The 144179-nt window shown below is 38.8% G+C and overlaps 1 long non-coding RNA gene across 1 annotated transcript; it reads right to left on the reverse strand.

The window, feature by feature from the left end:
• Window positions 1-35383: 35383 nt before the first annotated feature.
• LOC128107884 (uncharacterized) lies at window positions 35384-97538 on the reverse strand. The gene is made up of 3 exons (XR_008217238.1): window positions 97441-97538; window positions 71220-71311; window positions 35384-37971 (listed from the first exon to the last, which is right to left on the reverse strand). It is a non-coding gene; the product is annotated as an uncharacterized LOC128107884 (long non-coding RNA).
• Window positions 97539-144179: the final 46641 nt, after the last annotated feature.

The following is a 144179-nucleotide window of genomic DNA, read 5'->3' on the forward strand; positions in this document are numbered from 1 at the left end:
GTGACTCTGAGAGGTGATGCTCATACACAATATCAGTGTTGGTCCTGTCCTGACTCACCCTGGAGCTTGCATACCCTATACTTTGTTTGGAGCTTTACCTTTGTGAGCCAGTTCACAGAACAATTAAATGGATAGCCTTCAGAAATATGAGCCTTTGGGGTTTAAATATGAGTGTGTATATATATATATATATATCTTCTAGCTCTTTAGACAGGTAACAGAAGTCTTCCTTGTGCTTGCATATTGTCCATAAAATATCATTTATGTACAGTGAGGATGTGCATATTCACAGGCACAAACTGACACGACAAACTGAGTCTCAGCTCAGTAACTTCAGTGCTGTAGGGGAGCCCAAGGAATAAACCCAGGGAAACTTTGGGCTTTTAAGACAAGAGATGAAGAGATTTGAGGTAAGATGAGGTGGATGGTGCTATCACAAGACGAATAGATACCAGAATCAGAGGAATTAAAGTGACTTGGACTTCTTAGACCTCAGGCATACTCAAAGACTAAAAGGAAATGGCAAATGGTACCCATACTGCCTGCGGCTTCAATTCAAACTTCTGACTCATTGGGTTATCTTCTTAGGTGCTTGGACAAATGCTGTCATTAAAATAGAAAGTTACATTGGAAATTAAATGTTTCCACTAGGGAGCTAACATTTCTGAGCTATTTGTGGTTGGCAGACACTAAAATAAGATACCCACCCTGCGGTGGATTCTGCTTCTTCCCTGTGACTTTAATTGAACTGCCAGGACACACATCATCTTGAAATTTATTTACCCATCCTAAATCAAGAAAAGTGAGTTTCTAGAAGCGTGGAGACAAGTTAAACAAGCAAGCCTGCCCTAGAATTGCACTGTATTGATTTGGTGCTAAAACAGAAGAGAAGAACTCTCCTGAAACATTTCTGTTTAACCACCACTGAAGAACCGGAATAGAGGTCTGCCCACTCATTCTCTTTAAATCAAAGACCTCCATTTGCAGTTTGAAGTACTCTGGTGAGTAGTAAAATCTTGATTAGCTGAGATTCCTTGTGCCTGTCTCTTGGTCTCTTGCAGGACAATCACAGGAGGGATTTAGCACACACAAGTACTCCCAGAAAACCCGAAAGCAATACAAATGATGTGATTCCTCCTCCACATCTCCAGAGTTTGCCACAGAGAACAGTAGAGCCTGAAGGTTAGAAGAGTCCCCAGGGACTAGGGAAATGCTCCACAAGAAAAGAGAATCCGCTTTCTTTTTTAATGCTCTCCTAGACAAAAAAAAAAAAAAATGTAGACAAAAAAAAATTGAGGGATATTTTTTCTCCAAGCGTTGAAATTACTTTTTCTAGTTGAATTAGTCTATCCAGTTTATTAACAGATCTACTCTGAGTTGTCTGTTCCCCTGTTTCACTCCTTCGGCAAAAAGAAAGCATGCTAACACTCAACAGGGCTGCCCCTAGAAAGATTTTCATGGGAGACACTGGTGTGCAGTTATTTGGTATTCTGTTTGGCCATGGTTACTTTTAGTGGTGGTTATTTGGAGAATTTTCAGGGCAACTTTATTTGCTGTGTGATATTCCTACTGAATGACACATGACAGAACCAGGCATGTGGGAAACGGGGCACCTCTTCATGGAGGCCAGGGAGAAAGGGTAGGTTAAAGCACGATTTTAGATGTGTTTAGAATTATCACTCATTTCCAGCACTGATTTGGGAAGGCAGAGCAATGATGCTTCTGGACACATGTCCTCCTCTTAGTGAATGAGTAAGCCTAGCGCAGGAGGCTGAGGTACAGAAGTCCGTCAACTCAGGCTTGTCATAGGACAAGGTGAGGAAGAGTGTTGAGCTTGGCACAGGAACAAACCCAGATTATTAGTCAAGAAAACTCAAAAAAAAAAAAAAAGAAAAGAAAAGAAGATAAAATAAAAAAAGAAAAGAAAACTCATCAGGGACTACAGGGGTCCGACCCCTCAATAGTCCCCTCCCAGGGTTCAGCAAGAATCTACAACCAGCTGATAATTAATCTTTGATGAAAAGAAATGAATCTATGTACATGAAACTCCTTAGTCCATATACTTTATTATTCTGTGTCAGTTACAAGCTTATATTCTGCTCTCATATTTTGCTCCTTTCTTGCCTGATTTCTCTTTACACTTATCTGCGGTCCCCTCTAGGTTCTGTCTTAATTCCTTTATCTTAGTTCTGCCCCTTCTAGGTTCTCATCCATCTTGTTCTTTCCCATATCATCTCCTCTCCCATCTCCTTCTCTCTCCTCATCTCAGTTTGTACCTCTCAAGTTCTTCCCCACCTAGTTCTTCCATTCTCTTTTCTCTTCTCCATCTCCCTGTGCCCTGGGAGTCCTGGTATATATACACTTACAAGCCGTATTCCCTTGGCAGTGCAAAGCCAGGCTTCCAGGGTCAAACGGAGGGGTGATAAGAATCACATAGAGGGTCAATAACCATTAATTATCATTTGCAATCCCAAAGAGAAGTGACCAATGGGGAAAAACTAAAGGCTAAATTCAGGTAATATCTAAGAAGAGGGATCTTATGTGCTCAACTATAGTCTTAAACGTGATTGGTAGAAAATGTTAAGAATCTATAAGTTGCTAGGTCAATGGGAGAAAATAAAACTGCCTTCTTTTTTCCTGTGACTCCTATCTGTCCAAGTTATCTGCCATTTATCTGCAGGGTGGGGGAAAGTGTGCTCAGTCGCTAGGTCACCTGTGCACAGCTAGATGCCTCTGGCAATAGTTAAAGGGAGATCTAGAACTGGAGGTAAGGTTTGGGAAAGGAGGAAGCAAAGCTTAATTGGCATATCTGTCAGGCCTTCTCAAACAGGTAGTCTGGATGCTTAAGTCTATTCTTAGAGAGTATGGAGGTATCTCTGATAAGGTACTTTCCTCCATCTGGGGATGGACCTGGCCAGATGCTACCAATGATGATAATTACAGGGAGGCTTGAACTGGGATTCTGGCTGAGCATAGCTGTCAGTACAGAAATTTATCTAAATATTCCTAGAAGTGGTTAGGAAAGGAGTTAAAGGTCTATAAAATTAGTAAGGCTGTAAGAAAGGAGGGTCCTAGCTTAATTGTGTAAAGCTATTACTTAATGTCCACCTGACCTAGGCAGTGTCTCCTTGTGCAATTTGCCTTAAATCAGGAGGAGACTTTCATGTGGACTGCTATTACTGCTAGTCCTTGAAAGTGCCTAAGGGAGATATCTGATTCCAGAGAAAGCCTTTCCTGAGGCTATTCTCCAAATACTTTGAATGTGTATGTCCAGAGAGTGATCAGTCCACACTGTTAGCTCTTCTTAGGGAAAAGTCAATTGGGAAAACTATGAAGGCACACATGATTTTCATAACAGAATACAGCTGATATATAACAAGCCAAATAACACCAAAAGATCCTTGGGATTTGGCTTCCTCTGGAGGAATTCCCTGATCCCTCCAGGTAGTGACTTTGCCATAACCACCTGAGTTCTTATGATATATTCCTGTGGCCCACAGCAAAAACTCAGGGTGAAGATCACATTTGCCCTGTGTCCTCCGTTTCATGACTTGTCTGGTGACAAAGTTCGATTCCTCTACCATCAACCTCCAAGTTTTCTTATGCCTTCTTTAGTCTCATGGGTGCAAACTCTCTAGCAGATGCAAAAAGACCCAACAAACAAACAAACAAACAGATACCCACTAAAAGAACCGAAATATTCAACAACATTTATGGTAAGGCCTTGCAGGGAGGGGGGAAACCAATGTGTAACATTTACTTCTGATTTTTGAATGTGTACCTTTGGGATCAGACCATTTGTAACTAAGAGTGCAATGATGTGGTTATATTACATACACAAAGGGAATGTTTCTGCTTCTACACATCTCTTGGGGTCCTTCTGTCTAGTACTGAAGCACTCACCTGTGAAAGGAGATTAGGTTTACCTAATTTCTTTCCACTCTTCTTGATTCTTGATTGCTGCTTGCCTCACTCAGAACTACCTTTGGAGATGTATGACAGCATCACCCATCATCAGCACAAGGGGCTGTGCAGGTATCTTAGTCAGTGGTTATTGTTTGGGCTTAGTGGAAACATCCTTTCCCACCCAGTCTTACATAAGTTTTCTGAAGAGGCAGGAGTTCAGGGACCTCATTGTATTAGGTATACTAGTACACAAAGAATTCAGACCAAACAAGTTAGTTGGCTCAACCAGGGTAGACTTTATTTGGGGCATTATTATTAATTTAAACTCTTGATCCTTTGACCAGAAAGGAACTTTGAGAATATTTTATGAAATTATTTCTGTTCCTAGATAAAGAAGCTAAAAGGTGCTGGATCATGGTAGCCCACACCTTTAATCCCAGCACTTGGGAGGCAGAGGCAGGCGGATCTCCATGAGTTCAAGGCCAGCCTGGTCTACAGAGAGTTTCAGGACAGCCAGGGTGGTTACACAGAGAAACCCTGTCTCAAAAAACTAAAAAAAAAAAAAAAAAAAAAAAAAAAAAAAGAAGAAGGGAAAAAAAAAGGAAGCTAAAGGTTAAGTGTCCTGTTTGAGGTCACACAGATACTTGATGACCAGATTAAAACTATAGATGGAGTCTATAGACAAGCAATCCATACACAGAATATATTTCTCACATTTCTGTGTGTTTTCGAAATGCTTCTAACAACATTCTAGTATTAACACTTTACTTTAAGCGTACAATGGGTTTTTATGACATTTTTATACATGTGTATCATTATGCTTATGTACATTCACCCCCATCATCACCTTCTCATGTCCCGTCTCCCCTTCCCACTGGACTCTTTTCTCTCCCTAAATAGCCTCTTCTCTGCTTTTGTGTGTCATACATCTGTGCCACATATGGGAGAAGATACGCAATGTGTTTCTTCAAGATTCTAACTGAAATGAGAACTTCATTCACTCTTCCTCCAGGGTAGAGGGGAAAGCAGGATGGATGACTGAGAGAAATTACTTGGACACTGGTATGGGGAAATATCTTTGCAATGTTTTGGTGTGTTTGTGCAGGACTTGCTGCCTGGAAAGTTGCTAACTGGGAGTGGAACCAGAAGAAAAAGAAGTGTGTTGCAGTCAGCAAAGCTGAAGATCTGATTTGAAGAGTGTTTATCAATCAGTCATGGAGATGTAGAATTTGGAGTTTGCCTAACTGGTTTTTAGTCTTGTTTTGGTTCAGTGTGGTGGTTTGAATGAAAATAGCCCCCAGAGGCTCATAGGGAGTGGCACGTTTAGGAGGTTTGGGCTTGTTGGAATAGAAGTGGCCTTGTTGGAGGAAGTGTATCCCTGGGGGTAGGCTTGAGGTTTAAGAAACTCAAGGCAGGCCCATTGTTGCACTCTCTTCTTGCTGCCTGCTGACCCAGATGTGGAACTTTTAGCTACTTCTCCAGTACCACATCTACCTGTATGCTACTATACTTCCCACCATGATGGTGATGGACTAAACCTCTGAACTGAAAGCCAGCCCCAATTAAATGTTTTCCTTTATAAGAGTTGCTGTGGTCGTGATATCTATTCACAGCAATAAAATCCTAAGACATTCAGTATTTCTCTGCTATGCTCTCTTTCCTTCCTTTAGGAATGGTAATCCATATCCTATGCCATTATATGTTGGAAGTATGTGATCTGCTTTTTTATTTTGATTTTATAGGGGATTATCGTTAAGAGATTCCTATAAGTCTCAGAACAGATTTTGGACTTTGAACTTTTAAACAGGGTTGAGAACTGTAGTAGGCTATAGGGACTTTTGAAGTTAGACAAAATGCATTTCTGCATTATGATATGGCTACAAGCTTATGAGGGCCAGGGAGTAAAATGTGGTGGTTTGAATGAAAATGGTCACCATAGGCTCACAGGGAATTGCATTATTGATAGGTGTGGCCTTATTGGAGCAGGTATGCCATTGTGGGTGGGCTTTGCAGTTTCAGAAGCCCAAGCCAGGCCAGCGTCACTCTCTCTTCCTGCTGCCTGCCGATCAATATATAGAACTCTCAGCTCCTCTCCAGCACCATGTCTGCCTGTATGCCATCATGTTTCTTGCCATGACAATAATGGACTAAACCTCTGAACCTGTAAAATCAGCCCCAGTTAAGTAACCTGCATGGCTGACAGTATTTTCCAGCTACTGAGTTAACTTCAGATCTGTTGATTTCCTGTCCTGTGATGTGTTGGTGACTGTGGTGAGAAATGATTAAGCATCTCTCCCTAGTTCTATTCAATAATCGTTAAGAGCTTTTAATTATCTAGTGGGCATATATACTTACTGGAAATGGCAAATATTACATGTACCAGTGTCTTAGGGTTTCTATTGCTGTGAAGAGACACCATGACCATGACAACTCTTACAAAGAAAAGCATTTAATTGGGTGGCTTACAGTTCAGAGGTTTGGTCAATTATCATCATGTTGGGACATAGTGGCATGCAGGCAGACATGGTGCTGGAGCAGGAACTGAGAGTCCTATATCTTGACTTGAAAGCAACAGGAAGTAGTCTGTCTCACTGGGAGTGGCTTGAGCATATATGAGACCTCAAAGCCCACCTACACAGTGATACACTTCTTCCAATAAGACCATGCCTACCCCAATAAGGCCACCTCCTCATTGTGCCACTCCCTTTGGGGGCCGTTTTCTTTCAAACCACCCCAACCAGTGTTCAACTAGTTATAACTCATTTTTAAGATTAAGGCACACTGAGTTGTATAGTCTGACACTTGCAACTGAGAGCATTAATTGCTTTTGTAGCCTGGCCTTGGTGTACTAAAATACTTAACTACAGCTCAAATAGTGGCATAGAGAGAGTCATACCTAAACTCTAGATAGCTGCTGCTATGGAACACATTTAAAATAAGAACAGGTCACATATTGCTATCAAGAAAACTTGTACAGTTATCTCTTTCCATTGGGACTTTCCACTCTCTATTGGCCTGGTGGCTTAAGATTTTTGGGGACAGATCTTTTGGCAAATGCCTCATTATGTCTTTGGTGGATGTGTAACAGGATAACAAGAGAAGGGAAGTATGTTGGAAAGAGCTCCTCAGGCTCAGTGGCATCCAGAGGGCGAGGTTTCTAGAAGTAGGACACTGAGGAAGACAAAGTTCAAGAGTCATCAGTTCTCAGAGTAAAATCCAAAGCATCCAAAGAGTACTCCATGGCTGGGCCAATGTACAAATCACACTGGCTTTCGGCTCCCAGTGCACAGACTGCATCGTGCTTCTCTCACTCCGTGAGATTTTAAATGACAGTGAACACAGGAAGGGACCTGGAAAATGAAACAGATAGGGTAAGAATGAGACATAGCTTCAGTAAAGAATTCTCTCATTTATTTTGTCCTATGTGGCTCATTTCAGTTCCTGGTTTGTTTCCTGTATTTTAAAATAAAAGTGGTAGACTAGCACTTAAAACAATCCTTTTATTTGTGAAGATGTATCACAGAGACAATATTCATGTGATTCTATACAGAAACTTGTTCATTCATTGCTTCAGTGAGTATAATACTGAATACATTGATAGCATAAATATATCATGATTTACATATGTCTAAGATATGTGATCGTGAGAACAGCACTGACCTACCAAGTATCTGTGACCTCATTTGGTCTTCATAATATAGAGAAGTGAGTGAGTGATGAGATTGTTCCTCATATTTTTGTTACAAAATTTTGTAAAGGGGATTGTTATCAGTATTGCTGCCAGAACTCATGGAGACTGTCAGTCATTTGGGGGATATTGTCTATACTTAGACCTCATATTTTTATGTAAAGTTTGCTCCTTACCTTATGGCGAGAACTCTCTATTGCATGTGTGCCTAAATGGATGGTAGTTACAGGTGCCAGACAAAGATCACAACCTAGTCCTTCTGCCTTACTTGTGGAATCCAGTGGAGCTTGGCTGGCCAAATATCCTGTTCAGAGGGATGTCTTACTATTTAGAAATTGACCCAAGGTAGTTGTATTCATTACTTGGTGCTGCTGTGACTAACAGCAACACCTTAAGGGAAGAAATCTTTATTATGGCTCATGGATTCAGAGGGGGCTGAGTCCATCATGGTAGAGCAAGCATAGTGGTGGAAGTAATTGACAGAAGAGCCTCACAGCACCACTACAGTATATCAGAGAACAAGGGCAGAACCAGGGACAAGTATAACCTTCAAAGGTCCACCCCAAGTACCTGCTTTTTTCTATTAGGTCTAACCTTCCAAAGGCTGCATGATCTCCCAAAGCAGTGCCACCAGTGAAAATATATTTCATGATGTAGAGGGTGACATTTCAGATTCCAAGCACAACAGAAGTAATGGACGCTTAGAGGTGTGGCCTCTGGGGCACGTATAAGATCTTCTCCCTGTCCTGCATCCAGGACTGTGGTTTCTTGTATTTTCTATCTGAAGTTCCTCTACTTCTAAATTTTTCTTCAGTTATAGTTGATGTCAACTCAAGGGATAAGAGGTTTTAAGGTTCATATGACTGTTCCCTCCCCAACCAAGGTATGGCACCTTACCTTGAAATTTTTATGTCTACCGAACTTTAGAAATAAAATGGATGCTGCAAAAAGACAAACAGGAAATTGATGGAGACAGTCAGTGGGACTAATAATGTAAGCATGAGATTAGTTCTGCATATACCATTAACACAGGGTGCTTCAGTTTATAAAAAAAGTGGGTAGAGATGGAAGACAAACTGTCTTTGCCAGACTCCTGTATAGGAATTACTAATAGACCATGGTGGATGTGAGGTTTTAAAACTTCGGGCACCTAAGTACACAGTTTGAATTCTGATCTGTGATTCTTGCAGAGGGGACTTTTGTCCTATCCTTTATCTGCCAAAGTGAGTCATCTGTCCTTCCTAAGTGTGTTTGATTCATTGGTTATTTAATATCATTTACTAAAAAACAAACTGTTCTAGAATGTCATTTTGTATTGATTTTTCAGTGTAAAAGACAGTGCTATTTATACACGGACAGCATGGGCAAACAATATTTACTTTCACATTATTTATTTCTGACTTTTCTCTATCTTTTTAAAGTTTGAGAAGGATTGTGTGCTGCCTGAGAGTGGAATCAGGTAGTTGTCATCCTCATGTGGATAGCAAACCCCCCTTTAGTGGATCTTCTCATTCAGAATAATAATATCAAAAGAAAAGCACGTTTACAAAGCACTACAAATGAGGTGGTCATTCTGACCACTGCGTGTCTTAGCTTGTTATGACAACAGCTCTGTGAAATTGGCATGATTTTAATCGAAAGCTTCTGAGATGAAGGAGTAAAGTGTGGAAAGATCAAGAGGTCCTTTCACTGTCAGTCTCTGAGTAACTCTAGTTAGGTTCAGTTTCTCCCAAAACTATGCTCTAACACGCTGGTGGTCAGTGCCTGCCTGTTACTTCACACTTTTGTGAGTGTGAATAATGATTAATTTGGTTGTAGGAAACTTGATTGTAAATGTGACTGCTAATTTCTAGGGACCAGTGTTGTTCTTTCCTTTAGCAATTTCATACAGGAATACAATGTATCTTGTTCCTATCCTAACTAATCCCCCCCTTCAGCCTCTCAGACACCCTAATCCTTCATTTCCACCTTCATGTCCTCATTTGTTTTTATAAGTTCCTGAGTCCAGTACATGCTGTCAGAAGGTTCATGGGTGTGGGAAAATCCACTGAGTGCTTGGGCAAAATGCAGGAGCCACACTACAGAAAAAAAAAATGCATCTCTCCTCCTCAGCAGTCATTACTTGTCAATAGCTCTTGGGGTAGTGTCTCATGAGCTTCTTGTCCATGCTAAATGGCTGATGGGTTTGATAAGTACAGGGCTCTAGCAGCTGCTCTGAGTTCATGAGTCCAGTGGCCATGCCATGTCCTGAAGAGAGCTTTTCACAGCACTTCTTTGCATCTTCCAACTCATACATTCTTTCTGTCTCCACTTCTTTCCTATTCCCTGGACCTTTCAGGAGTTCATATAAATGTCATATTTAGGGCTGAACACTCAACAGTTACTTATGCTCAGCACTTTGAGCTGTTGTAAGTCTTAGGTGCAAAGCTTTCTTATTGCAATCCCAGGGAACCAGCCCCAGACTGCACCAGGGCTCAAAGAGAATGCTCAATGTAACAAAACTAGACTTTTTTCTATCTGAGGGATTTTTAGGGAAAGGGGAAAACTCATACATACTCCTAGTGGTTACTTGTCTTTATTTTCTCATGTTGGCTCCTCTCGAGCTGTTACACTCATGTTTGTTCTTCTCCGTTGCTCCATCTCTCTCATGTCTTTTTATAGTTTATATATTCCAATCAATTATTTCATGTAATATAAGAGTTATAATTATCCAGGAACACCTGCAGCCCTCACTTGGGGCTACAGTGTCAAGTTATTCTGTAGCCTTGACTAGTCAGAATTTATTTCCACAATTTGAGGTCAGGAATGGGTGCAAGGAATTAAGCATTTGCCAGCTAGCAATAATTGGTCTGTCTTTGTATTTACAACCTAGCCAGATAGTACAGCTGTATGTCCTTGCTTGAATAAAATCGGGAATGCTTATCTAAAAAAACATTAGCAAGATACCTGGTCTAATCTAAAGCTCTTTTGAAGCTTTGTTTCTGCTAAGCATGTACAAAAAGCCTGTAACTGTAATTCCCAGAATAAAGATTAAAAGATTTTGAGCCAGTCGGGCTCCTGGACTCAAATGTTTTCCTGAATCATAAATCTAAGCAGTGATTAAAGTAGCTCTTTAGTAGAACTAAATAGGCCCTGACTATGTAAAAAATTATTCAGCATCTTCCTGAAAATCCACAGATATAAATATGCCCAGTAGATTAAAATGTATTCATGTGATAAACACACTACAATATAGGCAGTGGGAGACTCCCCACACCATATACATAGGTAGCAGCAAGCATGCAGGGACACAACAGAAGCAAAATACATCCTGGAGTCTGGATTCTCGCAAGGCTTGCTTGAGTGAGACATATCCATCAGAGATATTTTTCTGGTGGACTGACATCTGAACCTCAATTGCCATCTGCTGCACCTCTGATGTGGGCATTGCTACCAGCACTTTCTAATGACTGTTCTCACTTTAACAATCTATGGTTACAGGGAACAGAGAGAGCAGGGATCTTTCAAAGGGCTGCCTTCCCTCGTGCAGCTTCACGGCACAGAGTGACCACAATGGATAAGTCCTATACGTGGTTACCACTGGAAACTCATGAGGTGTATTGTGAGAAAGGGTCTGAAAAGCTCTGTAGAAAAGGCCTGATGTTTCCTTACACTGCTTTCTTCTAGATTTTTCACTGTGTGACCCATGATCAGTTATAGTACTTACTAAAGAATACTAATGACCAGTAATATTTTCCTTTACCTAGCTACTTGATAGGAAGTGTAGAGCCAGAAAGCACATGGAGAAAACTAGTGTTTAATTTCTCTAGTGTTCCTTTTATTTACAGACAAGGAAATTCATGCAATTTACACAACTGGCCTACATATGCCACTATAGCATTTAAAAAATGATGGCTACATTGTGATATAACCACATACCAAAAATTCTTCATTTACTTTTTTACTTATTTAGTTACTTATTTTGAGCCAGAGTCTCACTATGTAGCCCTATATAGCTGAAACTGACTTTGTAGAGTAGGCTGGCCTTGAACTTACATAGATCTGCCTGCCTTTGTCTCCCAAATATCGTGATATTCTTCTATATGTACCTAAAACCAAGAGAAAAGTGGAGTTCCATTCCTGAACACTAAACAGGCATTTAGATAGCACATTCTTGGCAATGGAACCTGTACAATATTTATCAAACAAAGTATGGAAATGTCTTACTTATGTAATAAAAAGAAGCATCTCTGATGAGAGTTTATATACTAGTCTGTGGTATAATGATAAGCCTTTAGGACTTGGTTTAATACTGTATACATTTAGTACATTTAGAATAATAGCAGTAAGTTTTCCCCTAAGGCCTGTGACATGTTGATTCATAGAATATTGGCCTGATAGTGGTACCAGATAGAGATTGGGACTTAGATCCTGCAGTGATATTTGTAATCTAAGAAATAAAGCTTTCCTGAAGATCAGAAGACAGCCAGTCACAGGGTTAAACATAGACGTCAGGCAGTGGTGGCACACACCTTTAATACTAGCACTTGGGAGGCAGAGATCGATCTGGATCTCTGTGAGTTCAAGGCCACCCTGGGCTACATGAGGTTGATCCAGTATAGGAGAGAAACAGAGCCAGGCAGTGGTGGCACACACCTTTAACCCCAGTATTTGGGAAGAACATACACCATTAATCCCAGCACTAGGAAGGCTGAGGTAGGAAGTGAAATGGCTGGGCAGAGAAAGGCATGTAAGCTGTGAGGAGATAGGAACTAGAGCCTTTTGGCTGAAGACTCAGAGGCATTCAGTCTGAGGATTTGTGGAGACAGGATCTCACCTCCCTTAAGCCTGAGGATTCAGTAGTGGTGAGAAGTTTCTCTAGTGGCTTATTTATTTGTCCTTCTGATCTTTCAGCATTTATCTGGCTCTGGTTTTTATTAAAGGACCATTTAGAATTCGTGCAACAAGTTCCAATCAAAAAGTGGTTGGTTACTTCCATGATACTTGTGCCACTGCTGTACCAGTAGGCATGCCTTGCTAGGCCAGTCATTATTGTAGCTTGCAGAGTTCATGATTAGGTATGACTGCTGATTACTCTTTTCCTCTGGTAGTATGCACAGAACCTTCCAGCCCTATGAAGGCTAGCCACTAGAGATAAGGTTTCAAGGTCAGTGCCAGCTTGATTCTCCATGATTTGTAGCTCAAGTATGCCATATCTCCAGCACTATAAAGTCTTACTGTCAAGTTCTAGATGGTAACCAATAGCATTGGCAATAGCCTGTTATGGATTGAGGGAGGGAGTACCTCATTTGACAAGAACTCCAAAAGAGGAAGAAAACCTGGCACTGGTTTTCTGGGAGTCTGGTTTGTTGGGGGTGTTACTGGTGTTATAGCATAACTCCATTTAAACTTGCTACACATACACACATACACACATACACACACTTACACTTATATATGGAAGCTTTTACAGTAGTAGATTTCCACATGATGTTTTTGAAAGGTCTGTTATTTCTCTCTAACCCATATTCATTCCTTTACCCTACTCTCTGCTCCTCTGCTCCCTCATCATTGTTTAGCCTTACTCTTCTATTATCTCTTTACCTTTTATACCAGTGATCTTCCTTTCCTTCCCTGGACCCTTTAGCAATCCCCTGACCTGTAAATGGATTTCTAAATGGTCTTAGTAAATAAAAAAACATGGAGCCAGAAATTTGAGTTAAAGCCCGAGAGAAAGATCAGCGGAGTAGGACAAACCATGAGCTAACCTCACCTCACCAACTCTGCAGCTTCCAAAGAGAGCGACTTCCTGTCTACACAGGCTTATATGCCTTGCTGTTCTGCCATCTGATCTGTCTAGCTACATCACTTCCTCTTCCTGGCCAGCTTTGAACTTCCTGTCTGTACAGGCCTCCAGAACTCTATGGTTGGTACTGGGATTAAAGGCGTGTTTCACCATGCTTGCTCTGTTCCCTAGTGTGGCCTTGAGCACACAGAGATCCTGCCTGCTAAGTGATAGGATTAAGGGCATGTGCTACTGCTGCCTGACTTCTTTGTTTACTTAAAATGGCTTGCTATTTCCTCTGATCTCCAGGCAAACTTCATTTATTAAAGCACAAATAAGATATCACCACACTGACCTCTATGGATATTCCAATGAAACACAGCTATCTGAAGATTCAAAGTTAACATCCACAGATGAGAGAAAGCATTTGATGTTTGTCTCTCTGGGTCTGGATTACCTCACTATCTGCAAATTTATTTTTCAAATAGTATTACATTATATAAACATACCACATTTTCATTGTCTATTCATCAGTTGATGGACATCTAAGCTGTTTCTATCTCATGGCTATTATGAATAGAGCAGCAATGAACATGGATGAGCAAGTATCTGTATTGCAGGAAATAGTCTTTTGGCTACATACCAATATATGGAATAGCTGAATCATGTGGTAGATCTAATTTTAGCTTTATGTTGAACCTCCACATTGATTGTCATATTGCCTACACCAGTTTTCACTTCCTCCAGCAGTGAATTCATGTTCCCCTTCTACCAGATTCAAACCAAACGGAAAGAAATAGCTGAGAAACATTTAAAGAAATGTTTAATATCTTCAGTCATCGGGGAAATGCAAATTAGAATTACAGTTTTGTCTCAAGTTAGAAGGTCAAATAAAATACGATGACCAATGCTACTGTGGACATGTTTTTTATTCTCTTGAATACCATTAGGAGTAAATTTTATGGGCCATGTGGCAACATGATTTTTACTGTTTGTAGAGATGCCAAACTATTTTTCCAAAATGACTACAATATTTCATCCCCCAACCTGTAGGATAAGAATTCCAGTATTTGCACATTTACCCAGTGCCTCTACTGTTGACGCCCACTCTTTCCCTACTTCTCTTTTCCCCTGTGCCATTGATTTGCATATCCCAAAGGACTAATGGTTTTAAGCACCTTTCATGCATTCTGTACTTGTTTTCTTATAACTTTTTTTTGAATGAAGGTCTACTCATGTCTTCAGAGATTAGGAATTGTGTTGTCTTTTATGCTTGAGTTGTAAAAATAAGTATGTGTGTGTATATGCCCATGTGCATGCACATGCATGTGTTTCTGTGTGTACATGATGTGAGTTCCTTACCAGGATCTGTAAAGATTCTCTGTTCCTCACTTTCATATCCTTGAAGGTGTTTTTGAAGACAGGTTTCAGCTTTGAAATTTTGCTGAAGGTGCTCTGCCTCTTGTACTTTTTATTGCATATAAAGGAAACAGTTGTCTATTCCAAGGTCATACATGTTTATGCTTTCTGCTATGGCATTAATAACTTTACATCTTAAAGCATGTCTAAGATCAATTTTTAATTTTTATATATGGGGTGAGGTAAGACCCAGTTTCTTCTTTTACATATAGTTATTAGTTATCCATATATTTCAAATAGCTATTAAAGCACACTTTCATAATAGATTTGTATTTATTTCCTAAAGCTACCATATCCAAATGACCCAAAATACATGACTTACCACCATAGAAGTATGCTCTTCTGCAGTTCTGGAAGTTAGAAGTCTGAAATCAAAGTCTTGGAGGAAGTACACTCCCTGAGATCCTTAGAACCACTTATTCCAGAGGTCATTTTCCATGAGTACTTGTCTCTACCTGTGAGGACACCATCATACCCAAGAGCCCACTGTATATTGGCATGTCTTTCATATGGAGTAATTACATGTTCCATGACCCAACTTTCAAATAAGCTAACATTATGAGTATTGTGTCAGGATATCAACATGTACTTTAGGGGACACAGTTCAATCTTTAATTGTTTGTACTCTAGCTTTCTACATTTTGTGTTATTGCCAAAGAAGAAGAGACACTCCCAAGAATATTAAACATTCCAATATCAACTCTAAATTAAACCTAGTTATATTTCATCTAAGTCAGTTATGGGTGATTTTAATGATAGGATTTATTTCTGGTACAAAATTCCTCTCCAGCTGTGAGTACATTAAATCGGGCCAAACATTCTTGCCTTTTTAAGTAGAATGGTAATGGTGGTTCAGGGTAGACATTCCAATTCAGAATATTGAAAAAAGGAAAAGGTGTCATGTAACAAGTCTGAAGCCTATCACAGGGTAAATGAAAGGATGCCAACATCTGAGAATGACCATCTGTCTCAGTGCTCTGTCCAATTCAGCTGCCGGGGTGGTATCCTTCCCTCTTGACACACGAGGTGACAGTCCCACCCTCTCCACCCAGGAGACCCCTTCATAGAGGACACTTTTGTTCTTCTCTTGGAGCAGTTATTCATTCATATCATGCTGACTATCTCTTTCTTGCTAGGCCAGCAGCATTTCTGCTACGAAACAACCCTAAGACACTTGGATGTTGTTTAAGCAATGCATGAGTCGAAGCTATCAGGCAAAAAAGTTCTCTGCATACTCTCAGGTACCCACATGTTTCCTTCTGGCCTCTCCTGAGATTCCTAAGACACACTCTGTTCCTAGACTAAATTATCTGGTAAAAATTTCATAATCATCAAGTACTGTTCCTCCTCACCTAACAATGTATCCTCAGTTTATCTCTTCCCTCTCATGTTGTGTGCTGAGCAGAAGGGAGACAAAGATCAGATTCACCTCATTTTGTTTAGATCTCTCTACTAAACGTTCAAATTCATCATGCTACGAATTCCACCATCTCCTCCACAGAAAAGCATGATGCTGCCAAATCCTTTGTTATTTTATGATAAAGATAACCTTTTCTTTTGGTGTTCCATAATTTGTATACATGTCTAAGATACAACTAAGAACATTTTAAATAGTCATGTTTTTTAAGATGATAAATGCTTCTAGGTTATTATCTCTTTGTGTTTGGCTTTCAAATCTGACTAATGTTTGTAGGTATAGATATTTTTATTTCCTTGCTTCAAAGTCAGGGTCACATACAACATGGAGTCCTTGAATTCATGATAGCACTGACTCTGCCTCCTCAATACTGGAATTATAGGTGTGTGCCTTCATGTCTGACTTAGGTGTGGATATTTTTGAGTGTATTCTACTTGGAGTTCATTGAATGTGTGTGTGTGTGTGTGTGTGTGTGTGTGTGTGTGTGTGTGTGTGTGTGTGTGTCTGTGTGTATGTGTGTGCTTAATTGAGTTTTTCAAAATAATTTTGGGAAAATTTTTTATATTTTATTAATTGTTTGAAGATATCAAACAATGTATTTTAATCATCTTTAGCTCCCCAACTCCTCTCAGCTTGACCCTGCCTCTCTACTCACCCAATTTCACATTCTGCTTCCCACTCTTCTCTCATTAAGTTCAATTTGTGTTGCCTCAGTACACCCCAGTGTGAGGCCTGCCCTCAAACCTGGACAGCCTACCAAGGTTACATGCTTAAAGAAAACCAATTCTTCTCCTAGCAGCTATCAAATACCAACAACTCCTCAGCTAGTGATGGGGCTTTGTGCCCACCTCCTCTTGTCCATGATGAGACTTGAACTACATGGGTTTTATGCTTGCTGTCACAGTCTCTGTGGGTTCATATGTTCAATTGCCAGATTATATCTGAAAAATACTGTTTCCTTGTGGTCATCCACCCCTTCTGGCTCTCACTGTCTTTCCATGCCTTTTCCTGTGAAGATCCTTCAGCTTTGAGGGAAGGTGTGTGATATAGATGTAACCAACGGTCTTATCAAATAAGAAACACAGAGCCAATTCAGAGAAGAAAACCAAGAGGTCAGAGCTAAGAGCCTCACCCTTCCTGATTCAGGGATCCTCTCCAGCCAAGAGAGCTCTCCGAAAAGGACCTACTTCCTGTGTGTCTGTCTTTAAAGTCTTCCTGTTCTGCCTTCTCATTGGTTGTAAACCCAAACATGTGACTGCCTCGTCACTGCCTGAATGTACCGCCCTCCAGGTCCTTAAAGGCGTGCGCCACCGCCGCCACGCACTTGCTATGACTCTAATAGCTCTGACCCCCAGACAACTTTATTTATTAACATACAATTAAAATCACATTTCAGTATAAGTAAAATACCACCACAGTGTGACATAGACATTCACTTAGGGTTGAGCATTCTAAGATCTCTCTGCACCTTGTTTAGCTGTACTTCACTGTTAAACACCAAACAATGCAAATATAAGCTTCTATACTGAGGAGTAAAAGATGTATTAATCTATGCATAAATTGATAAGTCATTAGGAGTCAGTTTAATATTATGTATATTTAGCAGCATAGCAGTATCTTCCCCATTAGGGCCTAGAACCTGTCTAATCACAGTTTCTTGGCTGATAATGATTCCAGGTATGGATTTCATCTTGTAGAGTGGAACTTAAAATCCAATCAGAAAGTACCAGAAGAGTTGTATTTATTTATTTATTTTTTTTTGCCCATGGGGTCCCATAGACCTTCCTTCAAATTACTCCTGTAAATACTGTTTCTAGCATCTACGATCTTCTTCCCTTTTGACTCTGTACCTCTTAATATACCCAATAGCCCACAGATTAATTTTCTTCTTTTTTTCAGGTCTTCAAGTTGAGTATTATCTTAGTTAGGTTTATATTGCTGTGAAGAGACACCATGACCTGGGCAACTCCTATAAATAAAAACACTTAACTGAGGTCACTCACTTATAGTTTCAGAGGTTCAATCCATTATCATCATGGTGGGAAGCATGATGGTGTGCAGACAGACTTGGTGCTGGAGCTGAGAGTCCTACATCTTGACTCCGAGGCAACAGGAAGTCAACTGATTCACTGGATACTATTATGAGCATAGGAAACCTCAAAGTTCACCTCCATAGTAACATATTTCCTCCAACAAGGTCATACCCACTCCAATTAAGCCACACCTCCTAATAGTGCTACTCCCTATGAGCTTATCAGGGCCAAATACTTTTGAACTACTACAAGTATTAAATGAACCTATCTATCTACTGCCTTTCTTTTTTTCTTTTGCCTGCTTAAATTTTCTTTTATTCCAGGCTGGCAATTCTTTTCTTTAATCTCAGTTACACTTTGACCTATAGGATTTCTGTTTGGTTGTCTTAAAATGTCTTCTCTTTTTTGATCCTGTCACATATGAGTAGCATCCTTGAGCTATTTTGTTATCCCCATTTGGTTCACTGGCTATATAAGCTGATGTAGAGACTTGGTTCAATAAGTCCAAGTAGCTGCTTCCTTAGAGATACTTTCTATTTTCTACATTTTTTTTAGTGGGCTGTATTGTCTTGTATTTTTTTTTTTTGCATTTCATGTGTTTGTTGTTAAAAACCAGACAATAATAGCATGTGACAAACCCAGAGACTAAATTTCCCTCTTCCCATCTTAGAGCATGCTGCTTCATTGCTTTTATTATAATTTTTGCAGTCTTGCTTTATGCTTAGGCTTACTTTGTATGTAAATATATGAATTTTGGATTTTTTTTCTTGTTATGAATATTTTTTGTTTTTAATGAGGATAGCACTCAATTCATAGACCACTTTAGGTTAATGTAGCCATTTTCACTATATTAATTCTGACCAGCAAGTATGAGAGATATTTCCATCTTTTAGAGATCTTTTACTTCTTTAGTTAGGTTTATTCCTAGACATTGTATGTTTTGAAGCCATTTTATATTGTATTACCTTGCAGACAGTGTTTATCAGATTAAAGTGAATGGGTGGATCTTAAAGTCTTTTAAAATGGGATCATGCTACTAGTAAATAGGAATAAGTAGATTTCTTCCTTTCCCATTTATATCCCTCCCTCCCTTCCTTCCCTCCTTCCTTCTCTTTCTTTCTTCCTCTTGTCATACTGCTCTAAGACTTTGAGTTTGCTAAACTGTCATCATTATATTGAGTGATAGTCCTATTTCTAGTTTTTTGGGGGGAGGGAACTTTTATTATGAAGAAATATTAATAAAAAAATCTTTTTCTGGATCTATTCAGATGACCATGTGATTTTTGTACTAAAGTCTACTCATGGTATGTTTATGATGCATGTGTGTATATCTAACCATCTTTGCATCCTTGGAATGAAATGGACCTGGTGATGGTGTATGGTCTTAATGTGTTCTCACATTTGATTTTCAAGAATTTTTGTGGTGTTCCTTTTTCATTTTATCCTTATTCAGTTTTGATATCAAGGTAGTGATGAGTGATTTATAGAAGGACTTTCCTTCTCTGTTTTATGAAGTATATGAGAAGACCTGGCCTTAGTTCTTTTTTTTTTAAAGACTGATGGAGTATCAGCACAGGGTCTTTCACACCTGGGCTTTTCTCTGTAGGGAGACTTCAGTACTGCTTCAGTGTTACTGCTTGTTATGGATGTGTTAAATGATTTATGCCTTTGATTTAATTTTGGTAGCTGTTATGTGAATGTGAAATGGAATTTATCTAAATTTCTCAGTGTTTCAGGATATAAATTTTTCACAGTGATCCTCCTGCATTTCACTGAAACTTTATGTAACCTCCCCTTTTATCTGTAATTATATTGTGGCTTCTCTTTACTTTGGTTAGGTTGTATGAGAGTTTGTTGATATGGTTTATTTCTCCAATTCTTTGATTTTTTAAAATCTCCATTTTGTTAATTTCTGCTGTGACATTTCTGGACATCTATTGCTTGAGGGATAAAATTACTTTAATTTTTTCTAAGACCTTGGAAATTATCATTATTTTAAATATTTGAGATACTTTTAATCTAAGTGGCATAAGATATGCCTTACCTGTGTTCCAAACATTCTAGTAAGTTGTGTTCTCATTGTTTGTTTAATTTTTCTGGAGCTAAGGACCAAATCCAGGGCCTTGCACTTGCTAGGCAAGTGCTCTATCACTGAGCTAAATCCCCAACCCCTATGTTCTAATTTTTATATGATTCCAGGACTTTAAAATTTTCCTCCTTATCGCTTTTTATGATTTACTTATCATTCAAGAGTATATTATTTGGTCTATAATTCAATCTATAAATATTTATGCATGTTCGGTTTCTCTGGTTATTGTCCTAATAGTGTTATATTGTGGGCTGATAAGATATAAGAAATTACTTGAGATTCTTGGTTAAGACTTGATTTGTGAGCTGTGACAGGATATGTTTTGTGGAAGTGTCCAATGAGTGCTGAAAGCATTTGTTGGGTATAGTTTTACTTTGAAATTTCTTTGCCGATTTTTATTTAGGATGCTGTATTTGTCTATATAAAGCTGAGAATGGGACATTTAAGTCACTCACAATTACTGTATTGGAAACTGACTTTTCATGTCTCATGTATTTGGGAGTACAAACATTCAGTGTTTATACATTTGCAATTATTAAATTTCTTTATGGATTGTTCCCTTTACTAATGTCATTATCATTTTAATCTTTTTTTGACTAACTTCTGTTTAGAGCCTAATTTATCTAATATCAGAATAGCTAAACCTTTGGGTTTTGGTTTCCATTTACTTGGTAAATTGGTATCCTATGAATCTCAATCTCTGGGTTTTGAAAGTGAGGTGTGTTTCTTGGAGATAACAAGCAGCTAGATGTGCTTTTTTCAACATATTTATCACTCTTGTCTTTTTGTTGTTGAATTCAGGCCTTTCTTTGGGAAAGGGGTATTGTTGACATGCTGAGATGGTCTTCTAATTTTTGTTGTTTTTCTGGTTGGGTGGACTTTTGTTGTTCATCTCTTATGACTATTTGGGCTTCCTAGATTCCTCTTGAAATATAATGAATTCCTTTTACCTTCTTTTTTTTTCTGTTCCATTCCTTGAAATTTACATTTACTTGCTGACATGATTGAGCCTTTCTTTCTTCTTTCTCTCTATATAGAACTGCACATCCTCTACTTGCTGACGTGGTAATCATGAATGCCTTAGTCTGTTCTTCAATCAGAAGTTCTTTATTTTCTGTTAACTCTAGCAGATAGCTTTGCTGGATTCAGCCGTCTTAGTCTGCAGTTATTTACAATGAGGGGTTGAGACGGCTCTCTTTTCCAATTGTTCTAATAAATTCTAAGAGATCTGATTTGCAACCTCAACTAATCATCATAACCATGGGAATACAGTGCTCTGCTTGACTAAGTCTCTGTCTCAGGTCCTGCACTGGAGATGAAGGGAGCATAATTCATGTTGGAATCATATAAACAAAAGGAAAAATATATTTTGGACTCTAAATGAAATGATAGATATTCACTCTCTGTTACAAATATCATGATCTATTTTGCTTATCACTACAGCATGTTCCAAAAACCACAGCCTTCTCTATAATAATACTATATTTTAAATGCTTGATTTATATACACATATATAGTTGTATTAACAAGGTAGTTAAATTTTGTTAATATTGATATGCATATTTTGTATCATTATCAAATGATACTATAACATCTTCAATTTATTGAATCCTTGTAATGTGCAATCCACTATTTCCTAGTGAGAATCTTAGGTGCTAACATTTGCTTTGGTTTTACTCTAAGTTTGTGTTTTACCTGGTCATTACCACTTGACCTTCTGACCTGATTTTACCTGTGCTTCATTCTTTCCAATGTGTCCTGTTAGTAATACCATTTTGATGAAGGAAAAATATTTCCTGAATGTGAAGCTTGCTTTCTCCTTGTTTCATCCTTTCATATTCTTAGTGCCATCACAATGATACACTTTAGGCTTTATTTCTCATCTCTCTCCTATGTTGTGCAGCTTGAATTATAAAGAAATCATCCTTATTAGAGAAGTTGCTACTAAATTTTCTTTGAAAACTATTACTGCACAGTTTTTTTTTTTTTTTTTGTGACTGGGAGGTACACAGTCAACACTCTGTGAAATGACTTACCACAGACTTTGATGGTCATGTCCTTTGTAGTGTGAATTATAAATGGGAGTCCTTGTTTATTGTAAAGTGTGAAACACTGAATCTTGACATTCTCTGAGAGGGCAAAAAGGCCTTGTGCACATAGATGAGCACTGGAGAATCCAGGAGGGTTCAACACACAACTTACCTCTTCAATGAAATGAGGTGCTTGGCTGTTTCTCTGGAAGGCCAGGGGAAAATTTAGTTTACAACCTGGTGATCCTTTGCTGTTTGATGAGACAGACTCTGCCCATATCTTCCAGAATCATGTTTTACTTATCTCAGACACTGAAGACTTGAGCATTATTTGTAGGCCATAAAACTCATCCTCGTGAGAGATGTCATTTGTACTTTACAACAGCCTAGTGACATCTATGTTATTCTGGAGCCCTGCATCATGTTTACCTCAGGCAATCTCCCTAGACTCTAAATCTTGGGCACTATCTCTGTGTCAATGGTGCCCATTCTTGTGAAAGAAGTAAAATGTACTTTGTAAAAAATCTCAGTGGAAACATATCTTAAACTTTGGTGTACTCACAGAGCTGAGTTAATTGTTATCTGAATACTTTTTTCCAAAATTGTGCTGTGTTTAAGTATGGCTAAAGTAAAATGATCTTGGTCAGACTTCAAGAAGTCTTGACCCAGGACTGGTTACCAAAATGGGCTGATTGAGTTTCATTTTTACCTCACTCTTATCATCTTTTCCTGCCTGCTATAAAGCCTGCAGCCCACCCCCCATAATTCCCTATCATATCTAGGATAATACATTGATATTTCAAAATGGTAGTTTATTACTTGACTATCATTAGATTTGAGCCTGACAGTTTAATTGTCTACTGTCTCTGAAAGTAGAAAAGTTCAGTGTGAGATGCTGCTTTTCTAAAGATGATATTTTTATTAAAAACTATTCAGAGACTCTGGTGATCTAGGGAAGCATTAAAGGTTAATGTCAATAGTGAATCTCGTCTTTCTAATGTGTTTGGGGTGGCATAAATAACTCTCATTCCAAGTTAATTTACATACCTATTATACAGTTTATTGTTATATATATTTATATCCTCTAAAGACATCAGGATGCAAAACAATAAGTAAACATATTTAAGGAATACAAACTGACATGAGTTGAATTATACATTCTCCACTAAAAGGTATTTTGAAGTTCTAATTCCCAAGACCCAAGAGTGTGCTTTTGTTGTGAATAGGGGTATTGTAGATGTAATGAATTTACAATAAGGTTAAGCTCGTGTAGTGTGGACTTAAAAGCCAGCATGCAGCTGCAAGCCAAGGAGAGCCACAGATTTCTGACAAACAGACATTAAGAAGTGTCAAGGATTACACTAAAAATTTCAGAAGGAACACGACCCTGTCAGCACCTTGATCTTCTAACCTCTAGAACTGAGCGAAAATAAATTGCTTTAGTTTCAAGCTACTTACTTTGGGGCCCTTGTTACAGGAGCTCGAGTACAGGAATATATGAAGTTTTATTTATTGTTTACTAAGGGATTTCATTATTGTACCTTATTGGTATCTGAAAATTTATGTCTGCTCTTTATACATTTCCAACTACATATAAAATTGACCACTAGTTTACCAAGATCCACAATATATTCTTATTTGCATTGAACACTCAATTACTTTTCAGAGAGATTCAGGGACGAAAAAAAACACATTTATAAATGCCCGCAGAATTGTTAGAGGTGCTCAGTATTTCTTCTTGTGAAAACAGATTCCATCCTGGTATCATATTGTTTGTCTTAACTATTTTATTTTAAATATACCCGGTGGTGTGGTGTACTAGTGATAAATATTCTATGCTTTGTGAGAAGCTTTTTATTTTATCTTCATTTTTGAAAGATATTTCCATGGGTTATAGACTTAGGCTGAAATTTCTTATTCTGTCTAGATATATACGTGTGTGTGTGTGTATGTTTAAATACTTAACTTCAGTACCGTTTTTTATTACCATATATTCATTGTACATAGTACTACTGATCAGTGGGACATTTTCCTTGGATACAGGGTGTGCTGATTAAATCCAATCTCCTCTTAGATTCTCCCCATTAATCATCATTATTCTACAGTCAACTCAGCAAATTTTTGCCTGTGAGACAGAACAGGTGGTAATTGCTTTTGTGTGTGTGTGCCTATTTTTTTTAATTTAAAGTCCTCCAGTCATCCATTTTTTGCTAGAAAAAACCAAAATTCCCTCTTTATTATATCCAGAATGTTATTTGACTATATGTAGCGCATTACATATGTTCCTTTTTATTCTGTAAGTTAGCTATTGTGAACAGTGCCACAATGGTCATGAGTGTGCAGGCATCACATTTGGAAACTCATTTCAGTGTATTTGGACAGGCACTCACGAATAGGGTGATAGGGCAATGTTTCCTGAGGAGCCCTGCACTGCTCTGCATAATGACGGCAATGTGTTCTCCTACCACGTATAGGCGTACAGGCGTGACTTCTTTCCTTTTTCTTTTGTCAGGTTTGCTTTTTTGTGCAGTAGCCCTCCTAACTGGGGTGAGATGCTTTCTATCTCATAGTAGTTGTTGTTTTCTCCTCTGTGTTTGAGTAAGATATAGTCTCTGTGTGTGTGTATATATATATATATATGTATATATTATATATGTATATATATGTATAATATATATACACACATATATGTATAATATATATATAGCTGAATTTGTGAGAAAAATTAGAGTCATCAAGTCAGTAATTTCATGAACATTTCCTCTTCATGTCATAATTGTTATTGGGTATTTGCAAACTGGATTACCTTTCTGCAACTCAGAGTATAATATGGATTAAAAGTTAAGCATTTTCCTGTTTTAATGCATATAAATTAATGCTATAATGCTAATGTAGGATATTATTATTTATTGGCATGTGGCCATTGTACAAAGAGATGTTGCATAGTGATATTTTCATACAGATATATCATGTACTTCAATAATATCCTCCCCTACATCTTGTTTTCTCTCCTAGTATTTTATTACCCGCCCTCTGGGTAATCTTGCTTCTACTTTCATGTCCTCTATTACTTACTCTGATTTTTATATATCTACATATAAAATCTACAATCCATAATGAATATGTGATATTTGTCTTTCTTAATCTGACTTACTTCATTAAATTAGATGCTCTTCATTTGCATCCATTTTTCTGCAAATGGTGTAATTTCTTTCTTTATAGCTGAATTAAAAATCCCTGAGGATATCAGGTTTTCTTTATCCATTCACCTGCTGATGGACACTCAGACTGATTCCCTAGCTTGGCTATTGTGAGCAGTACAAACCAAACAGGTGAGTCAGCATTTCTGTAGTGTGCTGATGTAGCATCTGTTGGGTACACCCAAAAGTATTAGAGGTGGGTCACATGGCACACCTCAGTTTTTAAAGGACTCTCCATACTGAGTTCCACAATGGTTTTACTAGTGTACATCCTCTCCAGCAGTTTCTGTGGATTCCCTTTACCTTGCATCCCTGCCAGTAATTTTTTCTAGTTGTTTTCATAATTATAGCCTTTCTGGTTGGGGTGATGGGGTCTCAATATTTGCTTTAATTTACATTGCCCTGATAGCTAAAGATGTTGAAAATTTACAACGATTCATAGTTTGAGAACTATTTTCTCAGCCAATTTATTGATTGGATTATTTGGTTTCTTGGTATGTAGTCTTCTAAATTTTTATGTATTCTGGATATTGCTCTTTTGTCTGATGTGTAGTTAGCAGAGGTTTTCTCCCATTCTGTAGGCTTTCCTTTCACTGTTTTTTTTTTCCTTTGCTGTGCGAAAGCTTTTCAATTTCATGCAACCCTATCTGTGAATTCTTAGTTTTGTTTCCTGAGCTGTTGGAATCATTTTCAGAAGGTCCTACCCCATGCTGATATTCTTGACATGTTCCCTTTGTCAGTTTCAGACTGTGGTGTATTACATTAAGGCCTTTGATCCAGTTAAAATTAATTTTTATACAGGAAGAGAAATTCTTTTATTCTTTTACATGTAACTATCCATTTTTTTTAGCATCACTTATTGAAGGGGCTGTCTTTTCTACAATATATGTTTTTGGTATCTTTGTCAAAAAATCAGGTGGTGGCATCTGTGTGGGCTTATATCTGGGTCCGTTGTCTATCCCACTTCTCTATAGTTCTGATTTTGTGCCAGTTCCATTCTGTTTATCTTGAAAAAAAGATATGGTGATAGCCCTAGCATTGACTGTTTTGTTCAAGATTGCTCTGATGGTTGACTGTAATTGTCAGTCTGAAACAATGTAGAGTCACCTGGGAAGACAGTCTTCATGAGGGGTTGACTAGATCAGGTTGGCTGGAAGGCAGGCCTGTAAGGGATTTTCTTAATTGCATTAATTGAAGACACACACCAAATATGGGTAATACCATTTTCTGGGCTGGGGCCTGGACTGAATGGAAAGGAAAGAGCAAGCTGAGTATTAGCATTACATGTACGCATTCATTTTCACTTTGCTCTTGAGCATTGGTGTGACTAGATGCTTTAAAGCCTGGTCCTTTTGGCTTCTCTGAAATAATGGGCTGTAATCTGGAATTTAATTGTTTGGAATTTGGTTAGTTTAAGCATTTGTCAGTTTTGTCTTTTCAAAGAACCAACCTTTTTTGCCCTGTTTTTAATTACCCGCCACCCCCCATCTTCTGATTTTGAACTTGGCTTGTTGTATTTGTTTTATAGGAACCTGAGATGCATCATCAAGGTATTTGTGATCTAGTATGCCAGGGGGATGTGTACATGTTGAGGCCAGAAGATGATGTTGGGACTCTTTTTCAGTCATTCTTCACCTTACATTTTGAGATAGAGTGTTTTACTGAACCCAGAGTTCACTGATTGACTAAACTATCTGTCTAGTAAACTCCAGAAACCATTCCTCCTGTCTTCTCAACCCAAACCCTGGGGTCACAGATACATGCTGCCATGTCTGGCTTTTATGTGGGTGCAAGAGATCTGAACTCAGATCCTTGTGCTTGTGTGGTAGACACTTCACTGACTGAGCCATCTCTGCAGCCCCACTATTGTCCTAAGTTTTCAATGTATGCATTTCATAGTTATGAACTTTTATAAGTGTGTCCATTGTTTTCCCACAGGATCTAATATGTTGTGTTTCCAGTCTCCTGCATTGCTCAGAACTTTTCTATTTCACTACTGCTGTTTCTTGATGATAAATTCACAATTCAATAGTGTATTGTTATACCTCCATGAGATTGCATATTTTATATCAATTTTCTTTGGCTGAATTCTAGTTTTAATTCATTGTAATTAAATAGAATACAGGAAATCATTTGAATTTTCTTGTAGTTGTTAAAATTTGTTTTGTATCCTATAATATGGAGTAATTCAGAGATGTTCTATGAGTTGCTGAGGGGAATATATATATATATATTCTTCAGGGTTTGAGTAAAACTTTCTGTAGATATCTAATGTCACTTCTTGTATCCTTGACTTTAGAACCAGAATCACATGGCTGAAGTTGCCAAGTTCCGCTGCTTGATGGGGCTGGGACTTGGCCCCTGTCCAATTATATTTGCATCAGCTTTCTGTTTTTGGTGATTTCCTTCAATTCTTAAGTTTTTCTTTAATTTCTTTTCACTAGTGAAAAACTTAGTTGGATGGGGTCATGCCCTGAGGTCACCATTTCCTTTATTCTATTTAATATCAGGTTTTTCTTTAAACTTTTTATCTTCTTGAGTACTGGACTTACCCTTTTTGGGTTGGTTTGTAATCTCACTGATTTAAAAAAAAAGAAACAGAGTCAGCAGGAAACTCAAGGACTTCTTTAGAGTCTGAGAGAAAAACTACTGTATGGGCAAGAGGAAATCCCAGTAGCTACCAGGAGGAGGAGAGGTGGAGGAAAGAGTCATAATTTTTATATTAATGGTGAGATAAAAGAAACAATGTAAAAAAAATCACATTGTTAAAAAATATGTGCATAAGAGTGTCCAGCCATAGATCTGAGTTTAGAGGACAGGATACATAAGCAACACAAAAACCAAGTAGTTTTCCATGCCAAACAAACAAATAAATAAATAATAAACGTGGTGCCATTCACAATAGTTCTTACCAAATAAAATAAATACCAAGATAATATAAAATACTGTTGGAAAAATGAAGTATTGATATTCAGGGATCGTTTTAAATGAAAATATCTTGATTTATATGCAATTTGCATCTATTGAAATGATCATAAGATTTTTCATCCTTCATACTGCTGCTTTGATATATTACATTTACTGCTTTGTAAAGATTGAAAGTCTTACATAATCATTTAGATGTGTCTGAAGTTGATTTGCTAATAGTTTTGTTGGGAATCTTTGCAACTATGTTGTGTGACTGCTGCTAGGGAAGGGACAAGCAAGTGTCTATTCGCCCAAAATAGAGCACTGTGTACCGACCAAGAGACATACATTGCCCTCAAGTCTAGCTTAGTGAACTGGTCCACTGGGGCTACCTGAGAGGGCCCAGGGTAACTGCATCATGGAAAAGCCCATCTTAGCATTGGTTATGACTCATAAGCACAAGCACTGTAACCCTGGAGCTCTCTGCAAGACCTGTAGGCAGCTACATTAAAAGGCTTTTGCTTCTCCAGCAATTGCTTACTACTTATATAACACCAGGGCCTCTGTATCTTACACCTTTCCTAACTTCTGAGTTTTTAGATATCATGAGTTTTGGTCTGTCCTTAAGGAGGGAATGTTTTAGTTTGGAGGAAAAAACTATGCTACATGTATTATCTGAAGCATTGATCTGTATTTATTATTAGCAGGAAGCATATCTTAGTCTTGTTTATCAGTCTGTATCATTTAATTGAAAAATTTAGTCCATTAACCTGGGGCCTATGCAGGGACACTTTGCTCAGCCTGGGAGGAGGGGACTGGACCTGTCTCGACTTAATCTACCAGGTTGAGCTGAATTCCTGGGGGAGTTCTTGCCCTGGAGGAGATGGGAATGGGGGTGGGGTGGGGGAAGTGGGGACAGGAGGAGGGAGGACAGGAGAATCCATGGCTGATATGTAAAATTAAATTAAATTATAAAATAAAATAAAAAATAAAAATTAAAAAAAACAAACAAAAAATGAAAGAAAAATTTAGTCCATTATCATTCAAGGTTACTCTTGATACATAGCAGAAAAATGACACTAAGAGGTTGTTTGATCTGAACATTCCTTGCTCTTCTTCCTCTCTTCTGTGTTTGTGGTTTGATGGTTTATCTACTGATGGGTTTGGTTCTTCTTATGAGGTTTAAGTTTTCACATGATTGCAGTTAACTCTATTTCTGGATAATAGAAGACCCTAAAGCATGTGTGAATATGTAGCTGATCTAGTGATCATATATTCCTCAATTTAAAAAAAATCATGTTGAAAAGTCATCATTTCTCCAACAAGGACAACCTTGTAGTAATTTTGGTTGAGAGTTCACGACCTCGGCTATATCATTTCATTCTTTCCTGACCTGCAGGGATCCTGTGGAGAAATTTGCTGTCCATCTGGTGGAGCTGTTATGAAACATGACTTGGTGCTTTTCTACTATAAAGTTTTAGAAGTCTTTCTTTACCATGTAGATTTTACAATTAGTTTGTGGTATGCTGTGGTATAGCTCTTTCAGAGTCATGTCAATTTGGGGTCCCATGAGCTCCATGTACTTGGATATGTATATCTGAAGATTAGGGGAAGGCTTATGCTATTATTTCATTAAGCAGATTTTCTGTAATTCTGACTTTTCTTTTTTGAGTATTTAAAAAATGGGAAATTTGTTCAATTAATCATGTCCCATGGGTCTTGAATGCTCTCTTCATTCGTGTGTTCTTTTGGAATTAACAAGTTACCTTTTCCCCAGATTAATTGGTGCCTCTGATGGCTCTCATAATTCTACCATTTTATAGGGAGATCTTTTTAGTAAAGCAAGTTTCTCCTGAAGATGTGTCTTAAGGAACCCATTTGTTTTGTAGTATTGGCTTTGTTTCTAGCTGACACTACAGTATCATCTCCTTATCCTATCCCTTCCCTGGCTATGACTAATGACTTGTCACAGGACACACTGTGGTGGAGCAGAAGCTGCCCATTGGAGGCCATGAAACAGTGTCAGACCAGAGGCTCACACAGGTGTTGTGCGGATAGCAGTGGGAATGAAGTACTCACTATGTGGCTAGTACCATAAGGGGAGTGGTGGCCGTAAATACACTGTTGCTTCTTTTCAAGGCCTGTAGAATGAATAGCAATGACCATGCACAGTGCTGCAGTGAAAACTGTGGAGCTGTGGGAGCTGCAGTGTCTAGCTGGGGATGAAGTGGCAGCCAGTTTTATGTAAATATCCTTTAAAACATTTGTTTTCTTAAAATTAATTTTAGAACACTGTATAAATGTGTAAAGTGTGTGTGTGTGTGTATTGCCTGCATCTTTGTCTGTATACCACAAGCATGCCTGGTACCCTAAGACCCCAGAAATGGGAGTGGAATTTATTGGAATTAGAGTTGCAGGTGGTTGTGAGCCACCATGTGGGTGCTGAGAATCAAACCAGAATCTTCCTCTGGAAGAGCACCTGGTGGCTGTCACCTCTGAGCCATCTCTCTCAGGCCCTATTTAAATATTCTTCTCTCGTCCTCCTCCCTGCAGCAAGCCTCTAGTGATAGAATTACATGTCTATTTAGCTACTTGAAATTGAGTCAGAATTCACTGCTCCTGTGTTCATTTTTATGGAGACATTTTTCTCTGTACTTTCTTTGTATCATTTCTATTGCTATATTCTTGTTTATCTGACTATTCTCTAATGTAGAATATCCTTATCTAGTGTACTTTCATTTTCAGAGCTTAAATTTGGGTCCATGTAACAGCTTCTGTGTTACAATTGAACATATTGAAATTAATTGATTTCCCACCTACCAGGTCTACCAGATGTGTCGTGTCTGGGTTACTTTCTACTACTGATTGATGGCTTTTAATCCTCATAGGGGTTGCATTTTTTTACTTTTATGTAAGCCTGGAAATTTTAATTTAGTGAGAGGCAGATAAAATGAGTTTTATCTTGTTTAGTGCTAGATTTCTTTTATTCTTGGAATTAGTTTTGATCATTGCTCTTGATATGATTTAGTTATTTGGGAAACTTCAATCTTATGGGTACTACTGTTAGACTTTATTAGACAAGATTTGAGCTACATCTGGGGTTCATTTTTCCCACTGAGGCACTCCCATCCTGAGTACTTTGCTCAGTGTGTAACAGCCCTGTAGACCTTAGCACAGTTGATACCATGTTAGAATCACCATTCTGACCTTAAAACGCAGCATGCCTCCCAGTAACAGCCAAAATGAGAACAAAGACTTAGTCCATAGTTCAAGGAAAGTCCCCAAATGTACTAACCTTGCCTTTTAGCTTCTGTTTCTTGTTAACTAAAGTGTGACAACCAAAATGTAGCTTTTGTGCATAAAAGACAAAGGAACATAAGGCTTGGGGCTGCATGACTTGGGCAAGTTCCCTGTGCAGCCATCAGACAGCAATAAAGACTATCTGTTTGGCTGTAAGAATGTCAATGTTGTTGATAGTCTCTGGTGGACTTACCTCACAGCAAGTAACCCCTAAAGAATGATGCTTTCCATTCCAGTTAATTAGAGCAATAAATACTCCTTTCCCTCAGCAACCTATAGACAGTTTTAGTTATTGTCATTTTTTTTTTTTTGTTTAATCATAGGTTCGGATACTTTCCCCACATGGATGCATTATTTCTTTCCTTATGAATACTCCATGTGGACCCTCTACAGACATTCAGAGTGCAATCATTATGTGTGTCTGTGTCTCTTTCTTTCCTCTCCCTCCCCTGGCTATGCTGGCTATTCTATGATGGAGACCAGGGGCCTATGCCTGGTTCCGTATCCCTACTGCACACAGTTTAGAAATTCACCCAGGCAGAAAGTTGGTACTCTTGCAGAATGAATGCTCCTTGTTTCCCACTTCTCAGGTATAACCATCCCATGGTGACTGATAAGTTTTTATTTTTTTTAAAAAGAATACTTAAGAAAGTACCTATTTTTCAAACAGATTAATATATGATCTTGATATTTCCCTTTGCTTTGTTTTTTACTTAAATCCATGAACTTTTACCCTTCATTTAAGAAGATACTAGTCATAAATAATCACAGTGTCCTAGAGGGTTCTAGTTCCTGTAAGCTGGGGTGATGAAGTGTATGGATTGTTCAATGAGGACCACCAAATGGTGATGATAACCTTTAGGAGAAGAAGAAATAACAGATCCACAAATTCCTGGAATGTGATGTATCAAGAGCAAATGAGGGAAATCTTTTCTTCCCAGGTAGCAGAATATTTTGAATCACATAAATCCTTCTATAGAAACACACCCTAAAAAATGGACTGTTGGAAAGAAAAGCTGTTAATTTTAGTGAAGGGAATAGGAAAATAATTCCATAAAAATTAAGCAATGTCATATTGAGGTGATTATGACTTGTAACAGATGTGTGCAGGTTAAAGGGTTCCTGTGGGAACGAATTTATAGGGGGACAAAAATGGTGACGGGAAGCAAAGAAAAACAAACTCATGTCAGATTCAGAGAAGACAGGGCTTCAAGAATGGATTGTTGTCAGCAATATGGTGGGAATGTTAGGGGGAAATTTCACAGCCTGGATACAGATTCACACCTACTTCCTGAATCCATAGCAACCAGGATTGAACCAGAAGGATATCCTCTTCAGGTGGGTCCCTGCACATCCTCACAGTGCTACCTAAATTAGTTATCCAGGTTTGCAAGAAAAGCTACAAGAGGCCAATAATTCTTATGTTAGGGACTCTGACTTTCAAGTTGACCTTGGAAGAGTGGTTTTCTTTCTCTTAGGGTAAGTGAATTCACACTAACATCTTACAGAGTATATTTTTGGTGCATTTTTCTCTCATTGGCAACTAGACAATAATCTTGACCCCTTGGAGTATATAATATAGCAATTCTTGACTGTTTTATAGATAATCCGAAGCTGAATTGTTGCCACAAAAACAGGTTTTTCCATTTCATTTAGCTTCGGAATGGTTAGGTCAAAGGGAGCAAATGTGCCATGACAGCGTACTATTTCAGTTGAATTGATTTATCGTGTCCAGAGAAGAAGTCTATGTTTTCATTTCATTCCTTCATTCTTATCCTGGATTCTGTAACTCAGGTAAGGCAGGATTGCTGTTTAGAAGTCTACTTGGGGAAAAAAAAAACCACTGCATCACTCATTGTACATTTTCCATAATATATAGTTTAGGTCTCATAACAGCTCTGAGGTGAATGTTACCTCAATTTATGCATGGAGGAATCGAAGATAACAGAGCTAAAATAACATACCTAAGATGAAATGGAGGAGTGCTGGAACTCTGAACACTATATTGTGATAAATGTCTATTGTGTGTTTCCCAGGGTCCCACCTCCCTTCCTAGAATGTCCACCAGCCATTCATTTATTGTGTTAGTCACTCTTCTGATAATTAATTCAATCTGAATACTGCCCTTATAAGGACCATATAGATAAATATCAGAGCTTTCTGAGAGTTTGTGTTCTCCACAGTGTCCCAGACTAAGACACAATCACCTTGAACACTCATTCCTTAACTGAAAAGTCTTTCTGGATCCTGGAGTCAAAAGCTTCTGGCACTTAGTCCTTGACCTTAGGCTTACTCACTTGAGACTTTGTGTCTTGGGGACATGATAGACAGAAAGAATCCAGAGTATGCCATACCGTTTAGCAGTCTGCTCATTGCTGGCATGAAATTGTGCTCATTTCACTGGTGCAAGTTTTGTGTCTTCAGGGTAGCATCTGGGCAAAATGACAATGCGTGGATGGTTGTCATCACCATCTGCATTTTGCCTTGTAGACAATCTTAGAGTACCACCAGCTGTTCTGCATAACTGTGTGAAACTCCAAGTCCTCCAGGGGAAGAAAAGCATAAGGACACAGCCCTATTTGCTGTGAAGGAAATATAAGCGTATGGAACCTGGGGGTGGAGAGAAAGGCGGAGAGAGCCCTAGATTTGTTACAGCTAGAGTTTGCTTTTGTGTGCGCCTGTGTGCTGGCAAGACAAGAGAAATGTATGCAAATTCAGAAAAGAAAGTCATGGAACTTGTATTTGTGTTTGGCCGGTTGAAAAATGCCATCACATTGAGTACTCAAACATCCCACCCACGTTGCAGAAGAGAAGTATAAACACAGCTCTCTAGGGTGCTGGGTATAGCCTGAAAGAGGTACATGTATTTTTAGATTCTAGATTTATCATAAGAAAATCATGATGCACTTGTATGAGTTTAAATATAAAATCAAACTTTTCCACACCAAACTTCTAGAAAAATAGATGGCCTTGTTTAGAAAGAGCATTAATACCCTGAAATACAGGTATTTGAGGGATCAAATTAAGAGTGGGAGTGGGGGCACACATCTTTAAACTTAGTACTTAATAGGTAAAGGCCAAAGGATTGGGAGCCCAAGTTCATCTAAGCTATGTGAGAGCCTGTCTCAAAAAACACACAAACCTGAAATCTGGCTCAGTTTTCCTGATGGAAGTTGAAGGATATAAAACACAGCCATCATTTAACATGCTGTTGCTCTAGGCTTCCCAAGGGCAAATGGCCCTGTAGAGGACACAGAACTGCTGAGGCTTGCTTCAACCCAGCCGTTAGCTAATGAAAAGTTTTTGGGCTTCTGTATCATGAGTGGGCATTCTCTGAGAATGCTATTGCACATGGCAAAGGAATCTCCTGAGTTACCCTCATTTGGAAGAAACCCTTCTATAGTCCTTTGAATTATTTCAATATCTCTGGGCCTTCGTAAGCCTAATGAAAGTTTTTTTTAATTAAATAGGGTCTTATAAATCTGAAGATTTATAATTATATCTGTAATAGAAATTGTTTTGAAATCAACAAAGGTACTAATAGAAGTCTAATCAGTTAATAAGTTATAATTTTCAGAGATTCTTGTAGATGCAACCAATGGTCTTATTAAATAAGAAACACAGAGCCGATTCAGAGAAGAAAGCCAAGAGGTCAGAGCTAAGAGCCTCACCCTTCCTGATTCAGGGATCCTTTTCAGCCAAGAGAGCTCTCCGAAAAAGACCTACTTCCTGTGTGTATGTCTTTATATACTCTAGCTGTTCTGCCTTCTCATTGGTTGTAAACCCAAACATGTGACTGCCTCGTCACTGCCTGAATGTACCGCCCTCCAGGTCCTTAAAGGCGTGCGCCACCGCCGCCACGCACTTGCTATGGCTCTAATAGCTCTGACCCCCAGACAACTTTATTTATTAACATACAATTAAAATCACATTTCAGTACAAGTAAAATACCACCACAGATTCTCATGTTATATTTACTATTAATTGTACATATGGATAATTAAAGACATTCCCTTTATCTGTTTGTATAGTGCTAGATGATGACAATAAAATAACTTGGATAGTTGAGATCAAACACCTTCCCTCAGATCATGGCTCTCAGCACATGAACTTGGGTTAACACACACAAACCTCTATTTGGTCTTTACCCAGTATTAAAGAATTTTTAAGGCCATAGTTCATCTGATATATCTTGCCTCTATTTAGTGATTAACACACACATGATTGTGAGTTGAGTATGAAAAGGCATAAGAGTGTCCCAACACCAAAGAAATCACAGGTTCATGAAGTCAGAGACATAATCTCCACACTCAGAGTTGTATGTTTATTCCTTTTTTTATCTGAGTGTTCCAATGTCTGAATGAAGTGGGAATAAAACCTCTCTCTGTCTTTTAAATTGCCCATAGCATTTTGTTTGTATGTTTAAGTATTTACGTTTGCATCACATTCTTCAGTTAGAGGTAAGTCATGGCTTCTACATGCCAAAGACTGTATTTTGACAATAAGCAAAGCATTGCCAGCCACCACCATTTATGAAGAGCTTTGCATGCGTCAAATGTTGCATCTCTTTTATTTTTGAAATAATACCATTATATAGATGCTGTGACAGTTATTTCACAGTTGAGATAATGGATGACTAGTGATACTATGTACCCTGACCAAAGTTACAGAGTTAGAAAGAGGAAGAAATGGATTTCAAACTCAGGCCATTAGGCTTCAAGGCACTTATACTTAACTTTGTACCACCTGCACAATGCCAGACTGTTTTTATTTTCCCCATGCCTTTACCTCTGGACCTACCAGAATACTCTAAGTGACTCAGTGGAGTTTTGTGTACCAAAGTTGGTATACAGTAGACTCATTTGTAATAAAGGGGAGAGGGCTGTGCAAGAACACAATTCTAATCTCTTAGAATAATACATTTACTACAGACTGGGTAATTTATAATGATTAGGAATTTATTGACTCACAGTTCAGGGACTTTAAAGTCCAAGATCCAGGAGTTGTAATGTAATGAAGAGGCTTCTTACATCATCTCATGGTGGAAAGACAAGGAAAGGGTGAAAGATACAGTAGCATTAATCCATTCATGAGGGCAATGTCTCCATGACCCAAAGTTGGGATGACATACTCAAACCATAACACTTAACCTTCCTTCTTAGGGAGAAAAAGCCCTATATTCTTCTCTGGTTACATAAATCCTTCCAACATCTTCATCCTGTGAGAGTTTTTACTTTTCTGACCTTTCAGTCATGATCTCAGCCCTAGCTATGATTTTCAAGCATTCAATCCAGGCATTGTGTTAGGTCTGAGGAATTAACTTAAGTAAACTTAAGGATAAGACTCTTGCTTCTCCCTCTCAGGATAAAGAATTAACCTCTCAAAATTATAATGTTAGAAAACTAATTAATTCTATTTATTCATCTACTTAATCAACTCTCATTCTTTCAACAACTCATTGTTTTGATTTTATACAGTTTCAACCTTCAAGGTGTTCACAGTCAATGACAACAACCAGCAGGCAACTCAATGATTAATGCAAACACTGGCTGTCCTAGTTTGCCTCAGCTCTGGGATCTCCTACGATGTGGGACCTACCTGGCCCAAACTGGGACATTCCCTGACAGTTGGGTCAGTCGGTTATTTGAAACCTGTGACTCAAACTGTAAAGCCAAGGTGACATTTCCCAGCAGACAGATGTGGAACTCAGTTTCATAGTATGCGACTCCACATTGTGATAATGATGAATCTAAACACAGGGACACATGTGAAGAGAGAGAACAAATACAAGCAGAGCCAAACAGCTTTGACCTTTCTGAGTGAACACTAAACTAGCTTTAGAAATCAGCTCCTTTCGTTTTCTAAAGACCCATCTTCCACATCCCACTCTTTTCTGCATCCACAGCCTGATCCCGATTGCAGGGCATCTGGAGCATAAAGCACTGTAGAATTTTAAGTTGGCTACACTCACCCTGCGGATATCAAAGGATGAAGAACTCTCTGGAGCAGCAAAGCGTGGCTAAGTATGCAACAGCTTCGTTTGCTGAGTGACACTGAGCCACTGGGGATGCTTCTTCGGTATGGTGGAGACAGTACTGAAGCTTTCTCAATTGACCTGGGCAGGAGCACAGGTTGGAACCTCTGCTGAGGACAGACACTCTCTGTTCCCAAGGAAGAACTTGATCTCTGGAGGCTTGCGATGGAAGACTATTGCAGAACTGCCAGAAAACATAATAATTGCTGTGATTATGATTATGAGCGCCTTATAATTGCTGCTCCATCATGCCAACTATCTTGGGAAGGAAAGAGGAAGGCTTTATGAATAAATGATCACTTAAATATTTAAACAGATGATTATAATATACAATTTGAAATTCGCTGCTTTTATAGAGCCTTAAAGGCAAGTGCTACTTACAAGTCTGGGTGATTTGAACAGGCTTCCTAGTTAAGATGTTTGGTAGTCTGAAATATGTATCTTTGTGGAAGGACCTTGTACAAAGTCTAGGTGATAGATAAATTAGAAAGTATTTATATAACATAGATATTTAGGTTGCATATTTAAGAAATGTGCTAGAAAATATATTGAACAATGTTCTATCTTTAACCTAGTTCCAACAGAAAATAGCACTTCACAGAGAAACCAAGCCCATTGGAGGAAGAGGGCATTTCCTCATGTCTCAGACCTCCTGTCATATGATAAAACAAGTCTAGTACAATACTGTGGAAACATTCCGTAAAGCATAGTTTAAAAAAGACAGAAACAGCTTTTATTTGAGAGGAAAACACAGATGATATAGGAGTGATATTGCTAGAAGACACAAGCTGCATTGTGTGTTCCTAAAATCAGGTACCTACTCCCACTGTCATCCAGAGAGAAAGCCAGTTAGGTTGAGAGGGAAGAACCTGTGAACTGTTGCTCTGTTTCTGGATGGACATGGTTCAGGGACAGTAAAGCTCTAGGAGGCATGCATAGCCTGCAGCCATGAGCTGCATGCATCCAAGGACATCCACGATTGTGACCCAAATGCAAAATTGCAAACTTATTGAAACTCCATGAAATTAAGGAAAAGCAAATAATAACAAAAAAGAAGAAAACACAACAAGAGAGGTGAAAACTATGTGACAAAAACAATCTGTACTCTGCAGAACCTGAACTATATCCTCCCTTCCATTTAGAGTCTCTCACCTGAAGCAGATCACAGTGACCACAGATGGAAGCATCCTGATCTGGTATAAGGACCAGTCTACCTGACAGTAGAATCAGTCTGGTGAGGATTACCATAGAGATGAGGAAGGAAAACCATGTATCAGAGGCTTCTCCTCATAAGATAGGTGAGGCTAAAGATGTTTGTTCTGAAGCCAGACACACTTTGCAGGTATAGGAGGAAGGAAGACCATTTGAGCAGAGTGCACACGAGGCTGAATTAGCCTAACGATGATCTTTCAGTCTTATTCAGGCATTTTGTCTTTGGAAATATTACAATGGACTCCAAGGAAAAATGAAAAGTAGTTATGAGCAGCACATCTCTCTTATTTGCAAATGTATATTGTTTACACTCTGAATTAGTCAGTCTAGGCTAGGTTGTGCTGTGGCAACTAAAGAGCCTGGTGGTCTTGCTGGCTTAACAAAAGCAAAGGTCTATTTCTCTTTTATTCCCAATTTTTCAAAAGATAAAATATTCTTACATAATTTCCCCAAATCCCTTTCATACCCCCCTTATTCCCTTTCAAATTCATGGCCTATTTTTCTTTAATTACAGTTAATGATATATACAGTTATGTTATATGTATATATAAATGCAACATGCTGAATTTGCTTAATGTTGCTTGTTTTATGTTTTATGTTATATGTTTTCAGGGCTGACCATGTGATACTGGAAAGATTGTAGAAGCCAGAGAACCAAAGGCATATTTCCTACTTATATGACTTACTTCATGGGCAGAGGACAGAACTCAGCAACCCTCTTAAAGACCCAGGTAAATGGAGCCTGCATCATTTTGTAAACATATCAGATGAATCTTGTAACCATTGAGATCATTGCAGAAGGGAAAAAAATGGATGGTGGGGAAACATTAGCTCATGTTTCTTTATCTTGAGTGAATGTTGAAAGTCCATTAAATAATGATATCCCAAGCTAACTTCAAGACCCAGGTGTATATCACAGAAAAGCAATTCATATCTGTTTTCAAATCTTAGAAGTTAAGACTGGGATTCCTGAATGTAGGATGAGTGGGTATGTGATTCTTGTGCCTGCTCTTGGGGATCTTTTCCTTGGGTTGCCTCGTTCAGCCTCAATGTGATGGTTTTTGCTTTATCTTATATTTTATTTTGTCATGTTTGTTATCTCTTAGAAGCCTGTTCTTTTCTAGTGAGAGACAGAAAGTGAGTGGATCTGGAGGGGAGGTGGGATGAACTAGGAAGAGTAGAGAGAGGGGAAACTATAATCAGGATATACTGTATGAGAAAAGACTATTTTTCATAAAAGGAAAAATTGGAAAAAATAAAACATGACTAAAGAAATTTCCTAACTGGATGACCATGCAACACTTTTATTAAAACAGCAATTGTTATGTTCATAGTAATAGTTTGCCTGAACATATTTGAAAATAAAAGTAATCATATAAATTTTTACATGATACAAAAACTATGTATAGAAGGAAGGGACTTCAATTTCATACAAACTCATAGAGGGTATCATATCTACAAGGAAGGTAAGAATTTTCTCATAAGATCAGGAATAAGAGAAGTGTTCTAGTGTTTTCGCTGAAAATCTTAGCTGGAGCAATAAGGAAATAAAGGTCTCCTAAAGGAGAGAAAAATGTCTGTATCAATGGTACAAAATTATATACAGGAAAACATACACCTATTGGAAACAAAAAGAACAGTTAATAAATTAAGGGATTGAAAAATAACATTTCTATGTGCTGAGAAGGAACTATCCAAAAATCAAGTAATAGCATAAACATGATTAGGCAGAAATATAATCAAGGAGGTAAATGACACAAGATGGTGCACTGATGATATAAAAGACTGATGGACAATGGAGAGACAAATAAGTGGAAAAATAGCCAATATTCACAGACTTGAATACATTAATAGTGTTAAAATATCTATACTAATTAAAACAATATGCCACTGTGGTGAAATCCTTATCAGAACAACTCCAGTGATATTTTTTACAAAAAGGGGAAAAATAATCCCACTTCTCATCTAAAGAATTTTAATATCCAAAGGACGCACAAACCTAACTTCAAAATACACTACTGAATTGGAGTGACCAACAGAGCATAAACTGCTACGAAAACACAAAGATGGACCCATGGGACAGGTTGGACCGCCTGGAAACAAATCTCTACATTTACATCTGACATAGGTACCCAAACTGTACAATAGAGATGGAATAATCTCTACAATCAATGGTGGTAAGTAAATTTGATCACATATATGAAAGAATAAAGCTGATCTCAAAACATATGCAAAAGCCATTCAAAATTGATTATTGAATTCTAAAATAAAATCTGAAAATATGGTAGTCATGTAAGAAAAACTAGGGGAAAATTTTTGACAGTGTTTTAGGCAATGATAGAAAAGGCCAAAGTAGAAAATGGGATTAAATCATATTAAAAAGCCAACAGAGAGAATAAAGAGACAATCCCTGGAACAAGAGAAAATGTTTACAAACCACAAATCTAATAAGGAGCTAATATCCCAAATGTATACTTTTTGGCAGCATGCATACTATTTACTTGGTGAGTTATCTCTCTGGCCCATATATATTATATATATGTATATATATAATATATGTTAATATATATAATATATATTAACAAAAAACTTTTCTATTTTTTTTACATTTTTTATTCGAATGATTTTATTTTTTTAAAGCTAAAATTTTAAACTTTTACTTCTTTAACTTACTTTTCCGAAATTTATTTAAATAACATTTTTTCATTTATTTTACATACCAATTGCAGTTTCCCCTTCCTCTTTCTCCTCCCTCTACCCCACTCCTCTTCCTCCTCCATGCAAAAAGGGGCAGGCATCCCATGGGCTTGAGCAAAGCATGGCACATCAAGTTGAGGCAGGACCAATCTCCTCCCCTTGTGTCAAGACTGGGCAAGGTAATTCAGCATGGGGAACAGGCTCCCAAAAGCCAGATAAGTACCAGGGACATGTCCTGATCTCACTGCTAGGAACCTTACAAGGAGACCAAGCTACACAATTGTCACACACATGCAGAGAGCCTAGGTTGGTCCCACTGAGGCTCCTTAACTATTGGTCTAGAGTCCATGAGCTCCCATTAGCTCAGGTCAACTGTCTCTGTGGGTTCTGCCATCATGAGCTCCATGCCCCCCAACCCCCACACCCCAGGCTTGTACAATTCCTCCTCCCTTTCTTCAGCAAGACTCCCCGAGCTCAGCTTGGCTGTGGATTTCTGTATCTGTTTCCATCACTTACTAGATAGATTATCTCTGACAATTATGGTAGTCACCAATCTGATTATAGTAGATGGCCAGTTCAGGCATCCTCTCCACTATTGCTAAGAGTCTTAGCTGGAGCTATCCTTGAGGATTTCTGGGGGGTTCCCTGGCACCAGGTTTTTCCCTAACCCCCAAATAGCCCCCAATCCTATCAAGACATTTCTTTCTTTACTCTCCCCTTCCTTCCTGCCTCCCCAACCCAGCCCACTCAACCAGCTCCCTCAAGTTCCCATCCCTCTATTCTCCTTCCCTGCTCCCAGTTTACCCAGGAGACCTATTTCCCTTTCACAGGGAAATCCATGTATCCTTCTTTGGGCCCTCCTTGTTATCTAGCCTCTCTAGAGATGTTGGTTATCCTATACTTTACTCCTAATATCCACTTATGAGTAAGTATATATCATGTTTGTCTTTCTGAGTTTGGGTTACCTCACTCAGAATGATTTTTTTTTCTAGTTCTATCCATTTGCCTACTAAAATAATCCTGTACAATAAGGAACTTTTGGAAGCATCACCATCCCTGACTTCAAGCTCTACTATAGAGCTATAGTAATAAAAACAGCTTGGTATTGGCATAAAAACAGACATGTAGATCAATAATTCAAATCAAAGACCCTGACACTAATGACATTAATAATCCACACACCTATGAACACCTAACTTTTGACAAAGAAGCCAAAATTATACATTGACAAAAAGAAAGCACCTTCAACAAATGGTGCTGGCATAAGTGGAGGTCAACATGTAGAAGACTGCAAATAGATCTATTTCTATTGCCATGCACAAAACTCAAGTCCAAATGGATCAAAGACCTCAACATAAATCCAGTTACACTGAACCTGATAGAAAAGAAAGTGGGATGTAGCCTTGAACGCATTAGCAAAGGAGACTACTTCCTGAATGTAACACCAGTAGCACAGACACTGAGATCACAGTTAATAAGTGGACCTCCTGAAACTCAGAAGTTTCTGTAAGGCAAAAGACATGGTCAATAAGACAAAATGGCTTAAAGAATGGGAAAATATCTTCTCCAACTCCACATCTGACTGAGGGCTAATCTCCAAAACATATAAAGAACTCAAAAACTAGACATCAAAATACTGAACAGTCCAATTAAAAAATCAGCTACGGAGCTTAACAGAATTCTCAACAGAAGAATCTCAAATGGCTGAAAGACATTTAAGGAATTGCTCAACATCCTTAGTCATCAGGGAAATGCAAATCAAAATGACTCTGGTCATTTCAGTTAAGGTCTGGAGAACTCTCATGCCATTTGGTGATAGTATGCAATACAGTATATGTTAAAACTGAAAAGAGATTAGATTTGCAATGTTGTGTTTGTAAGAAAAAAACAATGTGATGGATGTATTAACTATATTTATTTAAATATTAAGTCATTAGATATACTAAAGTATTTTGTATATCATATTAATTATTTGTCAGTTGTTCCTTATAAAACTAGGTGGGGGGACTTTGCATATCCTCAAACACATGGAGTGTGGCCCTGCAATGTCAGAAGCACAATTGGTTACTAAGTTTTTAGAAGTCCTGTTTACTCTCATCAGAGAAACGGCAGGTTCTAGGAATAAAGCGTGACTTTTTATAACCCAGAGCGTGTTAAATTCTGGGAAACTGTACTTTAGTTTCCTTAACACTTTAACTATCCCCCCAACCCCTCCCCCAACCTCATTGTCCCTTTCCGTGAAAAGAGGCGGACACTCTGGGAGCTATTTCCTGCCCCCTGGACTGTATGGTATCCTCACTTTTCCATCCACACAGGTGACTCCAGTGGGTTTTTTTTTTCCATGAAGCAATATAAATATAAAATACTTTTTCAGAATTTAACGGGTTTCATGATATCTGTTGGCGACTGCTTTCCTTATTCCCCGTCTAAATTCTTCATTTGTGTTTGGATTATTTTTGCCTTGTAAACAGAGGATTAAAGATTAGCACAGACATTCTGAGGTTGACTAAGGTAGTATGTTACAGTGGGTGGTAGAGGTCTTGCTTTTTCTCTGTTACGAAGTTGTTCAAGAATGTATGAAGAGAGTCATGAATGTACAGTATTTGAATCCAGCTCTTAGTTCATGTGGCCATGTCTGTATGATGACAGATGTTCGTCAGGGAATAAAGTGTCTAGTGTCATTAATGCTCAGTACCCTTGCCCTTCAGTGTTGAGCCCTAAACCTTCCTTTCCTTTTAAGTTAGGGGGTGACAGGTTTATATCAGCAGCAACCATCAACCGACCAATGGGATCTACTTAGTGGTGACTGGATTTGGCCTGATCACACCACAGTGTGGCTGATTGGGTCCTTGTAGAAATAGCCTCAGTTTCTACCATTCCCCCAGAGACTGCTTCTTGCCTGACTGAGAAGGACATGGAGACTCCTGGTTGGAGGTCACTGGGTCATTTTGAAGTGGGGGTGAGGGCCCAGGGGCTGGTACTGCTGTGGGAAGTCCTTGCCTCTTGTAGATCCAGCCTTAATGTCTGACATCACTGCATGAGCAGATCTTGCACAAAGTGGATATCAGAGTTACTACTGTGAGGAGTAAATAATGAGAAAAGTTTAACCAAAGAGAATGAGATACCACATCCTGTCTGCCTGTTACTATTGATTTGAGTGGTTCCTTAGAAAACTGAATATAACACAAACCAGGACATTTTTGGAAATGTATGCACTCTAACAATTTTCTGTGAATTTTTTTTCTTTTTTCTGGAGCTGAGGACCGAACCCAGGGCCTTGTGCTGGCTAGGCAAGCGCTCTACCACTGAACTAACTCCACATCCCTGTGAATTTTTATACAAGCACTGTTTTTATTAATTATATAAAATAGAAAAATAGAAAAGAAAGAAGTGCTAGCCACTTCTGAGCTAAGACATCTATTCTGTAAGGATGACATGTAGCACCTCCATGCTACTCACAAAAAACCCTGTTTGTTTGAAAAAGTTTCCTAGAATTCAAGGAAAACAAAAACACAGCATACTAAAATCTATGGATTTGATAGATTTTGAAGGCAATGAAGGCACTTACTCCCAGGAAATCTTACATGAAAGTACCTACATCAAAAAACTTGGCTGGGCAGTGGTGGCACGCACCTTTAATCCCAGAACTTGGGAGAATTTCTTTCATCCCCAAAGCTCAGTATTCAGTTATGTGTATGAACTGTATCTGCTCATCTAATAAAATAGCTACTATAAAGATCTGTGGGGTCATATGGAAATAATAAGTAACTAGAAAGACAGGTGCTGGAGTGAATAGGAAGACATCTTAGATTCGCGAAAACATCTCAAATTGTCATCCACAGTTACTCTACTATTTGGCACACAAGCAAAGGATGGCACCTGTAAAGGATGGCACCTGTCCTTGGTTTCCACTTTCAGCAATGGGTGCCATTAAAATTGTTTTTAATTTTTTCCCTAATGGAAAACAACACTGGCCAACTTTACACATGCTTATTTGACATTTAGCAATTTTTCATATGGTTATTCACCTCTTGCATATCTTCTTTGGTAAGATATCTGCTCATCAGATAGGTAAGAGACCACCAGGCCCCAAACACTTGGATTCTACTTCCTAGTCTTCCTAGCTCCCACTGCAAACCAGTAAGGGGTATTGAATCAGTAAGGAGTCCCCGACTTGGAGCTCTCGGCCAGTATTTCCACAGTTCCCCCTAGTTCCTGGGGCCTATAAGTAAGCCATTCTAGACTGTCAGTCTCAGACCCACACTTCCACTAAACCAACTAGCTCCAAATGTGTGAATCTTGGTGTAAAACAGACAGCACAGAAATCAAAAACAATGTCTCCAACAATACACCAACATTTATGTTCGCAAAGATGGGCAGGGACACCTGATTTCATTAATACAAAATTATACTAGATGTAAAACCACAGATTAGTTTAATATAGTGACAGTGGATGGTTTCAATACACAACTATTACCAATAGATAGGTGAGCTAGACAGACTTAAGAGAAACACTGGAGTTAAATTACACTGTAAATCAATAGGATTCAAGAGACATTCACAGAATATTCCACCAAAACACCTATATACACAATTTTTTTAAGTCTGGAATGGTCTCCAAAATTTATCACACTGCCTTTTTTTTCCTACAACAAATATAGGAGAAATGAAACAACATCCCACATTCTATAAGCCCACAATGAAATAAACCTGGATATCAACAACAGTACACAAACTCATGGAGACTAAAAAATGCACCACTGGATGATAATTTCATCAAGGAAGAAATCAAGAAAGAGATAAAAATTTCCTAGAATTCAGTGAAAACAGAAACACAACTTACCAAAATCTACGGATGTGATAAAATTTTGAAGGCAATGAAGGCACTCACTCCTAGGAAAACTTACATGAAAGTACTTACATACATCAAAAAATTTGGCCACGTAGTGGTTGCGCATGCCTTTAATCCCAGCACTCAGGAGGCAGAGTCAGGCAGATCGTTGTGAGTTCAAGGCCAGCCAGGTCTGCCAAGCTAGTTCCAGGACAACCAGGGCTACACAGAGAAACCCTGTCTTCAAAACAAACAGACAAATTTTGAGGGAGCTCAACTTACTGATAAACTTGAAGGCCTTGGAAAAATAAAACAAAAACATATATGGGAAGAGATAATCAAAGTCAGAATCAGAGATGAAATAAAAATGAAAAATGATAAAAAGAACCAATAAAACAAAGAGTTGGTTCTATGAGAAGATTAATATGATTGACAAACCTTTAGCCAAATTAACCACAAAATAGAAAAGATCCAAATTGATAAAGTTAGAAATGAAAAAGGAGATATTGCAACAGACACTGAGGAAATTCAGAGAATTATAAGGACATACATTAAAAATTTATATTCTATTTAATTAGAAAACCTAAAATTTAAACAGACCCATAAGAGCCATTGAGACATAAAATATATTGAAAACTCATGCAACTAAAAGGAGTTAGAGCCAGATGGATTCAGCACAGATTTCTACCACATTGTCAAAGAAGAATGAAGACCAGTAGTCCTCAGATATGTCTGTAAAACAGAAAAGATCTCCAAATTGTTTTTATGAAGCCATTATCCCTTGATACAAAAACAAACAAACAATCAAACTAAAAAAAAAAAAAAACAAACAGGTAAAGACATACCAACAAAAGATCTCCCTAAGTAAAACAGAGATACAAATGTTTGGCACAGTATACCTGGAAACTGAACTCAAGGACACATCCAAAAGACTGTCCACCATGATAAAGTAGACTTCATCCTACAGATGCAGAGATGGCTCAATATATATAAATCAACAAGTGTAATCAACCATAAAAAGAGATTCAAAGACAGAAACCACAAGAGCATCTCATGAGATATAGAAGAATCTTTAACAAAATCCAATATCCATTCATCATATGACTCTTGGAGAGTCTACAGACGCAGGGAGCCTATTTCAACACTTAAGGCAATATGCAATAACCCCACAGCCAATATTGTGTTAAATGAATATAAACTCAAGAACAAGGCAAGGATGTTCACCCGATCCAGTCCTGCCCAATATAGTGCTTTAAGTCTTAACTTGAGTAATAAGACAAGAGAAGGAGATAAAGGGGATGCCAATAGGAAGAAAGAAGTTAAAGAATCCTTGTTTGTAGATCATATGGTTCAATACACAAAAGACTTTAAAGACTCCACCATAAAACCACAGCTTATAAACACATTCAGCAAAGTAGCAGGAAACAGTAAATACTCAAAAATCAGAAGCATTTCTATAGATCAACAACAGACATACTGAGAACATCTAATGGTTCCTTGTTCATGTATGGGAAATTATTGCATTTTTATATTAATCTTATAAATTGACATTTCATCAGTTGCTTAGTAGTTCAAGAGTACATTGTAATTTTTATTGTTTTAAATAATAAGAGTTTTCTTTTTTCTAGGCTACCCAATGCATAGACATAATCATTTGTAGTAGTACTTTATGACCTTTTATATTTCTATGACATCAGTGGCCTTTCATTAATATTTTGTATCTCCCAAATTTTTGGGTTTTTTTCTAGGTTTTGTTTTCAGTGTAAAAATGAAAGGAAAACCTATGAAAGGAATTATCTATATCATGTTTTTATAAAAATGTAAACTTGTATTCCACAGAAGACCCAAAGAATATAAAAACACATGGCAGAGACCAGGGGAGGCTATTTGAAATTCATATAATCATATTATCTGAAAAAGGACTTGCATCCAGAATATATAGTTCTAAAAGTTAAACAATAATCAACCCCATTTAGAAATGAATAAAAGATCTTAACACAGAGTTTATGAACAAGAGATGAGTCGATAAAAACATAGAAATGCTTGATGTCACTCTTGAGTAAATCCAGATGAAAACCACAATTATGTGTACCTGTTGTAATTTCTCTACTTAAAACATAAAAGTGATGTTATAAAATCTTGCCAAGAATATAGACAGCTCAAACATCACACATTGTTGACAAGAATGAAGGAGGATTTAGCGACTATGCAAAAGCAATCAGGCAGTTTCTTACAAATTTAAACAAAGGCTTATTATGTGGCCCAGCAATCACACTCTTAAGCATTTACCCAAAATAAATGAGAACAGATCTTACAAAACACTGCATGAAAATCTGGTCATAATTGTCCTCAACTGGAGCTGAGGATATGATCAATTATTAATATGCGGGCTCTGCAAACATGAGGACCTTAGTTCAATCCTCAGCACTCATCTAATAGGTCCAGTGTGACAGCACCACACCTCTAATCTCACCGTGAGAGAGGCAGACTCACTGACCAGTCAGAGTAGACAGATCAGTGAACCCCAGACCCCAATGACAGAGCTGTCTGGGGAAACAAGGTGGGTGTCCCCTAAAGGAACAATACTTGAGGCTGAACTCTGACCTCCACACACATGTGCACATATGTGCATCTGAACACATGCACACACACTCACCCCAAACTGGAAACAAATGTCTCTATTAACAAGGCTGACTTTCAAATATATATTGAAAAGTTTGGAAAGCTCACAGGAGACATGTCACATGAGTCAATTTCTGAGACTCTCCTTGAAAAATGAAACTCTGCAGAATAAAAGCAAGTCAGTGATCTTCAGTGAAAACAGGATAGAGGAATTTTGAGGGTAATTCATTTTTTTCTGTCATGGTGGTAATGGATTATATGACTCTATAGATATGAATTAACAACCATAGAATTATATACAGCATAGAAGTGCAATTTTACTGCATAAATAATTTTAAATGTATCTTAAAATGCTATAAAACAAGTGAGAATAACATCAAAATATTTTCCATGCCATAGGAGGGAAAGAACATTTGGTGCTACTGCTTTCTGGAAAGCCATTTATTTGTAACAAAAAAAAATGTGAAATTAAAAGCTCGTAAAATTAATTACCTCCAGAATAATATCATAAAAACTTGTAAGTAGTTTTTGGCCAAAGGTAATGAGCTCAGACTAAAAGATTTGGAGAGAGAAATCACATGCCTATAAACCACATAGTGGATAAATTATGGGATGGACACTCAATGGGTACAGAGTGATGTGGATTATTAGTTTAAGATGTATTACACATTCGTTTATGCAGTGGAATATTTGTTTAATGATGCAAAGATGTGTCACATTCTTTTTTACTTTTTTTTAATTTTGATAAGTATGTATTTTTTTATTTTGCAATACAATTCAGTTCTACATATCAAAATTGTTTTTTTACTTATTTTTATTCTTTATTAAGAAATTTTAATTCATATTACATACCAACCACATAACCCCCTCTCTTCTCTCTTCCTGCTCCCTGCCCAACCTCTCCTCCAACCCACACCCCCATTCCCTTCTCCAAAAAGGTAAGACCTCCCATGGGGAGTCAGCAAAGCCTGGTAAAGTCTGTTGAGCCAGGTCCAATCCCCTCCCTTGCAGCAAGGCTGGGCAAGGTGTCCCACCATAGGTAATGCGCTCCAAAAAGCCAGCTCACGCCCCAGGGATAGATCCTGATCCTACTGCCAGGGGGCCCTTAAGCAGATCAAGCTACATAAGTGTCTCACTTGTGCAGAGGGCCTAGTCCAGTCCCATTCAGGCTCCACAGATATTGGTCTAAAGTTCATGAGTTCACACTAGTTCAGTTTGGTTGGCTCTGTAGGTTTCTCCATCATGATCCTAATGCCCCTTACTCATAGAATCCCTCTTTCCTGTCTTTGACTGGACTCCTGGAGCTCGGCCTGGTGTTTAGCTGTGGATCTCTGTATCTGCTTCCATCTGTTACTGGATGAAGGCTCTATGATGACAGTTAGGGTATTCACCAATCTGATTACTGGGGTAAGCCAGCTCAGGCACCCTCTCCACTATTGCTAGTAGTATAAGCTGGGGTCATCCTTGTGGATTCCTGGGAACTTCCCTAGTACCGGGTTTCTCCCTATACCCATGATGTCTTCCTTTATCAAGATATCTCTTTCATTGCTCTCCCACTCCGTCTCTACTCCTAAATTGTTGGTGGGAGAGCAAGCTTGTACAGCTACTTTTGAAATCAGTATGGTGGTTTCTCAGAAAATTGGGAATCAATCTCCCCCAAGATCCAGCTATACCACTCTTGGGCATATACCCAAGGAATGCTCAATCATACCACAATAACACTTGCTCATCTATGTTCATAACAGCATTATTTGTAATAGCCAGAACCTGGAAACAACCTAGATACCCCTCAACCAAAGAATGGATAAAAAAAAATGTGGTACACATACACAATGGAGTACTACTCAGCAGAAAAAAAAACACAACAACAACAATGACATCATGAAATTTGCAGGCAAATGGATGGAACTAGAAAATATCATCCTGAGTGAGGTAACCTAGACTTATAAAGACAAACATGATATATACTCACTCATAAGTGGATACTAGATGTAAAGCAAAGGATAACCAGATTACAACCTACAGCTCCAGAGAAGCTAGCTAACAAGGAAGACCCTAAGAGGGACTCATGGATCACCCTGGGAAGGGAAAATAGTTTAGATCTCCTGAGTAAACTTGGGGAGAGGGGGGAAGTAGAGGGTAAGGGATGGGGGATGAGAACATAAGGGAATAGGATGATCATGTTGCATTGTTTTATGTTGCATTTATTTAACTCTGTAAAGTTGTTTTACTTTGTCTGCCTAAAATACCTGATTGGTCTAATAAAGAGCTGAATGGCCAATAGCTGGGCAGGAGAAAGGATGGGCAGGGCTGCTGGTCAGAGAGAATAAATAGAAGAGAAGGAGAGAGGAGGAGCAAGAATAGGAGAAGGAGAGAGGACACCAGGGTCCAGCCACCCAGCCATACAACCAGCCACAGAGTAAGAAAGAAAATAAGGTATATAGAATAGAGAAAGATAAAAGCCCAGAGGCAAAAGGTAGATGGGATAATTAAGGAAAGCTGGCTCAAAATAAGTCAAGCTAAGGTCAGGCATTCATAAGTAAGAATAAGTCTCCATGTATTTATTTGGGAACTGGGAGGTAGGCCCCCAAAGAGCTTAAAAAAAAAAAACTACAGAGTGATGTAAACAAAACTTTGCTGTAGTCAAAAGCCTTGACAAACCTCACAGACACTGCATGATCCCATTTACAGAGTGTTGGCACTAGGTATTTTTGTGTTGCTGTGACCAAAGTAAGACGCCAGTAAGAGCGGGGGAGGACTTATTTTCACTCAGCTTCACAGGCTTCAGTCCAGCATTTCTTGCCTTTGTGCACTTGGATAAAATAATATGGCAGCAGGGATATGTCATGGAGGAAGGCTGTTGATGGCTAGCCAGGGAGCAGAGAACATGACAGACACATCAAATTTAGATCCAAGGATCCCTAGGACACACTTCCACCAGCTAAACTCTATAACATCCCCCAAATGGTACCAAAACCTCAAAAATCAAATAGAAAATAAAATGTGAGTGTGTAGGGGACTGTGGTGGTTAAAATTCATTGCCAGGTTGAGAGGGTTTAGAATCACCTAGCAATAATGAAAGGAACTAATAGAGATTTCACACTCAACCCACAGTAGTGTCTTCTTATCCCACTTGTAGTGCTGAAGATCCAGGTCACATGGAACCCCCCAGACCAAGACAGCCTCATCTCAAATCTAGCCACATAGTCATACAACCATAACCAAGACAGGAGGCTTCTGGTGCACAGTTTGAGTTTAAACAGGGCAAGAAAAAAAACTTTATTGAACCCCTACTCTGCTACATAAAAGGGGAGCAAGAAATTTTACAGTGTGGAAATTCTTTCTTGAGCTAAAATCTGTGCGTAAAGATTCCTCAACTACACATTGAAAGGTAACTGAGTTATATATCTGACTTATGAATATTACCCCCCAAAGAAATTTCAAACCTAAAACTATCTCTTCTACTTATTGACTGACTACATGGCCTTGTCTGTTTCTTCAAATGGTTTGAGCTGAGCTTTCTCACATGTGTAAGGAAAATCAAGGCAATAATTTCCATGAGTGAGGGTGATCCGGTAAGGTGCCCAGCATGTAGTAGATACATGACTAGTTTTGTGTCACATCTCAACAAACCTGAGGGGGAATGTCATTCTCAAGGGGAGATTTTCTGTCAGTGGAATTTCACTTACTAGACTGTGAGTGCTATGTAAACTTGTGGGTCCTTTCCTTCCCCTGTTCTTGGCAAGCACCACCTGTGATAAAAAACAAAGCAGGCAGCTGCAACCCACAGGGATGGGAAGGATAATGGCCAGCAATCTTTTGAATACATTGCCTTGAGGTAATGTATGGACCTACTTCATCCCCTTACTTTTGTGCCCAATGGAATAAAATGTTCAGACCTCTTTTAAGTCCAATTTCCTGAGCACCCAGAAACATCTGTGAACCTGACTAGGGATTCTTGTGACTTCTGAAAGCTGATGGCAAAGGGCCAGGGATTCTATAGATGCCCACACTGACACAATAGAGTGTTCTGGGTTCTCCACCCGCCAATCTTTGTATCATTTCTGGGAAAAGTTTATGTCATAATTAAATATACAGAAGTATATTCTTTATAGAATAATTCTAAATTGAATTCTGTAAGCATTAAGATTAATCAGGGGAGATTTAAAAATCAGTGGTTTATTAACAGCTTAAATTTATTTCAACCAACATATACAAATCACAAAATATTATATTATTTATGGAGTACTATGATGTGTGTGACAATATACATATACATTGTGTAGTGTTGGTCATTTGGCATTTCTTTGTGGTTGAAACATCTAAATATTTCTTTGTAAATATATAAATGCAGTGTGAAATACTATCATCAGCTGTGGTAACCCAAGTATACCATAGCACACCAGAAGCTCTTGAGCCCATCTGAGCATACCAACCTTTACCCTCTTATATCCAACCTTTCCCCATTGCCCCCACTCTGTCAAGTTCTTTATGTTCTACATGAGTAAGCTGAGGCAATGCTACCATCTCTAGATTGTTTTCCTTGACGTAACAATCTTCATTTCTATCTGTGCCACATATGATAGGATCTCAGTGTGCTGGGAGATGTGTCTATGATAGCTTCTTTATGTTTTTACAATGCCAGTTGCCACATAAGGTGAACTTAGAATTTGATTGGGTTCTAATTCTAGCTCTACTCCATAAAACTCTAATCTGCCCAAGTAATATAACCTTCCTTTATCTGATCACTGGGAATCAATCATACTTAAAAATCCCTAGATATTCATGAAGATGTGTCCCCCAAAAAGGTAATCAACATTTCTTCCATAGTCATTGTGTCACCTACGGAAGGCTTATGCTTTCTTCCTCACTCCAGTGCTCTGAGAAAAGCTATTCAACAGTGCTCACCTTGAGTTGAGATAGAGAAGCCATGGGTAAAGTGGTAATAGCCTTATCTCATCCTCTTCAACCAGTCCAGACACATACGCATGTCTGGGGCCCATGCTAATGCTCCACTTTGCTCCTGTGCTTTGGCCTTGATACAGGGCTTTACCACTGGGAAGGGCTGTGCACATTCAGTGCATGAGCCCTTGAGAAATGCTAAACAGCAGAGCCATTAATTGCCTCAAGGAATTAGCCGATGCTTGCTTGCTTCTGGGAAAATCAATAGGTTCTTGCCAGGTTTCCGAAATGAAGCAACTGAGCCTTATAAAGCACGGAAGATTAAGAACTGACATTTCTTTCCCCTGCTGCTTTTGTATCATGTCTCAAAAAAGGAATGAGTACAGATTACAGACCCTGGTTCAGAGCAAGATAGGCCAGTGTATTATATTAAAATGAATTTGATTCACTTCATACAGAGACATAGTCACATGCTTTAGTAATTGGAATTCCATTTGTGACATTTAATCTACTGATTTGATGCTGGAAGTAACAGAAAACTTTAGCTTTTTTGAAATGTGTTGCTTGAATTGAAAGCACTGGGGCTTTTACAGTCTCTGTCAACTTTTTAGTTGTTTTTAAAATGTTTGATTCAGTCAATTATTTAGAACACCCACTAGGAGAATGATTTTAGTGGTCAGCACCATTGTTCAGTTCCCTCGTTTCTGGATGTTGAGAGGGTGGTAGATGATTTAGAGCTAAGGAAATACACTTTGTGATATGATTCTGTATCCTCTGCAATGCCCGGAACTCCATTTCCTTATCTAAGACCTTCCATCCTGATAACAAAGTAACTCTGATTCATTGCCCACTCTGTTCTTTCCTCAATGCCAGAGTTATGATTTAAGCATGAAAAGCTCCCCCAATGGTTCCTATGGTTGCACATTTAGTCCACAGGTATTCAAAAGGCTGTAGCACCTTTAGGAGGCCGGGCCTCTTAGGTTATAGCCTGGCTGTGGTTTGGATCTGAACTCACTCCCTGATTCCTGACTTGCCCAGATGTGAATATGATTCTGTCACCATGCCTTCCCCTCCATGGTGGAGTATATTACCATGTTGGGGTGGGTGCATCATCATGGTTAAGCATATTACCACGATGGAGTGTATCACCATGATGGAGTGCATTACTATGGTGAAGTATATTACCGTGATGGAGTGCATTACCATGATGGAGAGGCAAATAGAGATTTCTTCCTTAAGGTGTTTCTTGTCAGGTTCTTAGTTACTTTTCTCTGTTACTAACATGACCTGAGAGCCCTCTCTTCTCACGCATGCTAATGCTAGGAGAGCAATCACAGATGAAGCTGCCATAACACCATGTTTTCCTTTCTAAGCAGAAGTTCTCAGCATTGTTCGGTAGCATCAGTCCCCTGGGTAGTTCTGGGAGGGATTGATCATTTTATATGCCAGTCATATTCTCTTTTGTAGATGTAACCAACCGTCTTATTAAATAAGAGACACAGAGCCGATTCAGAGAAGAAAGCCAAGAGGTCAGAGCTAAGAGCTAAAACCTTACCCTTCCTCCTGAGGTGGTCCTACGTCTCCGAAAGAGAGCTACTTCCTGTGTTAAAGTCTTTATATAGTCTTTCTGTTCTGCCTTCTCATTGGTTGTAAACCCAACCACATGACCACCTCGTCACTGCCTGTCTGTAGAGACTTCCAGGTCTTCTATGGTTGGTATTGAGATTAAAGGCGTGTGTCTCCAATGCTGGCTGTATCCCTGAACACCAGAGATCTACCTAACCCTGTCTACCAAGTGGGATTAAAGGCGTGCGCCACCACTGCCACACTTTTGCTATGGCTCTAATAGCTCTGACCCCTGGGCAACTTTATTTATTAACATACAATTAAAATCACATTTCAGTACAAATAAAATACCACCATACTCTTTCATGTATATTTTAGGAGTGAACTGCTCACTATACTCTTGTCCATGGAACACCCCTGACTTCAGGTGCCAGTTCCATTTACTCTTCATGGTAACACTATCATCAATTAGGAGCTGTCCTTCCATGGGTCAGACAGTGGTCTATGTACAAGGCAAGTGCAATCAAAACCTTTACCACCACTGAGTCAGATTTCTGTCACTCTCACAGGTTTATTACAAGGGCACAAATGATATCATGGTCCTGCCTATTTTGTTTCTTAGATTGACCTGGCTCTCTCCTTGGGATTTTATTACTTGTGAGGTGTCACTGAAAATTACTCATGTCCTTTGATTTTTTTGAGATTGCCATGCTTGGCTTTTTATCCACTGAACCACATTCCCCTTTGACAATTCTACTCTTCCTTGTTCTCTAGTAACTCTGTGTGACTTTGGTAGTCACAATGTAAACAGAAATAGGGGACACATTTGTTATGAATAATTGCAAATGGACTTATCAGAGAAGATTTTGCATAATCATTTTTGTGTTAAGAGTTAAAGGTTGACTGAATTAGTATGACCTCAGGAGGTAGGTCTGGAGAGGAAACTGTAGTCTGAAACCAACACTGAAGACTGGGTGTATTGAAAAACTGGAATATTAAATATCTAGAAAAGTTAAGTTTAAAGTCCATTAAAAAACTTTCTCCTGTATTTTTAATTGTTATTTCTTTGATAATAATACATCTTTATCTATCTATTAACTAAATATCAAATATAGGTGACTAATGAGAGGTTAAGACAAAATTAAATTTTAAGTAGGCAGTGCTAATAGAACAGGGATGGAACTCCTTGGTATTTTTCTAGAAAATTAACCATTAGTATTTGCTTTCATGGGTAGGGTAAATTATGTTCATAGCTGTATGGAGTGGGCTTGGACCTAAGATTCTATTCTATCCTTGAGCACCAACAGTTCTTTTTAAAGGGACACAAGCTTTCCCTGAAGGGCAGTATAGCACATGAACGCTATGGAGATGAGGACTTGCACGTTTAACTTCTGCAGATCAGTTTTATTTCAGTTCAATATTTAATGTTTCCAAGGAACCTACATGGATTTTCTATTAAAAATGTTCCTCATCCTATTTGAGTTCTCAGGGACATTTGTTTTAAATGAGGCATCTTTAGATACCCCTAAAAATCAGTGCAGGCCTAAGATTGCATGAGATCTCAAATAATCACAGGCTGGCCTACATAATACCACAGATTTTCCAGCTGCTTCAGTGATGCTGAGGAATTCAAAATGATTATATGAGTGTTCCATAAAATCAAAGATGACACCAGTTCCTGAGTGAATTGAAAGAGGATACAAATGAACAGATTGGTGACAAGTACAATACTATACAGGACCTAAATAGACTAGAGGACAAGGAGGAGAAATTCAATGAAGAGGTTGAAATAAAGAAAATAGAAAATTGAGAGCAAAATGAAATGAAAAGTTCAATCAAGTTAAAGAAAATCTCACCAGAAGCCTCAAGAGCAGAGTCGATCAAGAAGACAGACTATCAGAGTTTGAAGACAAAGCAGATGATTAGAACATTCAGATGGCAAAGACAAAACACTCAGAGTTTGACCAGAAAAGTGAGATGTATAGAACTCCATTAAAAGACAGAACTTATGGATCACCAGTGAAATGCAAGCTAATGGCATGGAAAAGCTCAAATAAAACCATAATAGAAAGTTCTGCAAATCTAGGGCGAGTGGCATCCAAATACAGGAGACCTATAGAACGGTAGACTGAGACAAACTGCACTAACAACAGCCACCACCACCTCCCCAAACTAGACAAAAAAGATGAGACAAGAACCTCCACACATTTTACTGTTTAAACAGGGAGTACATAAAACAGTCTCAAAAGCCAAGAGAGAAGCACAAAATCACATATAAAGGCGAATCTGTGGTGATATCTTATTTGTATGTTAATAAAGTTTGCCTGGAGATCAGAGGTCATAGCCAGCCATAGACAGAAGTCAGGCAGTGGTAGCACATGCCCTTAATCCGATCGCATGGCAGGCAGAGTCTCTCTGTGTTCAAGGACACAGCCAATCCCAATACCAACCATAGAGCTGGAGGTCTGCATAGACAGGCAGTGACAAGGAAGTGATGTGGCTGAGCTTAGAGACAATGAGAAGGCAGAACAGCAAGGCAATAAAGTTACAGGTTAGACAGGAAAAAGCTAGTTCAGTTCTCTTGGGAAGCTACGGTGGCTTGGTGAGCTAAGGTTAGTTTGGTGGCTATCACTATCACTCTGATCTCTAAGGCTTTAACCCTTATATTTGGCTGTGTTTCTTATTTAGTAAAACTGTATATAAATTTGTCTACACAAATCCATCAAAATAATAACAGAGTCACCAACAGGTAATCTAAAATGCAGGAAACCATAGAATAATGTATTTTAATCTTTGAAACACAACTTTTAATATGGAATACTGTGTCCATCATGAAATATAGAATAAAGAAAAAAACATTATACAATAAACACAAAATAAAGAAACTCATAACCACTGAGCCAGCACTGCATAACACTTGAAAGAATCTCCCATACTAAACAGGTCAGGAAAAGGAATAAACCACAGCAGAACAGTACATTAGCAAGCAAGCATTAAAGAAGTACCAAACACCATAAAATAAACTGTAGTTGGTTGTTTGTTTTTACTCTCAGTTCTTTTGGTGGCCCACCACCCGCTCCCAAATAAATCACACACATAGGCTTATGCTTAATTATAAGTGCCTGGCTTTAGCTTGGCTTATTTCTAGCCAGCTTTTCTTAACTAATTATTTCATCTACCTTTTGCCTCTGGGCTTTTTTTTTACCTTTCTCTTACTTCTGTATATCTTACTTTCACTCTTACTCCATGGCTGGCTGGGTGGCTGGGTGGCTGGGTGGCTGGGTGGCTGGGTGGCTGGGTGGCTGGCCCCTAGCATCCTCCTCTCCTTATTCTCTTGCTCCTTCTTCTTTTCCTCTCAGATTTCTCCTTCTATGTATCCTCTCTGCCTGCCAGTCCCACGTATCCTTTTTCCTGCCTTGCTATTGGCCATTCACATCTTCGTTAGGTCATCAGATGTTTTAAACACATAAAGTAACACAGCTTCACAGAGTTAAACAAATGCAACATAAAAGAATGCGACACATCTTTTCATCATTAAACAAATGTTGAACAGCAAAAACAAATGTAACACATCTTAAAATAATATTCTACAGCAATAAACCCCCTCAAATGATAGGAATTAATACATACCTTTCAATAATAACTATGAATATAAATGACTCAATTCTTCAATCAAGGCACAGAAGACCAGATTGAACTTAAAAACCTAGGACTCATCTACTCTTCTATAAAATGATTAATAAATCAATAATAAATAAATAAATACTGTACCTCACTGGCCAAGACAAAACAGCTTCAGGTATGGGAAAGCATATTCCCAAGCACACAGAATTAGAAACAAACAGACAGAGCCATACTAATAATAAGGAAGAAAAGACTTCAAACCAAAACTAATCAGAGGAGAGATAAGGAAAGTAACTTCATATTGATTAAGAGCACAGTAACAATTCTAAAAATACAGACATTGAAATTGGCTCAACTAATTTCACGAAACAAACTGCATGACTGTATGTAAGGCATAGATTAGCCACAACCCAGTAACAGAAAAAGGCTCTAGTTCCTTAGTCTCACTAGTATATAAGTCATTCAGAGAAAGAGTCAACAAATAACTATCAGAATTAAATGACACCACAGATCAAATGGATTTTACAGACATCTAGAGAATATTCTACTTGCCAACTATAGAATACATGTTTTTCAGAAACCCGTGGAATGTTCTCCAAATGATCCACATTAAAACAAAACAGAATGAAAATAACTCCTTATATTCCATTTGATCACAATAAAATAAAACCAGACATCATCATCAAGAAAAGCTGTACAACATGCACAAACACAGTGCTGAATAATGGCTGGAACATTGAGGAAACTGGAAGGTAAATTTAAAAATCCCTAGAATTGAATGAAAATGACAGCACAACATACCAGAATCCATAGGACACAATGAGAGCAATTTTAAGAGCAGATTTTATAGCTATAAATGTTTATGTTAAAAAGAATTGAGGTGGGAGCTGGAAAAATGGTTCAACAGTTAAGAGCACTTGTTGCTCTTATTCAGGACCCAGGTATGGTTTCCAGCACCCACATGGTGATTTACAACCACCCCCAACTCCAGTTCTAGAGGACCTGGTACCTTCTTCTGGTCTCTGTGAGTACCAGGCACATATGTGGTACACATACATACATGCAGGAAAAGACTCATACACATGAAATAAAAATCTAAACATCAACAATTTCTAGTGAAGGTGTGGAGAAAACACAGTTGCTTCGAATGTAAATATGGAGAATAATATCATGGGTTTTGAAAAACTAAAAACAACTATTTTATGATCCAGTAATACCACTCTGGAATATATACTGAGAGGAAATGAAATTGATAGGAGCAAGAGACATCTGCATGCTCCTCCTTAATTGCAGCACTATTTAGTAAAGCCAAGAAATGGGAATAAATTGGAGAGTTCTTCAACCAATGATTGAATAAAGACAATACAGTGCATATATGATGGAATAGAATTCAGCAACAAAAAGAGTGAAACCCTGTCAAGTCTATCAACATGGATGGAACTCTAGCCTGTGGGAACACAGTCCAAGAATAGAGTTGGATGAGGAGAATTCTGAGAGCTTGTGAGAAAACTCCAAGAAGAGAAAAGAGATTTGTGACCTCAGTTTCTTCAAAACATGGAAATGTTCTTGGAATGTGTTTTCATGCTCCTGCCAGGTGTAGCAGGTAGGAGTGAGTTTACTTCAGATTACTGATTATCGCTTGCTGTTATTATTCAATTATGCCTTTATGGAAAAATATGTTTTTGCCATATGTGGCTTATCCTTGTCTTAACCACTGAGCAATGTTTCCAGACAGAGATTTTTTGTTAACTTTATTTTATGTATATGAGTATTTTTCCTGAATGTGTATCTGTGCACCATGTGCCTGTGGAGGTCTGAAGAGGGTGTCAGATTCCCTGGTACTCTAGTGTCAGATGGTTGTAAGACACCATGTGGGTTGAGGGAATTGAACCTGGGTCCTCTGGAAGAGTGGCCATAGCTCCTAACCACTGAGCTATTTTTCGAACCTTGTATACTTTAACCCTCAGAGTATAAATTGTCTGATGATGATCTGAATAAAGAAGGCCATTGCATGAAACTCTAGTCTGCCTCAGTTATTGGCTCCATTCTCCCAGGTCCCACTGCCTCTGGAGCAATAAACAGAGCTCAATTTGTTATAAGTGAAATATGCCAGGCACCAAAATGTTGGTCTAGAACAGTAGTTCTTAACCTATGGGCTGAGACCCCTTTGGGGTCAAATGACCCATTCACAGGAGTTGCCTAAGACCATCTGAATTTCAGATATTTACATTGAAATTCATAACAGTATCAAAATTACAGTATGAAGTAGCAATGAAAAGAATTTTATGGTTGGGGGTCACCACAACATGTAGAACTGTGTTAAGGGGTCACAGCATTAGGAAGGTTGAGAACCACTAGTCTAGAAATAAGAACAGAGTGGGTCTCTCAGGGACTAAGGGGTGGAGGAGATAAAGAAAACACATGGGAAAGGTTGATGAGAAGCAGTAAATTATAGCTAAATAATAAGGAGGTATGTGTTGGGCCAGCAAGCTCTGAAAACACATTTTATACATTCTTTTCTCACTGAAATAGAAAGATTGTCAACTCAAAATAGTAATGAAAAAGAGATACTGGGCAGGAAGGAGAAAAAAGTAGTGAACCGGAGGTTGAGAAATGTGAGCCAAAGGAAAACCTGGGAAACTAAGGAGGTACCTAGTGACAACTGAAAGGAACAATCATGAATGTAAGCGGATGATCCTGGGTCCCACTCCAGCCTTGATAACTCACTGGGGAAGTAGAGAGTTGACGATGTCATGGGTTAAGGAATATAGAAGTTGAAATGCCAGTAGATTAAAAGTTTGGGTAGCATAAAAATGTGAGGGGTAGTGTCTAGGGAAGATTTGTAAGCCAGAAAGGGAGCATGCCATCTTTACAGAACTGAAAAGCTCCAAGTGAACTACTAAAGGCTTTGGTCTTATTCATAACGAAAATATCTAACAGAGAGAAGTGGGAATGGGTGGCTGAGACTCTGTAGAACATAATTTCAATTTAAGAGGTTAGGAAACTCAGAGGGTAGGACAATAAAAGAAGTGGCCTTCCATGCAGTTTAAAAAAAAAAAAGACAATCCAGAGTTATATTAGGGGTTATTTAGTACAAGATGATAGTCTGGGACTGTGAGACAGGGAAAGACAGATTTGAAATGGAGTTATGGTAACAGCTGGACTTAGAAAGAAAAAGAAGAGCCAGGGCTTTGTGTTCAGGGTTAGCTTGTATCAAGGACAGAATTCTAGGGCATACAGAATTTTGAGAGAGTCAGACAGGAACCCGGCTTTGAGAAAGAATAAGCACAGCCAGAAGAATTGGAGGAGACCCAACTGGTAGAGATTGTGTAATTTTCTTTCAATATATTTACTCCTTTCCCTTCCAATCATGCCTCCCTTCTATCATGCTCAAGGATGAAGCTTGTTCAAGCCAATAGACTCTTAGCAGGTATGACGCATGCCACATCTAAGCAAAAGCTTTAATTAGCATGCACAGAGTGGCCCTGTTCCTTTTGTTCCCGTCCTCCACTATGAGAACAGCCTGGTCCAGACAGTGTCTAGTCCTTTGTCATGGGTTTCAAAACGGGAAGTCATGTGGAGTCCTGCCAAAGCTGTAGCAAGGACTAAATATTGGTTTGGTAAGCCACTGATTGGGGAGGTTGTTTGCAACTGTTGCACAAGTTAACTAATTCTGTGTTCGGAAGGGGGCTTTAGGGACAAGACACTGAAAGAAAGAAGCTATAAAACACAGGAATGTCATGTAACATGGGAATTGAAAAGAATGGAAGCTTCAGGTTTGTGAGCATTATGAAATTTCTGGTATGTGTACAAGTTCAGGGTTACTGTGAGCTTGGGAATGACCTATCCATTGGACAAGTACCCCCTCTTTCTTACCCATTCAGTTATTTTCTCATCCTGCTGCTGTATGGAAACAGGAAGAAGAATACTGTCCTCACTTAATTACCTGTTCTACATATGGGGTCCTTTGGAGACTCAAGAGATTTTAAGACTAAAAGAAGTTCATATACCAGGAGCAACATGCTAGTGTGCACACACAACAATTTACCTGGAAGGAAAGATGGCTAGCACCTTGGCTTCTTCAGCCTTTTTCTAAGTTGACTTTAAAACAGTACAAAATATGAAGGATAAACAACTGTCTACACATAATTCATAGAAACATAAAATGAAGTGAGTGCTGAAAGTCATCAAGTAGAACTTACTGTCTTGAATGTCCCTGCATTGTCTTACAGGAAAGACTGTGAGATCTGGGGTTCATACTCAGGCTCAGCATTTTTCCAGGTCTGTAAACTTAGACACATGACTTAATTTACTAACCTTAGTTTTCTTTGTTTTAACACAGAAAAAGGATAATATCTTTTGCATCTTGACAGCATTCAAGTAAAAAATGCTGATGAAGCTCTTGGCTTCCATAAATGCTAATCGTTATTGTACTTATAATGTTATAACTACTATTTCACTTCCTAAATTCCTTTGCATACACAATACAAGTCTAAACTCCTTAACTGGGATTTAGATGTGTTTGGACACAAACTAGGAGACTGTTACTAAAATCAAATTTTAAGGAGGGCTTGGAGTGAAAGGAGATGAGAGATCACATATCTGAGCTGACACTGGATTAAGGAAAGGCAGTTTGGTATCCCTCCGAGAGAGGAGGTATCCACACAGGCCCAGCTCAGCCAAGCCCAGCTGACTCAGCTCTAATAACACAAACAGAAAACTATGGAGCAGAGAAAGCAATGCACATCTGTATCGATTCTGCAAAGCACTTCTCCAGTTCTTCTCCAGGCAATGGGGGTAAAGCACTGTTCACTTGAGAACCCAACTCATGGAGTCAGGCAGTCTTTCCATTCCTCTAGTGGAACACAGGACTGAGAGAGGACACTAGGTGTTTGCTGCACTCGAGGCACTTGGTCAGCATTCTTGCCATGAATCCTCAAGTTTTCAGAATGACTATGGCTAGAGCTAGTTGTGTCTCAAATGGGCTCTTAACCAACAGACATCAGTGATGAGAGACTCAAAATGGAAGAGCATGGGAAGCCCACTAGAGAATTTTTATGAGTTTCTTTCTGGATACCTGGAGACAGTTTCCAGAGATTTAAGAAAGGGTGTTAGTAGGTGTGGCTGAGAGTGAGTAGAATGTGCATGTATGTCATTACTGTGTGACTCACTTAATTCCTTATCTGGTATTATGTGGCATCAAAGGACACTGTCTTAGAGCCATATAGTTGTGGCGAGGGCTCATCTTTCAAGATTACTATGCACTCTCCTGGTAATTTGACTAATTCTCAAATACCCATCCATATTCTCCTTCTCTCTTTCTGCATGTGTGTAAAATTTCACATAACTGCTTTACATCCCTTCACTCATGAGATTCAGAAGCATTTACTCCTGAAAAGGAAACGTTGTAATTTCTTTAGTAGTGCAGATAATAAAGAAGTTAGTAAAAGAAGGTTCTGGAACAGCAGCAAATGTGCAGAGCATGAAGGCATACGTTTTAGCTTTTGGAGTTAGGTTTAGAGAGCAGCTGAGAGCAGGAAGGTGGGAAAGAGGCAGAAAGAAGAAGCCCTGGACACAAATTTTATCAACTTTACAGCTCAGTTCAGGATCTGTACTAGCTCTCAATTTAATCTAACACATAAGCACACAATTTTTTTTTTGTTGAGCGTATCTGAAGATTGTGGAGAGAGGGAGAGAGGGAGAGAGGAAGGAAGGGAGGATCAACATACTCAATACTGGCTCCTATACAGGTAAACCATGAACATACTATGTTTATCTGTAATACAAATTCTCTGTTGGGCCTAGATTTGTTTAACCTTGATGTCTGAGGATACCCTGTATATGAGATTCCTCTTCCAATAAACTGAGGCCCCAGCTGTCAGTCACGCCTTCAGAGGCCATCTATTCTAGGTATTCTCTTTCTATAGAGAAGCCTCATCTATGGTCCCTTCCTAGAACAGCCCATCCAGTGACTAACCAAAACAAGCATAGGAGCTACTTTGACCCAACCTAAGCTAGCTGTGATAGAATGTTTTGAGTTAGTTCATGAGCTGCCTAATGGGCAACCAAGGTTGTCATCAGGCCTGCTTTCCTAGCAACTTGTCCATTGGTCCAATCATGATCTTTGCATCTCTTGGTGAATTTATCTCAATGACTCCTTAATAAACATCCAGCCATTAGTCAGCTTAGAATATAACTTAACTGAGAAACAGAATTGCAGATAACAATGGGGAAAGATAGAGAGGGTCACCCATGGAAAGCTTTGTTCTGGAAGAATACACCATTGTTAGTGCAGTGTTAGCTAGAACTCAATCTACTCCAAACCTCCAGCTCCTCCTCTTATAAAGACCCAAGATACCTAGAAATACTGCATAGCTTACCCAAGCTTATATGTTCTACGCAAAAATTCAAGTGATTTCTTGCCCTCCTGAGGAAATCATACAATTTTATCTTTTACTTCAGGTCAACCGAACTGTTAAACTGTCCATCTCTTTCTCTCACTCTTTTTGGGGGGAGGACTTTGTCTTAAGAAAACTCAGAAAAATACTAGCAATAAATTATAGCCAACTACATAAGCCCTTAAAATTTCCTTGCTGACATCACCTAATCTTTTAATTTGTCTTTGCTCTGGGAACTCTTGTTTACCTTTTCATTTATATTTTATCATGTTACTGTGTTGCTGCAGCAAATCACTTCATATCCTTTCCTAGGATGAGTCAGAATATATGCAAATCAGTCATTAAACAAGCAAATGGAATCAGAATTCAGTATTCCTTGTGCCATAGCGTCCTATTAGAAACTCTCACATTTTGGTGTATGTCATTATGAGAGTACATCCATCTGATTAGAGAACAAACTGACCAAAACATCCAAGATATAAATGACATACAAGGCACCTGTTCATAACTACTGGCTGGTATAACTTCTGATTTCCAGACAGGAAATGGTCATGTTATTCATGATCTATAAAACATTTTTAAAGGATAGGCATCTACTTAGCAGATAAAATGTCATCATTCTCCAAAGAACTGTCTCCTACCGTCAGTCCTGACTCATCTGTTGTAACTGTGTTTTATAGCTGACAACACTTGGGTTTGAAGGGGTCATAGCTCACATGAAGTGGGGAACAGCAGCACTAGCCTTCTGGGAGGTTTTTTCCATTAAATTTTTTATTGAATGTAGAACAACAGCTTCAATATAAGAATTCAGGGTTTTCTTACAGGATTACAGATAAATGTTCTGTCTTTTTCCTGGTTATTTTGTCATGGTAATTTTGTCATGCACTGCATAGAGTTACCATGATTACTCAATACCTGATAATAGTGTTTTTTTCCTCATTGCTCTTGCTTTTCAGAATGTTTCTCTCCACTCATTTTATTGATATCTTCAAATGAGTTAAGTTACAGTTGCTTTATCTAATTGCAGGAACAAAATCATGTAGGTATGCACAGTGAAACCATGTTAGAGATAGAGATTGATTTTGGAGGAATTACACGTTCTGATAGTTCATATTATTATTTCCACTTGCCTTCGACTGATTTTGCCCTTCTGAAAAGAGTTCAACTTTCATTCTATAGGATTAATACATTTCCTGTTTTTCAGTTAATTTCTCTGGGCTTCTCAGAGCATTTCCTGTCATCTCTCATTAGCAACAAATATACATCCTCTTTAAATTATCTACTCAGAAATGTCATCGTGCTAGAGCTGAAATAGGAAAGTGTGGTAGTGACAGAAACTGTCACCAGAGGGAAGAGACAGCCAGTAGAACGGGAAACAAATCTAGGCCACTTATATATCATATACAGGTTGGATATCTAAAATACATAAAGAACTGTAAAATTCAAATGACAAAACCCAAGTCAACGTAATCAATAAGTAGACATGTTGTTAGGAATTTGAGGCAGCTGATCATATACCACCTATAGTCAAGAAGCAGAGAGACATGAATGCTGGTGTTCCATGTGCTTTCTCACTTGTCTGAGATGCTAGCCCACAGAATGGGGATGTCCACATTTAGCATGAGTCTTCCCACCTCAGCTAACCCATTCTAGGAGCACCCTCACAGACGTGCTCAGAACTTTGTCTGCCAGGTGAGTCCAGATCTTATCAGTTTGACAATATTAACCATCACAGAAGAGGACCAGCAAGAGAGGAGATGGGAAGATGAAGAGGGTCTTTAGGGAGGGGATAAACAAGCACAAAAATAGTTGCATGTATGTATGAAGATGCCATGGTCAATTACATTATTTCCAATGTTAAAGTAATTTTAAAAAAAAGCCAGCCAGTGCTATCCTATATTCCTTGCTGTGACTAGCTTTATTTTGTTCCTATTCTTTTATACTGGGGATCGAACCTAGGGCCTTGTAATTGTTAACTGAGCACTGTAACACTAAGCTACATTCCTAGCCTTTGTGTTTTTTTAAATACATCGAACTTCTCCAAATTAGCACCTTGCCTCAGCTGTTTCCTTTCCTGGTGATGCTCTGTCATGAAGGGTTATCTTGCTGCCATCTTCTTGTCATTTAGGTGTCAGCTTAAGCATAATGTCTCTAGACAGTCTTCCTGTACCAACCCAGGAAGGACTGTCTGGAGACATTGTGCTTATAACTTCTTCTAACTCATGACATTTTAAAAATAGATCTGATCATAGTGGTTTTTATGTAATAACATACTGATAAATCTCTCTAGTGTCTAGGAAACTCCAGTTTGTTAGATGTAAATGACAGTTGTTCCTTTTATCTCTTGTGAATTTGTCTTCATCTCTCTGATTTCTGATGTCACATCTGGCTACCATCTCCTCGATATAGTGCAGTCTAACCCTCCCAAGATGTCAGAGCTTCTCTGGCTTACAGGAAGAGATAGAACCTGATATGCAAAGCCCTAGTGAAGCAGCCCAGTCTTCCTGCCTGGAGTCTGATGTTGTCTGAACCTGGGAGGGGAGAACCCCACTATTCTCAGTGTCCCAGAGTGGGCAGGTTTGTTCCTCTCTCTAGGACAAACCACCTTAAGGAAACCTCCAGTGTCAGCAGCTGTGACTATTTGGGAGTAGCTCAGGGGCTACTTTATGTTTTCAGTTTGATGGGATTTAGAATCACCATGGAAACAAACCTCTGGGGATGGGTAAGGGGGCAGCTCCCAAGAAGTTTAACTGGCAGGGAAGACACACCTTGAATCGAGGCAGTGATTCCCATGGGCTGGGGCCTTGAACTGAGGAAAATGGAGGAAGTGAACTGAGCAACATCATGGTCTTTCTGTTTCTTGATGACAGGTCTGGTATGACCAGCTGCCTCATACTTCTGCTGCCAGGATTTCCTCACCATGATGGACTCACCCTCAGCTGTGAGTCAAAATAAACCCTCCTGCTTTTGGCGGGAATTTCATCATAGCAGTGAGACAAGTAACTAATACAGAGGTTCAGAGGAATTATAACAGAAACAGGGACATGGTCTCATAGTATGAGGATGTTGCCCTGTTCTTTCTGCCCACTCATTCCTACTTCATGTAGCTTCCTGACCACCCATTCCTACTTGCCTTTATTCTTCACAACAGATTCTCTAAGCTGCTGGCAGAATCTGATCTGCCTGCTTTCTGCTTGGATAACGGTAGCTTAAAGGGAGTTTCCTTTTCCTGTGGGTTTATCTAAAGGGAGAGATTTCTATTAGTCTATGTTGGGTCACATGTGCATCCCTGAACTGATTACTACAGTACAGAAATGAACCAGGACTCTGATTCTGGTCACACATGCTCCACTCTCATTCCCTTGCTGACTGACCACTATGGCTTTTTCCCATAGTTCTGGGGTTTGGATGCAAGAGAAATGAATGAATGCACAAGTGGAAAGTGTATGTCAAAGTTCCCCAAAGGCAAGTGTTCAATGTTAGAGTTGAAGACTTTTTTGTTATTTTCATATTCTTTGAACCATTCCATATATTAATTCTGAATTACATAGGAATATACTCAAGTAATAGTTGCAGTTTACATTTTGATATGCTTGTCTTCATTTTAGCACCTTTCATTTTTATGTTCATGCTGTGTTGAGGATTTGATGAAGAATATTTTGCTTTTTCATCTTTATTCAAATATTTGTCATTGTTATTATAGTTACAAAATGTTCAATGCATTTGTTAGCTTCCTGGAGGGATTGGTTCTGTATGGATCAAGTCTTGTGACCAATCCTTTAGTCACTAGGAACTCTTGAGACTCTCACAGGGTGGGTTGTTGGTATATGGTGTGATAGTGGCCTGTGTTGTGGAGCAGAACCATGTTATCATTCTCAGTTCTTAAATTCCATCCTCAGTACCAAATTACACAGGGAGATTGACATAAAATTTCTGATAAGATATTCAGAGAAACACGTGGAAAGGCTTTACTGAAGATTCCACCTGCTGTTTTCTGAAAAACTTTGGGAAAGCATATAAACTCATCAGAACCTTAGATTATCTTTGTCTAATGAAGAGTTTCTATGTAAATTGCATAGAACTGGGGGAATTATTTATATGCAGGTCTACTCACAAACTTCAAGTACTGAAGAGTGATTTTTAATGACAGTATTCATGTTACCTTAAATCTGTCAAGAAACAAACCAGGATATGTTTAAACCCACTATCATGGACACAGAGTTTTACAGAACATCATCTTCTAATAGGGTCAGAGACATTTCGTACATTGTTGTCTCAGATCTAGTTCTGTTAGGAAAAAAATAACATATACAATTTTGAATAAATGAAGCAGAGCACCTCCTAGATGCCTTGTAATGTGTGAGGAAATGTTATAGAGTTAAGTCACGGGGTCAAGGAGTGAGGACTGAAGTCATAGAGGAGGGGAAGCCAGGGAACAGAAGTGATAGTGGAGTGAGTCTTCAGGTCTTGAGGGCCATGAAGGCTAAGTCTGAATGCAGGTTTCAACAGGATGTCAGAGTCCAAACAGAATCTGGAACCAGTTCCACCATGCACCCATTGCCTCCAGAGTTAACAGATCACAAGCAAACACACAGAACTGAGCAAGGAAGGGCCGAGTTGGAACTGGGAAGGCGCCACCATCTCAGGTGTGCCTGGCCAATCAACTGCTTCCAGACTTTTCTAGGTTGGATTTGTTTCCCATGGACACTGTAACAACCATAGACTGAATGACTTAAAACGAAATGAATTTATTTTATCATCTGTGAATGTCAAATGTCCAAAGTTGGTCTAAGCAGGCTAAAATCATGGTGCTGGCAGAAGTGGTTCCTTCTGGAGGCTGTACATTCTTCAGCCTCACATATTTTAGAACATTTTTCTATAGCCTTACTAAAACTTTCTCTCTCTGTCTCTCTCTCTCTCTCTCTCTCTCTGTCTCTCTCTCTCTCTCTCTCTGTCTCTCTCTCTCTCTCTCTCTCTGTCTCTCTCTCTCTCTCTCTCTCTCTCTCCCTCTCTCTCTCTCTCATATATGAGAGAGAAACATCTTCCTAACCCCTACTCAGCCTCTACCATTCTACTCCATGTTTATATGAAGTTGGATTTAAAAGAATAATTCACATGAGATCATGTGGGATTTCTTTCTGTGCCTAGTTTATTTCACTTAAAATAATTATCTTCAGCTCCATCCATGCTTTTACAAGTGACAGTTAATGGTCACTTTGGCTGGTTCTATTTCTGGGCTATTATACAGAAGACTCCATTAGATAGCAGTAGAATGTTCAAATGCATGTATAATAGTCTTGAGTATACATGGGATATTATCCATCATAGAGCAGATGTTAGGCTAAAAACAAGTCTTAATACTTGAAGACTGAAATAATTTCAAATATCTTTTCTAACTACAATGGTATGCAACTAGAAAATAAATGTCAGGAGATATTCTGGAATATTAATTGTTATATGAAAATTCCAAATCCCTGTTAATTTTTTTTTAGGGGCAGATAAAACTTGGAAAAGACAAACAGGTTTAAGAAAGGAAGATTGGCTAAGGGAGTCAGAAAAAAAAGAATCCATTGCTCTTACTCAGATTCCTTCAGAAACCTCCTCGACAGATGGTCTTCCGGTCCCTTCTAACAGAAGCTGATAGTTGAGTATTTCATTTCCTATCATGAGACCTGCAAAAAATGAACACAGACTCTAAAAGGCACTGAGAAATTTCTGGCAACAGATGCTGCACTAGGTATATTTAGTAGGTGGATTTGTTTTTCATGTTTTCTTGTTAAATGTGGTGGTGGTGTTAATACCACCTGTGAGTTTCAATAACGGATACTGGCTATGCCAGTTTGACTAAAGACAGAACAAAGAATACTTAATGTGTTGCTACAGCAATGGATTCTTGTGGAAGAAGAAACCGAGAATAGATAGCAAGGTTTTCTTTCCACTACTGTATTCTCATTTGCTATGCACTCGTTTCTTTCATCCCATTGTGCCGGCCTTATTTGTTTACTGGTCATGACATGAAGCTTTAATTGCAGGGTAGCTGGCTGTGTCTACATCAAAGAGCCATAAAAACAGACCTCAGAGCAATCAGCCAGAAACTGCTTTCTGCAGTGATGGCCAGTAAAGCAAAACACAGGTGCTAAGCAATTACCTGGTGAGTAAGATCAATGTAGACAGCTAAACCAGATAATGTACTCTCTGCTCCCCAATCTTACTTTCCATTTATAGACCAGAATTGCCAGTGAAAGCTGAAAAGTTTGGCTTGAGGTTACTCTTCCTGCTTGTGTGCTGGTCAGGCCCACGCACACCCATATATCTGCCTTTGTTATATTTACTATGACACATCTCAGCATCAATGCCCAAAGGGGTCTTTTAGTCAGGAGCAGCCTAGTATTTTGAATGTAAACTATTTAGGATTTGTCAAAATTACTATTAAACATGCTTTGGTGTACATCTAAGGCATGGTTATATATGCAATAGACCATTCCATCAGAACACCTATTACAGCTAAGACCCCAAATGAATAAAAGCAGTAATGGGACCACTGGTCAGTTAGCCAGTAGCAATGGAAGTCAACTTGCTGTTATGGAATAGGTTTTTTGGTTTTTGTTTGTTTGTTTTTTTAATACTACGAAGATGTGTTGCTCTCATTGCTTTAAGAAAGAGTGAGTGGCCAATAGCTAGGCAGGAAGAGGTTAGATGGATGGGACTTGCAGACAGAGAAAAAAAAGAACATGGGGATGAAGAAGGGTAGAGTTGAGAGGAGACTTGGAGAGAAGCAAGATGAACTTGCCATGCTGAAAAAAGGTACTGCCATATGGTAGAATATAAATGAGAAATATGGGTTAATTTAAGATGTCAGAGCTAGTTAGTAACAAGCCTAAGCTCTTGACCAAACATGTATAATTAATAATAAGTCTCTGTGTAGTTATCTGGGAACTGACTGGCAGGACAGAAGAGTCTGCCTACAACTCACAGCAAACCAGGATGGTGAAACATTTAGAGAAAGAGAGCAGTGTGGAATGGGAAGACTGTTAGTGAAACAATTAATGCCTAGAGGATCAAGAAAGAAGAAAACATGAGGGGACATTGGGCAAATGACTTATAGAGGCTTGGGCTTACTGAAAGGGGAAATGGGTATTATATTCTGTTTCCTTATTAACTACTCAAAGTACTGCCTACTGCTGGGGGATGTCTTTCTGTATGCTGTGAATATATATTTTTCCCATTGGTTAATAAATAAGTTCCTTTGGCCTATGGCAAGGCAGGCAGGAAAGAGAAAAGCAGAGGCAGCAGAGACACCAGCCTGCTGCCCCAAGGAGCAACATGCCAGCAGACCGGTAACACCACAGAACACGTGGCAAAACACAGATTAATAGCAATGGGTTAATTTAAGATAGAAGAACTAGCTAGCAAGAGGCCTGCCATAGGCCATACAGTTTGTAAATAATATTAAGCCTCTGAGTGATTATTTTATAAGCAGTTGTGGGACTGTAGGGCCGGGCAGGACTGGAGAAACCCTTCCAGCTACATCCTACACTTACACTGTTACTTAAGTGGAACCTGGAGGGGAGCATCAGGGAGAATGTCATAGGACATAGACAATGTAGTTAAAGGAGCTTGTTGGGAGCACAACTGCAGGTCCTCAGTTGCACCTCACACTGGAGATAGGTAGGAGTGCAACATTCTGTTGTGGATGTCAACACTCCAACAGAGGCTATAAAATTTTAAATCAGCCAAGATATCTTTCTAGACCTCAAGTAGTGGGTAGTTGTTAGACTCAGTCATAAGCTTCTCCTTGCCACTGGGCAAGATGAAGCTCTTATATTGAAGTGATATTGAAATTCAAAGAGAAAACCAATAATATATGTATATGCCCTCATCCCAAAACTCTAAACTAAGAATAGGACTAACTCTAGGGAATTAAGCAAACACATTTGAATCAATATTTGAAATAATATAACTGGGTGTCCTCAAACACCTGAAAATAACAAAGAAAGCTTTGGACTTGGGACAACATACCTTAAGGTGTTTACTTAGCAGGCAAATGGAGTAGGAGGAGTCAATAGAACACTGAGAAGTGCTGTCCAGGTACAGTAGTTTGAATGAGAATGGCACCCATGGGTTCATATGTTTGTTCCCAGTTGGTAGAACCATTTGGAAAGTATTAGGAAGGGTGAACTTGTTGGAGGAGGTGTGTCATTGCAGATGACTTTGAGGTTTCAAAAGCCCATACCAGGCCCAGTCTCATTCACTTTCTCTCTCCTGTTGGTTAATCAGATGTAAGCTCATGGCTACTGTTCCAGCACAATGCCTACCTTCCACCACACTTTCCACCATGATGGTCATGGACTAACCCTCTGAAACTGTAAGCAAGATGCCAAATAAATGCTTTCTGTTATAAGTTGCCTTGGTTATGGTGTCTCTTCATAGCAATAGAACAACAACTAAGATATCAATGTTCTCCGGAAAAATGATATAGGTGTGTACAAATTTAATACTATATGATCAAATATATATGTATATATCATCTAAAGTATACATTTGTGTGTCACATCTAAATGTCACAAAACATTTAGACTAGTGTGTGACTAAAGTCAAGCTGACATAAAATTAAGCATAAGAGTTATATTGGAAAAACAAAGATACCTTAAAATCAACCTTTGAGCTGTGATTACTTTATAAACTAGTCATACATCTGCAATGAGAAGTAAGAAAATGAAAAGACTCAAAATATCATCTCTTTTGAGTTGTTCCCATTAGTTGTGCTTATTAGCACATATAGTTTGTCTATTTGTATATTCATGAAACAAAAAGTATAACCAATAATTATATTTTTTTCATGTGACTATCTCCTTAAGAAACGTGAAGCTACAGGAAACTGTGGCAATACAGAAACTCTTAGTTGTTTTGTGGTTCCATGAGCACAACTGAACACACTTGGATGTAGGGTAAAGCACCAGGAGTGGGGGAATAGGTTGCTACAGGTCACTGCAAACCTAGAAATTTTGTGATGGAGATGGTGATGGTGATGATGGCGGCGGTGGTGGTGGTGGTGGTGGTGGTGGTGAGGATGGGATGAGGAGGAGGAAAGAGAATGGGAAGAAGAAAGGACGTAGAGGAAACAGCAACAACAGACTGGCAAACAATAATAAGAAAAGACTACTTGAATGAACTCAGATGCAGTAGGTTTTCAATAATGAATAAAGAGCTCCAAATAGCAGCAGACTTTTAATTCTAATACTGAGAGAAAAACACCTAATTAAATAGTGGACATATTTTTAGGACTCCAGTGTATCTATGAGGACAGCAGTATATGAGAGCACAGGCACGTGTGTGTGTGTGTGTGTGTGTGTGTGTGTGTGTGTGTGTGTGTGTGTGTGTGCAGCTGAGAAAAAGAAGCACAGCTGACAGGGTAGTCAGATAGCTGCTGTAAGCTGGTAGCCTGCCTCTTAGGAACTTAGACTGAGACACCCTTTATAAGCACTCTTGCCAGTAAAAGCTTTAGTGATCACCTGCCTGTCTATCATCTTTATAACCACCAATGTCCAAGTGCCCTCCCATTCTATGTGAATATAATATCTTCTTTGTTCATAGGCTTCAGTAACTATTGAAAAAACGGTTACTTGCAAAGCAGTCCCTATATCTGTAGATCCCAGAGGCCAAATTTAGTGAACTGTTAAATAATTCCTAAATTTATCTATCACATGGGAGAATGAACACGTTATTTCTTTAAATCAAAGACCATTCCACAAGGAGGCTGTGTCAAAATTGTCTTTTCTCAATGTACTTTCACCAAAGCATACCATTACTCTTTCATTCCAAAATCATTCTGGAGCTTCTATTATGCAGCTAACTAAATCATTAAGCAGATAGCAACAACAGAACATAAAGCAGACTCATAACTGATTCAATTAAAGCAGTATTTAAAATATATTTCATATTTAAAACCAAACATTCAGAGATGTATCACCAGTAACATTGTCTGACCACCTCTTTTTTGTATTGGGTAAGTAATAAAAAGAATTTCAGGTTTTGTCTTCCTAGAGAAAAGTTCAGATGAGTTGCAAATATCTTGTAGGTATTGATTAACTTCTTGTACCTATGCTTCATTGAGAATAAAATCAGTAAGATTTAATGAGTGTGTGTGTGTGTGTCTGTCTGTCTGTGTCTGTGTATATGTAAACCATTCATGGGTGTGTAAACCATCTGTGTGCAGGTGCCTGCTGAAGCCAGTAGTGGAAATCAGATTTTCTGGAGGTAGAGTTGCAGATAGTTGTGAGATGCCCAATATGGGGTAAGAATCCAACTCAGGTTCTCGGGGAAGAGAAGCAAATGAGCCATCTTTCCTGTTCCAATTGTGAAGAAAATTTGTTGGGGTGAGGAAGAGGCACAAAAGATGACAGAAAAGTGAGCTCAGAGAAAGGACTTAAAATCTTGTTTGAAGTGAGTATCCCACCATGCCACGCATATACAGTAACAGGATAAAGAATGACATGTAAACCACAAGAACAGTGGGAGTTTGAAGAGAAAGATTGTGGTAGTTTGAGTGAAAACAGCCTCCATGGGCTCATATATCTGAAAGTTTGGTCCTCACTTGGTAGAAGTGTCCAACTTGTACATAAGGATGGAAGCTCTCAGCTATGGCTCCAGTATCACGCCTGTCTGCCATGACGCTCCCTACTGTGATGGTCATGGCCTCTAACCCTCTGGAGCTACAAGCCCCAATGAACTCTTTCTTCTATAAGTTACCCAGGTCATGGTGTCTCTTCACAGCAACAGAAAAATAACAAAGACAGAGAGTCACACCAGATAAGAATGGGAAAGAACTCATGAAAGAGTCATGAAGCCTGAATTGAGATTTGTAGGCTAAAACAGAAGAAAGATACAGGATGAGAGACAAGGGCTAGAATTCCAAGCAGGGTCAGGAATCATAGCACAATGGTGAAGAGGTGACAGGGATGGCAGCCTTGTTGTCAGACAAAAGTGCCTTGGCTAATGGAGGCTTCCTGCCTGAAAAAAGGAGGAGGGTAGGTTTGCTGGATGGTGTGAATGTTAAACTGTATCCTGAGACTCTGGTTCTTTACAGAAGGAAAACTGCTGGCAGTGCATAGTGGCTCATGCACCCAGAAACAGAAATTGCTTTTAAGACTGCCTGATTGATGCAGTTGCAAAGGATCTGGGCAGCATGAGTCACCCTGACACTGCATGATCTGGGGACATGCTCACCAGCTTGGAATCAGAAGGTATGGACTCCCAGCTTGCTTACAGGCTGTGTGATCCTAAGAAAACTACATAACCCAAGTGAGCATCTGCCTCCTGAAAGAAGGTATGATCTCTTCTGTTGACAGGGAAAAAGAACATTTTAAAGCCATCTGCATGACTGAGTGCTATGCAAATGCAAAGGTGTTCTTTTTGGGTTACCTGTTTGCACCACATTACTGTCAGAAAGAATTTGAGGCAACTTACAAGTGTGTAAAGGATAGAAAGATAAAAGAAACATAGAACAAAATGGAAGTTTCTCATACTCTATCACTCACGATGTGCTTTGACTGTGGCATGCATACGTACACGTGTGTTTGTGTGTGGTGTGTGTGTGTGTCTTTATAATAATAAAAGGGAGGAGATTTAGAAGTGCATAAAGCAATAATAAAGGCATAATATAAACCCACCATGTGCTCTCTACAGCAAAGATTTAGTTCTCATTACATCATATTGCTTTTCAGAACCATAGAAAATTCAAAGACAGACAGGAATGAAAGAAAGTGGTATCAGGCACGGCATCCTGTATGCTTGCTATCAGCAAAGTACAAATCAGACTCTGAGTTTCATACGGAAAAGAGAATATGATCAGTTACATGATTTATAGTGGAAAGATAAAATTAAACACATTGCTGAAGAAAAGTAGGGTTTTTTTCTAATAATAATCTTGGAAAGGAATGTCTCCCAGGGGTGGTTTCTCACCACTTTCAGTATAGTGTACATCTTTATCACCAATGTCCTTATTATAGACATGGTGAGGGATATCAGACATCGCATTATTATTAGTGCATACGTAACAGAATGTTAAAGTTAGTTCTAACCAAGACAGACGTGCAGTGGCCTAGAATTTCCAAATCTAGATGGGTATGTACACATATGCCATCGCCTTCAATTCTCAGCCAGATCAATTACATAAACACTCGGCAGAATACAAGACATATGGATGGGTCTGTTGGGAAGGGCGGTTGTAATGCTGGATGCCGCCTCCATCCCAGAGGGATAGGTTGCTAAGGTCCTGGTAGAATGGTGTCACCTTCTCTACCTTAGGCCTACTGAGAAAGTGGTATTTAGTGTAATCAGGTACATCCTTATGTGACCTTTTCTCTCTAGGACTTTGATTAAAAAAAAAAAATTATGAGGAAGAAAAATCACATTTGCTGTGTTCCATCAAGGTGGCAGTCAGAACAGAAACGGTGGTGAATTGAAATAACAAAACATCAGAATAAAACCAGTCACTCCAGTGAAGGACAATCTAGGAGCCCAGAATCCTTCACATCACTTTCAGGAATTAAAGAGGAAAAAGGTACAGGGACCTGGCCAGAGTGACAGGAGTGACTCATGTTCTAAAGCTCTGTCTGCTTGTTGCCAAAGTCTAAGTGGAAAATGGTGTTCTGAGTGACCAGGAGAGCCTTGAGGAAGACACCAGATGATGCCTGGCCAGGCAGAGCCGTGCGATGGGGACTTGGCTGGGAAGATGCTTGGGCACAACTGTGTACTGGGAGCGGTTGCTTTCTACATACCCCTCTCAAGGAAGGATTTTAAGCAGGTCATAAGCACTTCATGCTTACTCTGTAATGGGCTCGATCTCCTGATAGGTGAGAAGACAGCACATGTTTCAATTCTAAATGGAGAACATCCAAGTAAAGAGAAGGACCATGTGTCAAAGGACCAGCACTGCTTTACAGTCTTCCCTTAGAAGGTCTGTGTGATGGATTCTTCTAGAGAGGACCTTCAGGGCCTTCAAAAAATGTGTATTTCACGTGTTAGGTAAGCTGAGGTACACTAGAACTGTAGAGTTTATTTGAGTAAACAACAACTGGTGAATTAGGGTGCTCAGAACTGAGAAGCGTTCAGGCACTCCTCTGGAGAAACATAGGCATGCTTTACAAAGAGAATGTGGAAGCTGTAGAGAGAAAATTCCTGGTGCATTCCAGGTTTGTTTGCCATATTTGCTCTATTCCTCTGGAAAGGGAAGTCCCCAGTCATGTAATTATAAGTTTGCTGGCTGCCTTTGCTAGGTGGAAGTTTGGTTCACTTTTTATTTAATGTAAGCATTTACACGGAATAGTCCAAGTTAAGTGTATCTTATGTTTGCAAGTCAAAATTAAGGTCATCTGTGAGGCTGAAATGGTTTTGTCTGCTCTAGGCTTCCTTAAGCTTGGTTTTCAGCTTAATTTTCTTTAACACACACAATCCGGCCTGGCTCATTCAGAGAGGCTCTGTTCTTGACTGAGGACGTTCTTTTCTCTGTCATGGGAAAAAGAGAGATACTACTATGAGCTCATATGAAGGTCTCAAGCAGTGCCTTTTGGCATTCCTTCAAGAGTCTCTACAGTTCCAGCTTTCATTTTCCCCCTTAGAATGCAGGGTCTGCATCTTCCTTTATAGGTTATAGAATCCTGTTCTTCATTCTCCATTCACTTCTGCAAAGCCTTCACTGTGATTATTCTGACCTTTGTAATGGTTAGTAATTGAATTGTTGGCTGGTATGTTTCCATTAATGTCTGCCATGGAAAGCAGAGCGTTCTGCGGGGCCAAATGAGACCTGAGAGCCCCAGGAAAGCAGCACTCTGAAACTCATTAATTTGTCTCTCAATTTTAAGTCTTCTGCTCTTTTTGCTGAGCTAGGAAGAAAAAGAAAAACTTCTGTGAAAGGCACTCAGCTCTGTGTTATCCAGGGCCACAGGCAGGAACCATGCCAGAGCTGACAGCGAAGTCCTTCCCTTTGGCCCAACTTGACTCCTGAGTTTGCATGAGCTACCCCATATTTTCAGGGGACTACTCTTCTAGTCATCCCCTAATCCAAGCTTCCTGGACATTGGATATTCTGCCCATCTGCTGGTCTCTTTCTTATCCGGAGTTAGTGGCTTACTAACAAAATTCATCACCAATCCAGCAACCCTCTTTAGTCCTGGCCTATACTTGAGAGGACACTATAATTCTTAAGAAGGTAGATTTTAATCACTGCCAAGTGCCACTCACATACTAACACTAGGACTCTTTCTGTGTCATTCTCTGCCTCCCCCTAGCCCCCAGGGACACCAAGGACTTTACCTTCTTGCTTTCCTGAGTCACACTATCAAAACAACCAAAGGAAAGCCAGTGAAGTCTTACTATAGAGAAGCCATGGGGAGATAGCTGTTGAATAAGCAGCAAATTCTGGAAGGTAGGTCACCTTGTTCTTTACCCAGGGAAAAAGTTTAAAATGTCCTGCTTTCCTAGATTCTCTTTTGACTATAGAAAGCCTATATTAGATATCCTGTATTAGCTATGTATTTGGGTAATGTGACAAAATACTTGTCAGAATCAATTTAAGAAATGAAAGATTTATTCTGGACCATGGTTTAGGGCATGCAGCCCTAAAGGAAAGGAAGACATGACAACTGGGGCCCCATCCTTGGTGACTGGAGCTTGGAGCATTCTTGTTTTATTTTAGACTAGGAAACAAAGGAAAAGAAAGTCCCCCAGTGCTGACCTATGAGTCTGCTTCTTCCCTATACCCTATGCCCAAAAGATTCTACAATTTGCCAAATCAGTAGCATTCAGCTGGAGGCTAAGGGTTCTAATACATGAGCCTCTGGGGCACATTTCACAGACAAAGTGCTCAGAGAAATTTTGTGAGACTGAAAATGAGACAACAGAATAGAGACCTGGAAAGTTCAGGTTGCTTCTTTTTTTTTTTTTTTTTTTTTTTTTTTTTTTTTTTTTTTTTTTGGTTTTTTGAGACAGGGTTTCTCTGTGTAGCTTTGCGCCTTTCCTGGATCTCGCTTTTTAGACCAGGCTGGCCTCGAACTCACAGAGATCCGCCTGGCTCTGCCTCCCGAGTGCTGGGATTAAAGGCGTGCGCCACCACCGCCTGGCTTCAGGTTGCTTCTAATGAAAAAGTTGGGATAGGAATTCCTTCCTTAATCCTTAGGCATGTCTGTTTGCTTGGTGTGGTCATTTGAACTCAGGGCCTCACATATGCTATGCTGGTGCCCTATCATTGAGCTACATCCCTAGCACAAAGTTACTGAATTGCTAGCCCCGTGCTTAATTCTCTACATCATTTCTTTACGTTGTGTTTGCAGGTTAATGCTTATGTCTCATTATTATGATGGATTAAAATAAAAACAAAAATTGTCCCCCAAACATATTTCATCACACAAATTAAAATAAGGGATACACATAAATTGAAACAAGAGTTAAAAGCACAAAATCCTTAGGTATAATCTGGTAACTTTTTCCTTAATTTTTCATAGTTCTTATTAATTACTGCTAAATTTAACTGTAGTCTTCTGTATCCCAATTTTTAAAAAGAACATTTACATTTCTCAGGTGATTAGCAAATGTTCTCTGGTGTTCCCATTTGCTTGCTGCAGCTTGCTTAGCCTCAAAAGCTCCACCCCCATCCTTAACTGCCTGCTTTAAATTTAGCAAAAAGAAAATACTAAGTTCATCTTCAATGTTCTCAGTCTCTCAAGGCACCGATTTCCCACCTGCCTGTGCATCATCAGCCCTCTGAGGAAAGTCCCTGCTTGACCTCCCCAGATCCTCAGTGCCAGCATGCCTGATGAGTCAACAAGCCACAAACAGAGACAGGTAAACGGACTGTGATCATGTCTGGAAAGGAGACTCTCCTTGGCAGCATCCTCCCAGTTGTCAGAACAAACATGCACATTGAGTATTTAACATGAATTTAGTGATTATAATCCGTGTATATGAGAATCATGGAGGGACTAATGAAAACAGAGGAGCAAGCTGAATCCCAGAGACGCTGAGCCCAGAACTCCCTGGAGAAGCAAGGGGTAGCACCGGACAGAGATAGGCATGTCATTCTAATGCCAGTGATCTGGATGAACCTTAGAAGCACAGAGCATTTTTCACTTCGATTTTTCTCTACTAGTAAACAATGTGGAATGCATTCGTGTAGATAGTAGATATCAGAATTATTAAGAAGGACTAAGTAGTACAGTAGGCACTGATGGAAAAGTGGAGCTGCTCCTATCAGGCTTTCACGTGTTTCTCCTGTAACTTATCTGAGCATTATTGTTATATAAGATAGTTTCTAATTAGCTTTTAGTAACATAGACTTGTGTTTTTAACTTTTCCTATTCTCTGTCTCTCCTCCCCCATCTTTCCTTGTTATGATATGAGAGGTCACAGAATGCCAGCACTTCTGTTAGGTAACTCCATGCATACTTGGATCAATATTCATTGAAAACAATAAAAACGTAACATTAATTCACACATACTATTTAAAAAATGAGGTTTTATTCCTTAATCCTTAATTCTACTTGCTAGTGTCAATTGATACACTTTGTGTAGATTTATTATGTATGCACATTTAGTATTATTAATCAAGGAGAAAAGAGGAGCTTGGGAGAAACAGGAACTATTAGAAGACAAAGGGACTGTTGGATGAAAGAATCCAACTATCGAAAATATCCTCCTAGCATGATCTGGGAGAGTCGTCCATTGTCATTGGTTGTCTTGGGGATACACGCAGTGCACTTAGCATCTGCTGGTCTTGCCTCTGGAATGGGGCTGTGTGCTGTGGATATTGCTTTGTATGCTGTGAATGTGTTGCTCTGGTTGGTTAATAAATAAAGTGCTGATTGGCCAGTAGCCAGGCAGGAAGTATAGGCAGGATAAGCCGAGAAAAGAATTCTGGGAAGAGGAAGCCTAAGTCAGGAGTCCCCAGTAAGACACAGAGGAAGCAAGATGTGAAGGCAGAACTGAGAAAAGGTACCAAGCCACGTGGCTAAACATAAATAAGAATTATGGGTTAGTGTAAGTGTAAGAGCTAGTCAGTAATAAGTCTGAGCTAATGGCCAAACAGTTTTAATTAATATAAATTTCTGAGTGATTATTTTATAAGCGGCTGTGGGGTCCTTGGTGCTGGGCGAGCACAGGAAAACCTTCAGCTACAGCTGTGAAATGATCTTTGCTTTAATACAGGGTAACAAGCCAGTGACAAGAGACTGTCTGCTTCCTCAAAGACTGCTTCTTGAATCACTCTATTTAACCCCACTTTACACTGCTAAATATACCAAGAATATCAACCAGTGCCATGTCAAGCTGTATCTTTTGGTTAAATATATTGTATAAAACAAGTAATTTAGTAACAGAAAAAAGTTAGGAATTTTTGTATTTTGAAATTAATTAGAACAGTTGAAAGACTTTTTCTTATAATTCAGGCAGGTCTACAAACATTCCTAATGTGCACTGTGATGTCCTTTCTACAGGAGACATGCCACAGTGCGCTTAAAGACACTCTGTGTTGCGTCTCACTCATGGTGGCCCCAAATTAGTGATTTCTTCATTAATTCTATTATTCACATATTATAATACTCTTCAACATTTTAAAATTAATTATGTGTCTGCATATAGGTATGTGTACCTGAGTATAGTACCCACATAAGCCAGAAGTAGGTTTAAGATCCCCTGAAAGTGGAATTACAGGCAACTGTGAGCCTGAGTGTTGGGAACCAAACTTGGGTCCAATGCAAGAGCAATATACGCTCTTAACTGCTGAGCCTTCTCTCCAGCCCTGACATTATCAAAATGTTTTATTTGAGGGTTTTATACCTTTGTAAACCTAGTGTTCCCTCAGCTAAGGAAAGCCTTGTTCTAGCTATTTCTCAAAGTCTGAGAAGCTACTTGTGAAACTCATTTCTGAAAATTATCCAGAATTCATTGATCATGATCTTTTTAGATGGGGCCCAGGAATCTGCATGTGTATTACATTTTCCAGATGCAGGCACTATTGAAAATTCTGTGTTGAGCACACTGTCTTCTGTTCCACACATGGCTGCTTTCTCCAACTCATTTTACTGGAGCCCTCTCTCAATACCCATTTGTGGTGGTTTAAATGAGAACAGCTCCTATAAACATATATGTTTGAATACTTGGTCTCCATTAAGTGGAACTAGTTGTGAAAGATTACAAGGAGTGGCCTTGTTGGAGGAGATGTGTCACTTGGAATGGGCCTTAAGATTTCCAATGACTGCCACCATTTCCAGTGGCTTCTGTTTCTGTTTCTCTCTCTCTCTCTCTCTCTCTCTCTCTCTCTCTCTCTCTCTCTCTCTCTCTCTCTCTCTCTCTTCCTCCCCCCCTCTTTGTGCTCCTCTTAGTTGAAGTTTAAGATGTGAGCTCTCAGCTGTTCCTGCAACCATATCTTCTCTCCACCATCACTGACTCTCTGAAACCATTAGCCCCATTAAACGGTATCTTTTATAAATTGCCTCAGTCATGGTGTTTTAGCACAGAAATAGAAAAGAAACTAATACACCATTACTTCAAAATTCTGTGGTAAATACTTATGTCAAAATGAAGGTAAGTGTGCAGCTACCCACAATGTCCTCATCCTTGTTCCCCCACAATAATAAATTTAGAATGCCCAGCACCAGGAAACATTAACCCTTCTTGGCCCCCTCCAGAATCTCATCATTGTAGATTATTTTGCCCATTTTAAAACAAATTGAACCATCTGTCCAACTCTGACCCTGGCTTCCTTGCTTCTTTGGCTCATCAAATATCTCCTGCGGAAGGAGAGTCATCAAGTGCTGGGGTCCCTTCTTTGCACCTCTTTTCCTCTGACTTTGCCCATTTGTCCCGGCTACGTTGACTTCCAACTTGTATTTCTTTGGCTGCAAACCTTCCCAGCAGTTCTGCTAGTTCTCTTTCATTTTCACTGCAACACCTCTATCTGATTTTTTTCTCTCACTCCAGGACGTGAGCCACAAAGAGCATCAAAGGACATGCAGCTCAAGAAATATTAGCTTTCTTCTCTTTGGTTCCCTGATTTCCTAAGTCTTAGCTGGACCAGTTTTGCTAACTTCAGCTCTCTGCTCTTAAAACAGATAAGCCAGTGGGCTTTTTTAGAAAAAACTATCTGAATCTTGTCATGCTATGGATGTCAACGTTTGATATGACTATTTCATCACAGTCTTAAACACAGACAAATATGTAGGTTAATGCTGCCAAAATAAAATCATAAATAAAATACTAATGGCTATGATTCTGTAGTTCAAAACTTAAGACCAGTCATTTAGTTACTAGTTTGATTATCTATTGCTACATCACAAAATAAGTGATTTAAAACAAGTGCAATAATTTATCTTTTCTCCCAAATCTGTAAGTTGGGGGAGCACTTGGAAGGGACCATTCATCTCTGCTTCATGCAGCATCAGTTAAGAAAATTTGAAGCATGAGTGTGATTGAGTGGTAGGGAACTGGCCATTCACATTTGGAAGATACTAACTGGCTGTTAACTACAACTACAGATGGGCCAATGAAGAGATTGGCCGATTTATCCTACCAGGATTTAGTTTTGGGGCTATCTTATCAAGAAATAGTGACTGTGTTCTATGAGTACTCTATAAGACAAGAAATATAGGCCACTAGTTTCTGAAGGTACGGGCACCAAAATTAGCATAGCATCCCTTCAGCTATAGGTTTCCATGTTCAAGGACAGGGCCTACAGAGCCCATACCCTCAAATGAACTATTAAAGATTTTAGAGTCATGTTTTAAATTTTCTAGATCAGTATGCAATCCTAAATATTCCAGGGATCTTAGGAGCTGGGAATGTAATCACAAATAATGTGATCAAGTTTCTTCCCTCAAAGTGGAGACAAAATAAAATGGGGCAGTGGGAAAATTTGGGAGGAGGTCTCTAATTGGAGATGGGACAAGGAGATCAATAAAGAAAGAGAGGAAGGACAAATGAGAGTATTTAAAAAAGCCCCAAGGAACCATATCATTTTATTAAATTATTTACCTAAAATACATACAGTACGTGCTAAATATATGTACACACGTATCTTAAATGAAATTATACCACTTGGTTGACAATGCTCTCCACAAGAGCTATATATTATCTAACATAAACCAAGCAGAAACCTCCTTTTGAGTTGTAGGTCAAGGTATTCCAAAAGAATCCCAAAACAATATAGCCTACTGCTGTTGTCTTTGGCTGCCTCCCAGAAGCCCCTATTCCTAATGATACCACACATTTCAGGCATGGGACTTGCAAGACTAGAACTGGATCTGACCTGAAAGGCTACTTCTTGAGGTCTATCATTCATAGTATCAGAAGGGGCTACACAAGCTGCTAAGGGAGGGAAGTAACCAATAGTCATATCCAGATATGATGCCCATGAATCCCAACAATGACAAGCACGGCAAGAGATTCCTAAAGGTGCAGTTATGGTACTCATACTTTGGCAGTAGCCAATAGCTGTCTAATAGTACTTAAGGGAAATCATGCTGTATACTGGAAACCGAGCCAACCATCTAGGAGTAGGGAAGTCATAGATCTTAGTGGCGAACCTACTACTCCCACTTTACTTGACCAACGTAATTCCTAACTACATTCTAAAAATCCATTCTTGTACCCACAGATAAGTGCAGCTCTCACCCTACAAGAAAGAAGTTTCCCTTTGCAGCAAATAAAGACCATTACAGAATACTACAACTGGTCAAAATGTAGAGATCAACTGATCATGGGGTGCTCAGGACCAATGGATACATCTAAAACACAGCTCCTGCATCCAAGGCTGAAGGAACATTATAGAATAGGGGGCAGAAAGATTTTAAGAGTCAGAGGACAAGGAAATCTACTGTGAGGTTATGTCTCCTAGAAATGACAGGGAAGGTCACAATGCCTCATCAATATTGCTGCCTAAATAAACCTGGAATACTAATAATACCAATAGACATACTGACATAGAAGAGGGAAACCTCACAGAACTGTGCCTGTAGACATACAAAGGTGACTGAAAGTGAGAGAGAATGAGTCTTTCCCAGAGATGAACTCCATAATTGGTTATCTAATATCAAGTGGTCAGCCTAGAAATTATATGCACACAAGCAACACTAAGTGAACTCAGTGTGTTATATTTGTATATATGTTTGGGGAGTGTGTGTATGTGTGTGTGTGACACACACACACAGAGAGAGAGAGAGAGAGAGAGAGAGAGAGAGAGAGAGAGAGAGAGAGAGAGAGAGAGAGAGAGAGAGAGGGAAAGACTTGGTTGTACTATCTTAAAGGTTTTATTAAGGAATTAGGGGTTTATTTTGTGCCTTGTGGGATGATATGGGTAGGTTTTAGGCAGGAGAGTAAAGGATTCTTCCTTGTGCTTTTAAAAGATCATTCTAGTTGTTGTGTAGATTAAATAAAAGCTGAGCATAAACTTGAGAGACAATAACTATGTTGTTGCACCCAGAATCCATTCTGAAGGCAAGGCATGGCCTGACCAGGAGACTGAATGTACACTCTGAAAAAACAGGGAAGAAAACTGTTTACAATTTTTATTTCAGCAACAAAATGGATTGTAGCAACTCTCAGTAAGATGGAAAAGGGGAAGGAAGGGAAGGCAAGAGGAAGTACAATTTCCAAGTTCCCAAATGTTAATTTGATCTTTCTGTCAAGAACCCATATACTTCAAAAGTAAATGGGTATACAAGCATAAAGAATTTAGAGAGAAGTCAATAGTAGTATTAATTTGGGAGTTCTTAACATATAAATGTTAATGTAATTGCACTGGATAAGAATATAGGGTAGTATACATAGAAAAGAGGGAAAAATAAACACCATAAATATTTTCTAGTTCAATAAAGAACAATTAATTTAGGGGCCAGTGAAATGGTTCAGTGGGTAAGGGTTCTTGCCACCAAGCCTGATGACCTGAGTTTGATCCCTGGAACTCACATGTTAGAGGGGGAGAACTGACTCTCACAAGCTGTCCTCATGTACAAGCATGTGTGTACATACCCATGTAAACACACCCACAATAAATAAATGTTAAAAATCTATTTTAGATCACAGTGGTACTTTGAGAATCTTCAAAGGAAAGACTCCAGATGATGTAAATACTATAAATTCTCAAAAGAGTTGACTGCTTATTCTCTTTAACTGATAAGTGAAATAGTCAGAAAAGCTTATTAAGCCACCCATGAGCAAAAACAAAGAGTGCTGCAAGAGTTGACATCATAGAGCAAAGGTGTCCCTTCCATTTTAGTAGTCTCTGTCTCTTATGTATTTATTCAAACAAAATAGGAAGCTTACCAAGATATACCATTTCTGGTGAATTTAGCCTTCTACCTTGACTGGAATGCCTACTATGTCATTAATTTACTCTATAACATACACTTATAAAATAGTATCTATTTCTTCCACCTCAGTAATATATAATTCAGAAAGGGGAATGAAAGGTCTAGTAAGTATCCCCCAAAATAATCAGCCTAATGTATAATCAAGACACTCAGAACAAAATCATGATTCCATATCACCTTCAGTTCATTGGGATAAATAAAAGTATGTTATTTGCTGGTGATCATGGGGAAACAGAAAGCAGACATGTTTGTGGGAGTGAACCTGATTTAACCACAGCGAAAACAAAAGCACAGTATTTCATATAACCAGAATTATACGCCCCATCCTTCACCAATCCCACTGTTGGAGGCATCCTCTGAAATACATTTTCCTACACACACACACACACACACACACACACGCACACGCACACGCACACGCACACGCACACGCACACACACACACACGTGCACGCACAGGCTATGAAAGAGTATTCAAGGCAGCGTTGCTCATAATCAAACAAACTGGAAACAACATAATTGTGCTGATGAAAACAGATGCAGACACTGGTGAGATGGCTGAGCAGTTACAGGCTCGGCTCCCAACCAGAACAGATGCACGAAATGTGGAATATCCAAGAGACAGAGGAAGAGGCCCACTGGAGAGAAGGATAGAGTACCAACATATAGATTTGAAAAGTATAACTTTATATTAAAAAAAACAGGGGACAGGGAGTTATGCATAATTTAACATTTATTAAAATAACTGCATAACACATTAGTGTGTTGTGTGTAGATAGCTATAGAAATATAAAGACACACTAGTGAACTCAGCAATATTCAGATTCAGTCTACCATAGGAGATGCCTCTCTGAAGGCAGTTGTAAATATATAAAACACTTAAGCTCATTTCATTCATTTGTAAAAGTAAAGATCATATTGACATTGAAATGGTACATATAGGAAGGTTGACTGCATCTGTGTTCAATATTATTGATATTTTCCTTTATGTTCTGTTTCTTCAAAACCAAAGGAAAGGGAGAAGATAGATGAAGACAAGAACACGACCAAACAAACATTTCTATACATTAACAAGTTACAAATGCAGAAAAAATTAAAATCTAGTTAATTGGGATTCTGTGGTTTAGACATTGAGTTCCAAATTCATTTTTACTTCATTCATTTCCATTCCCCTTTGTTTTACAATTCAAAGCACCTTTAAATCTAAATGTACCTATCTACTAAAAAACATGTTTTTACTTCATTAAAATGAAAAGGAACATGTATACCACAGAGATTCTTTGAGAATAAAGCTTGGGAAAGAATTTTGATGATAGAAGTACCTTACTGGGATGGTTTTCTTTTATCTTAATGTAATGTTTTCCTTTCTCTGGTTGGGAACTTTTAAGTGTGTAACTGTAAAATTTATCAGAGATAATAGTCCAAATAAGGAAGAGTACACTGCCTCAACTCCCTGGTCCATAGGCATCATAAGATCCAGGTATTTGAAGATCCTTTCACTGCCTCAAATGCTGTATATATCAGCATGCCAAAAACCTCCAGGAAGAAGATAGACTGACTCAATTAAATGTCTCCAAAGTCTAGGGAAGCTGAGAGGCACATGTGTGTTTTGAAGAATCTTCCTTTTTTCCCCCTCGGTCTCAAGAAATAGAGTATTGCTAAGCTAAAGAGTCCTCAAGACCATCATTCATGTAAGGTATGTCCTCTCGAAGCAGAAAAGCAGAAGAGCAAATCCAAATGGCTTCTGACCTCCCACTCAAGTTTATAGTTTGGGAGAGATGAAGCTTTAGACTCCACACCTTAACTACTCTGGTCTGTAAGTGCAGAGAAGCCATGTTGACCAGCACCATGCCATGCAGAGCCACAGAGTCAATCACCTGGCCTGTGGGAATTCACTCTGGTTTGGTCCAGAAATACAGGTGCAGAGGAGAGGAGGGAGAATGGCAGAGAGGGATGTAGGAAGAGAGAAGGGGAGGGAAGGAGGAAAGGAGGAGAGAGGAGAGGGAGGGAGGGAGGGAAGGAGTGTAGCACGAATCCTAATTGGTCTTAATAATAAAAACCCAGAGCCAGATATAGGGGTAAATGCTGAAAGATCAGAGAGACAAAGGAACAAGCCACAGCCACCTCTCACCTCACTAATTCCTCAGCCGAAAAGGACTGAGCTCCTGTCTCCTCCCATCTTATATTCCTCCCTCTGCCCAGCCATATCACTTCCTGTCTCGACCTCCCTAGTGCTGAGATTAAAGTCATGCGTGCCTCCCAAGTACTGGGAGCAAAGGCATGAGACCCTAAGTACTGGGATTAAAGGTGTGGGCCACCACTGCCTGGATTCTATGGCTACCTAGTGGCTGGCTTTGCCCTCTGATCTTCAGGCAAGCTTTATTTGTTAGAGAATACACAAAATACCACCACAAAGGATGGAAAAGGATAAAGAGAGGGAGGAAGGGAGAGATAGAGCTTTGATTGCTTTCTGCAAGAGATGACAAAGAGGGGAAGCCCTCACATTTTTGACTCTGCCAACCACGAGTTTGCATAGCAGTCAGAAATACATCCTGAAGTGTGACACATGAACATGGGTAAAATAGGAGGTTTAGCAGAGACAAGGCCAGGCTTCACATACAGTTCGTTTGCACAAGGGGAGAGAATGGTCGTCCCTCTGCTCCACCTCATAATATTGATCAGAAATATGATTTCCCTGAGGTGTACAGCTTCCAGTAATGGAAGTCTTGCTGTTCCCCAAGAACATCACTGAACCCCTCAAATATTGCAAAACTACAGCTTCCCTCAGGATACTTGGAGGTCAAGGTGCTCTCAGTAAAAGGGTTCTGAATTTTTATCCTAGAAGGCCCCTAAGGAAGCAATGTCCAAGTGTTAGAAGATTAGGTTCCTGATTTTAACACCTCAGTGCTGTGGGATGGTCTGTATGTCAAATGTGTTGCTGATTGGTCAATAAATAAATCACTGATTGGCCAGTGGCCAGGCAGGAAGTATAGGCGGGACAAGGAGGAGAATAAAGCTGGGAAGTGGAAGGCTGAGTCAGAGAGACACTGCCAGCCGCCACAATGACAAACAGCATGTGAAGATGCCAGTAAGCCACGAGCCACGTGGCAAGGTATAGATTTATAGAAATGGATTAATTTAAGCTGTAAGAACAGTTAGCAAGAAGCCTGCCATGGCCATACAGTTTGTAAGCAATATAAGTCTCTGTGTTTACTTGGTTGGGTCTGAGTGGCTGTGGGACTGGCAGGTGAGAGAGATTTCTCCTGACTGTGGGCCAGGCAGGAAAACTTAAGCTACAAATGGCGTCCAATGTGGTGGCAAGAGTTTCCACCTAAAAACTGAGAAAAAAAGATTCTAAAATGGAGCTAAAAACAGTTCCTAATTGTCTCTCTCAAATAAGCGGCAGCTGCCGGTTTGAGCTACTTGTGGGTTCCTATCGTGTGCACTCGACCTGCTGTATGGTGGGAATGAGGCTTCTGCAAGTGGCACATTAAGCTGTGTGGTGGATTTAGCCTTTGCTAGTACAAAGCAAAAAAGAGGTTTCTGGGCTACACGCTACTTGGATAAAGGCATAGACCCACGATAGCTCCCAGAGCTGGTGGTGAACGTACCACAGCCATGTTGGGAATCTGAGGTGGGCGGAGCCAGCAGCCACAGCTGCTGCAGTTTAAAGCAATAGATTCACAATAAGACAGATTCAGATGTAATAGTTTACAATGTGTGTAAAAGATATGTAGGCTTGAAAGAGACAAAAAAGGTGATATATACAGTTATAGAAACAAATACATAGTTTTAAAAAATAAAGTTTTTAAAGAGACAGTAAAATTAATATAAAAAATAAGCCATGTGAAGATGAATATTACACAGAGAATCTGGATTGTGTTGTCTTTGGGATTTTTAACTGCAGAAAAACATTTGATCGTAAAAGATGTTGAGTTAAACCAATATGTGTATTTTGAAGATACCTTGACTTCAAAATTTGGATATAAGGATATGTTGCTTTGGAAAAGAGTCTCTGCTTTTGTTCCCACAGATAGTCAAAGGCTATGGATTTGTTCCAGATTAAGATACATCAGGTTTGACCAGCCAAGACCCCCTGAAAGGTCTCTGATGACACCATGGCCCAGATGATCCAACATCCAGAATGGTTTGAAGGCAACTGGCTCAGACAATACAGCCTCATGGACTATTCCATAATCCTAAAATTTTCTTTGTGTCCCCATAAGATACAGCACCCCCCTCCAGCAGGAAGTAGTAAGAGAAGCTACGCCCAAATTCCCAAATTAAATGTAATTTTACTTTGTTAAGGTTGAAACCTTCCTTTTTGAAAAAAAAAAAGGGGGGGGGGAAGTGCTGTGGGATGGTCTGTATGTCAAATGTGTTGCTGATTGGTCAATAAATAAATCACTGATTGGCCAGTGACTAGGCAGGAAGTGTAGGCAGGACTAACAGAGAGGAGAAAAGAAAGAACAGGAAGGTGGAGAGAGACACTGCCAGCCGCCACAATGACAAACAGCATGTGAAGATGCCAGTAAGCCACGAGCCATGTGGCAAGGTATAGATTAATGGAAATGGATTAATTTAAGCTGTAAGAACAGTTATCAAGAAGCCTGCCACGGTCATACAGTTTGTAAGCAATATAAGTCTCTGTGTTTACTTGGTTGGGTCTGAGTGGCTGTGGGACTGGCAGGTGAGAGAGATTTCTCCTGACTGTGGGCCAGGCAGGAAAACTCTAGCTACACCTCAGAGCCATAGCCACCCTTCTGGCTTTACATGTCTTTTGTTTGTTATCATGAGAAAATTAACTCAACAATTTCTGTTCTCATTCCTTCTCTTTAAACTAAGGAGAAGCATGAACTGGTTTGCTGTCTCCCACCCTTAACAAGTTGACTATCTTGTATTGCTGTGCATATGCATATATGAAAATAAAAATATGTACATGCATGTGCATTTCTGTGTGCATATATGCAGAAGCATGTGTATAGGCATTTGAGTATGTGCACATGTATGTGAGTGTATGTGTGTTTTCCTTATGTGTCCATATTTTCATGTCTGTGTGATGATGTTTTTTAACAAGAAGTAGTTGCTACTGTGGAATGCAGAGTTATAAAAATCATCTAGTTTACTTAACATGATGAGACTTAGACCCACTCCAGGGGCCTTCTAGGTAGATGCTGGTTATGACTATTTTCCCTACAACTGCAAACACCTCCTGGGAGGACATCTAATATATGTTGTGCTCACCGAAGTCTCATTGACTTAAGAGAAATTGGTTGTGCTGGAAAACATGGAAGAGCCATACCTAGGGAAACTAAATTCCACAGAAATTAGAGTTAATACTTGCATATTATAGATTATTAATTTCCCTCCACTTAGGTTAATTCATTTATTCAAAACAATTATATCCTTATGTTAAAGGAAAATTACACCCCTGTTATGTAAGAGAAAATGAATATCTAGAAATAAATGATTTCCTTAACTCTGTACAGTTATAGACAGCAAGACAACCAAGTCCTAGCCAGTAGTATTCAAGCTATGCATGATATAAAGATAATGGTCCTCCATTGTAGCAGAGGGACATAAAAGAAAGTGACTCTAACCACAGGAAGATCTTGTACTGTGTGCATTTTTTTTTTTTTTGATAAATGCAGGCCTCACTGCATAGTTTATTTGGACTTTCAGCTTTTAATATAAAAGTCACAAAACCACCAGTGGGTCATTGCAAACTCTATGCTGTTCCAAACTGTAGAGGCTTAGATGTGGGCCTTTAAAATAGGCAGGTTTTGAGAAGTGTTCTGTGAATATGAGTTGACATACCTTGCAGGACACAAGACAAGTCTGACTAGGGGACTGCCAATAGAGAAAACTTTAAGTGTAGTAACAAATAACTTGGATATCCCCGTACCTCTCTATACAGAGACTTGTTTCTCCCTAGTGTGGTATCCCTATTACTCTGTTCCTGAGAGCTGTTGCAGATTGTCACCTACCTGATGTGACTGCGGGTAGACAGTCATAATCTGGGATATGATGGGTCTCATGGAAGAAGATTAAAGGGAAATGAATCTATAATTGCTCTTCCAACTTGTCCTTGGAAACAAGTAAGGAAATTGTTGTCACTGTTCAATGATCAGAGAAAGACCTGGGAGCCAAGTCTTGTGTGGGTGGTAGGTACAAATCTCACTTAAGAAGGAACAAAGAGCATTTATGAAAATTGTGAATGACTATTTTCAGAATTACATTTTTCTTGCCGTTATTTGCCCTGTTTTATCACCTACATTTGCCTATATAGCAGTACATTTTTAAAAAATAACAACAGATGGAAAATAAAAAGATAGCCGTTTTCCGTATGGTAGAATATTCTTTGTCAGAACCCTTAGCCCATCCAGTACTGTTCCCCGAAAGGAAGAAGTAATCTTGGAAATTGTATCTGACGCTGAAGCTGCATGAAGCCCTCACCACGATTGAGGGCTGGGGTAGCAAACACAACTTTGCAGCAGAAACTGGCATTCATGGGACAACTGCCCAGTGAGCTCTGCCAGTTGTACGTTTAGTTCATTTACTCCCCATACCAAGCAATAAGAGCAGCTCTTATGCTGTCTATGCAGGATTCAAGGAGTGAAAGTGTAAGATCCAGTGTGAAACACCACAGCATCAGAATGTCTATTCTAACTGTTTAGACATTCATTGAGATGTAGAAACTTCAGGTCCGGTTAACTTTGCCATGTGATGTTTTTATTTAAAAGTTCTTTATATTGAAGTTTTAATAAATTTTAAAAGGGATTTTATGCAACATATTTCAAGACTACAGGGGTAGTGAATGTCAGACATGACAAACTTCAGATTGCCAAATTGAAAGACATGTTTTTTTACATTACACTATATTTTAATTTCAAAGAATGGTACCAAAACTGCTGCCTATAAATAATATCAGAAAGAAAATCTCCATTCTATTGGCACAACACTTGTACTTTTAGATTTCTAATTATTTTTATCTCCAATCTACATTATGAGATTACATTACATTTCTAATCATATAACTTTAACACAAATATTATTTCTTATCATCCATCCATGTACACGAATTTCTAAACAGTCTTATTAAATAAGAAACACAGAGGTAATAGCAAAAGAGATCAGAGAACTAGCGAAGAGCTACAACTACCTTATCTTACCACCCCACCTCTGTAGCTTCACCAGAGAGAGCTTCTTCCTGTGTGACTTGTGTTTTTATTGCTTTCCGGTTCTGCCTTCTCATTGGCTCTAAGCCCAACCACATGACTTCCTTGTTACTGCCTGTCTATACAGACCTCCAGGTCTCTATGGTTCATACTGGGATTAAAGGCTCATGTCACCATGCTTGGCTGTGTCCTTGAACACACAGAGAACACACAGAGATTAAGGGCATGAGCTACCACTGCCTGACTTCTGTTCCTGGCTCGCTATGACCTCTGATCTCCAGGCAAACTTTATTTATTAACATACAATGCTGTGGGATGTGCTGTATGGCAAATGTGTTGCTCTGATTGGTCAATAAATAAATCACTGATTGGCCAGTGGCCAGGCAGGAAGTATAGGTGGGACAAGGAGGAGAATAAAGCTGGGAAGTGGAAGGCTGAGTCAGAGAGACACTGCCAGCCGCCACGATGACAAACAGCATGTGAAGATGCCGGTAAGCCACGAGCCACATGGCAAGGTATAGATTTATAGAAATGGATTAATTTAGGCTGTAAGAACAGTTAGCAAGAAGCCTGCCACGGCCATACAGTTTGTAAGCAATGTAAGTCTCTGTGTTTACTTGGTTGGGTCTGAGTGGCTGTGGGACTGGCAGGTGAGAGAGATTTGTCCTGACTGTGGGCCAGGCAGGAAAACTCTAGCTACAATACAAATAAAATCACATTTCAGCACAATTAAAATATCCCCACACATCCATTCCTCTGGAGATGGATTTTAAACCAACTAAGAAAAGAACATATTTAAGAGCTCAGTACTTGCAACTAATGGAGCTATAAATGGGAATTGTCACACACATATGGTCAGTCTGCAGGGTCTATAAGTGGAGAGATAGCTAAAAGTTTCCCATGCTTCATGCCTCCCTCTGTTAAAAACAGTATTCTTTTTTTGTTCTAATTTTTAAAGAATATTTTCTGTGTGTGTGCCAGCATACAGAGGCCCAAATAAAAAAACCTATGGAGTTTCCTTGGTAATCATCAACAGTAGATGTTCAAGAAGGCTTCCAAACCAGAGAGTATATGTACATTCCTGATCAATAAAGCATTAAACAAGGACAAGATACTAGCTTGACAATGAATAGTCCTAATTATCTATAACCCTCAAAAAGAAACACAGTGTAGAATATTTTTCAAATAGAAGTTTTAATCACCCTAAACTAATCTTGACACATCCTCATGCATGGCCAACTGGTAAGCTGGGCCTTCTGGCCAGTGCTGGACTCAAAGTGGACACCAAGGGGTAGCATCCACTGTAACAACAGAACAATATACTGGTAATAGGAATAGCAATGTCTAATAATTGTAATTTGTAAGTGTTAAGTATGTGTTAACTTATTTAGCTTTCAAAATGACTCTATGGCATAGACATTATTATTATTATTAAAAAGGAAATGAAGGCTCAAGGGTGTTAAATAGCATTTCCAAGGTTTGAAGTCTACTTTCAACAACGCTATTACACTGTGTCTGAAAGGAGGTGGATTTGTACCTCTTGGGAGTGAAGAGGAAAATGAGGCAATGGTTTTACATTGGTTGCCAGAGGTTTGATGCAGAAGCAGGTGTGGGACACCAGTTCATGCAAGAATATGCCTTTAAATACTACTTTAAATTACTTTAAAAAGTAAATTAAATACATTTAAGTACTACTTTCCAGACATATTAAATAATCTTTCTATGAAGCTATATTTAAAAAATATATACACAGATGCTGGTATCACTACTAAAATATACGTTCATTGCATTCAAGTCATCTTTACATTTAAAAATTTCTTGAAAACAAAGCAGCATCCTATCATGACATGCACTTAACAGCTGTGTCTTGTCTTGAATGCTTATTTTTGGATATGAATATGCTATTTTTAAATGAAACAAGGAGTAAATAAAAATAAATCACAGTTTTCAGGATATCAAGTTACTTATATCAGTTACAAAAAAAAGGAGTCTCATAGCTCAAAGCTTTGGAAACCACCACACAAGATAAGACCCCTTACATTTGGGGGCATTGAACTATCTCAGTCATCAATTGCCATACTGGGTGATGCTACTGGCCTACTCATAGATTGTAAGAGTTTGAATGCTACATATGGACTATGTATAGCTTTAACCTTCATACCTTTATGTGATAGAAATTGTCTTTTTTAAAATACAAAGACCATAAAATGCATGTTGAAATACTAGACCCCCACTGGCACAGAGAAATATTACCAGGGTACTGACCTTGATTTCTATACAGCATTGATATCTGTCTCTGAGATGCAGCTTCCTTGCTCATGGACATGTTAACAAAAAGCTGGGTAGGGATGTAAGCCATTTAGAATTACATAATGAGCCATGGATGGTATGTGCACATTTGGAAGGAAGCATGACTTTCTGGATATAGTTAACCAAATAATCTCAGTCAGTCTGCATACAGTATGTCAACTTGGAACAGGTCCTAATGCAGACTCCTCAGTCTAACACCGAGTTAATTTTCCCCTGCCTATTTCTGTTTTCTTCTTAAGTACAGTTATGTCAGGCAGGATGACTTCAGTATGAACTTGACATTCTCCTATTAAGTCAGCAAAGTAATTAGGGAAAAAAAATCACATACCAAAAATATCAGTATCTAGATGGAAGGGGTAATATTTCAAGAATCTCCTTGTCAAGCTACAGGTCATCGCCTCAGCTAGAATTAGTTAACACACTGCAGTGGTTCCTTCTAATATCCAAGTGGTCACCTTCAGCCCAGGGTCCCAGAGGCCTGACACTCAACACAGAAACAAAAGCATATACTGATCTCTGTGAATTAAGACTGAGCTGAGGCTCCCTGTCACTGGCAAGTGTCTCCTAAAGCAAAGAATTTAAATACTAAACTTGTCTTAGAGTTCATGAAATTTTCAGGTAAAACACAGGAAATTTTAAAGCATTAATTGCTTTCTTGTATTCTGGTTGTATTCTTTTTAATTCTTTTGAACATTAAACTTGTTTGACAATTCCTGACATATGTTCAATACATTCTGATTGTGTTGCCTCCATCCCCTCTCATTTCCTTCCCTTCCATTTCCACCTCCCCTTTCCTACTAATCTCTCCCTCCATTCATACCTTTCTCTTTTGTGCCCCTTTAGGTTTGTGTAGGGCACTCTGTGGCCACAGGTGGCTGGTAGGTACACCGAGTAAAACTGAAATAAAACTACTTTCCCCCAGAGTCCATCAGCAATAAGGGACAGGGTCCCAGGAGCCCATCTGCTGCCCATGGCTAACTGTTGAGGGGCCTATCTTAAGTAGGCTCAGTGCAAGTAATTACAGTTGCTATAAGTTCCAGATTACACTGATTGTCATGTCTACAAGCTAGAATTCTCATACCCTTTTCTAGCTTCTGGCTTTTGCATACTTTTCAGTCCCTTCTTCTACAATGTTCCCTGAGCCTCAGGGGGTAGCTGAGGACTGAGTCCTCATCTGTCACTTATTCTTAGCATCTTGGACAGCTATGAGTCCACATTCCCTGCCATTCTCTGTGAAACAGAAGCATCTCTGATTAGGGTTGAGAGCAGCATTGTCTAAAGGTGTTAACTATAGAAATCTAAAAGGCAGATTGGCATTATATTCATTTAACTAAACATCAGTAATATTTTCCTTAATAAAGTTTTATGTCCTTCCAAGGTCTTGTTTTTAATGTTGGACTTACATAGCTGGGCACCAGATCACTTCTGTGCTGCCAGCCTAAAATACAACCATAGAGTAGCTGGTTACCAACATTATAGCTGTGCCATTATTTCCCACATAGACATAACTAGCCTGGCAAGTTGGTGTTGTAGTTTGTATAATTCACTACTAGGTAAGGCTGTTGATGCCCTTATTCTCCCAATAGCCTACACAGCAACTTTTGCATTTTGAAAGCTAGCCAGCAGGGAGGAAGTTTCCACATAAGTTCTAGCTTGATTCTTATATATCTTATAATTATGTTATGTGTCATGTTCAGCAAATAGGGCCTTATCCTATAGTTCTGGTCGACAACCAAGCAGAAAGACAAGCATCCATATTATTTTGAGGGTGTCTGGAGCCTCCATGGCTAATGACCCTTATGGAGGTATCTCATACCTGGCACTGGGGTTTTCCCCCCTTTCTTGCATGCACTTTCACACTTCATTTCACTTTCTCTCTGAAATAACACCCTAGGCAATGTGGGACAGTTATTACACTCTTCATCACCAGCATCTCAATTACATATGGAGAATTGATACCCACAGAAGCTTAGGATCATTTTCTCAAGTAGGAGGAAAATACGCATTAGGATATTCCTAATTTGCAAATCCAAAGAAATGGTTTTCCATCTCTTTATCTGACTTCCTTTCTCTTTACTTATCTTTCTTTTTTTGAAAAAAAAAACACAATATATTCTAATCACAGTTTCTCCTTTCCCAAAACTACCCAGATTCTCCCCACCTCCTAACTCACCAACTCCCCTTCTTTCTCTCTCCCTCTTTAGAAAAAAAAAACAGAAAGAAAAAAAGAAACAGAATAATTTTTTAAAATGAAGAAATGCACACACTTTTTAAAAAGAAACACACATACACACACACACACACACACACACACACACACACACACACACCCCACAAACTCAGATAACATAATATAAAAACAAAAGGTCATTAAGACAAAAAATGCCCAAACACGCAATATGAAACAAAAAGTCTCCAAATATATCATTCATTTTGTGTTGGCCATCTACTGATGGGCAAACCCTTAAGTGTGGTTTATATACCAGTAAAATTCTACTAGTGAAACCTAAGTTGTCATTTGCAGACAGCTTCTTGGTAGGGGTGGGTACCTGTGTCCACTTCCCCCTTTCAGCACTCAGACCCTGTCTGGTTTGAACCCATGCATGCTGCCACAGCCTCTGTGAGTAGACATATGGCACAAAGGTTCTTCTTTAGCATCTTGCTGCTTTTAGGAGCAGCACAATCTAGCCATACTGGGTACTCTCTTTTAAACTCTTATTTTTAAATTTCTTTAATTGGGTTAGAAGATAGGTTTCCATATGGCTGTTTCATAGCCTTCCTTCTGTTTTTGCTAACCCTTCCCCACCACCTGCTCTCTCATCCTCCTCATGCCTCTAACCCCTTCCCAGTATAACCCTTTCCTCCCACATGTTCCTCCTTCATACTTTAATTTCACCTACGTTCTTTTATCCCCTAACCCTTAAGCACCCTCCCCAAGTGACCCCTTTCTAGTTGCATGGCTTTTATGGGTCCTTTAAGTTAAATAAAAACAAAAAAAACCTAAGAGTCAAAGTCAGGATCTACACATGAAAGAGAACATGTGGCATCTTTCTTTTCAGCCTGAGTGACTCAGTATAATTTTTCCCAGCTTCATTTATCTACCTGCAAACTTTATTTCCCCTTACTATTGACTAAAATTCCACTGTGGATATGTTCTATATTTTCATTACCCTTTCTTCTGTTGATGGGTATCTACGCTGATTCTGTTTCCTAACTGTCATGAATAGAGCATCATTGATGATGGGTGTGCAAGTATCTCTTTAGTAAGACGTAGATTCATTTGGCTACATGCACAGTGTGGCATAGCTAAGTCATATTGTAGTTTTATTTCTAGTCCTTTGGGGGATCCTCCAGATTGATTTCCATAGTATTGTGCTAGTTTATCCCTGTCCCTACAACCATGTTAACGTTTACATTACCATTTGTCTTCTTGATGATGGACAGTCTGACTGCAGTGAGATGCATTTTAAGGTAATCTTATTCTACATTTCCTTGATGGTGTTTTTATTAGCATGTCTCTATCATAACTTCAAATCAGGAAGGGTGACATTTCCCATTCTCTCCTTTTTTGTTTGAGATTGTTTGGCTATCCTTAGTGTTCTGTGCTTTCATACAACATTTTTTATTGTTTCTTTTATTTTTGAGATTATTACATAATCACATAATTTCCTCTTTCCTTTCCTCCCTCCAAGTCCTCCTATACACCCATCTGTGTTCTCTTTCAAATTCATGGACCCTTTTTCATTTATGTTGTTGAAGGAATATGTGTATATGTATACAGATATATCTTCCTAAATACAACCTGCTCTGTTCTGTATAATGTCATACATTATACAGTGTTACATCATACATGTGTCATACAGTTACACATGTTACTTGTATGTATTTTGTCAGGGCTGGACATTTGGCATTGGATAACGAATTGGTGTACTCTTCCCCAGGGTGAAGACTGTTTCCCCTGCTCTCAGAATTCCTTAGTTGCCTGTAGTTCTTTGTGTAGGGCTGAGGCCTCATAGTATCCCTCCTCCCCACTTTTGTTCCCCATACAAATTTTAAGGTTTTTTTTTCTGTTGCTATGAAGAATGTAATTAGAAATTTGATTGTGATTGCATTGAATTTGCAGAATGCTGTTGAATAGGGTAGCCATCTTTATAATATCTCTTTTCTCTTTCCTTCCTTCCTTCCTTTCTTTCTCTTCTTTCTTTTTTTGTATCAGGGTACTAATATCTCCATAAAAATTTTAAGTAACTTCTATTCTTTTAAATTTTATCTCATAGTATTATTATTAGTTATTCTTTGAAGGTGTGATAGAATTCTGTAGTTAATCTACCAACTCCTGTCTTTTTAGTTTGAAGATTTTTTTAATTATAGCTTCAATGCCATTTTATGGATGTGTTTAAATTATCTACTCATTTTAGTTTAATTTTAGTAGGTCATATATATTTATATATTCACTATTTTTTTACACTTTCCAATTTACATGAATATGAGTTTTCAAAGCATGCACTTATCATTTTCTGAATTTCACCCTTATTTGTAATAATGCTTCCTTTTTAATCTCTAAGTTAAAAAATAATTCAATATGGCTAAGGATTTGTCAATCTTATTCTTTCAAAGAACCAATTCTTCATTTCATTGATCCTTTGTATTTTTTAAGTTTTCTATTTTGGGGACTACAGAGATTTTAAGAGCACTTGCTGTTTTTCCAGAGGACCTAGGTTCAATTCCCAATACCTGCATGATAACCATCTGTAGCCCCAGTTCCAGGGCATACAATGCCTTGTTTTAGCCTCAGCAGGTAGGTACGTGGTACACAGACATACATGCAGGAATATCCCCCATACACACAAAAATTTCCTTAGAATTTATGATTTTCTATTTTATTTATTTCTGCCCTCATCTTAATTATTTCTCCCTATCTACTTCTTCAGAGTTTGGTTTGTTCATATTTTTCAAGGCTTTAGTTGAATCACTAAATCATCTATTTGAGAATACTCAGTGTTTTGACATAGGCATATTAGGGCCATAAACTTCCTCTTCATTACTTTTAGTATCTTGTGGTTGGTTTTGTTGTTGCTATTGTTGTTGTTGTTGTTTTCAGTTCCAAGATTTAAAAGTTTTCCTTCTTGATTTTTTCCTTACCCCAATTATCATTCAGTAGTCAATTGTTCAATATCTGTGAGCTTGTGTACTCTTTGCTATTTCTATTGCTGATGATATCCAGCTTTATTCTATGGTGGTCAGATAGAATACAGGGCTTTGTTCAATTTTCCTCAATTTATTAAGACTTGTTTTGTGTCTTAATATGTGGTTGGTTTTGGAGAAAGTTTCACAAAATACTGAAAAAATGTGTATCCTTTAGTGTTTGAATAGAATGTTCTGTAGATGCCTATTAAGGCCACTCAATTTATGGTGTCATTTATCGCTAGTGTTTCTGTATTTATTTTTTTTTCCAGATGATCTGTCTGTTGGTGAGAGTAGGGTGCTGAGATCAACCACTCTAATTGTGTTGGAGTTGACCTGTAACTTTAAATCTATTAGCGTGTGTTTCATGAAATTGGGAGTACCTGTGTTTGGTGAGTGTTTAGGACTTTTGTCTTCTGACTGGCTTGCCCTCTAAGTATAAAGTGATGTCCATTAGCACTTCTGATGAGATTTAGTCTGAAGTCTATATTATCAGACATTAGAATAGCTATGCAATCCTGTTTCCTAGTTTCTTTTGCTTCATTTGCTTTTATTACCTTTCCCCATCTCATTTACCCTAAGGTAGTATCGATCCTTCATAGTGAAATGGGTTTCTTGGAGGGGTCCTATTTTCTGATACAGTCTGCTAGTCTGTGGGGTTTTGTTTGTTTATTTGTTTTTTAGGAATTGAGATCATCAATATTCAGAGATATTATTTACAGATTTGTGTTGATTTTGTGTTGTTTCCTTTGACGCCTTTGGTAACTCATGACCTCTTTTTTACCTTTCTCTTTAGTCTGAAGAATTCCTCTCAGTATCCCTTGTAGACCTGGATTGATGCTCATAAATTCTTTCAGTTTGTTTTTATGGTGGAAGTTATTTCTCCTTATAAGAGAAAGATTTGCTGGGTAAAATAATCTGAGTTGTCAGTAGTGATCTTTCAGAATTTTGAATACATTTTTCTGGCTTGAAAGGTTTAAAGAGTAATCAGCTATAAGTCTGATGGACCTGCCTTTACATGTAAATTGGCTCTTCTCTCTTGATGCTTTTAATATCCTGTTCTTAGTTCATCTTACTCTAACATGTCATGGTGTTCTTTTTGCTTGCTGTACTTGGATGAATTTCTCTTCCTCTAGATTTAGGATATTTCTTTCTGTTTTTATTGAATCTGTTTCCTATGTCTATAACCTAGATTTATACTTCTACGCCCACAATCCATTAAGGTGGTCTTTTCATGTTGTCTCAAAGATCCTGCATGTTCCCTTTATATGTTTTTGAACATTTGTCATTTGATTTGATTGAATTATCCAATTCCTCTACCTTCTTTACAGATACTGGGCACCTAGCCTGTTGTGTACAAAAGTGATATATATATATATATATATATATATATATATATATAGAGAGAGAGAGAGAGAGAGAGAGAGGTAGGATATGTAGAGGCACTTGTCCTCTGATCTCTACACTTTGCACAAATTATATTACAGATAGCACTAACCCTGAGCTTCTAGGACATATTACATGTTATTTTTCTTTAAATTTAAATGCTACCCTTATTTCAAATAAGTGCAGATATATTCACAATAAGAATCATACTCATGGCCTGTATTTTCAGCTGCCATTACTCTGCTATTTTCTAAAGCTATATATTTCAAATTTCTATTCTTTTCCTCTTATTGAAAATAGTTTTTTCTCACATAATATATCCAGAGTAGTTCCCCTCCCTCTATTCCTTCCAGCCCTTCTCTATGTCCCTTCTCAGCTAGATCTATCCCCTTTCTGTCTCTCCTGAGAAGATAAACAGGCTTATATGGGATAATAATAAAATAAAAAGATAAAAACAAAAACATACTGGAATTGGACAAAACAAACAATAGAAGGAAAATAGCACAAGAAAACAGAGACTCACTCATTTGCACACTCAGAAATTCAATAAAAACACTAAACTGGAAGTCATAATGTATATGTGAAAAGCTTATAGGATAAAACTGGAAAGATTTTATATGTATATTCAAAATTATATATATGCATATATATATATATATATTAAAAATGATAAGATAAAATTGAAATAGAAGAAAGTCCCCTGACACAAACTTATGAGACAAGGAACCTCCAAATTCTCAATTTTAACTAAGAAAAAGTAATTGTGGCAGTAAGTTCCATGTATTACACATATAAGAAACAAACCTAGTTCATGGAGGAATTTCTATCAATGAGAATTCTAGGGCTAGAAAAAAACACTAAGAGACTCTTGATAAAATCTGGTGATCAGGTCAGCCATTACTCATATCCAATACCTCTACCCCGATAATAAAACCAGATTAACAAAAAACAAAAAAAAATTCTCCCTGATGAAAATGTAAAAGTTACTAATAAAATACTTACCTATGGAATTCAAAACAGATCAGCAGTTAAGAATTCATACTGGCCTTGCAGAGGACCTGAATTTAATACCCAAAACTCATGTCCAATGGTTCACTCCTGCCTATAACTCCTGCTCCAGGGTGTCTGATACTTTTCCTGGCCTCTGTGGGTATCTGCACTCTTGCATGCATGTGTATGTGTATGCATGTTCACATGTGTGTGTGTGCACACACACTTAAAAATAAAATCTTTAAACTAAAAGCAAAATGCATCAAAAACATAAGACTATTTACCATGATTGAGTTGACTTTATTCTATGGGACATCAGCATGGTTCAGCATACACAAATCAACAAATGTAAGATAGCACATAAATGAATTTAAGGACTAGGAATTACAGGATCATCTAAATAGATATGGTAAAGGTCTTTGACAGAGTTCAACATCCCCTCTTGATAATCTCTAAGAAAACTTGGAACAAAAGGAATGTATCTCAATATAAGAAAGTCTGTCTATACCAAATGGAGGAAAAACTCAAGGCATTTCTAGAAGATGAGGAATAAGGCAGGTTGTTTACTCTGTCCACTCCTATCAATATAGGAAGTCTTATCTAGGGCAATGAGAAGAGAAGGAAATTAAAAGAAAGAAGTCAGAGTTCTTTACTGTCATACAGTATAATTCTGTACATAAGAGACCCAGAGGACTGACAGAAAACAGGTTCACTTTCAGTCAAGTATCGGGGTACAAAATTAATGCACAAAATTCAGCAGTTTTCTTATTTCCCAGTTACAAACATGCTAAGAAAGAAATCAGGGAAATAATTCAATTTGTAATAGCCTTAAAACAAATAAACAAAACAAAACTCAAAACTTTTGAATAAATATAATCAACGAACCGAATGATCTGTTACACTGTAAATTTTTAAAATGCTGAGAAAAGAAATTGAGGAAACAGTATATTCTGGTTTCTGGTTTTGTGTTTTTATGGTTTTTTAAAATTTTTATTCTGTGTGTGTGTGTGTGTGTGTGTGTGTGTGTGAGAGAGAGAGAGAGAAGAGAGAGAGAGAGAGAGAGAGAGAGAGAGAGAGAGAGAGAGAGAGAGAGATTCCTTTGTGATTGTATGAGTTTTTTTAAGTTTTTTCTTTCTTTTTATTCTGATTTGATTTTTCATAACTTGCCTGTTTGTTTTCTTAAAAGAAAGAGAGAAAAGGCCTGGAGTTGGGTGGGTAGGGAGGTACAGAAGATCTAGGAGGAGATAAGGGAGGGAAAGTATGATCAGAGTATGTTGTATGAATACTTATTTTCAGTCTTGTGCTGATGGCATAGAAGATCTCTCCTACTCATGGCACAGAAGAGCTAATATTGTGAGAATACCCATAACTACCAAAAGCAACATCCAAAGTCAATGCAATGTGCATCAAAATTCCAATGTCATGCTTTACATAAATAGAAAGAATCCTATAAAATACCCATGGATAACCAAATCAACCCTAAACAAAAAGTCAAAACTATTGGTATCACTGAGTGATACTATAAACTCATAGTGAGCAAAACATCATAGTACTGGCACAAGACAGTCATGGAGATGAGGAGACTAGATTAGAGCATGCGAATACATGCCTGTGAAAATACAGCTAGCTGATATTTTACAAGATGTTAAAAGCATATGCTGGAGGCTAATTAATTTCAAACTAAGAATGTTTGAAAATGCCATTAAAATCTGCTAATTGATAAACCACTAAAACTAAAATAGAAAGAGGTCTGATGGATGGAGGTACTCTGCATAAGTAGGTAGGGCTGCTCCCACAAGATGTAGGTTATTATAAGGAAAACACAGTCTCAAAGACTTGGCTAGCTCCCTATATGTTGCTCATCCCGGGGCCCCCAGAGTTTCCCAAATCAACGCATGCATTGTCCCTCCTGTTGGTTGCCGACCAAAATGACATGTGCAGGCAGTCATAGCTATTGTGAGTTCAAGATTGCAACAGCCACATCATGCCCAGAACCAGAATCCTACAGTACTTCTCATGGTTCCTAAGTTCAGATATGTGAGTGTATGTTCATATATATGTATATGTATATGTATATGTTCATATACATATTTGTTCACACACACACACATGCACACACACACCTTCATCTCCTTTCTGCTGGCTAAACTTCATAGTGTCTCAGATGCTATGTAAGCTGCTGGGGTAGAATTGTCAATAGACTACTGACATCCAGGGAAGATGTGCCTGCTGATAGTAGCAAGCCTGTTATAAGGGTAACTGGCGGTTTCTTACCAGATCCAAGACCTAGTCCACAGAAGAATTCACTTCTCCCAGAGCTGGGGAAGTCATGAGTCCTACCTGTGAATCTCTTACTATTGTTATGTCAAGTACACATGATGTGGCCATCAAATTGCCTTCTAAGTAATTGTGTTTACGCTCATAGATTAGTGCTGATATTAGCTTCGATTGGTTTCATTTTGTTACACTCAACAGCAACTGCAGAGACTCATAACTGATAAAACTATAGAGAATAAAAATGTATTAAATGGCCACTGATTGACGGTTACCTGCAGAAGACCCACAAGACTGGGCTTGCCAACATCTTGTCAGGGAGTGAGGAGGGGCTTCTGAGGCCTCACCCTTCCCTGAAGACTTATAGGCAATTAATGGTTGCTTGGGAAGGAAGAGACATTTCCTTCAGTGGTGTAGCCATTGGTAAGGTGTCCGTGAACCTTTAAAGAAGAGTTCACTCATGTCCTATGCAGCCTTAATTGAAATCATGGGACATAAAGAAACAGACATGGAGATACAAGGGACAAATGGGAATAGGGAAGAACATCGGGAGTACAGGGCATAAAAGAAGGCGAAGGTGGATGAACATGTTGAAAATACATTATAGACATGTATGAAATGTCACAGTGAGACCATTAGTATAGTATATGCTAAATACAAAACGTAAAACTCCCAAATCTACTTAGTTAGGAAAGTGAAGCAAAAGTCAAAGGGATTTTAACTCATTAATTTCCTTTCAAGACAACAGCCCAAGGGGTCATAATGCCTACTACAAATGCACAAATGATAATAGTTCTGCCTCATTAGGAGTTCCTTCTGGTTCCTTCTAAGGTATTTCATACTCCCTTGTTCCAGATGAACCACCTCAAAATGCCAGTCACATGATAGGTGCTTTAACATTATAGGCTGCTTTCAGGGTATTACTAGATAAAGTAGGGCCCATTTTGACAAATAGTCTATACTCTGGACACTTTTAAAGGTCATCATCTTAAGATATAGCTACTTTCCCTTCATGTATTTATTTTGTATCTTATATTGCAGTTTACTTGGACAAGTTTCCACCATTTATCTCATCGGTAATTGTACTAACTGTGGGAAAATGGTGAAAGGGGAGAGAAGATAAGCAAAAATAGCAGCACTATTGGTAATAGCCAGAACCTGGAAACAACCGAGATGCTCCTCAACTGAAGGACGGATAAAGAAAATGTGGTTCATATACACAATGGAGTACTATTCAGCCGTAAAAAGAATGGCATCAGCTGGGCGGCAACGGCGCAAGTCTTTAATCCCAGTACTCGGAAGGCAGAGCCAGGTGGATCTCTGTGAGTCTGAGGCCAGCCTAGTGTACAGAGTGAGATCCAGGACACACACCAAAACTACATAGAGAAACCCTATCTCAAAAAAAAAGAAAAGACATCATGAAATTTGCAGGCAAATGGATAGAACTAGAAAATATCATCCTGAGTGAGGTAACCCAGACTCAGGACAAACATGAACCTTCATCCAGTAACTGATGGAAGCAGATGTAGAGATCCACAGCCAAGTACCAGGCTGAGCTCCAGGAGTCCAGTCAAAGAGAGGGAAGAGGGATTCTATGAGCAAGGGGCATCAAGATCCTGATGGGGAAACCTGCAGAGACAATCAAACCAACCTAGTGGGAACTCATGAACTTTAGGCCAACATCTGTGGAGCCTGCATGGGACTGCACTAGGACCTCTGCACAATGAGACACTTACGTAGCTTGGTCTGCTTAAGGGGCCCTGGCTATAGGATCAGGATCTATCTCTGGTGCATGGCTTTTTGGAGCCCATTGCCTATGGTGGAATACTTTGCACAGCCTTGATGCAAGGGGAGGGACTTGAACCTTTACTGAATGTACTAGGCTCTGCTGACTCACAGTAGGAAGTCATACCTTGTTGGAGGAGGGAATGGGGTGTGGGTTGTTGGGGGGAGGCCGGAGGAGTAGGAGGAGGAGGAAAGAGAGGGGGATCTGTGGTTGGTATGTAAAATGAATAAAGAATTCCTTAATAATAAGTAAGTAAGTAAATAAATAAGGAAGGGAGAAGGACAGAGAGCGTGGCGAGAAAAGGAGACAGGATAATTGGATCCTGAACTTGAGACCTGTGAACAGAAACTGCTACTAGGACGCACGGTAGCTCCTATACACAGCGCAGAAGCCAAGCGTACTGCATGGAGGATAGGACTGAGGCTTCACAGGACTTCCTTGTTCCCCACAGTACATCAGCAGTGACTCCCAGCAAGTCTGTTTGGGATGCCCAGTATCCTCTCTGCTTGTTAGTCTGGCTTCTTGTTGCAAACAAGAGAGTTTAATCAACACAACCAGCATAGCCAAACTGGAAGTAGGAGATAAGAGAAATGTATCTTCCTTATAAATATGGCAATCACCAGAGTGGATTCCCAGCTCCATCCCATCATTCACTACCATTAGGTTCTCCTTGATGTTATAAAGAAAAAATATTTTATTGTTGTTGTTATTATTATTTCATTGCTGTTTTAAGTATTGCGTGGTAATATTCACTGTTACAAAGCACTTTGAAGTTTACTCAAAGACCTTCAGCTTTAGTTATTGAGTAAAACATATAAACTCTACTATCAACTAAGTATACATCAGTGTTTCAACGATGGGATCCAGTGTTTGGACCTGGGTATCAGAAAGAATAAAATAAAATTTAAGCTCGATCTAAGAGGACACAAAGATATAACTGAGGTAATAATTTCTCTAATTTCTAAATTGTCTTCCTCACTCAATATGTTTTCCTCTTTTATCAAAACTATCAACAAAGCCTGAGGTGATCATCTTATCTAGTTGGTTTTAAAGGAGATTCTATTGAATAGTGAATGAAGAAGAAATTGTTTCACCAGGTAAAGAATCTCTAACACCAGCCTGTCCACCCTCTATTTCAACACTCTGACATGATAATGACAGTCTACTGGAAACATTTAAGATAACACTTGAAAGGGCTCAGGCTTAGGAATCTAAGTCTGACTGATGTGAAGCATCTGAAATCAAGATAGAAACACAAAAGAGAAAATCATAATAGGAAAGCTGGACATGGTACCTTACACCCTACTTAGACCACTGATGAATATCCAGCCATACAAAGCTGTGATGATTTGAAAGAATATAGCCCCCAAAGGGAATGGCACTATTAGAAGGTATGGCCTTGTTTGAGTAGGTGTGGCGTTGTTGGAGGAAACATGTCACTATGGAGGCAGACTTTGAGGTCTCATATATGCTCAAAATACTGCTCAGTATATCTCAGACCACTTCCTGTTGCCTGCAAGTCAAGATACAAGAACTCTCAGCTCCTTCTCTATCACCATGTTTGCCTTCATGCTGCCTTGCTTCCCTCCATGGCAATAATGCACTAAATTTCTGAAAATGTAAGCCACCCCAATTAAATGTTTTTCCTTTATAAGAGTTGCTGTGGTCATGGTGTCTTTTCACAGCAATAGAAATCCTAGCTAAGACAGAAGTCAAAGGAAAATGAAGGCAAAGCCCTGGTCCCACTTGTACTGCAGTAGCAACTAGATGAAAACATTTCCCCTCCGTCCCTCTCTCCCTCCCTTCCTTCCTCCCTCCCTCCCTCCCTACCTACCTACCTTCTTTCCTTCCTTCCTTCCCATAATCTGGCCTCCAGATTAAGGCTTTTGGACAGGTTAAAGTCAGGTCAATACTGCTGCTCCTACAGCCACATTATAATCACCAAATACTATCATGTATTTACCTATATTTAATTATTTATTCCATGGAAATATGGCTACTTAAGCCAAGGTCAAGATTACACGTACCTTGGTTGGCTCTACTGATGATTCCTAACAGGAATAATCTGATTTAATGTATGAATATATGACTTACATCAAGCATCTCGCTGACAGTTCACATTTGGATCTTAGACCATTTCCACAGGTATGTCTCAAGTATGACATGTCTTGATGCTGCTAGGCTTAATGAAAGCCCTGTTAAATATTCATGAGTCATTGAGCTGTCTCCTGGCCTCTTAATTATATTTTTTCTTAACTGGCCTAAGTATCAAGATGTCTGTTAAGAGCTTTGAAAAATTCTCTTCCTATGACATTGAGTTTTGCAGAATAAAATGATGCATTGGGTCATTTTACTCTGTGTCTTTTCTATATATTACAAACAAGTTCCTAACTGCTGGGAAAATTAACTGGGAGACAGGAGAGGTACTCTTAAGCAATTAGAGATATTGTTAATTGCTAGAAAAGAGATATCCCATTCAAGTAAGACAAGCTGGAAGTCAAATTTAATCTAAGAACTGAGCCAAAAACTTGGGCTTAACAATCTTGAGAATAAAGCATTGAGTACCAACTCATTAAAATTAATTAGCTAACAGATATCTTTGGTTCATTAATGGTTCTAGAACAATCAATAAGATACCAGCATAAAGAAACCTTGTTCTGGAAAGCTCATATCAAGGGAGCAAATAAAAGATAGATTCTCATGTTTAAATTAGATACATATTCACAAATCATCCACATTGTGACTCAGAACTCAAAAGAAACAAAAAGCAAATCTAGAAGACCCAAACATTGTGGAAGAAATGATAGATAATAAAACATTTATCTATGGGTCCATAGAACTAAGTAGGATTAGTAAACAAGTAGAAAAGGCAGGGACTTCTAGATGGAAGGACTGACATAATGGCTTTGATAGCTAAAAGTTTGAGAAATATTTGGAATGTGGCATAATTGTGAGCCAATATATTAGTGAAGACAGAAAAGAGTTCAGGTCAAATTTGCAGAAGAGCATCATGACTAGAGTCTACACTGATAGCCTTTTCACAGGGTATTAGACTTCTTCAGTGGGGGCTCTGTAATCAAAACTATTGCTCTAATAGTAGCTGGGGGCAGTATGGACACTGGAAGGGAAGGGGAAACTTTGGTCCTTGCCAAAATCTAAAAGCTTTGTGAAACAGTGTTTTATTACAAACTATGTTTTGTTGAAAAATATTGTATACAATATATTCTGAATATAGTTTCCCTTTCCCCAATTCCTTCCAGATCCTCCCCATGTCCCTACCCATTCAACTCTATACCCTTTACAAAACAAATAAAAAAATGATAAACAAGAATAAAAAGAAAATCAAAATAAATACACACATGAAACCCATAGAAACATAAAATTTGAAGCTATAATATAGAAGCAAAAGATCATTAAGGCAAAAAAAAGGTTCAAACAAAGCAATTGAAGATGAAAGGGTCTTCAAAAATACTATTGAGTTCCTTTTATGTTGATCATCTATTGCTGAGCTTGGAGGCTACCCAAAAATTAGAGAAAACTAATTTTTCCTTTGCAAGTGGATGTCAGTTGGAGATAACTTCTTGGTTAGGGATTGGAACCCATGTCCACTTCACCCTCTCATCACTGGGACCCTGTCTGATTTGAACCTGTGCAGGCAGTGTGTATGCTACCACTATTTCTGTGAGTTGTTATGTTTGTCAGTGCTGATGTGTCTGGAAGATACTGCTTCCCTGTAAATGAAGGCAGAGTTTTTCTGTCCCGACTGCTTGGCCCCAAATAAACACACAAAAGCTTGTTATTATTTACAGAATGCTCAGCCGATAGCTAAGGCTTATTACTAACTAGCTCTTACATTTAAATTAACCAATTTCTATTAATCTATGTATTGTCACATGATCCATGGCTTTGTTGGTTCTCTGGCATCTTGCTTCTTGGGCGGCTCACTTGCATCTCTTGATTCAGTCCTTCTTCATCCCAGTTAGATTGTCCTGCCTAACTTTATACTGCCTTGCTATTGGCCAAACAGCTTTATTATTAACCAGTGAGAGCAATACATATTCACAGAGTACAGAAGGATTATCCCACAGCTTCCCTGGTGTCATCCATCCCCTCTGGCTCTTACAATCTTCCTGTCTACTCTTCTGCATAGCTCACTGAGCCCTAGTGAGAGGGATTTGATGAAGACGTTACATTTGGGACTGAGTGCTCCAAAGTCTCCCGTTCTCTGAGCATTGTACAGTTGTGTGTCCCTCTGTCAGTTCCCATCTACTACAAGAGAAGCTTCTTTGAAAATGGCTGAATGAGGCACTGATCTGTCAGTATATCAAAATGACGACAGAAGTCATTTCATTGCTATGTTGCTATATTCCTTTATCAGAACAATAGTGTTTGGTTCCCCCCAGGCACATAACTTATACAGTCTCAGGTTCTTGGCTACTTGAGCAGTGCTAGGCATGGATGCCTGAAGATCAGAGAGTCAAAGGAACAAGCCACAGCTACCACCCCTTACCTCACCATCTCCTCAGCCTGAAAAAGCCCCTAGTTCCTGTCTCCTCATGCCTTCTGTACCTTTCTCTCCTCAGCCATCACTTCCTGGGAGTAAAGGCGTGTGTGCTTCCCAAGCAAAGGCATTAACATATCAAGTGCTGGGATTAAAGATGTGTGCTACCACTGCCTGGCTCTGTTTCTTGCCTAGACTGAATCAATCTCATGTAGTCCAGAACTCACAGAAATCCAGATGGATCTCTGCCTCCAGAGTGCTAGGATTAAAGGCATGTGCAACCACTGCCTGGCCCCTATGTTTAATCTAATGGCTTGTTCTATTCTCTGATGTTCAGGCAAGTTTTATTAGGGTCCACACTGTATCACCACACATGGGTTTCAGCCTATGAAGTGGGCTTTAAATCTCATCAGAGAGTGACTGGTGACTTCCACAACATTTGTGTCACTGCTGTGCCAGCATGCTCTGCAGGCAGGTCACTGCTGTGGATTGCACTGTTTGGAGCTGAATCTGTGGCTACCTTTTTCCTCTGATAGTGTGCGGACTATTCCGTGAAGGTATTCCAGAACCATGAGCACTCTTCAGTAGGGGGTGCTCAACCTTCTCATGGTCAGTAAGGTATGCAAGTGTTGCCTTCAGCAACAAGGCCTTACCTTAGCTGATTAATTTCCCCAGTAGATCTAAATGCAGCCTTTAACAGTGTAGAAGTGTATAGCTGGAATATTCAGCACTCTTGGCAGAACAGAATATATTCACTGAGTTTATCTTTTGTTCCACCTGGATTAAAATGATTAGTGTTTCATTTAGCCTGAGCTTCATGAATGCTCTAACTTATTTACATTTACACCAAAGGCCTATTTGGCTTGCCATGATCTAAATTCTATACTTTCCTCAGGGGAAAAAGTATGTTGATAGTTTAAATATATTGTTCACAGCATTGAGCATAGACTCTAATAAATAGAAGCTGCAGAACAAATACTTTTGGTTATTTAAATTTCATAACTAAAATCATTGCATTTATTTTATACCATAATAATTTCACACATAATAAGAGTTATGTAGGTATAGGTCTATAAAATTACTTTTTAATAAAAAATAAAAGATAGTCTACTTTGACCAGCAGGGGGGAAATGAGTTTTTTTTTTCCTACTAATCTTCAATTCTAGATTGGTGACAAGTTTTATAATGAGACTGAATGTAATAATGAGCCTGAAAATGCAAATGTAACATGGAAGGTTGCTGACTGACATGTGAAGCTTTTGAATTTTGAAAGAATTTGCTTGTCTTTTCCACTTACAGTTTTTCAATTAAATAATAAAATGTTTTCTTGGATTGTGATGTGCTAAAAAGGATTATTTTCAACAGCTACAGCTGTGTGTGTGTGTTCACATCCAAGTTCAGGTTTTGCTATGCTAGTACATCTTGGAGAATTACCCTCACAGAGGGGATGGCATACTTGATGGGGAAAAGTACAGTAGAAATTGATGGCCAGTCCCTGTCTGACATCAAAGGTGGAATTTTTCATCTCATCCTCAGGAGTCTGTCTCTCGGGAAAAAGGAAAAGAAAATGCAATCAGAATTTACTGTGGTGATCTATAGCACAGTAGAGTAACTGTAGACTACAATAGCTTATGATGAATTTCAAAATAACCTGAAGGGCCCCAAAGCTCTCAACACATAGGAATGATTATGTTTGTAAGGATGCAGATACATATTGCAAAACACTGGTCATCCAGATGACTATAAATTAGCTTACAGTACTTATTTAGCTCATCTCCAGTATGAACTGAAATTTAAATATTCTTCTAGATTTTTGTGGATCACTGATTTACAAAAAGAAATGTTTTAATAGATTCTGTGTTTCCATTTGAACTATTCAATGTTCTTAGTTCCCTTATGGTTCTAGAGTCACATAAGCATTTAAGTTGTTCTTGGGCTCTTATTGTTTGTTTGTTTGTGTGTTTGTGTGTGCATGTGCACACTGTGGCATACATGTGGAGCTTAGAAGACAGCTAGCAATTGGTTCTCTTCATTCATCATGTGGGTTCTAGGGATTGAATTCAGGTGGTTAGTTAGACACGGAGATGTAGCTGAAGTTTTCCTGTATCCTGCCTGGCCCACACTCAGGACAAATCTCTCTCACCTGCCAATCCTGCCACAGGTTGGACCCAAATAAACATACACAGGCTTATATTATTTTTAAACTATGGCCACAGCCGGCTTCTTGCTAGCTAGTTTATATCTTAAATTAACCCATTTCTATAAATCTATAAGTTGCCACATGACTTACCGGTTGGCTGGCATGTTGTTCCTTCAGTAGTGGCTGGCATCTGCTTTGCTCTGTCTTTCTCCTTCTTCTCTGTTTGGATTTCCTGCCTGCCTCTAAACTGCCTTGCCGTAGGCCAAATGGCTTTATTTATCAACCAATCAGAGCAACATATTTTCATAGCATACAGAAAGACATTCTCCCATCATGGAGGCAAGTGACTTTACTCACTGAGCCTTTACTTATATCATACCAGACCTGGATTTCTTTCTGATTCAGTCTTCTGGATCAACAACTACTCAACAGCCCCCCAGGATCATATCCACAAACACATGTACTGATATTCTCAGGACCAAATTTCCAAGTTAAGTTCTTCCTGAGACTTCTTGAAATTACTTGGAAAAATGGTCACCCTCTGTGCTTCAATTCTCTATTCTCAGGGCAAACAACCTACATAAGGATCAATTAACTGGTTATGAGTTGTCAATTCTCTATTCTCAGGGCAAACAACCTACATAAGGATCAATTAACTGGTTATGAGTTGTTAGAATATGGGCCATAACAGCATAGAAGTTCTCACATCTCCTTCTTGAAACCAGGAGAAATGAGGAAGAAATGAGAAAAATTAAAATGGAACCAAGACAGTTTGTGTTAGATCATATATTCCAGAATAAGATATTTGTGCATTTTTAAAGGGTGAAAGACAAGCAGGTTGTAGGGAAGGATACAAGTTTGCTTATGTATCTGCTTTGGAGATGATATAAAATAATTTGGCTTGTATTTTAGAAAAGTAAAACTGGGACATTTTTTTCTGATTCATGGGTAGCCAACTAAGATTATCACTTTGTGATCATTATAAGCACAACCAAATATTTCCTGTATTACAAAAATGTGATTGAAATGCTTTCCACAGAGGAACAATCATCCCAGTCTTGCTGTGGGATGTCTTTCTGTATGCTGTGAATATATATTCCTCTGATTGGTTGATAAATAAAGCTCCATTGGTCTATGGCAAGGCAGCTTAGAGGCAGGTGGGAAATCCAAGCAGAGATACGGAGAGAAGAAAGGAGAGGAGAGAGAGAAGCAAGTCACCACAGAAGGAGCAGCAAGATGCCAGCAGACTGGTAATGCCACAGCCATGTGGCAACTTATAGATTAACAGAAATGGGTTAAGTTATAAGAGCTAACTAGCAAGAAGTCTGCCATAGGCCATGCAATTGGTAATTAATATTAAGCCTCTGAATTATTATTTTATAAGAGGCTGCGGGACTGCAGGTGAGAGAGATTTGTCCTAACCACAGGTTGGGAGGGACACAGGAAATCTTCCAGCTACACAGTCTTGATGCCCTATGTTGTAAGAAATTCACCATGAGCATTTTTATCTCTGAAAATGGCAAATAACCTATAATATCTTATAAACATCAATATGAGAATGATGTAAATGATAAGAGAGGAGGGTGCACTGCAAGGGAGGTCATATAGATATATGAGAGCCAAAAACAAATGGGAGTCGTGACCCTTCCCACTCCTCAGTGCTTTCTAGTGACTGAAACATGTGGTCTCAGGCTGAGTGGCTTATTCTTGCTTCTAACAATATATCTTGTGCAGCAGAACTCAAATCATCTTCACTTCATCTTTAGAAAGTAAAGGATGGTGGAGATAACAGAAAAGGAGAAAGGTCAATTATGCATTTGCTTTTGTGTTTTCTATGTTATGGGAGAAAAATAGTAACAGTCCACATATATCTTCAAAACATTTTCAGGTTCACAGAGAAATTATTTTCTTTTTTTGAACTTCATTTGGACTATTTCTAGAATTAGCATGTTACCAACATCAATATGATTATACAAGCTTAACTCAAACAATGGGCTAGGAGGGAAGTCTGACTAGTTTATGGGAATGGAGGAACCTCAGTCTCACCACTATTGAAATACCCAGTCCAGTAACAAGCTTGCCTGTTTATTGTAGGGTAGTTAGCAGCACTCTTGACTGCTAGTTTTTACATGCCACTGTCAACCTTCCTTCTCAATGAATAATGACAGTCAAAAGAATTTCCAGGTTGGGGTAAGCTAGAATTACCAGCTTAGCGGTAGAGTGCTTGCCTAGCAAGCACAAGGCCCTGGGTTCGGTCCTCAGCTCCGAGAAAAAAAAAAAAAAGAATTTCCAGACATAACCAGATATCCCAAAGACAACATGCTCCATGACCTGTGTGTTTTACATGTCTCCTTCAGAGGGAGATTTCACATAGAACTGAGAAGCCAAGAAATGCTTCAGAAGACGTCAGCTGGAGAACTGACTACATTAGAACAGGGACCTTCTGCCTTCTACACTGAGTGTCTTCTACACTGCTTTTCCTGAATACTTGCAACAATACTCAGTAGTTACTCACTGAATAAATGAGCAACACATCTCAAGATGTCAGGGACCACATACAAATACAAAGTTGTTAGCAAGGCTGTTACTGCCACATATAAATACTTTGAAAAAAATTTGATGCTGAATCTGGGTGTGATGGCTTATATCTGTCATCCTAACTACTCAGGTGACTTATGAAGGAGAATCTTCAGTTCAAGGCCTGCCTAGGCTAAATAGGGAGTTCAAAGCCACATTGTAGAACTTAGTGATGCCTTATTTCAAAATCAAATTTCAAAAGGCTATGGGCTTGGATTGTACTTCTGTGATGAAGCACCCACCTTATATATACAGAGCCTGTGGTTCAAGCCTCAACTTATACTACAACACACACACCAATTATGCACAGAGACAAACTAATTAGAAGTTTAAATTGATAAAAGTGTCTTCAGGCAGAGTTTCAAGAGTAAAGTTTAAGTAATCTTATATTGAAAAGTTAGGCAATGCCCATTAATCTTCAAACACCCATAGACTGCTAAAGAATAGGGTAAATCACTAGTTCCTCTCCCTTGACCCTAAAGGATCTGGCCCTATACTCAGACAATGATTGACAAATATGTATAGGGATAAAAGAAACCCAATGAGTTTCTTTACTTATAAAGGTTCTCCCACATACAGTCCTTACACCATTCCAACATTAGTAATAAATTAAGGGAAATAGGATGTCCAAAACATAGTACTTAAAAATAATTGGCCTTTTGGAAATTTTCTTTTGTTCTTTTGCTTGTTTACTTAGAGACAGGGTCTTTGCTACAACACAAGCTGACTTTGAAACTGTAATCCTCTGTGCTACCTCGCAACTTCTGGGATTGAAAGTGTGTGTCACCATCTCTGACTTAATTTTTTGTTGAAAAAAAATCAAGTTCTCTGGCCCTATGACTTAGATTGCTGTTTGTGTGAATTATTATGATACCACTGAAGTAAAGGTTAAAGTAACGTATAAAGCTGCCATGGGGTAATCTGGTATTCAGATATATTTACAGACATGAAGGCTTTTTGTAATTTTCTTCTTTGTAAAAAAAAAAATAACAGTTTAAAATGAACTACTTCTTTCTTGGAAGCTGTTTCCAATCTTGAATTTCTCAATTAATTGCATACATTTCCTTTAGATAAATCTCCTTCTAACAGTGTGGAATGAATGTTGTTGTTCAAAAGTACATGTAGTTCAGTTCTAATGCATAGTTTTAGATATTGTAAATTATGGTATTATACTCTTCTAAGCAACAACACTGAATCAGATAAACTATGGAGTATCCAGAATAAATTCTAACATGTGATTGGTGTTATAAAACCAAAGTTGGCTAATATTTGTAGGTGCCGCTGTCTGTCTGTGCCAATTTACTTTTATATGCTCAGAAGGCATCACGAACAAAGAAGACAATTCTTGCTTCCTTTTGCCAAAATTCTAAACTAAAGCAAACAGCTTGCAACCAGATTAGAGAGTACAGAATGAGCATGGAGGACACAGGCATGAAAAGCCTCACTGTGGGTAGACAGGGAAACTGTAAGATGGCCTAGGAAAATATGCTGGAGCAGTGGGTATCTTAGAAGAGATACAGCTGTGAACTGATTTTTACATGATTCTTCAGGCAGAACACATTTGGGGATTCAGAGGGCATTAGTGCTAAGGTGAGATTCATGGCATGCATAAGTATAACAAGAAGGCTATGAGGCTGGAGAAGAAACAGGAAGGCAAAAGATGTTGGGGATAAAACCACACAGGGATGATTCAGGGGAAGGTTGATCATTTAGGGACAAGTAGGACACTGGAAAGCATTTGATTTTTCTTTCAAGCAAAATCTGGGAGTCATTGAATAGCCTTGAGCAGAGTAACTTAATTTAAATCAAGAAGTAATCTATCTATATGTTTCTATGTTGAAGAAAGAAGACTTAGGGTGTGTGTGTGTGTGTGTGTGTGTGTGTGTGTGTGTGTGTGTGTGTGTACACAGAGGCAAGAAGACCAGTTAGGTTTTATAGTGATCCAACTGATAGATGATGTAGGAATTTTGTTTTATGATGGGAATCTTTGATTTTCTTCTGTGATAGTAGAGAAAACAAAAAAATGAATAAAGACTGAGTCTTTAGAGAAAGGTTGCTTGGATCTGATGGCTGAGTGTGATGAATTTGTGTTTTTCTGAGAGGGAGAGTCATTTGAAAAGTGTCCCTTTCAGTCATGCTTGGATGATGAATCACACAGCACATCTTACATGCCTGGGTGCTACTATTTCCAAGTTAGGAAACACAAAAATAAATAAAAGAATAAGCAATTTCTCAAATTTTTCATATACTTCAGTGTGCTAGGTAAAACAAATACACATTTCACAGAAAAGGATATGTATTAGTTTTCCCACTCCTGATACCAATTTCTGTATTACTTTACTGTTGCTGTGATAAAATATCATAAAATCAACTTAAGAAAGAAAGGTTTTATTATGGTTTCCAAATCCTGAAGAATAAAGTCAATCATGGCAGGAAAAGCTTGGCAACATGAGCAGGAAGCTAGCTGACCATATTTTCACCACCACACCGGAAGTAGAGAGGGAGAAACACAAAGAATAAAGCTGGAAAAGCTCAAAGCCTGTCCCCACTAACACACTTCCACCATTGATGTTCGAGCTCCTAAAGGTTTCATAACTTCTCCTAACAGCCAAATGGAACCAAGTGTTCTTAAATACATGAGCCTATGGGATAATTTCTCACTCAAACTAACATAGGAAACAAACTGAGACTTGAACATTTTCCTCATGGATACACAACCAGTAAGGGTGGGCTGGTTGGAACAGTGATACCCTGACTCCAGGGCCTTATTCTGCCTGTCATTCAAAATACTTAAATGCAAATGATTAAAAACTGTTTAGTTTAGGAGTGCTGCCCCCTTCGTTTTGCAAACAAAGATCAAGAAAGGTAAACAGTATCATAGAACTCTATGTGTCTCCTCTATTTATAAAGGAACACAGATTTCTTCAGGCTTCCCAAAAGCCTTGCTGAGAAACAGAGCAGGTAAGTCTTTAGATCCACAAGTCAGAGTTTTGGGCAGCATCTGGAGAATGAGTGGATTGCCACCTGTACTTAAGTGAGTGCAATATTAGCAGTTCTCAGGATGGGCGCCTTCATTAATCACCACTCATAGACTGAGCCCCTACCAAAATGCAAAAACACCTTATGTAGAATTTTTACCTTCAGTTTGTTAGCTCCTATTGTATAGCAGACACTTTTTAAGGTGTTAGGGATAAAAATAAAGTCACATTAGTAACCTATCTCTAAATGTTTCTGGAAATATTTTCTCATGTATATTTTTAATAAAATTTTTGGAAGAAGTATGATTTCTTAAGTTTACTTTTTCTTCTGTCTTATGCAGCATGGTAGAGAACAGGCACTAGGGGTGTTTTGTTTTGTTTTGTTTGCTAATAACATGCTTTCTAATATCTTTTGTTAGGAATATGACTTATGTGGGAAGTGTACAAACAATACACAATATGACTACTATTTGCCCTGGCAAAGCACTATAGGATTCAGGATGTTTAACCCACTAAAGGACGTGACTGTCACTGCCCAGTTCCTGATAATACGTTTCCATCTAGATTCTCCCACCTGAGCTTCTCAATGCCTACTGTCATCAATAACGTTTGAAAGCAATGGCATCTGGAAAGGAAAAGCCATAGAGACATCAGTTAACACACACAGGAGAGTTAATGAAAATATACTGTCACAGAAACCAAAAATTAGAGTGCACAAAGATTTGTGTTAGAAGTTGACTTCATCTAAAAAGCAATTTCCTTTTTACTTTCATTTACTACCCTTGAAGTTTGCCAAAATTTCAGGGGTCTAGGTCAGGGGTCTGGGTGTTAACTGATTATTTGGTTCAGTTTTAGACTCACTCATAAAGTATCTATTATGATCCAAGAACTTCTGCACACATTCCAACTATTCCCCTCAAACCATGCTTTACATGAAAGGATGCTTAAATTTTCCATGTTCAACTCCATTTTTGCATCCTACTTTTCTACCTGAAATTGATAAGACAATCAAAATCTGCTGAGAATATATGAAACAAGACACCATGTCTTGCCACAGTCTTGTTACAGCACATGAGCCACATGTCCCTCAATTCCATTAGTGACAGCCTTTCCAGTGTCCATCAAGTGATCCAGTAGACTCACAGGTGGCAATAAGAAAGATCAAGCTGGCAATGGGCAAAGTATTGTTATTATTACACTGAAGACCATTTAACCAGATGACTAATCATTAAAAGTACACCAGTGCCAATAGCAAGCAACAGAAAGCATCTATATAATCTCTCTTAGCTTCTCTCTTTTTGAGAAAGGAACACAAGTACTAATATTTCCTTATTTTTCACAACTGAAGAATTTCAAGTTTCTTTAATAACAAGATGAGGAACCAATAACTTGATTGGAATTATCTATATATACCCTACTAGAAGATTGGAAGAAAATGTCCCTGTTCCCTTTAAAGTGTAATATCTTTATATACTGGGCGTTGAACTATGATATAATAGTAACTTTCTTTGCCTAACCACTCCCCCAAAATTAAGGTTTCTGGGAGTTTAGTGAACATTACAGTTTCCAGCTGAACCATATGAAGGATGACAATCTCTTCATGCTTATTTGCGGGAAAAGGCTACAGAAGTTATGCTTGATTCTAAGCAGAACATCCCATACTATCTCCTTTCAAATTACCAGTATTAGCTATCAAAAGATGGCAATTTATTTTCTAATCCAGTTTTAGTCTCCCTGAGTATTAAAAGAAAAGTTTTCCCATAAATATAAAGAGTACTTAGCCACTCAGAATGAAAGCTGCATTACATTTTGACTCTATGCTTAACCAGTGTTCTTGTAGAACCAGCTAAGAAAAATAGTACACTAAAGATCCTCTTTCTACTAAGGGCAATTATGCATTTACTATCAACTAAAATGAGTAGGTCTCTGATACTTGTGCCTGATTTAGGGACTCTTTCCCTGCTGTTGGGTAGCTTTATCCAACTTCAAAATGATGGTTTCTGCTTTATGTTATTTTATTTTGTCATGTCTGGCTGTTATCTCTTAGAAGCCTGTTCAGTTATGGAGGGGAGGGCAAGTAGGGAGGAAATGGGAGTAGAAGAGGGAGGGGAAACAATAATCAGGATGTATTATGTGAGAAAAGAATCTGTTTTCAATAAAAGTGAGGGGAAAGATCATGTAAATGACACAAAGCAAAGAAACACCACTACAGGTACTGGGGATGCAGCTTAGTGGCGTGCTTACCCAGCACATCCAAGGCCCTCACATCCATTCCTACCACCTCTCTAATTTATAGGACAATGTCTCATGGGCAAGAAAAGGGGTAATATTGAATAGTTACTAGTATAGTACTAGGAGATTAACTTGTATTTAGATAAATGTGCATTTTAAAATAAAAGATGTTATTTCACATTAAGAAAAAAAAACTTATCAATGAGATCTTGGAAACCTTGTACCAGGCATATAGACCACATGGCCCCAGGTCCCCAGTAAGAGACTCCTTCCCTCTCTTTGTACCACAACCTCTGAGCATGTGTGTGAAGGAGAAATAAGGAGCTCTAGAGAGGAGTATTGGGGGTTAATCAGGAAGGGGGATGTGAGGACAGTACAGAGGAAGAGGGAGGAAAGAGAGACAATAACACTAGGGATATTTGAAAAATCCCTAAGAAAACATTATTTTATGTTTACTTTAAATGTATAATACATTATAGATATATGTAATGCATTGTGTGTGTGTGTGTGTGTGTGTGTGTGTGTGTGTGTGTGTGCTCATGTGTGTGCTCGTGTGTGTGGGGGGTGGGTAGGTAGGTGTAATTTACATGAAGCTACACATTACTTGTAGCAATAATGCTTCTTCTGAGTACCATAGACTATCTAACAAAAACCTCTATTCTAGGTATGGGAAATGTCCCTTATAGTTGTTAACCAAGATAATCTAAGAAACTCCCAAAATATTATACGTTATTATTTTTGCATTTGGTTGCCTCTAAGAATTTGAAGGTAATACCCTCTTGGTGAAGACTTCACATGCTTTAGACATACAACTTGGAAGAATTAAGAGATAACTAACCTATAAGTCTTCTCACTAAGAACTAATTCTCATGGTATCTGTCAATCAATCAATAGTCCTACCTAGTTGTAAACTAAAACAAAGACCAGCACAGCAAACTACCCCAAAAGGTGTAATAGTAGCACTTAGATCTTGGAAGAAAACAACAGTCAACTCATTGGATATAAGACCTGTGAAATAGGAAAGAATCCATGCCTGCAACTATAAACCCAGCAAACTACCCATGACTGGCAAGTTCATTGACCCTAGAAAAGAACCTACTACTTCCATTTTCCTAAACCAGTATGATTTCTAACTGCATTCTAAATACTTATCCTTATACCCACAGATAAATGTAGCTCTCATTCCTCATCAAAGACTTTTATTTTGCAGCATGTGGAGACAAATACAGAAATCTACAACTACTCAAAATGTAGGGAACAAATTACCATGAGCTGTCTAGATACATCTATAACAAAACCCTTATACCTAAGACTCAGAGAACATCAAATAAAGAGGGATGGAAACATTTTAAGAGCCAGAGGAAGGATGTTTACAGTGAAATGATATCTTCTATATACGACATGAAAGCTCTACCCATGGAATCTAAAAAAATATGATCACCTAAAAAAAAGACTCACACAGTAACAACATGCCAATATGGGTGAAGGAAATCTCAAAAGCCCTACTACCCCTAGATGATGCACTCTAGGCAAGTAATGGATGCTGAGAGAGGGAGAATCAGTATTCTGCAAGGATGAACCCCCTGATGTTATTCATTCTCAAGTGGTCAACCCAAAACACATATACATAAAAAGACACCATTTTGTATCATGAATCTGACAGGAAGTATGAGTGTGTGGTGTTTTGAATGAGAATGGTCCATTTTGTGGAACTCTCTGGGAAGGATTAGGAGGTGTGGTCTTGTTAAAGAATGTGTGTTAGTGGGGTGGGCTTTTAAGTTTCAAAAGCCTGTGTCATTCCTATTTAGCTATCTCTCTGCCTCCTGTTTGTAGATAAGGATGTATACTCTAAGCTTAAAAATCTAAGCTTACAAATTAAGTGCTTTCTTTTATAAGTTGTCTTGGTCATGGCATTTTGTCACAGCAATTGAAAAGTGACGAAGACGGGGCATGGGAGGAGTTTGTGGGCAAGAGGAAGAAACTGAAATAATATATAGCTGCATGAAATTCTTAAGAAAATTAAAATTTTAAATTAAAAACATACTCATTAGTAAGCTGACAGCCATTGTTCTGAGTAAATTAGGATGCCAAGAATTGATTAACAAGCTGGCATGGAAGTATCACCCAAACTGCTAGAGTAGAAAGGAAACTTGGTAAAAATCAGAGTCTATAAATATTCCGAAGCAGGTGCATCAATAGACTACACAGCCTGAGGAAACCTGTAGGACAGAAATCATATCACTAAATTATCCACATGAAAAGGTGTATGCAAACAGAGTTTTAGGAGTTGTAGGGAACTGTGAGACAAAAGAATAAATGAGCAATCGAATCTCTGCTGGTATAAGAGATGTCAGTGAGTGAAAAAGATAGAGTGCATGCTTGTCTTGCAGGGGACCTAAATCCAGAACCTAGCCCCCTTGTGAGGTGGCTCACAACTTCCTGTAACTCCAGTACCAGGACATCCAACTTCTTCTTCTAGGTTCCTGGCACCCTTACACTCCTCCACACATATTCACACAGACATACACCGTGAATGCAATTAAAAATAAAATAATCCTTAGCTTTCTGTTTAAGTAGCTTTTAAGATTCATTTTTTAAATGAATAAGAAAAAGAAAAGGTAATACAGAAAAATACAAATGATGATAACTTATATGGACTATTGTCCTAGAGGTTCCAGACATGCAGAATTATATTAAAACAATTCTCTCTCTCTCTCTCTCTCTCTCTCTATATATATATATATATATATATATATATATATATATATATATATATATATATTATGCCAGGAAGCTAAGCAATTAAGAAGAAATGGATAAATTCCTTAAAAGGTTCAATGCACAATATATTCTAGGAATCTGAATGTGAAGGAATGTGTTCTGGTATATTTTATGAGTTCAGCATTATGCTGGCATCAAGCCTGGACAAGGTAGTTGAAGAAGAGAAAACCACAGGCACACACCCTCCTGAACGGAAACACAAGATTCCTTAACAAATGACGAACAAGTTGGTTGGAGCTGAAAAAAAATGATATTCCACCATGATCAAGGAGGGTTTGTCCTAAGTATGCAAAATTATTAAAAAATTAATTAGTATGTTTACATGTTAACAAGGGTAAAAATAAACCTGTTAAATGGCTAAAGCAAAACATTTATAAAACTCAACATCCATTTGTGACTAATAAAAATGTAAATTCTTGGTAAACCAGGAATGGAAGGAAAATCACCAAATCTGATAAAAAGCATTTTGAAAAACCTGTGGATAACACGTTGTTTAACCAGAAATTGCTAAGCAGCCTCTTCTTACAGCATTAAAACAAAAAATCAAAATGGGCCACTGTGTTGACATTCACTGTGTTGCATATTAAATCCATGTGAAACATCAGGTCACAGGGAAGCCAGCAAAAGGTGGAGAGATGTACAATGCCTTAGCTGTGACCAGCATGACTGGTTATACACAGAGCAACCCCAACACACACACACACACACACACACACACACACACACACACACACACACACACAGAGAGAGAGAGAGAGAGAGAGAGAGAGAGAGACAGAGACAGAGACAGAGAGACAGAGACAGAGACAGAGAACACGGAGCACAGTAAATGACTTTGGAAATGTTTCAAGCCAATCAACAAAACCAATGTCATTCCTTTAGATGTATAAAGAAAAACTGGAACTTGAAAATGTATGAATAATACAAATTTCAAGGCATCTAAACCCACCAAATACGTAAGGACTAATCTAACAGAAGATGTCCAAAATTCCAATAATAAAACTGTGAAAATAAATAAAAGCTGCCCAAATGATGAGGGCTTAGGATGCAGAAAAGTTGGTACTGATGTCAGTTTCTCCTTAAATCCACATCATCAGTGCCCCAATCCAAACCCCAGGGCATGGTTTATTATTTGACAAACTGATTCTAAGGTAAATAATAAAATAAAATGTAACAATAGTAGAACAGCAACTACAAGCTTTAAAATATAGAGACTGATACCAGCTCTTATTAAAACATTTAAAATATGTCCATCAATGGAAGCAACAGAATAAAACAGGGAGCCCAGAAACAGCCCAACACGCTTGATCAGTGATCAAATGTTGTATGACAAATGTTCCAAAGCTGTTCAGCAGGAAGAGGGAAAATTTTACAAGTTCTTCTGAAACAAGTAGGCATCCACAGGTAATGGTATGAACCTTGGCCCCTTAACCATCAATACACAAAAACTAACCCATCATAGATCTTAGAATAACGGCAGAATTCTGTGAAAATTACAAAAGAAAACAGACTACAGTGTCAGTGACCTCAAGCTCAGCATTGATTTCTTAAGTGTGATTCATGAAAAATTACAATTTACTAAGCAAAATTAGTAAGCTATATTTTACCAAATTTCTTTTAAAGGATTTTGTTTTTCAGGAGACAATGCTAAGAAGATAAAAAGACAAGAACATAGAAAACCTATAATAAGAAACATAACCTATAAATTTTCTATTTATCTGAATTTTAAAAGAAATTATGTATTTTTAGGTGTGAGAGAGACAGAGATGAAGACAGAGACAAACCACTCATCAAAAAAAAAAATGGGCTGGGCCATTACCCTGAACTTTCCAAACATAATATTACAGAATGGTACTTATTCATAATCATGGAAGCAGAATTTAATATCACAATGGATTATATACACTTAACAGGATGGTTATAATTAAAAACTAACAGTTAATATTTCCACTGTACAAATTAGAACCCTGTACAACATAAATACATATCCAAAAAGGTTTTAGTCTCCTTGCCAATCACCTAGTAATATTTCCAGAAGGTACACAGATATTCCCCAAAAGTATGTACACATTTTCAATTAATATGAAACTTACAATAGCCTTGTGGTAGCTTTAATCTGAATACAGCCTAGCTGTAGGTGCAAATGCACAGTGGCATACTTACAGAATACAAATGACATGGCAATGGGGAAGAAGGAGCTGTTGATGGGTGATAGATGATTTCACTAATACACACCGAGCAAGGGGCAGCCCAGAGTGGCACAGTGCACAGTTCCATTCCTATGAAGTTTAGCCACAGGCCAAAATAATGGATGATGAGAGAAGAGAGAGTGGGATCTGCTTTTGCTGGACAGAAGCTGGATGGAGTCAGTGCACAGTGCGTTGCCTAGGGTGTTCTCAATGTTCCATTTCTTCTGTGAGTGGGTGGCAGTGGCAGGAATGGAATCACTGTCTGAATACTCAATCTAGCCATTTCCCATTATTATACTTTCTTGCACACATGTCCTGCCTGGCAAAGCCTGACCTTCTTTTAGGGAATGTCAGGGCAGCTGGGGGAAGGAGATAACACAGGCATCCATTTGGGTTTTTCCACCCCAGTAAAGAGAGGTGCTGGAATATAGATTTAGGAGCACTGTCCCTCGATCCCTGGAAGCATGTTGAGAATTTCTTTCCCAGAAGTTAAAGTGTGTGCGGGTATCAACAGCACACTTGTTTGGCTGGTTCACATTTCTTACTCTGAGAAAATAATAATAATAACTAAGGAGAGTGGGAGGACCAAGATCTGTCCCTAGTCTGATTATTCACACTGTCAGGATGCTCCTACATAGAAAATCTCTGACAACCCTTGTGTCCTGCCCACCCTAGAGAGTTCTCTTTGGGCTCTTGAAAGTTCCAATGTACTTTCTTATTTTCTCCTCCCATCCCCACTCCAAGTTTCTGCAAGAAATCTTCATATCCTTCCCTGCTGTTGTTTTACTTTTGTAGGAGACAGTTCTTCCTTTTGCTAAAGCATTCTATCAGTGTTTTAAAATGAAGCAGATCTTATTAAAGTAAAGCTTGTGAAGATTGACATGTACAAAGCTATAAATATTTAGAGTGTGTAACCTGAGAAACCTGGACATACATACCTATGAAAGCATTTTAACACATTATAATCCTATGCATTACCTAATATCCTTTCTCACCATCTTTATTCATTATACTTTTAAAGTAGCAAGAACATAACAAAAATCTGCCTCCACGGCAAAATTGTAACTGGAGGCATTTTGTCGTATGCCTCCATGACTCATATATCTCCACTTCCTTCTGCCCTATAGCCCTTGGCAATCATCGTTCTGCTCTCTGCTTCTAGGAGTTTGCTTTGATATTTTTCCTGTGAGTGGCATTAAGGTAAAGCCTATCCTTTTGTGAAATTACCATTTGAAAAAAAAAAGGTTTGGGTATTATTGTCTGTTTTACAGAAGAGAAGCAGCAAGAGGTTGAAATGGGTTTGTGGAATTTTTATTTTGGTTATAGTTGATCGATCTGGTAATATTACATTATCCTCTACCTGCTGTTCTGTGAGTGGAGACCAAGTTCAATAGTAAGAACATCTCTGGATAGAAGATGCCTTTTCTCTTCTTTCTCCAACCCGGCCTCCTCTTTTCTCTTTCTCATTTGATTTCCTTCCTCCCGGCTTGCCAAGGAAATGAATGTCTAATTCGGACTCTCATAGATCTCTGAGTAAATCAAGGAATTGAATGACCAAACAAAAAAAAAAATAATAAATTTGAGCAAGCATCGTGTTTGCAGGCTATTTATCTGATTTTGAGGTGAGGCCTGGGGTCCTGTAATAAAGATGTGAAGGATTTGCTTTATTCATAACTGAATTGGAGAAGAAGAGATTCAATTCAATTATCTAAAGAATCCATTAGCTGACGAATGGTTTCATCGGGGTTCCCAGAAAAGTTTGGCTTGAATGTTTTTGTAGACTGTGGTTCAGTTTAGAAGATACCACAGGAGAGGAGTGACCTGTGGAAATGTATGTTGTAATCAGAATGTATCATTCTGTGGTGAGTCAACATCCCAGAGTCATAAATTGTAGTCATAAATTGTCTTCCTTGAGCAACAAGGTATCTCAAAAATGTAAGTCTTTGCTTCGAAAGCTGAAGGACTGAATTCCCAAAGAATTTCTGTAAGTTATATGCCTCGAGAATAAGGAGGTGATTGGTGGGAGAAGGTCCACTAGGATGAAAGCATTCACATCATAAACCCAGTACAAGTTTACACATGCTGTTTATTGCAGGTTCAAATCATAGTTCGTACCTAAAGATGCCATTCGTGTAACCCTTTGGAGCATGCAGCCATTCCCCTTTGCTGCCCTTTCTCACGGTTGCTGTCTGTCTGCCTCCACTAGAATGAAAGTTCATTCAGCTGTATCAGTAAGAACCCAGCTTTCCTTGAGTCTCAGCAACTTCCAATAGGATCCATCAGACAGGAGTTTTTTTATGCTTAAATGTCAAACATGCCAACTAATTACTGAACATGCTCATGGTGATGCCTGTAAACGTGCTTTTGTTTGTTTTGTTTTTTGAGACAGGGTTTCTCTGTGTAGTTTTGGTGCTTGTCCTGGATCTCGCTCTATAGATGAGGCTGCCCTCGAACTCACAGAGATCTGCCTGACTTTGCCCCCCAGTGCTGGGATTAAAGGTGTGCACCACCGCCGCCCAGCCTATAAATGTGCATTTTAAAGACCCAAAAGAGAGCTCATCAGGTGAAGGAACTTGCTGGCAAGCCTGAAAACCCAAGTTAAATCCCTGGAATCCACAAAATTTCCCTCTGACCTTCATACTGAGTTCTGAGTTTCTATGAAGGGACAGTGTCACACTTCAGGAATGTTTTGCTTTGTTACTTCTGAGATGTACACTTTGGATACCTAAAGTTCTAAGGCAAAGAATTAAAGTAAACTAAAATTCTTAGTCCCTTCACTACTATCCACTGTTCTTGGAGGCTCCTCAGGTGGCCCCCATGTTTCCTAATTGAGTATGTACCAAGTAAACTTTCCACACACCTGTTCACACTGTATATTGCTTTGTCATTCATCTTTTTCAAATTATTAGAACACTGTAACAGTCATCTGTTTGTGTTATCATCATCCCAGTTACTACACAAACCATTATCACCTCTTTCTATATGACAGATATGTGCATTGTGATAGATACCAGGATGATTAACACTGTGGGAGCTAAAATAAGGACCTTCTAAAATAGCAGTTCTCAATCTGTGGGTCACAACCCCTTTGGAGCATTGAATAACCCTTTCACATGGGTGACCTAAGACCATCTACACATCAGATGTTTACATTATGATTCATATCAGTAGCAAAATTATAGCTATGAAGTAGCAGCAAACAATGGCTGAGGGGTCACCACAACATGAGGAACTGTACTAAGGGGTTGCAGAATTAGGAAGGTTGAGAACCACTGTTAAAATGTCCACATCCCAGTCTTACACGGGAAAAAAAAATTCTGAAGATGTGATTAAATGAAGCATTTTGAGATGCAGATAGTATCCCTGTTGACCCAATTGCAATGACCAGAGTTGCCACTTGCAAGAAGCAGAAGAGAGTCAAGGAGTCGACAGAACAGAAGCAAAGGCTGAAGTGATACAGGGCCATGAGCCAGGCTGGAATGGCAGAAGATCAGATTCCACTCTTGACCCTCCAGATGTCAGCTTAGGAAAACTCACTTCAGACTTTCAACCTTCACAACTAATGTGTGTGACTGAAAGTTGCCAAGGTGGTGACAAGTTATCATAGTAACAAGAAAACCATTCAGAAACATGATATAAAGCCCCTTATGAACACACATACAGAATAATGGGTCCTTGTCCTTTAAGTATGACCATTCCCATATAGTTAGTTATTGGGCCCTGCATGTTCCCTGTGCCCTCCCTATAGCTTTCAGCATATCCCTTAAAACCCTATCTAGGTCTTCACCCTTGTATCAATAACTGTTTCGCTGTTGCAATGAAATGACAAAAAGTAACTTAGAGCATGAAGAGTTTACTTGGGCTTATGATTCCAGAGAGGCATATCATGGCACCTCGTGTCAGGGAATCATGGCGACAAGAGGAAGAAGTGGCGACAGGAAGGGGAAGCTGAAGGCTCACATCCCACCTCTGAGCATGAAGCAGAGACAAAAAGCTAGAAGGGGCTTGAGGTTTTTAGTATTAAAGCTCATCCACAGTGCTGTCCTTTCCCCAGCAAGGATTTACCACCTAAACCTCCCCCAAAGAGTGCCACCACCTGGGGACCAAGTATTCAAATGCCCAAGACTGTGGGGGACATTTCTCACTCAAACCACTACAGCCCTCCATTCTCAGCTACTGACTTTTTTTTATTATTATTTCACAACTTAGCAGATGAAAACACCTCCTGATTCTCTATGTCTAATTTTATATCCTCCATGGACCTGTGAAATTAATTTCCTTATGAAGCTACTTGACCATGGAGTGAGAGTCTCAGAGTATTATAGGTTATCAAACAACTATCAAACAAATCAGCAGAATTTCACTCCTCTTTAGAAATGTTCACCTTCTCTACATTTCCACCGCACACGGCTGATGTGTCAGAATTGCACAAACAAAATATATAGGTTTTAAATTCCAAATGAATATATACTACCTTATATTAATGTCTATCCCAGGTTTTAATGAGGTTTCTTACATGTTACCTACTTAACTTTCAGGCAAAGGCTGATGGGAGGTTGAGATTTATGTACAAGCTACCAATCTCTCCACTCTGGGGATGAGGAGCTTGTGGGCAGGATTCACAAACTGTAATTACATAATTTGTATGTGACATGATCAGCAATAAAAAGGCATCTGAAATCTGCTCCACTATTCATAACGACTCTTCTGTCCTCTGAAGTGGACTAGGTGGAGACAAATGCTCATCGTATAAGAAAGAAATCCAGGTCACAGGTCTTGGGACACCATAATTCTCTTGGGAGAAAAAGGCAAAGTGGACAGTCAGAAGTGAATGGGGCTTGGGGCCAAGAGGGAGACAGGCCGAGTAGGAATGGAGCCATCAGAAGACTGAACAATGCTGAGTGGACATGGGAAAGAAACCAGCTGGAAAGGCAAAAGGTAAAATGAACTGCTTCTACTGCCAAGTTGGTGTGACATTGAAGTGGGCTGAGTCAGTAACTGACAAATGGAACTTTCTTCCAGGAAAAGAACTCATGTCTCAAACCTCCCAGTAACAATACCCAAGGGTACCAGGTACTAACAAACGACTAAGTGCATTTATACCTATCTACACCATGGCAAGTCAAGTTTAAGAGGGAAAAAATATTCTCCCTAATGTGCATCAACCAAAACCTATCAAAATGCCAATACACACTGTGATAGTAAAAATTCATATAGAAATATAATGGACCCAGAACAGAAAACACTTCTTTTTGAAAAGCAATAAATTTGGGATATTAATTTTCAATTTTAGTTTATTATACAGCTATGGATTTTGAACAGTATGCTGCTGGCATAAGAATGGGTATATAGATCAATACAATGACACTGAGAATCCAGAAACAGATGCCTATTTTTCTTCAAATGTGTCAAAGCAATTTGTTGGGACAATGGATACTCTTTTCAACAGACAGTACTAGGATAATTACACATCCAAATACAAACAGATTAACTTGGATTCTTACTTTACACTATACATATAAATGCTATTTCAAAGGTTATCAAAGGCTCAAATATAATAGATAATCAGGAAGATTTTTTTTAAGAAGAGATCAGTTTATGATCCTGAGATCAAATATATTTGATATGTCATCAAAACACAATCCTAACATGGAAATAAAATGATAAAATGGACTTTGCCTCATACTGTTACAGGCACTTAGACCCCAAAACCCACCATATCAGTTCCCTGTATTACATAGACACTGATCAAGGAAAATGGATTTATTTACAGTTTGATGAAAGGGAGGGAATCTACCCACCATACCTTGACTACCTTTCAACATACTCATGAAGCAGGAAAGAATACATGCAAATTTAGTCATGAGACAGGCTAACTCATCCCTTACTAGAAACAAGAGGATCTAGGCACTAGATTGTATCCAGGACAGTATTTTAGTTAAACCCCAGGGTACAGAGGAAAATGCAGTCTTGAAGAAGCCCCATTTAGAAGGGAAAAAGCAGAGTTTATGGATGTAGGATCTTTACCTATCTGGTACTGGTAGAGTTCTTTGTAGGTAAGTCCATTGAAGAGTGGAAATCTTTTAAATTTCTCCTTACACTGACTTCAAGCTCTAGAGTCCTACTTTTCTATTAGACACCCTATTTTTGCCAGTGAAAAGGAGTGATGTTCTGAAAGCCAAGGAGAAAAGGGTAAGATTCTAAATAAGGTGAAGCTTGCAGACAAGCCACTGAAGAGGATGAGGAAGGAGGATCTCAAGTTCAAGACCATTCTGGGCTCCACCTTTAAGCCAGACATTGTTAGCACATGCCTATAATCTTAGCACTTGATAAGCTGAGGCAGGAGGAATGCCATTACTTGATAGTAGCATGGGCTACAAAATAAGTACCAGGCTAGCCAACGGCACGTTACAAGATACCATCTCAAAACACCCAACCCAAATAATGGAAAATAGTATCTTGTGCTATGAAGATAGCTCAGAAGTTAAAAGTGCTTTCTGCATCGCCTTGATGACCTGAATTCAGTCCTGAGAGCCCAAATAATGTGGAAGGAAAGAATTGACTCCATAAGGTTGTTCAATGTCTCCACACAGTTGCTATGACACATGCATGTGTCCCCCTCCCCTTACTCCACTACATCATACATACACAAAAAATAATAAACAAATTTAAATCAAAGAATATCTCTTCTCCCATGTTTATCATAGGATCATGATCACAATAACTCAGAGATGTACTTGAACTATTCAATAATATCCAACAAAGACACAGTATCCATTGAGTGGATAGAAGCCTCCTATGTCAGTAAACCTACTGGGCATCTCCTACTCTGCTTGGGTTTGTTAACCAGTAGCAAAATATTGCAAGTACAGTGGCTTAATATGACATAAATTTATTATCTTACACTTCTAATGGGCCTCACTGTACTGACATCACCAAAGCATCACCAAAGGCTGGGGACAGGAATATATTTCCTTGTCTCTCCCAGCTTTTAGAGGCTACCTACCATGATTGGCACATGGCCCCATTTTCTGGATTCAACTCCAGCAGTGTGCACTTTCAAATTCTCTCTCATCTCCCTGATTCTTCTGATTCCCTCTAATAAGAACTTTGCTCATCACATGGGGCTCAGCTATATAATCCAGGAAAATCATTCCATCTCAAATACTTATTTTAGTTGAGTTTGCAAAGCACTTTTGTGATGTAAGCTAGCAAATTTACAAATTGCAGGGATTAGAATCCAGGCATTTCTGGGAAGTTCTTTTTTCAGCCTACTAGGGTAAATAATAACATTACTAAACAATGTTACTTTTGAAGTTACACACATGTATTAATCAGATGTGTGTAATAATATTTTGATACAGACAATCCAGTCATAGTAAGATTTTGTAATTTGAAGGAAGTTTGGGGTGTGTGTATTAGTTACTTTACTGTTGCTGTGATAAAAATCCATGACCAAATGCAATTTTTTTTTTTTTTTGGTTTTTCGAGACAGGGTTTCTCTGTGTAGCTTTGCGTCTGTCCTGGAACTCACTTGGTAGCCCAGGCTGGCCTCAAACTCACAGAGATTCGCCTGGCTCTGCCTCCCAAGTGCTGGGATTAAAGGCGTGCGCCACCACCGCCCGGCGACCAAACACAATTTAAAGGTGAGTTTATTAGAGCTTATGATTTCAAAAGGCTGAGCCTATCGCAGCACAGAAGCATGGCAGCAACTGGCAGACAGGCAGGAAGCTGAAAGTTCTTATCTTCAAAAACAAAACAGAAAGCAAAGAGAGTGAGCCAGAAGTAAATCGAGGTTAGATAATCTTAAAGCTTGCACCAGAGACATACTCCTGCCTGCAAGGCTGCACCACTTAAATCTCCCCAAACAGCGCCACCAACTGGACACCAAGTGTTCAAATACCTAAGCCTATGGGGGACATTTCCCATTCAAACTACTGTGCTGCACATGCATGGGAAGACTGCTAGATCTGAAGGCTGATTTTGCATTTTTACTTTGATAATAAGTGACTAAAAATATCACTAAATGCAAATTACAGATGTAGGGATCATGGTGTGAACAGACTATCACATTTCCAGCTTTGAGAAAGGAGTGTGCTTTTGGATAATTGTAGGACGCCAGCTGGTGGAGTGTTTACAGTGATGATATATATTTATTTTTTGGTTTTCTTAAACATCTGTTCTCTTCCAGCAGGTCTTTGTGTTAGAATACTTTAATTTTCTCTTGAGTTCTCAAAATAATCATTCATGTCATACTTTTGAAATTTCTTCTTCTCCTCCACTAAGTTTTATTTTAAATCTCGATGCTGCATTTTGTGACTCTCTAATCTTGATAGCACAAGAACGCTTTGATCACCTTTTCCCCAGGTTAGCAATTTCATAGTGTCTTAGTGGGAAAACACTATCCATCTTGCAAAAGTGACAAATCTCAAGGTTTAAGAAGTGTGATGCAGTCAACACCTGGTATCTAACACTATACTTAGGGGTAATTGCTCCCCAAGGAAAAATAAATTCATCTATTGATTTTTATTTATACTTTTGCTTAGCTCTAAGAGAGATTTACGAAGGTTGGTTTTGTTGTTGTTGTTCATTTGAAAGCACAAATGAACAACATGACTTGAATAACTATAAATATCTCAGTAGCATCTTGAAACTTGCTGAAATTCTCCCACTTTAAAGTGAAAAGGCTTCTAGGGCTCACTGGAACCATATTTTGGACCTAGGGGACTACAACCTATTTCAGAGGTGGACTGGAATTGGCATGCCCACACTGGTTAATCCTGTAGAGTGCTTACCTGGACACATGCCTGGGACAGTGTGGACTCCGTCCACTGCTCTGAAACCTGCTACATGTCCAGCTGGACCCCATCACACTTGGTGTTTAGGGGGTTCTGGAAGGGTGGATACCTGTGCTGGGGGAGGCCTGTCTAGAAGAGGGCAATCACTCACGATTCAAGGTTAAATATGAGCTCAAGATGGGGTATTTAAAGGTGTTTTCTTGCTTAATATGGTTTTGTGGAGTAGCTCTATGGTTCTCCCTTCACTACACAGGATATCTCAGAGAGAGAAAGAAGAAGAAAAAGGAGTAGGAGGAGGGGAGGAGGAGGAGGGGGAGGAGGAGGAGGAGGAAGAAGAAGAGGAGGATTTCTCCATCCTCCCAATTCTTTCACATTTTTGTTGTCCTGCTTCAAGGTGGCCCTTAAGGTGTGGGTGGGAGGTCTGCCCTCACTAGGGATCAATGCTGGCCTGAACATTTGCTACTCATAAATTGGAGTCAGTTACTTAATTTCCCTTCCTTGGTTTCCCCATCTGAAAAATACAGAATCACCAGGATTGCTATAAGCATTCCTGAGACAGAGCATGCAGGTTATTTGGAATAACTCCTGGTACACAGCAGAGATGAACTAAATCTCAGTTCTTTTCATTTTCTCTTTGTTTCATTTTATCTTATGTGTAGTTTGTTTCCCATTAGAAATCAGCTCCCTGAAGAAAATGATTCTTCCTTGCTCCACACAAAGCAGTCTTTCAGTATCTGTTTATACCATGGAACCACAGTTCTATCTACACTCATAAAATAGCATGGACTAGACTAAGCAGGAATGTGTGCTGGTCCCCATGGCTGATGTGAACAGATCCCATGGACAGAGGTACTGCCCATCTGGTGATGTTATCTTACTGGCAGCTGCTCCCAACACTTCCCTTGCATAATGAGCTTTCACTAATTATACCTGAAGAAATTTTTTCTTAGCTGTTATTTCACTAATTGACACAGAACTATGTCCTAAGCAAAACAAAGTAGGGTTTGGTGAAGCTGCAATATAATTAAGGTTTTGCTTGAATAGCTTGTGACTAGAAGCAGAACACTTACAGAGGATACAGAATTCCATATTACCACACATAAATGGCAAGTACCAAAAAAGCCGGGTGGGTTAACTTATCAGTTATCAAGTTATTAATAGTTGGTTTCTAAAGTCAACAGAAAATTGGAAACACACTTGAAACAAATGAAAAAATAAAAAATAATAAAAAAATATTAACTGCTCCCCAGAAAGAAAAACTTGATCTGGATGATAGCTTCAGTATATGATGCCTTTGGGGACTTTTCCTCTGCTGTATAATTTGGAATGATATCAAATGCGGCAGTTCATTTGGTGGTGGTGCTTTACTAATGGGATTTCGGCCTTTGAGACAAAACATTATTATTACTAGAAGTCATCAGCATGCAGCTTCCAATAATATATCTAATGTACCCTAGGGCATACTGGTTATAGCTATTGTGTTTGACAGCATGCACACATGTAGATATGCATGTGGAGGTCATATAACAATTTGGAAGAGTTAGTTCTCCCCTTCCAATTTTGTGCAGGTTCCAGGAATTGAACTCAGGTCTCCCAGCTTGTACAACAAGCACCTGTACCCAGTGAGCCTTCTCATCTGTCTGAGGCATGTTGCTTATATAGAAAAGAGTTACAGGATCACGTTCTTTTTTTTTTTTTTTTAATCATTTGTGAGTCTGGAACTCATGGACCTATATTAATTGCAGTGGTCATTTGTAAATTATTTTTACTGTTCCCTTTATATTTTATATCTAACTTAATACCGATAGAATATCTGTAATATGATTTCCATATTGCAGGTAACATGATAGAGGTTCAGTGGTTTCCTCTAAAACACACAGCTCACAAGAGGTCTAATGCCTCTTAGAGGCTCAAATCCATGTCTTATCAACTTCAGGATCTTACTCTTCAAGTGCCTCAGAGATCCTAACTACCTTGATTTTACTCTGTGGATTCCAACCCCTCTGTACTTCTCATGTAATTTTTTTACTTTCAGTCCCATATCTTAATATTATACAGGAACATCAGAGTGAGTGGAACAACCTAAGTTTTATAAATGGATGATAAGTATGATGATATGGTAAAACCTCAGTAATACCAGCATCAGCTCAGAACACTCAAAGGTGATTTGGAGAACAAAAATGCTTTGTTCTCACAGTAACTGCATCTTGATGGTTGACAGAAAAGTACCATCTAACATATTCAGTGTGACAGATGTTTGCCACCTTGTCGTTGTATTAAGATACAATCCTATCTTTCTCATCTCATAATAAATCAATAAGTATAGCCTTATTTCTTATTTTTTAATAAAATATTGATATCTAAAATCAGTACTTAAAGGAACCTAAAAGCTCATGAATGGTCTTCTAAATTTTGTATTTGATCTTAACAAAAAGCCTTATAAGCAATCTTAATTCATTTTTAAATGTGAGAATCAGAAGAGTCACAACATGTCCAAGATCATAGAGACATCAGACTGGGGTGTTCATGTATACCTCTATCAGGTGAACACAGTCACATTATAACCCTATTCATATTATTGTATTCAGCACTTATGGAAGAAATAAAGGCTAAAAGTCTGCATAGTTCCAGAGAGTCACACTCTTGCCCTAAACATCTCACACTAGAGAATGGGTACTGGCAGGAAATCAAAGTAAAACCTGGTGTTAAGTGGTAAGCAGGGAGGTTAGAGTATTTGTGTGCAGAGAACATGGACTTGGGTAAGGAACAGTCATTTGATAGGTTCCCAGGAATGAGCTGCATCATTCACTTGCAGATGAGTCTTCTTACAGAAATGACTGCTTTGCAGATTACAGGAACCCTGCTTGGATTACTTGGTAGAGTTAATTCCTTCCCTGAGGCTAACTTGCCAGGATTGATTCAAGCACTCAAAAATGAGAATGAGACTTCTACCACAAGACACTTGAACGGTCTTTGTTGGAGTGAGTCTTTCTTCATTGGCACACTGTCATAGTAAATGTGCTTGCTGGCTAATTGCGTGTGTGCCCTCAGCTACTGATAGATTCTCAGCACAATGAAGATCATTCTTGCCAAGGACATCAGCAATATGAACTTTGCAGTTTCTCTTTTAATTCCACAAAAGAGAATCATTGCCCAGTAATAAAAGGATGGGAAAAGATGAGAGTTAGAGCATTTCCCCTTCACTTATACCCAGCTTTATTTTGTGGGTTTCTTTATAAGTAATACCTGCTGGCAACCTTCCTTCAAGTCTGTGTTTCCCACTGGGATATATGGACACTCTTTCCTCCCACTGCCCCACCAGCCTCAGACTTAGTAATGGCTTCCTGGGGTTGTTTGTCTCTGATGATGGAACATTTTCCCCTCTATCTTGCTCACACCTCTGCTGCTAGTACTTCATTAAAGTCTTCTTTCTGCTAGGACCCCAGCTGAGAGAGTGACTCAACACTGTTATCTCTGCTTTCCATTTTATTTTAAAGACATGGGATCATGTTGTTCATGTGAAGAGGTCCAATATCTTTTGTGATATTTAGCAAAAATAATTCAGTCTGACTCAAAGTGTAGTCTTCTAGAAGCCAAGAAATGTAAAGGTTGACCTTTTCACCAGTATTGTGTGTATATTGCATCTGCCTTGCAGTTCAGTACAGAAAATTAACATATTAATTTAAATATATAAATAATGTTAAGATTTTGCTTAGTCGTAGACAGAGATGGGATTTGTAAGTGCATCTGTTAGACTTCACGTCTGACCTGAGCTGCCCCTGTGTAACTCACCACCCTACTCTAATGTGAATTCTTTTCCTTGCTTTTGCTTTCCACAGGTAGGTATTTCATCGTGGCCTCAACATCAACTCTCCCTCTGGTGTCTCTCCTCTTTCCCAACATCCAAACCCAGCAGCTTTTCTGTGTCCTGTCTGTGTATTTCATGAGTCCAGAAGCTCAGAGATTCTAATTTGATATCCTACCAGTTAGTTGTGAAGGCATAAGCTATCCAAGGAGGGTGTCAGTTTGGCTCCTGTCCACAGTAACTCAGATGCACTTTCCTATTTCATCTATCATGTTCTCTTTCCATGGTTATTTATAATTTAAATATGCCTAGACACTAAAAGACCCTTGTTTACCCCTCCTTCTCTTTCTCCTACTTCATACATTCCCAACAGTTACCCGTTTCCTATGCTGTGCTCCCCCTGTGCCCTTTGCTATTCCTCATGCAAGCCAGTCAGTCTGTTTCTCGCCTTCTCTCCCTCCCACCTTCTAGGTATTATTTTCTTCACAGAATCAGCAGAACATTCTTCAAACACACATAGTGCATTCTTCAATAGAGATGACATTAGATTACAAAAGCAGTCTTGAGAAAGTCATGAGGACCAAAATCATAACAAGTATCTTTTATGAAAATGTACTAAAACTGGGGAAATTATCAGAAAGAAAACTAGAATGCTCATAGGTGTGTGGAAATGAACCATCACAACCTGGAACAGCCAATGGGTCTGAGAGGAAATCAAAAGGGAAACTTGGAAATATCCTAGAAAAGCAAAATGAAAACATACCAGACCAGAATTTATGGGCTACAGCAAAAGCACTTCTAAGAAAGATAGTCATCTAAGGTAGTAGGTTTCCATGTGGCTTTTCAAAAGGCCTTCAGTGTAAGTTGTCCCTCTCCATACATCCTCCTTCCCTACCCTTTCATTCCTCCCCATTTAATCCTCCCAATCTAGTTTCTCCATTATTTCTTTATAATACTGTATTTGGAAGATCCCTCCTCCCCACCGGGTTCCTTATTAGCTACCTAACCTCTGTGGTTGTTTAGACTGAAACACATGTATCTAAAAATCCCCATATAAAAGAAAACATGCAATGTTTGTCCCTTTGAGTCTATGTCACGTCACTCAGTATTACTGTTTCTAGTTCTATCCTAAAATATATACATACAGTAAAAGGAATTTAAATGGAGTTTCCATATAGTGGGGAGCATGATAACCCAACTGGACATCTTATGCCACCAAGTAAAATCCTCTGTGCCAGAATGAGTTCTATTTTATTGAGACAAATTGGGCCAAAGGGGTACCAAAAAAACTCCCCAAACATTAGTTGGCATTGCCAAGTCTATCAGTTATTCTCCACAATCTGAAAGGAAGGCCCTATTTCTTAAGACACTCCTTAACCTATGTCATCAAACATGGAGACATTGTGCTGGTGTCCAGCTAGAAGCTAATGATGCAGGACAGTACCATGGACTCTACCGGAGAAGAAAAGTAATCATCAGTTATCACACAGCTGCAAGTCCTGAGAAGCACATCAGAGACCTGCTGCCTATAAAATACACTGGTGTAAGAGTAGTACAAACACAGGAGTAGACTGTAACATGAATCTTAGAGAATCTTAAAAGGTTCTTATTAATAAGATCAAACCCGAGGTCAGTTATTGGGGTCAATGCTGGTAGATCAGAGAGACAGAACAAGCCACAGCTATCTCACCTTGCCGGATCCTCAGCTGGTCCTGTTTCCTCAGACTGGAAGCCTCTGAGTTCTCATTCAGAATGAATCTCAGCTGAACTGTGTTGCTCCAAAGCTTGAAAGCTTAACCAGCCAAATGCTTAACCAGCCAAAATGCTTCTAGTTTCTGGTCCTCAATGCCTTATAAACCTTTCTGCTTTCTACCACCACTCCCTGGGATTAAAGGCTGCTTTCTGGGATTAAAGGCGTGAGTCACCGTGCCTGGCTGTTTCCAATGTGGCCTTGAACTCACAGAGATCCAGAGGGATTTCTGTCTCTGGAATGCTAGGATTAAAGGCATGTGCTACCACTGCCTAACCTCTATGTTTAATATTGTGGTTTTTTTTGTCTCTGACCCCAGATAAGTTTATTAGCACACACAATATTTTGGGGAACACAATACCACCACAGTAGACAACCACTTCTTCATTAGATTTAAGGTCTACTCCATGAGATATAACCTACACCTGACACTGTTCAAGGGGCCAATAACCCAAGATTAGAGAAAACCTACCACTGTTGTTCTGCTAAAGGAACATAGTAAAAAAGGCTCCTAATAACATGTTACTCTACCAATGGATCAGTGCCCATCTCAGCTCTCATCAGAGAAATTATCATCTTCTTGTGGTAGGTGATGAGGAACACAGAACCCACAACTGGACAATGTGCAGAAAGTGAAGACTTCAGTGCACTCAGTCTTAAATGGGATGTCTTCATCAAATCCTCAATGCTCAGGGGTCTCTGCAGAAGAGGAAGTGGAAAGATTTTAAGATCTAGAGGTGATGGATGACACCAAGGAAACATTGTTTTCTGAACACAACAGGGATAATACACATATGAACTCATAGAGACAGTGACAGCATATACAAGACCTGCACGAGTTCACACCAGGCAAAATCCCAGCATGGAGAAGGAGAATGTATACAATGTCCTACTGATGGGAAACGGAAAATCAGTTTCTCCAAGGAAGAGACACTGTGTATATAAACCATACTCCAGGCCAAGCCCCAAGCCCAAGGGTAGCTGGTAAACACAAAATGCACTCCATGTTTTTTTGGTTTGGTTTTGCATTTTTTTAATTGTATTGGTTTTATTTGATTTTTACTATTGTTTTGATTTCTATTATTTTGAGAGGAAGCGAGAAAAAGAACATGAGGTTGGGTGGATATGTTGGGAAGGACCTAGGAGGAATTGAGGGAGGGAAAAAAATAGAAAAGATGAGATTGACTTTTTTTAAAGAAAACTTGAATAAAATCTTTACCTAAATAAGGAAAAAGAAGACTAAAAAAATAAAATGAGACACTAAAAATGATACCATGAAAATACAAATGAATTTAAGAAAACACTGTGAAAAATTAAATTGGT

This window comes from Peromyscus californicus, unplaced genomic scaffold (genome assembly GCF_007827085.1).
Source record: "Peromyscus californicus insignis strain IS unplaced genomic scaffold, ASM782708v3 Scaffold_12__1_contigs__length_115047231, whole genome shotgun sequence".
NCBI lineage: Eukaryota > Metazoa > Chordata > Mammalia > Rodentia > Cricetidae > Peromyscus > Peromyscus californicus.